This window comes from Fundulus heteroclitus, chromosome 18, assembly GCF_011125445.2.
Source record: "Fundulus heteroclitus isolate FHET01 chromosome 18, MU-UCD_Fhet_4.1, whole genome shotgun sequence".
NCBI lineage: Eukaryota > Metazoa > Chordata > Actinopteri > Cyprinodontiformes > Fundulidae > Fundulus > Fundulus heteroclitus.
Genome location: NC_046378.1, coordinates 36353120 through 36468107, shown reverse-complemented (window position 1 = coordinate 36468107; position 114988 = coordinate 36353120). Strand labels below are relative to the sequence as shown.

General features: G+C 40.7%; 2 protein-coding genes and 1 long non-coding RNA gene across 5 annotated transcripts; 1 reads left to right on the top strand and 2 right to left on the bottom strand.

Moving 5' to 3' along the window:
* Window positions 1–22310: 22310 nt before the first annotated feature.
* Window positions 22311–54822, bottom strand: zc3h4 (zinc finger CCCH-type containing 4). Of its 3 annotated transcripts, none has more exons than XM_036149489.1 (14): window positions 54517–54822; window positions 49860–50172; window positions 49665–49772; window positions 49368–49566; window positions 48363–48508; window positions 29956–30052; window positions 29713–29858; window positions 29501–29608; window positions 29277–29388; window positions 29045–29154; window positions 27761–28227; window positions 25643–25908; window positions 25334–25564; window positions 22311–25258 (listed from the first exon to the last, which is right to left on the bottom strand). In XM_036149489.1, the coding sequence occupies exons 1-14, from the start codon at window positions 54594–54596 to the stop codon at window positions 23604–23606; spliced, it is 4038 nt and encodes a 1345-aa protein (XP_036005382.1). In that variant the 5' UTR covers window positions 54597–54822; the 3' UTR covers window positions 22311–23603. The 3 variants fall into 3 exon arrangements, with proteins under 3 accessions (XP_036005382.1, XP_036005383.1, XP_036005385.1); XM_036149490.1 differs by having other exon boundaries at window positions 25643–25905; XM_036149492.1 differs by having other exon boundaries at window positions 23604–25258; window positions 29722–29858; window positions 54517–54596.
* Window positions 54823–56885: 2063 nt separating this feature from the next.
* On the top strand, window positions 56886–84958 carry sae1 (SUMO1 activating enzyme subunit 1). Its single transcript, XM_012854258.3, has 9 exons — window positions 56886–57103; window positions 57795–57906; window positions 58421–58594; window positions 65999–66144; window positions 69443–69542; window positions 70138–70243; window positions 76845–76989; window positions 83334–83403; window positions 84751–84958. Exons 1-9 carry the CDS (start codon window positions 57012–57014, stop codon window positions 84841–84843), a joined length of 1038 nt encoding a protein of 345 aa, XP_012709712.3. The 5' UTR covers window positions 56886–57011; the 3' UTR covers window positions 84844–84958.
* Window positions 84959–91057: 6099 nt separating this feature from the next.
* Window positions 91058–96427, bottom strand: LOC118566726. Its single transcript, XR_004933250.1, has 2 exons — window positions 95728–96427; window positions 91058–92926 (listed from the first exon to the last, which is right to left on the bottom strand). It is a non-coding gene; the product is annotated as an uncharacterized LOC118566726 (long non-coding RNA).
* Window positions 96428–114988: the final 18561 nt, after the last annotated feature.

Genomic DNA, 114988 nt, shown 5'->3' with positions numbered 1-114988 from the left:
GAAAACTGCGGAGCAGCTATCTGGGTCAGTCAAACCCAATATTTCTCTCCTTTCTTTTCCACAGAGTCATGCCGTCTACCCATCACAGGGAGCTATTCTGCATTTGCATGTGCCCTAAAATCTTTATCTGCTGGCTCAGTCAAAGCTAGTCGGAGCAAAAAAGAACCCATGCAAGCACTCTCAGATGGCCCCAACAGGACTGCTGCCGCGGCTGAGCGTAATTACAGTGAGGTAATGAGGATTTAACAAATGGAGAATGCAGATGCGTGCTGTTTGCAGGTCACACTGCAGACGGGCCTTGTTTACAGCCCCTCAAGGACGCCTTCAAGGCAAATTAAACCCATTCGCTCTGTGCTCAGCCTTGTGCATGTATGCAAAGAAAGATGGGTTTGTTTTCCGCTGAAGCAGCACGGTGCAACAACCGTTCGCACAGCTTTAACCGCCTCCAAGGTTGCAGCGACAAGCAAGTCTTGGGAATTCGCCGTTATTGCTTGTGACCTCGGCGCATGCCTTTCCTGCTGGAGTTGGGATTCTCGATGTGTCTTCAGCTTAAGAAATTAGTTGAAACAAGGCAACATTATCGCGGCACGTCTGCGCATCGCTCTCGCTCTGTGCACAAAGGGTGGAATGTGTTAGCTAGATAAGAAGAAAGTTACACAACCCCTCTGACAGATGTGGTTATATCACTCGGCAGGAATTACACACAGAAATGACCTCAGCTAATCAAATCAAGACGAGCTGGGTCCGTATGAAGACCGCTAATCCAGTCCTGCAGGCCCCACAGAAGGCCCCCAGCCCCTTCCCTTCAGGAGGAACCCCATGCCAAGACCCCCAGAGGGGTTGATGTTTCTCCAGCTCCGAAACACAGAAGAGGGGGGGGCTCTGTGTGCACCCTAAACAGGGATTGGGTTCGGTCCGTTTGAACAAGGAAGAGAAATTGGGCGAATTAAGAGCAGAAACACCGTCTGCTTTCACAAAAAGGCTTCTTTCCCCCCCAAGAGTGGTTGATGAAGGAGGAGAAACAGGATTTAACTTTTCCCACCGCTTTGAAAACACGTCGGCACATGAGTCGGTGCGTCCTCGGAGGTTCGCGTGTGTTATTGTGAAACCGGCTCGTTCGGCCCAGGTGGGATAAATCTTCCACTTTGAAACTGTGGATTTCACAATCTTGTGTGATTGTGTGAATAAGGGGGAGAAAAGAAAGGAAAAAAAAAAAAACTCCCACGGTTGAATCAGCTTCCGTCTGCTTCCCAGAAACTGCGAGTATATCTGCCGCTGACACATGCAGACGACTCGGGATAACGCTCAGAGCCAAAACCTTAAGAGGAGTGATGTCACTGGTAAACAAAGTCAGCTTATTTAGGTTTGTTGTTTTTCACGGCATAGATTCAATGTGTGTTAATTTCTGAGAATATTTACCTGATTCATGCCTCATGGCATTCCTTAAGTTTTACCTTTCCAACAGCTAAAAAGCATTCATCAATTTATCATCATCTAATTATGCGCAGGTTACTGAAGACACAGAGAATCCCGGGGGTTCCTCTGCTGTGCAGCAATTTCCAGGCCTACGTCGTCCACGGCGGACTGAGAGAATCACAAGAAGAAATTTGGGGTTCTGGCTCCACCAATGAGAGGATCAAACACCCGAGTAGGAAAGGCATTTCAGCAGTTTATATTTAGAATAGTACCCTTTCAGTCATGATGATTTCAGACAGGAGTTGGACATAGAGGAACCAGCAATTCCCAACCGTCCCCTTTGGGATCAGCTCACTCTTCAGCCTGAAAGACCACAGCAACAAACTCCCAATCAGTTTCCCGCTGTGTCCTCCCATCATCAACGAGACACCAAGGTACTTCCACCTGAGCAAATTTTCATTGAACAGCCATAAAAAAAGAGAGACTATTGCTAAATGTGAAAATGTAACTGAAAAGTGAGAGGTGAAAAGAAATCCTCATAAAGACGTCGGGTAATAACCAAATCTGCCCAAAAGGTCATTGGAATTGATCAGGTGGGCTGAAAAAGCTAGATGTTCAATGTTCGGGTTAAATTATAACAGGATTTAAAGGTCTAAAGACGACATCATTTGTGGAGTAAAAAAAAAGACTAGGACTTCCCACCCTGTCTTCAGATCTTGGTGTGTTTCTCCTACGTCTCCCTAGCAGGATGTGGTTCACAGGTGTGACTCTGCAGCTTCTCAGGACTAATCAGGAGGAGCCTAAAGAGGATCAGATCCCCTGAGGCAGATACCAGATTGTTTTTGCTCACAGCGCTGTATTCAGGCCTAACTTTGGTGGCGCTGCTCTTGTTCTCAGGGATTTTGTACTAATCTGAGTAAGTCCTCAGTTCTTTGCAGGAAATGCTCACACTCACGCTGAAGGTATTGGACTGCTATGCTCTGCTTCCTAGTTACTGTCCGCTTTCCAACACGCTCTGCTCCACCAAACAAACAAAGAGAGAACATTACCACATTACCATCCACTGCCAATTGCCACACGTGAACCTTCCTCATCTCCATTAACAGTGAGTAATCACCACCCATTACCTCATCATTAGTCTACATCCCGTTGCTCTAATATGGAATCATCATTGAAGAAAGTAGAATGGGAGGCAGATCCTTTAGCTATCAGGCTCCTCTCCAAGGGAACCAACTCCCAGTTTTGGTCCGTGAGGCAGACACCCCGTCTACTTTTAAGACTAATCTTAAAACTTTCCTTTTTGACAAAGCTTATAACTAGAGTGGCTCATGTTACCCTGAGCTACCTCTATAGTTATGCTGCTATAGGCTTAGGCTGCTGGAGGACATCAGGGCCTATTTCTCTCACTCTGCTAAGTTCTCCTACTGCTCTCCAATCTGCATTGTTTGTTGTTATTTCAACGTTTAACTTTTTGTTCTCTGTCATTTTTCTCTTCATAGAAGGTACACCTGGTCTGGCGTTCTGTTACCTGTGACATCATCCAGAGGAGACAGATCATCCGCTATTACCATCTAACATAGAAAGTACTCCTGGGTCAATGTGAGCTTCTGAGCTTTCTGTGTCTCTGCTCTGTCTTCTCTAAGCCCCCAGTGGGTCGAGGCAGATGAGCGTTCACACTGAGCCTGGTTCTGGTTCTGCTGGAGGTTCTCCTCCCTGTTGAAGGGGAGTTTTCCTCTCCACTGTCGCTTCATGCATGCTCAGTATGAGGGATTGCTGCAAAGCCATCAACAATGCAGACGACTGTCCACTGTGGCTCTACGCTCTTTCAGGAGGAGTGAATGCTGCTTGGAGAGACTTGATGCAACCTGCTGGGTTTCCTTAGAGAGGAAACTTTCTCACCAACCTGGAGGATTCGATGGAGTCTGACTTTGGAAAGAGCCTTGAGATGACATGTATCATGAATTGACGCTATATAAATAACATTTAATTGAATTGACTTGAATTGTGAGCATTGGCTTGCAACCATTAGTCTAAAGAACATTCCACTCGTCCATCCATCGCCTATACTCGCTTGTTTCTATTCAGGGAGCTAGAGCCTGTGTTCAGTGGTAGAGAGGCAGGGATGCATCCTGGACCGGTCACCAGTGGGTCAAACGTTCAACAATTATGACAATCAAAGCAAAAACTTTCTGTTCATACTCATAACTGAGGGCAATCCAGAATCTCATGTGAACAAAACATGCAAGCTTTACGCTATACTGAAAGCATGGTACTTGAAGAAAAATTATGCTTGGATGATGGGGAATGTGCAAAGACAAAAAAAGAACGACAATTTGACACCATGGGAATTACTGTTCCCATCACCAAAGTAATTCCCATGGTGGGTAATGATTACTGTGCAACGTCAAGAATCTCAAGAAAGTCATGATGAAGCAGTTTGACTTCCATGTCACCCACTTTGACAGATGTTTTTCTTTTTGGCCGCCCCGACCCTATTTTTCTTTTTAATCTGTCATTTCCCAAAGTACTTAGATCAACCATGCTGTCGTTTCTCTGCGAAAGGAAATCCATGAAAATCTTTTGGCCTCGCTTGCGTCCCAGTGCATGCTAACAGAAGACCTTACTGTGGTTCATGCTAAGCGAGTGAGAAGGTTTTCTTTCCATTTCCGAGTAGGGAAAGTCATGAATGACTCACAGAGGAGACACCGAGTGACCTCACAGGGAGGAATTCTGGGAATCTCTTCAGTAAATGAGGCTCCATGTGTTTCCACTCAGTTTTCTGTGATTGAAGCAAACCGCCAAACCTCAGGGGCGATGGAGGAGGGCGACAAGGAGGATCGTAAAACAATCAAAAACACTAGAAGGGGGAAAAAAAGCAAAAAGAGAAAAGGAACCTTTAATTCCTTTCAAACGTCAGAAATCTTAAATGCCACGCGGTGAACGACTCGTTTGAGACATTCAGGCTTGCTTCCACATTAGGCCGTAATAAATTAGTGTTTTTTTTTCTCTGTTTGATTGTTTTTGTTTTTATCTTGTGGCCTTTATTTTACAGCAGGCTGACATGAAATGTGGCTGAGAGAGAGTGAAGGTCCGCGATACAGGGACCAGAACCGGGTCTGTCCCATGTCCAGGACCAAGGGTCCGAACACGGGACACTGCACCACCACCGTGCCCAAATGAATACATATTTTTAGATTTAGAGCTTGTATGAGGGTAAAACTGTGTAATGCAAATAAATGCGACTGACTGAATGTGAATCTTTAATATGCAGCTGAGCGACTGGCTGCAGGAGTTCATAGATTCTTCAAAGTTCAGGACAGAAGAATTCCTGAACGTTTGGGAAGGAAACAGCTTTTCCAGAAGCTCACACCGTGTTTTGTCAGCTAAATCTAATGTCAAGAAAACTGCAGTGCGGTGAGGATTCTCTCTCAAATCGTTCTTACTTTGTATCTGCACTGCAAAAAAAATAAAAAATAAAAAATAGCAACTAAGATGATCTGACTTAGACTTAGACTTTCTTTATTGTCATTTTGTATACACAGAGTGCATACAGAACGAAATTTCGTTTTCACACAGCTCAGAAAGATTGCAGTAACTCTACAGGATATGTTGCTGTGAATTTACAGTACAGGATAAAGTGCAGTGATAAATCGCAGTCACTTACAGGATACGTTTCAATTGACTTCCGGATAAAGTGCAGCAGTGAACAGTAGGCAGTTGAAATGTAAACAATGTAAAACAAATGTAAATTATTCTGCCAATGGAATAGGAAGTTTGCACCTAAAATGTGAGCTTCTGCTCTTTCTGTGTCTCTGCTCTGTCTTCTCTAAGCCCCAGTGGGTCGAGGCAGATGAGCGTTCACACTGAGCCTGGTTCTGGTTCTGCTGGTGGTTCCTAGAGTCTCTAAAAGTAGAATGGGAGGCAGATCCTTTAGCTATCAGGCTCCTCTCCTGTGGAACCAACTCCCAGTTTTGGTCAGTGAGGCAGACACCCCGTCTACTTTTAAGACTAATCTTAAAACTTTCCTTTTTGACAAAGCTTCTAGTCAGAGTGGCTCATGTTACCCTGAGCTACCTCTATAGTTATGCTGCTATAGGCTTAGGCTGCTGGAGGACATCAGGGTCTGTTTCTCTCACTCTGCTGAGTTCTCCTACTGCTCTCCAATCTGCATTGTTTGTTGTTATTTCAACTTTTTGCTTTTTGTTCTCTGTCATTTTTCTCTTCATAGAAGGTACACCTGGTCTGGTGTTCTATTAGCTGTGACATCATCAGGGGAGGGAGATCATCCACTATTACCATCTAACATAGAAAGTACTCCTGGGTCAATGTGAGCTTCTGTGCTTTCTGTGTCTCTGCTCTGTCTTCTCTAAGCCCCAGTGGGTCGAGGCAGATGAGCGTTCACACTGAGCCTGGTTCTGGTTCTGCTGGAGGTTCTCCTCCCTGTTAAAGGGGAGTTTTCCTCTCCACTGTCGCTTCATGCATGCTCAGTATGAGGGATTGCTGCAAAGCCATCAACAATGCAGACGACTGTCCACTGTGGCTCTACGCTCTTTCAGGAGGAGTGAATGCTGCTTGGAGAGACTTGATGCAACCTGCTGGGTTTCCTTAGAGAGGAAACTTTCTCACCAACCTGGAGGATCTGATGGAGTCTGACTTTGGAAAGAGCCTTGAGATGACATGTTGTGAATTGCTGCTATATAAATAAAATTTAATTGAACATCTCATCTCTATCATCTTATTTCAAATGAATACATCTAATTATCTTATTTTAGGGGTCAAAATAATCATTCTGTTGGCAGATCATATTATTTTCCTCCTCAAATCAAGGACAAATACACTAATTTCAAGAAAACATTGCTTATTTTTAGTTCAGTTTTTGCAGTGTGCTTAATTTGGCGCAGGAACGTTGATGCCAATAAGGACTTGCAAGGTTAGCAAGGTTAGGGTCAAAGTGGCTTCAATCAAGACCCATGATGGTGAGTTAAAGTTGCTCAGAAGTCGCAGGTTTTCCCTGTCTGGTACGATGAAAGCGTTTCAGTTTTTCCAGCAGCGTTTTCTGAAGAATGAGCAGGCAATAAAAGTTAAACAATGAATGAGGTCAGAGAAGAGGGAACAAAATAACTCGGGGAAAATTACAAATTCTCACCAACGTTATCAAACTCTGCTCGTCCTTTTCTCCCCGTTCTGGGTGGATCCTCACTCCTTTTCCCACTGTCCTCTCCTCCTCTTCCTCTCCTCCCCCTCTTCCTCTCGTTTAAGGCCCAGAGGTCGTCGGAAGGGTCAGAGTCATCGCCCGCCTGGAACCAACATACAGAAATAGACAGCAGCAGAGAAAGAGAGGAAGGGACGGGGCCGGATGGCGGCTTTTCTACGTATCGCTGACTGTGAACGAAGCAAGGACACAGATTAAGTGTCGTAATTTATTTTCTCAAAGCCTGAGAGAGAGGACATTGTGTACAGTCAACCCAAAACAACATGTTCGGTTAATCAACAACAAACATAAGAGCAACTGGTCTTATAAGGATGTAATTACAGTTACTGGATGGAAATATGGTGCTTACACTTGAATAAAAAGCAGAAAGAAAGCACGACGTAGGACTGGAAAGAAAATACAGTGGCAGAGTTTGCATTCGTTGCTGCTTTAGATTCTTGCACAGTAAACAAGTTTTAAGATAAGATAAGATAAGATAAGAAAGGCTTTATTGATCTCACATTGGAGAAATTCACTTGCCATATCGGCTCATAAGAGAAGGTGCAAAGTAGGAAAGGTGCATCAGTTATAAACAGGGAATCTTCATATATACAGTGGATCAAAGAGAAAGAGAAAATATGATTTAAAAAAAAGAGCTACAAGTTAAAAAAATCAACAAGTAAGCTCAATTAGAAGTCACTCTAAGCCCAGGCTCAAAATCCAATATGGCTGCTGCTGGTAAATGCTGAGCAATGGCTGCAGGAACAAACTTTTATTTTTTTTGCACTTGCTTTGTATTCAGCCCTTTACAGCACGTATCAATGAACATGTTTCTTTTTTAACTGAATTTGTGACTAGAAACTGAAATCATGAGCGAGGGATGCCATCTAAGATCTGCATTTCAAGCTTACAGTCAGATGGTAAAGCAGAATAGAAGCAGGTCTGATCGTTTCAAAGCTGGCTAAGAAAATACATGAACTGATTTTTCACTGCTTTCAATCACAAACAAATTAGCACTTTTTTATTTCATTTATTAAACAATCATGTGCCACTGTTGATAAGTAGAAAAATATTAGTAAAATGAAACGTGGAAAATAAAGTAATGCGTAAAAGTATTTTTCCCTTCATAAATTTCGTCTTTTTTTTGTTTTAGATTAGATAATGCACGATATATCGGCATTGACATAAGTATCGACTAATGTTAGTCATTTTCTAACGGTCCCATTAGTAAAAAATTAGCCGATATTAACAACCAATGTTCATTTTCATGTTGTTGCTGTTTAACTGAAGCAGAAAAGCAATGTTAGTGGTGTGGATATTATTAGTCAAAAGGACATATAGCAGAATATATATATATATATATATATATATATATATATATATATATATATATATATATATATATATATATATATATGTATATATGTATACACATATGTAAATATATGTTTTTGTATATTGTTATTTATATATTTATAAATGTTAAACATATATATTTAAATGAATAAAATGCTAAATATTTCAGCACATGACTTTCTCAGTACTTGATATTTTTACAACATAACATAAAAGTATATGGCATTTGACATTTTAAAAGTCTTAAGTCCCCCCTGAACATGAGAAAATCCTCGTTATTCGATGCTGTAGCGCACATATTCCCTAGTTACTGGAGGAAAATAGGGAGTACCAATATGGCGGCTGGTGGCTTCAAAGCGACTCGTTCAAACAGACGGTGATTAGCACTCCAGTGTATAATAGAGCTCAGTGGGATCTGCAGCAGGACAGCAATGTTGTTGTTTTTTTTCTTTTCTTTCTCCCTTTGAAGATGTTCAAATAAAAAGACATAAAGTGCCAATAAATGCAAACATTACGATATAATTTCAACAGTTTAATATGTAATTGTCGGGGTTTGAGGCGCAGAAGCATGCTGAAAATAATATTATTTTAACGAAACCAACTCATGAAATAACACAACGTAGGAACAGGGAAGGAAAACAGACGATGCACCAACAAAAGAACAAAACCCGGAACTTAAATTCAACTGGGAATCAACAGAAATTGCTCAACACAGGTCAGTGGGATTAACTAATTAACACAAACATCCAAGCATCATGACAGTAATAAAGTTATTTAATCGAGTATTTAGCTCCAAAACTGGTTGGTCGGGATCTAGAAATGATGTTTTTAACAACAATAAAAGAATACTGAAACAAAATAGCTGCCGTCTTTGTCCAATAATCCATTTCTGGCTTTTGCCCTTTTATAGACACTAAAAAAAAACACATCAGTTTCTGCTTTGCACATAAACCCCCATCCTGGACTCAGGGGAGAGACGACAGTGTTGTCGCTCCACCTTGCCAGCTCCTTGTTATGTAAAGATGTCGGCTTCACTTCCTCCGCTGTTGGCTGAGAGCCACATCACTTTTTAACCTCCGACTCTTACAGCGTGGAAAAAGACGCCAAATTCTTCCCCGTGGAACCAGGGAGGGTATCAGTGTTCTCATCTGACTCGCTGCCGGAAAGAAAATAGGTGTATTTTTTTTAAAATGTCAGCCGTTTCCTTTCACACACCGATCAAGGCCAATTACCTTCTTGTTAATTTAGAGTTAGGGCATATACGGAGAGTAGTCCAGTTGTTTACATGTATGTAAGACCTGGGAACCTTAGCGGATGAAATACAAGGCAAACAAACATCCATCTCGTGCCCTGTTGGTTCTGGAAAGCTTCCAGATGGACTTAGGTGTATACTGTGTGTGTGTGTGTGCAACAGGAGAGACCTTGGCAGACGACAGGTTTTAAACTCTCACCCGCGATTATCACGAGAAAGCATCAGGAGGGGGACGCTTCCATCCTGAAGCAGCACCCAAGAGATTGAAGTCCAAAATCCGGCGGCATTGTTTACTGCAGCGCTGAAACGTGCGTGTGCTTCTGTTCCAGTGAACACAGGTTTGGGAGGACGCCAACCCCGTCCAGTTTTAAATTTAACCGAGGACTGCATGGCTCAGCCCTCTCAGTGGCAGGGAAGTCAGCTTGTTGATGTTGGAGGCTCTGGGAACGAGGAGGGACGAGGCCGGACACACCACTACAAGCTGCTTCAACGTCATTTTTGATGCTTTAGTGGCCGACCTGCAGCTCAGTTTGGAGGGAAGCAGTTTAACGTCGCTTGGTCCTGACAGGACGGCTGTTCTGGTGGTGGAACCTGTCCTAATAGACACTGATACGCATGACCAGGCGGGTAAAGAATCACAAGTCTTGCTGTGATTCTTTCATTTAATTTAACACTGAGTCCAAATTTTTCTGACCATGCACAAGAAACCACAAACTATACTACTATCCTTTTCTAACTAATTGGATTTATTCAACCTTTATTTCTCTTTTCCTGAGGGAAACCTGCTGAAGAAGGCTGATCCGATCTGTATAATCTGATTGAGTTTGACTTTGTAAAGTGCCTTGAGATGACATGTATCACGAATTGGCGCTATATAAATAAAACTGAATTGAATTGAAATCGGTCGAGGCAGATGACCGTTCATACTGAGCCTGGTTCTGGTTCTGCCGGAGGTTTTCCTTCCCGTTAATGGAGTGAATGCTGCTTGGAGAGACTTTGATGCAATCAACTGGTTTCCTTATATAGGACATTTTTGACCAATCTGTATAATATGATTGAACTTGACTTTGTAAAGTGCCTTGAGGTGACATGTTTCATGAATTGCCGCTATATAAATAAAATTGAATTGAATTGAAAAGCAGGCACACCATTAGAAATAACAGGCTAGAAGTTGGACATTGACGTCAACATAGAAGAATAAAATGAAACAAGCAAACAGGTAAAAGGCCCAGTTTACGAACTGCAGTTTCAAATCAAATTTATACCAATAAAGGTTAGATTAAATTCAGGAAAGTCTGAGATTATAATGCCAACAGGTCAAAAGAACTGGTTTTAAAAAGCCCAGCCGATCGCAAACAGTCACCTTCGTCTGAGCAAGCAAGTGGCGACAGTTGAAAGGAAAAACTCCCTTTTAACATGAAGAAATCTCCAAAAGAACCTGTTTGAGTGAAGTTGGCCATTTCCCTAAAATGGTTTGGTGTTTCAGACAGAAAACATACTGGAAGAAAATCTGAGTACACTGAGTTAAGGATTTATTTTTCTAGACACATTTGGAGCCCCTTATGGGTCCTTGTTGAACATCGTTGAACTTACCAGACTCCACATGCAAGTAAATTTTCCATTTGGCGAGTAAATATCAGAGCTAGCTGCCATATGGCGAATAAATGTTTGTACCAAATAAATTGTGTTTTTCGGTCATCATTTGGGCGGATGCTTCTTAATGTTCCTCTGCTTTCAGGTGGTATAACAACAAACGCGCATGTCCACAAACACTCTCACATGTGACGTGAGAACGACGGTAACTACGTCGTGTCCGTTTGCTAACAGCTAGCCTTTAGCTCAGGCTAATTACGTAGCGGGATTATGTGGAGATATTTAGCAGTAGTCGGTCAGAATTAATACTTTTGACCGGTAAAAAAATATGCTTGGCAGGTTGACTTTTTACATCTACCTTCCGACTTGGCCGGTGAATTGGGAAGTTCATTTTGGACACTGCCTGCCGGACGATGCCCGTCCCTTTGTGACCACTATTTACCATCTAGTGGCTTCCTACTGCAGGATAATTCAGATAATACACCATGTTGCAAAATTCAAGTGATCTTAAACTGGTTTCAGTAAATTCAGTGTTCTCAACGGACCTCCATGGTCACCAGGTCTCAGTCCAACAGAGCATCTATTGGATGTGGTGGAACAGGAGAATTGGATCCTTGATGTACGGCCAATACATCTGCAGCAATTTTGTGATCCTTTCACATCAATATAGAGCAAAGTTTCTGAAAAATCCCTTCAACATCTTTTTTAATATATGCCATAAACAACCAAAGAAGGCGGTCAAACCTGATACCAGCAAGGTGGACCTAAAAGTGTCTGGTGAGTGCATACTGAGGGCTGGGATTGCAAGACCCAGTGTGAGACTGAAAGAGAAAATTATCAAATGCATGAAGGACCAAACTCAGGTGGCAACATTAGGTAGAGGGAAATGGATGCCTAAACAATACAAAACAAAATATGAGCGCTAAGGTAAACGTATAAACAGACATATAGAGACCATGAACCTTGACATTTAGCACTGTAGAGAGTTTGAACTTTATAAATAGTGAAAATAAAAAATAAATAAATGCTGTTTTAACCAAAGCAAGTTTCAAGTACTACCATTACTGGCCTCTCTTTTTTGTGCCGTCTGCAGTGATGAATGTGCAAAACAATATTATTTTACACAATAGGAGAAGTTTAACTCACAAAAATGTTGCCTCAAGTCACTTTAGAAAAAAAAATTATTTGGATTATACAGACACATTCCAAGTCAAATACATGCTTTTCCAACTGAGCCTAGTTATCCAACAATGCAGTTGGTTAAAAGTTTTCTATCAAATAAAATCCAGCAGGTTGCATCGAGTGATTGACTGGCGGCGTTTACTCCTGCTGGATGATCATGGAGCCACAGTGGACAGTCGCTGGGATTGCAGGCCGAGCATGCATGAAGCGACAGTGAAGAGGAAAACCTCCAGCAGAACCAGAACCAGGCTCCGTGTGAACGCTCATCTGCCTCGACCCACTGGAGGTTTAAGGAAGACAGAGCAGAGACACAGAAAGCACAGATTGCACACATTGACCCAGGAGTACTTTCTATGTTAGAGAAAAGTGGCGTAGTGGCTTCACCTAGGATAGAGACAGGGCTAAACACTGAAAGACAGGACAGGGTGTATCATATAAAGAAGAACCGGAAGTTGTTGACTGCAGCAGCTCAGCCGATTCCCCCCTCCAGGACTCTGTCACAGACATACTGATTACAAGGCCAGGTGCAAGCTACTATGAAGATAAAAAAAATAGAAAGAGAGCTTAAAGCTAAAAGTTGAAATAACAGCAAATAATGCATAATTGGGGAGTAGTAGGAGAATGTAGCAGAGTTAGATCATTATGTCCGCCAGCAGCATAACTACAGAGAAAGCTCAGGATAACCTAAGCCATTCTAGCTATGAGTCGCAGGGTAATAATTAAAATTATTAAATTGTCAAGATACAACCAAAACGATTAAATCTCTGCTACTTCAGCCTTTTACCTGCTTGATATAAAAAAAAGGAGTATTTGTTGATTGGATTGCTGGAATTAAGCTCTTCAACTGATGTTCAATGCATTTGGTTTCTCAAGACAGATTTTAGTGTCAACAGTTTTTTCAGGTTTGTTTGACATTAAAGATCAAAAAAATAAAAAGTAATTTTCTGCAGAAACACCCATGCGCTCATCCTCTGGCGTTGTTTTCTGGAATGTCGAAGCTCAAATAAACAAGAGGAAAACAAAACGGCACAACCACAAGCGTCACATTCTCATAAAAAGCTCAAACGTCTGTCTCTAAAGCCAAATGTTTACAACCAGTGCATCAGTATGTCAGCAGGATCCTCCCAAATACTATTCGCTTGAATCATGAGGATCACAGCAGACGGAGAGATGGTTCATCAGGCAGAGCGACTGCTTCAGCCTCGACAGGAAAAGTACCACCGTCGTTTGTTTAGAAATGATCCGTGAAGGACAAGGAATGGGACCAGTATGGGGGGTGGGGGTTGGAAAGAATGTGTTTTCCTGATTCTAAGGGGGGGGGTCATCAACTACAGTAACCTTTGAGCAAGCAGAGGAGACAGGAAAGAAAGGAGGAAATACAGAACAAGCCACAGAAGGAAAGAAAAGTTAAAAAAGGAAAAGAGGAAAGGAGGAGCCCAGGATGAGAGACGCAGTGGCTGGAATAACAGAACGGGTGTTTATTCGTCTCTTTGTGAAGAAATCCGTCTGCCTACACTTTCTGGTTCTGACTCTTTAATGACTCGTTAATTCAGGTTTTAGGGTTTAATGTGATCTGAGCTCATAGCTGCAATCAAACAATCATTCTTGATCAGTTCAAAGGAAAACCGTGCGCCAGCGCTCTGCTCCTCCAGGCAGAGGGACCAAACATCTGAGTTCATCTCAAGAGGACTTCTGGGAACTGTAGTTGACGGGACTCTTAAGCGGCAGAAAGAAAACACGCCCCGTTTCATTTCACCACAACACCCACACACAGCTCCATATGTGAGCTATTACTCTGCCACAAACCTGTTATGTCTATCTAATTTCAGCCTGGCATTTGTTGTGTTTAAAGTGGCATAAAAAAGCATTTTCCATCCTACAGATTTCTTCTGGTTTTGCTTTTTTTCTTCTTCTTCTCACAGTTAAATGTTTCTTATCATCAAAGAAATGTTCACATCAGAAAAAGATAACCAGAGTAAACATGATATACAGTTTTTATGTTATTTATAAGGAGAACAAACCCACCTCGCGTTATGTGAAAAAGGAATCAGAAGAGGAATCAAGAATTAAGTGGGACCAAGCACATCTTTTATCTTTTTTTTGGTGAAATTGTTTAAATAACAACATAAAGTGGGCTGAAAGATCTCAGAAAGTAACCACTGGTCTACAACTTGCAGTTCTTGAAGAACAAGTAGCTATTGGATAAAGAACCAAGCATTTTTTAAATTATAGATATGATACCAAATGCAGATCTTAGCAGTTTTTCAGTTTTCTGTGGAATATTTGCATGAATTTCCCCCAACACAATGACACTAAAAGTCTCTAATATTGTTTCTGATTTATTATTTTTGTCATTAGGCTGGAAAACATTAACTTGATTTGATTATTTATTTCAAACAAAAGAAAGAAAATTCATAAATAAAAAGCATGTGTTTGTTGTTCTACATAATTTTCCATAAACACCGCATAGGAGAAAATGTATCCATCACCTTTTTGCCAAAGGTTTATTTTTTTCTTTATTCTAAAAGCTAAAAGTAGAAATAAAATGGTTGTCTTTTAAAATGACCAAAAATCATAACATTTCCTTTTTGGATAAATAGGTTTCATTTTGCTGGAATAAGGGCAAAAATTACTCTTGGTACTGAAAAGGCTGCAGACCCCTGACCCAAACTAATAAAAACCAGGAACAGATGAGAAACCAAGTAATTGGCATCTATCAGTCTTGAAAAGGTTACAGAGCTATTAGTCATTAGAAGTCATGTTTAAGAAATCTAAAATACCCAAAGCATCAAAAGGTTCTCACCTGCTAGGTGAGAATCTGTAACACCACCAACCCAGCAGCGCTTACTGGTTACTTTTTTTCAATTCAAATTTATTTATATAGCACCAATTAACATCATATCATCTCAAGACTCTTTCCAAAGTCAGACTCCATCAGATCCTCCAGGTTGGTCAGAAAGTTTCCTCTCTAAGGAAACCCAGCAGGTTGCATCAAGTCTCTCCAAGCAGCATTCACTCCTCCTGAAAGAGCGTAGAGCCACAGTGGACAGTCGTCTGCATTGTTGATGGCTTTGCAGCAATCCCTCATACTGAGCATGCATGAAGCGACAGTGGAGAGGAAAACTCCCCTTTAACAGGGAGGAGAACCTCCAGCAGAACCAGAACCAGGCTCAGTGTGAACGCTCATCTGCCTCGACCCACTGGGGCTTAGAGAAGACAGAGCAGAGACACAGAAAGCACAGAAGCTCACATTGACCCAGGAGTACTTTCTATGTTAGATGGTAATAGAGGATGATCTGCCTCCCCTGATGATGTCACAGCTAACAGAACGCCAGACCAGGTGTACCTTCTATGAGGAGAAAATGACAGAGAACAAAAAGTTAAAAGCTGAAATAACAACAATGCAAATTGGAGAGCAGTAGGAGAACTCAGCAGAGTGAGAGAAATAGACCCTGATGTCCTCCAGCAGCCTAAGCCTATAGCAGCATAACTATAGAGATAGCTCAGGGTAACATGAGCCACTCTAACTATAAGCTTTGTCAAAAAGGAAAGTTTTAAGACTAGTCTTAAAAGTAGACGGGGTGTCTGCCTCACGGACCAAAACTGGGAGTTGGTTCCACAGGAGAGGAGCCTGATAGCTAAAGGATCTGCCTCCCATTCTACTTTTAGAGACTCTAGGAACCACCAGCAGACCTGCAGTCTGAGAGTGAAGTGCTCTGTTAGGAACATACGGGGTAATCAGAGCTCTGATATATGATGGAGCTTGATTATTAAGGGCTTTATACGTTAGAAGGAGAATTTTTAATTATATTCTTGATTTAAAGGGAAGCCAGCCCTTTTGTTTTGAAGGTTACATCAAAAGGATTGTTTGGAATGTCCTAGTCAAAGTCTGGACTTAAATCTAATTGAGATGCTGTAGTTGGACCTTGAATGAGCAGTTCATGCTGGAAAACCCCACAAAGTGGCTTAGTTAAAACAATTCTGCAAAGACAAGTCGGCCCAAATTCCTCCACAGTGATATAAAAAAAACAGAGTCAGTTGTCACAAATGCAATTACTTGAATTTTCTTTGTCTGTTATATTTTGTTTGATGATCTGAAACAGAAGAAATGTGCAAAGAAGCAAAACTTTCACAACTCTCTTAGCCAGAGGAAAAAAAACAATGAACACAACCGGATTCACTGACTTTTTTTTTTTACAAAATGTTAATAAATAATAGAAACAGTTTTTCTGGCCGGCAGCGGTTGGTTTAAAAGTTGCAAACTCCAGGCTTTGTGACACACTCATGAAACAAATGACCTCAGCCACACAGTCACCGTGGATGCAGCAGCCGACCACCAGGACGCAGACACTGAGCCCTCTGTTGCAGATCTACAGGAACACGTCCACACGCACCACAAGCATGTGGACGCCACAAAAGGGCCGTGTCACATGTTGAGCAGATACATACCAGCACACTGATGTCAGTTTGCTCGCCTATTCAACAGAAACGCCGCGGCTGAAGGCCACGGCGAGCACAGTCCGCTCTTTTCTTCTTCATAATCATTTGTTTTCTGGGTCTCCTGACGTCAGGAGGATCCGTGTTGAACGCGCCACACGTGAAGCACGAAGCGCAGCCTGGGTGAAGTCATTGCTTTGCTTTTCCTACACACACACACACACACACATATATGAGTCCAGATAGTGTGAGGAACCAGGGGGAGAAAAGTCAGTGTTTTCCCCCTAGATTTCAAGTGCTGAATATTTCTTCGGCACCTTTATCTCACGAAAGATAAAACGTGGTTAAAAATGTGAAAATAATGTTCCTGGAACATTTTTCAGCAGCGGACTCTCCTCTAATCTTTAATAAACATCTTGTTCAGTAGTTCGCTGGGCTTTCTGGAGCTCCTTTAAACAACCTGTTATGGACTTTCGCTCATTTCGTTCCACTTTATGTAACAGATCATGTTTACAAGTTGTACAAAAAGTGCGTAAAATACGAGGAAAGTCCCCATAGATCTTATTTGTAACCGTCTATTTGCTGAGCTATTACTAATCTATTGGCTCATCCCTGGAGTTTAGGAGCCCTCAAAGGGAATTACAGAAAAGCCAAGAGTCGTTATTTTCCTCTGTCACCACATTTTTACTCAGAACAAGGGATTGTTGCAAAGTCAATGCAACCAACTGTCCACTTTTGCCACATGTTCACAAAGTCAGTGCAATCTACCGTCCATTGTTGCCACCTGCTTGGTTAGTAAAAGACATTGCTGCAAGGCCATGCAATCAACCATCCACTGTTGTCACATGCTAGCTCAATAACAGAGATTGCTGCAAAGTCAAAGCAATCAACCATCCACTGCTGTCATATGATTGCTCTGCAAAGGGATTGCTGTAACGATAATTCAATAAATTTCAACAGCCACATGCTTGTTCCGTAGAGATTGCTGCAAGGTCAGTGTAATTAACCAGCTGCTGCTGCCACATACTTAATCAATAAGAGGGGTTGCTGTAAGTATAATCCAATCAACCGTCCAATGTTGCCACATGCTTGCTCAGTGAGAGGGATTGCTGTAAAGGCTATGCAATCAACCATCCACTGTTGCTACATGCTTGCTCATGAAGAGGGATTGGTGTAAATATAATTCAATCAAACATCCACTGTTGCTACATTCTTACTGAGTAAGAGGTATTGCCGCAAAGTCAATGCAATGAGCCATCTGCTGTTGCCATATGCTAACTCTGTAAAGGGATTGCTGCAAAGTCAAAGCAATCAACCATCTATTGTTGCCACATGCTTGCTTAAGAAGAGGGATTACTGTAAAGATAATTCAACCAACCGCCCACTTTGCCACATGCTTGCCGAGTAAGAGGTATTGCTGCAAGGTCAATGCATTGTGCCATCCGCTGTTGCCATATGCTTACTCAATAAGAGAGATTGTTGCAAAGATAATATCTATGGACAATCAACCACTGTAGCTGGCTTGCTCAGATTAAGGGTAATCAATTTTTGTTGAAATATCATTGACGTAATGCAACAGGACTGAATTAATTAATGTATATAAACTGAATCTGTTTTGTAAAGTGTCTTGAGACAATGTTTGTTTCAATTACTTAATTAACTGGAACTGAAAGGTAAACGAGTTTCATAGAGATGGAAAAGAGTGGATGGAGGAGAACGACCAGAGGACAGCTGCACGAGTAAAAAGGCAAAGTTTCCGAGAGGGCAGTGAGAGCTGCTGTGATTCATGCTTTGGATTGGCGGCAATAAGCCAAAAGACAGGAGGCAGGGTGAGATTTTCCTGCAGGACTAACCAAAACTGATTATAAATGAGTACATCAGATGGGCAGCTGAGGTAGGAGACAAAAAGGCGTGGCTGAGAAGGTTTGGACCTGTGCAGAACAGAGGTGCATCATTAGATATTATAGAGTGATCCGGTCCAAGACGTGAAACACATTAAAAGATTCACTACATACAAAATTACATTTCAAGTGTTTGTTTCAGCTTATTGCTGTCTTACAGCCAGTGATGAAGCCTAAAATGTCTGAGAAAAGTAGATCAAACTAATGAAAAAGTGTATTTAGCACATATTCACGTGTTGTACAGTTTGTGGCCTAAATACTTGGTTGGGGCTCCTTTAGCATGAATTACTGCATTAGTGCGGTGGGGCATGGAGGGGTTCTGCCGAGGGAAGCAAAGTATGGTACAACACCAGCGGCCAACGAGACGCCCAAAATCATCAATGACTGTGAAAACTTCTCACTGGACCACAATCACCTTGGATTCTATGTCTTCAGGACTCTGGGGCCCAGAACGGTCCAGTTCTTCTTCTCAGTTCAGGCTAGGAACATCTGATCACCAACCTTTTTGACTCTGGGAGCGAATTCGTTAGTACTGTGTGATACGAAGGGCTACCTTTGAACCAGAAGAATTAGAGCTCACCTTAACTTTATGCAATATAAACATGTTTTTAATGTTTTCGGCATATTAAATCTATGTAAATACAAGTATGATTAAAAAGGAAGAGCAACTGAATGAAATTACATTTTACATGCAGCTCACTGGAGGGTTGTGCTATTTTTTGAACGGTGACCCTGGCTCAGAAGGTTTGGTTACCTCTGTTGAGTCTGCGCCTTTCTATTTTTTATTTCCACTCAACTTTCCACTAATATGCTTGGATAATAATGGCCAGCTCCTTTTAGCATTTCGGTTGTGTAGATTATAACATCAACATAACATTTATGCATTAAAAGCTCCTTCTCTTTTGGTTTTTACGTAATATTTTTCACTCCATTAGTGAGTTACAGCCGAGGACACAGGGGCCTTAGTGTCAGAGTCTTTAATTCTGTTGAGTCCCGTGTGAAGCTCCGCGGAGTGTGGGAACATTTTCTCACGTTGAGCTGAAAACCCCACGGTAACAAGGCCAACAGACACAAACAAGCAGAGACACAACACGTCCTGAGAGTGGAGTCTGAAGGTCCAGCCGAGGCATCAACATGCCCCCCCGCTCCTCAGGGACGGACGCTGGCCTGCAGAAAGCTGCAGCCCGTCACGCCTCCGGTCTCAGCTGAAGTCATCCTTTAAGAGGATCAGATCTAAATATACACACCACCACCGAGTCCAGGCAGCCTCCCTGATACGTCTTATTTGTAACCGCCTATTTGCTAAGCTATTGCTAATCTATTGGCTCATCCCTGGAGTTTAGCAGCCCTCTGCAACAAACGAAGAAGAAACAGCCAGGGACTGGACTTAAAATGATAAACAAAGCAGCGAAAGTCAAACGGCGTTTCAGAAAAGCCCGGAGTTGTTACTTTCCTCTGTCACCACATGCTTACTCAGTACGAGGGATTGCTGCAAAGTCAATGCAACCAACTGTCCACTTTTGCCACATGTTCACAGTCAGTGCAATCTACCGTCCATTGTTGCCACCTGCTTGGTTAGTAAAAGACATTGCTGCAAGGCCATGCAATCAACTATCCACTGTTGCCACATGCTAACTCAATAACAGAGATTGCTGCAAAATCAAAGCAATAAACCACCTACTGCTGTCAAATGATTGCTCTGCAAAAGGGATTGCTGTAAAGATAATTCAATAAATTTGAGATTGCTGCAAGGTCAGTGTAATTGACCAGCCACTGCTGCCACATACTTGGTCAATAAGAGGGGTTGCTGTAAATATAATCCAATCAACCATCCAATGTTGCCACATGCTTGCTCAGTGAGAGGCATTGCTGTAAAGTCTATGCAATCAACCATCCACTGTTGCTACATGCTTGCTTAAGGATTACTGTAAATATAATTTAATTAAACATCCACTGTTGCCACATGCTTACTCAGTACGAGGGATTGCTGCAAAGTCAATGCAACCAACTGTCCACTTTTGCCACATGTTCACAGTCAGTGCAATCTACCGTCCATTGTTGCCACCTGCTTGGTTAGTAAAAGACATTGCTGCAAGGCCATGCAATCAACTATCCACTGTTGCCACATGCTAACTCAATAACAGAGATTGCTGCAAAATCAAAGCAATAAACCACCTACTGCTGTCAAATGATTGCTCTGCAAAAGGGATTGCTGTAAAGATAATTCAATAAATTTGAGATTGCTGCAAGGTCAGTGTAATTGACCAGCCACTGCTGCCACATACTTGGTCAATAAGAGGGGTTGCTGTAAATATAATCCAATCAACCATCCAATGTTGCCACATGCTTGCTCAGTGAGAGGCATTGCTGTAAAGTCTATGCAATCAACCATCCACTGTTGCTACATGCTTGCTTAAGGATTACTGTAAATATAATTTAATTAAACATCCACTGTTGCCACATGCTTACTCAGTACGAGGGATTGCTGCAAAGTCAAAGCAACCAACCAGCTACAGTTGTCATGATTGTTCTGTAACAGAGATTGCTGTAAAGATAATTCAATGTCACTGCCACATGGTTGTTCAGTAGGGATTGCTGCAAGATCAGTGCACTTAACCAGCCACTGCTGCCACATAAGAGATCGATACGAGGGATTGCTGTAAATTTAATTCAACCAACTATCCAATGTTGCCACATGCTTAAGGATTGCTGTAAATATAATTCAACCACTACATGCCTACTCAGTACGAGGGATTGCTGCAAAGTCAAAGCAACCAACCGGCTACAGTTGTCATATGATTGTTCTGTAAGAGATTGCTGTAAAGATAATTCAATGTCACTGCCACATAGTTGCTCAGTAGGGATTGCTGCAAGATCAGTGCACTTAACCAGCCACTGCTGCCACATAAGAGATCGATACGAGGGATTGCTGTAAATTTAATTCAACCAACCATCCAATGTTGCCACATGCTTGCTCAGTGAGGCATTGCTGTAAAGTCTATGCAATTAACCACCCACTGTTGTTACATGCTTGCTTAAGAAGGATTGCTGTAAATATAATTTAATCAAACATCCACTGTTGCTACATGCTTACTCAGTACGAGGGATTGCTGCAAAGTCAAAGCAACCAACCAGCTACAGTTGTCATGATTGTTCAGATAATTCAATGTCACAGCCACATGGTTGCTCAGTAGGGATTGCTGCAAGATCAGTGCACTTAACCAGCCACTGCTGCCACATAAGAGGTCAATACAAGGGATTGCTGTAAATTTAATTCAACCCAACTATCCAATGTTGCCACATGCTTAAGCATTGCTGTAAATATAATTCAACCAGACATCCACTGTTGCTGAACGCGCACCTGAAGCAGATTAGTGAGGACGAGGTTTCAGGGAAACCACCAGAGTGGGTCATCAGACGCCTTTACGACAAAAATCACCAGACACTTTTAGTTGCTGCACCTTCACATTTATTGAAGGTCCGTAATAAATCGTGAAGCCTGATTTTCCCCTTTATCTGCAGTAGCAGTACCTCAAAGAAGTGGTAAAACGGCAGAGGTGCTGAAGTGGGGCGGGCCGCGCCTGACCAACCGCCAGCCGGGCCCGACAGGAAGCCTTTGAGGTCCAGGATGAATGGCGTCCCTTCCTGGAGCCAGCGCCGCAGGATGGGAGGGGAGCAGGAAGCGGGTCGTCAGGCGGATCTCGGTGGTTCTGATCCAAATCCGGAGAAACACAGAACCGATCGGTGGCTTCACAGGCATCAATGCAAAGGACCAAAGTCAGAGAACTGTTCAATGATCTCTAATTCTATGGAGCCAAATTGGGGTCAAAAGTTTTGTTACCGTGAAATTATTTTTTTTTTTTAGTTGAATTGAAGTTTTGTTTTTCAAATGAAAATTTTTGGCCCCAATTTAGCTCCATATTTTCACTTCAAAACTGAGGCGCATGAAAAAAAAAAAAAAAAAAAAAAAAGAGGACAGCAGTTTGTTTTACTTCCAATGACGTCATCAGAGAAAAGTTTTATTATGATTTTAGGCATTCATACATAAACACGTCAGACGAATCAGCTGAGGTAATAAAAATACAGAAAATAGAGTTTTAACCTTCGGATCACATACAGACTTTATTTAAATACTTACAACCTGGACTAAAGTGTACAGTTAGAAAACTCAACCCCCCTTCCCCCCCCCTCCCCGATGGTGTTAAAGATTCTGCTCAAACTTACAAAGTGAGAAAGAAAATGTGAAAAAAAAAATTTACAAAATAAAGAAAGTAAAAAAACAACAATAAATTCGACAAAAAATGTTGATGGACAATCTCAGCAGCTGCTCTGCCTGCATCCACCGAGGTTTTGATTCAGTCCGACAGCCAAGTCTAATCCCCAGAGCATTAAAAAAAACCCAAAGAAATAAGTTACAATGATTTAACATTTGTACACAAAACCACCGTTAGCCATCCTGGAAGCTGTTTTCTGATCCTTTCCCTCCGTGTGTTTGAGCTCTGAAACGGAGACGAGAGCTTCCCTCCCGCCGCTGCGGAGGAAGATATCTTTCCCTGAACCCAACAAGCTGGAGTCAAACCAGAGCGAATGATGAGCCAAACACAAATAAACACAAAAGCTGGTGTTTTTGTTTTTTTCTTTCTCTTTAGTCAGGAATATTTTCCGTCTTTACAACCAGTAAGAACAAAAATACGGCAGATCAAAGCAAAGGTTTTCGCGGGACCGATCCGATGACGGGAGAACATTTTCAGCTGGACCTCAGACGACACGAGCCGACAGCGCCAAGAAGTATAAAAATAAATACTAAAAAATAATTCAGGCCGGTTATAGATCTATATTTAGATAATTTCGTCTCTTTCTCCAGAAAACGTAAAAAGTGTTTAAATATTTTGCCTCGAAACAGGAAGAGAGAGAGTAAGAGAGAGTGAGAGAGAGAGAGAAAAGAAAATTACTCCAAAGTGAGACACATTTTTGGTGCCGACAGTCGGACTTGTTCCCAGAACATCGACCACAAACAGAGCAGCAGAACCAAAACGTGGGCGTAAAGCTAATATGTTGCTTTCTGAGACAAGAGAAAACATTTTTTTATACATCAATAAGTTTAAAATAGAAATCTAACTTTTCCCGTCCACACAGGGGATCTCAGTCCAGACCCGGTGCCTCGGTGCGGCGGCCGGATGTTCGGGTCCGACCGGCCGGTCTCCACCGGGCCGACCCCTTCAGCGTCCAGTTAAAAACGTGCGGCCCTCCTGATTGGCTCTCCGTTTCCACGGCGTCACTGGCAGAAGGGCGACGCCGTCGGGTCGAAGCCCTTGAACACGTCCTTCAGCGAGGCGTTGTCCAGCTCGGCGGCGGACGGCTCCGCCTGCGCCGGGCTGCTGCCTCCGAACGGGCTGCTGGTGCCGCCGGCTTTGGCCGCCTGTTTGACGACCCCGAACAGGGAGGACACCGGCAGGTTGTGGACCCCCGCGGGCGCCTGGTCGCCGGCGGGAGCGCCCGGGGTTCCGCCGGCGACGGCAGGCGCGGTCTGGGCGGTGGCGTTGGGCGAGGGAGCGGGTTTGGGTCGGGGCCGGTTATAGCTGTTGTACCGGTCGGTGCCTTGCTCTCCGCTCTTCTCCGGCTCCGGCTGGTCCAGAGCAGACTTACGCACAAACAGCGGCTCCTTGGATTTATTGGGCTTATTGGCCGCGGGGTCGCCGGGTTTGGACTCGGCGCTGGCCGCGTTGGGGGAGCTGCTGGAGCCGCTGCCGGTACCGGGGCTCCCCGGTTTGTTAGTCCGTGGGTCATAGAGGCTGATGCTGCTCAGCACGCTGGCGCCCCCTGGTGCTCCTGCGCTCACGCTGCGGCCTGCGCCCCCCGAGGAGAGCAGCCGGGGGTCGTAGGGGGCGATGGTTGGGGGGGAGGGACACGACGGAGGCGCTGGAGCCGCAGCAGGAACCGGAACCGAGGGAGGCGGCTCAGACGGCTGCTTCAGCGCCGATTTCTGCGGCTGCAGGCGGGGGTCGGACGGCGCCTTGCGAACGCGCGGGTCCACGGGCTTCTCTGCCGGGGGGGCGGCCGCGGGGGGAGCTTGGCCGAGCAGCGACAGGGGAGGAGGGGGCGTGGCCACGTGAGGAGGGGAGGAGGTCTGGGACGGGATGGAGTTAACGGTCTTCAGGATACGAGACAGCAGCTCAAAGTCCGGGAGGGAGGAGGAGGAGGAGGACGCCGGGGGGTCCAGGGAGGGAGGGGGCTGCGCGGAGGGGGGCGGCGACGGGCGCAGAGGCGGCGCCCTGCTGAGACGTGGATCCAGGGAGGGCACAGGAGGGATGCCAGGTGGGAGGGGCAGGGGGTCCTGCTTGGGAACGGGCAGCGGCAGCAGGTCCTCGGGGGACCAGGTGACGGTCTTGGAGAAGGCGGGCATGTGCAGCACGATGTCCTTCTTGATGTGGCTGAACTGCTGCAGCTGCGAGCGGGGGTCCCTCAGGGCCATCCCCATCAGCGGGTCCAGGGGGATCGGCACGGGCTTGTCCCGCAGCACCCGCTCCGTCTCCTCCTCCTCTGCCGCTGGAGCGGTGAGCGGCGGGGGCTTGTAGACCATGGCGGGGTCTGGCTTGGCAGCGGGCGAGTGCGAGGCGGACCCCGCGGCGGCGGCGGCGGCTAGCCTGGCTAACCTCGGGTCTGTGGGGGGCCCCAAGGACGGCGGCGGCGTGGGCGGAGCGCCATCAGACGTGTGGAGGGACTCCGCCACGCGGGCCAGGCGGGGGTCTCGGGCCAGGCGGGGGTCTGCCGGGCGAGCGGGAGCCGGAGACGCCTTCTGGAGACGAGAGTCGCCCGGAGCGCCGTCGGGTTTCTGAGGCGCCTGGGTCTGCTGGCGGAGTGTCTTCAAGATGGAGGTGACGCTGCTGCCGCCGTCCTCATCCTCACTGGAGTACCAGTTCCCTGAGTCGCCTGGAAGACGGAAAGGAATCGTGTTAAAAGCTCAGTCAACAAAATAAAAAAAACATTTAGGTTTTATAAAAATACCTTCGATGTTTTTCGTCTTCTCTGCTCCTCCCTCGGCCATCCTGCGAGCTCGCTCCTCCTCCTCCTGCTGCTTCTGCTGGATCCTCATGAAGAGCACGCGCTGAGCAGGAGGCAGAAAGTCCGGCACGGAGAGCCCCCCCTGAGGAGCGGCCGTGGCCCCGTTAGCGGGACCCTCTCTGTTCCCGGGGCCACCTCGGTCCTCCATGCCAGGGAAGCTCTGGAACCGGTCACCTGCGGGGAGACGAAGACGTCAGTTTAGAAGCTGAGGTCCGTCCTCAGGTCCTCGCCGTGTCAGTGAGCCTTCCTCACCCTCCTGCACGCCCTCCATCCCTTCCTGCTGGTCGTAGAACTCGTTGTAGAAGTTTCCTCCGCCCTGGGGAGGTCCTGCCCCTCCGTGAGGAGGACCGTCTCCGCATCCAAACCCCCCCATCATGGGGGCTCCGCCGGGCCCCATGTTCTGCGACTCCGGGGACATCATGCCGGCAGGCCCTGGGAAGCGGGGCGGAGCGGCCCCCGGGGGGCCCTGGGGTCCGGGAGGTGCAGTCTGAGCCTGACCGCTACTGGGGGCCTGACTTCTGAGACAAAGGGGGAAAGTGGGATTCCACAAAAATTAAAAATAAGACATGATTCTGTTTGTTTTGAATCGTTCAGTGGTAAAGAACAAAAGCAGCTGTTGTGTCTGACTGAATGTTTCTGTAATAAATTTCTGGTTTTAAATGTCGAGACCAGAGACTAAACTGGACTCCTGGTAGCAGCTATGGATGGACGATATAGAAAATAAGCAGATTGATATATAGAAATCATATTGATCGATATTCATAATTATCAACAAATTCAAAACGCATATTTTAAGTGCAGCCCTGGGCATTTAGTGATGTTTATTCAACCAACTTTTACTAAAACTACAAGTTTTTTAAAAAGAAAAAAGAACTCTTTGAAGGGGGCGGAGCTTGGTCCCCAGGGCCTGCGCTGTGATTGGTTGGTAGGATGTAATGATGTAATATTAACCTACATGAGCATTTTGGACAGAGGTGGAAGATATAATTGAAAAAAATTATCTTAAAGCAAGTTTCACTGGATCCTAAATTGTTCCTGTTAGCTTTATATGCCGGGGGAACATAACTTCAGTAAATCAGAACGTACTTCTATAGATATAAGCTTGTTAGTTGCAAAAAGATTTGTTGCTAGCGCCACGCAGTGGTAAAAACAGATGTTGTCTAATTTGCCGCTAAAAAGAATAACATATATTAGGAAATCCAAACGGTATCTTTTCGAGAGGATTTAGGGACCTTTCATTAATTTTATTAAGGACTTAGACTCGACAGAGGGTTTGTTTGAGTTCTGATTTACCGGAACCTGCGGTGTGCCATGTTAAATAGATGTGTACATTCATATCTGACCAATTTGTAATCTGCTTGAATACCCCCGTTTTTGAGAAGCTGTGTGTGTTTTTCTTTTTTGTTTTACCTTTTATTTCTTTTTTTTTTATTTCTCCGAGTTGAGTAAAAATAATTACTGTCATGTAATAACTACAAAGAGAACTTGTTCAGATAATTACATGTTTGTATTTCCAAAATGAAAAATCTCAATACAAAATATATTGGTAAAAAAAAAATTAACCTACATGGCTAGAATGCAAAAGGAAGGAAATCTGTTATTTTATTGAACTTTTTATTGACCCTTTTTCTCTCATTGATATACGTCTATCCATCCATAAATATCATTATTGAAATTATCGCCCCATTACCGGCTGTTTGTCCCATTTAGCTCTCAGCAGTTATTAGGTTGCTCTAACAAACACGCGCTCTCCTTCACAATCGAAGCATTTTCCGTCGTTTCCACCCATTAACACTGAGGCTGCATCGCCTGCAGCAGCTTCCTGTCTGCCTGGGTCATGTGACCCGATCTGCTTCCTGAGAGTCCGTGTTTGAGCGTCCCAGAGATCAGAGCATGACGCGGTAAATTTTAGCACGTCCAAAACACAGAGCTACATTTATAATAAAGACTAACATGTTTATTTTTTTTTGTTTACCTGAACGGCACTGAAACGTGTCACTGGTCAAAAGATCAATGAGAGAACGCGCTAACGTTAGCTTAGCGTGTCAGCAATCTGAAGACATGATTAATGCCTGAAAAGCTTTATTCCTAAAATTAGAAAAAGTCCAAACGTTGTTTATAGAAACTAAGACTTATATTCATGTGTTGTTTTTTTCTAAAAACATTTTGGCTGTGTTTTAGCAGCTTTAAAGCCACGGAAGACAAATGCAATCAAAGATGGGGTATGAGAAATTTCTAAAGCGATTTTTAAACACGTGGGAAACATTCAAACTGTTTTAATCCACATCAGACGACTGGCTTCTCTGTTCCTGCTAAATAAAGATAAACAAAGAGGCGGGATTTCCTCCTGCAGCTTTTCTGATCTCCTACCTGACGGCCAGTTTCTGAGCCAGTTGTCCCGTCGGCTGAACTTTGATCTCAAACAGCGAAGGGATCTTCTTCCCCGCCGAGGCGCCGGCTCCGCCACCAGCAGGCGGGGGGACCATGTGGGGAGGAGGGCAGCTGGGGTTTGGGGGTGGTCCTCCTTGGAAGGGGCTTCCATCAGGACTGTGGACTGGACCGGGAGGGGGGTTGGGCCCGGGGACAGGAGGAGGACCTGGTGGACATTTGCCTGAGAGAGGAACCTGACTGGGTCCAGGAGGACCCCCGAAGTCGCCACCCACAGGCCCACCGAAGTCCACGGGCCCCATGTTGGGGTCCATGGACACGGGGCGAGGAGGAGTGGGGAGGAGCCCGACTCCAGGAGGGGGTTTAGGAAGAGGGTTGATCCCCTGCTTCTTCAGCTCCTCCACCTCCTTTTCATCCTCGGCTCCGGCCTCGGCGTCTTCAGCGAGCATCTGCAGGACGGCGGAAACACATTAGACCCAAAGCTGAGCACGTCTGACGCTTTCTGCATAAATCCCTCAGAGAAGGAGCGCTAAACAACATTTTCAGTAGGGCTGAACAATTAATCGCATTTTCAATATAATCGCGATTTAAAAAAACGCAATTTCCAAATCGCAGAGTCTGCAATTTTTGGCTATGTAACAATTAGGGAATTAGACGCGTCCATTAGGTGTTGGTAAAATGTTTAAAGTAGGTTTGCCTCCACATGGAAGGGAAGTCAGTTGCAGCAGTGAGATAATCTTATTGTATTTATATAATCGTACATAGCATTAAGTTCTGGTCAATCAGTTTAATACATAGACTTGCTTGTTGGTTGGACTTTATGTTCAACAAGGATTGATGTCCAAATCTACTAAAAGCTGTTCTCTTGAACAATATTCTGATTAATAGAAACATTAAAAGTTCTGGTTTTGAATAATCATTGTTTACAAGCGTCTTTATTTAGAGGTCATTTTTGTTGCTTGTGGTTAATGCGGTGAAAAGTCAAAATTGCAATTTTGGTTGAAATATATCATAGGCAGAACGCAATAATTTCTGCTCTGAGTTTAGATGCTGTGGGTGTTTTAGCAACTAATCTGCACAGCGATGAAACAAAATGTTTTGTTGTTTGTATATGTTTTAAAACACATTATAAATTAAACTGGAATAAAAAATCGCATTAAATCACAATATTAAGAAAAAAAAAATCGCAATTAGATTATTTTCCAAAATTATTCAGCCCTAATTTTCATGAGACGTAACCCGGCCTGCGCCCCCCCCCCCCCCCACCTTGTTGAGCAGCTCCTGGGTGTCGTCGTTGAGGGCCTCGTGGGAGAACATGCACTCGTCTCCGTTCACGCAGTTTCCTGTGGTGTGGAACAGCTTGCAGGGGAATTCACGTGAAGAGGGGAGTCAAGGAGAACAGACAAGCCAGCAGAAGCCGGGGATGGGAGGAGGGGGGGGGGGGGGTATCAGACATTTGAGAGAGAGAGAGACGCTGGAAACGTTCAGCGAAGGATATCATGCATGTAGGGACAGTGGTCGCCGCGGGCGCAGAACCCGGTGATGTAAAATTTACACAGCTCCTTCTTCTTCGGCAGCTCGATGTCGTGGCTGAAGTTGCAGTGGTCCCCCTGGTGGTAGAGAACGGTAAACACGGTTAGGTCTCCTGTGCCGTCGGTGGCGCGTTTCCAGACAATTAAAGCAGTGAGTCTGTCTGTAACAGAGAGGCTCGGTGGGTCTTACCCAGGTGCATCGCCCCTCGATGTAGTACTTGCACAGAGCTTTTCCTTTCTTGTCCTGGTGCTTGTCGTGGTGATGTCGCCTCCCTGCTCCTGGACCTTCACCTCCGTCCTGATTTGCACAACCGACAGAAACCCGTTAGCAGCGACCGACTTCAAACAGGTCAACGTTGACGTCAGTGTTTATGTGTTATGGGACCCGGCGGCGGCTCTTACAAAGCGTACCCCGTTGTCCATGTCGCCGTTGTTGTCGTCGTCGTTCCCCATGTCGCCTCTTCCTCGCCCTCGGCTTCGGCCTTTCCCTCCTCGCATCATGCCTCGCCCGCCTTTGCCCCGGCCTCGACCGCGGCCGCCTTTCATTCCTGGACAAGACGCGAGCGAAAAGGAGGCGACGTCGCATCAGAACACCGCTTACATCTTCGATTTACAAGGCGGTAGAATAATAAAAGCAGCACAAACCTCGGCCTCGGTCTTTAGACCTTTTGTAATGGCTGAGCTCTTTGGAGTAGTCGTCGTAGTCGTCGTCCCCCATGTTGTCGTAGTCTTCCTCTCCATACTGTAAGGAGAAAGAATCCGATCATTTGTTAAACTTTGGACCACAATTACATTTAAACGTCCTCCTTTAGTCTCATTACAACACCAAACACCAATGTATTGGGTTTGCGTAACATAATGACGGCGGGTTTTCAAAATCTTTTACACATCTGTGGGTATAAATCAGTCAATTAAGCTTTATTTACACACCCAGAGCGACCAAAGCGTTGTACAGGTCCATAGAATAAAAGAGATAAAGCAATAAACTATTACATGCACTGTAAATCTAACAGAATAAGAGTAACTAGAAAAATTTCTGAAGAAATTTAGCAAGGCGCCTGCCACTTGGTGCGTACCGTACCGTCAGAAATAGCAACAGGAAGTAACACTGCGAATTTCAGGTTCCTACGGTCTTCACAGCCCTCGCAGCGGCCGTTGAAAGGTGCCATGTTAAGTCAATGGACCTCCTAGGAGCCTCTTGCTAGCAGCGTTGTCATGGAGACTCACTGACAGCTACAGCCCTCTCTGTCTGTAAAGGTTGAAGAACTCTGGCTAAGCAGCTGTTGGTAGGACCTTCCTAAAGCTATTTCCGGTTAGCAACATGCTAACGCTTATCCGCAAGCATGGCTGTGTTCAGTATCACCGGGTGATATTACTCTGTTAGTTTGGTTGAAATCCTGTACTGAGAAGTGCCTAAAAAGGGAGAAAATCCTAAAATTCACCAAATCTGTCAAGCAGAAGTTTGTACAGGCTTCCTAGAGCTACTTCCGGTTAGCAACATGCTAACCGTTAGCCGCTAGCATGGTTGTGTTTGGTATCACTGGGTGAGTGTACTCTGTTAGTTTGGTCCAAATCCTGTACTGGGATGAGCCTCAAATAGGGAGAAAAAACGTTGTTTGTCACGTTGCCATGGTAACTCAAAATGGCGGGTGGTACAAAAAATACTTCATGGGATCAGCACACATGTTTTAATATACACACTGTGGGGATTATAATACAAAACCCTTAGTCTCCCAAGCCGGGAATCGATCCCACGACTTCTTACATGCAAAGCCTGCACTCTCCCTCTGAGCTATACTGTAGCTCCATATATGGGCGTGCATTATTGGGACCATAAGGGGTTTGGTCTCCCATTGAAAAGCATTGGATGTTTGACACCTCGTAGCTTGGAGATGCTTTATGCCACGTAGCCCAAATTTCTTGTGGAGCTTTCTCTCTAAAGTAAGAACAGACTCTGTGAAGCAGAAGATGGTGAGACCTTTCTACAGCTACTTCCGGTTAGCAACATGCTAACAGTTAGCCGCTAACATGGTTGTGTTCAGTATCAACGGGTGATTGTACTCTGTCAGTTTGGTCCAAATCCTGTACTGGGAAGTGCCTCAAATAGGGGTGCTAATACTTAATGTCACCAAACGTGACCAAAGTTCATTGGTCAGATTGGCCTCCTTTAGCAACTCAGCCTCACCACATCTGGGCCCAGAACTCAACATTTGACCAAAATGGTCAGTGGTGCCATTTCCCACATGTGGGTGGTGCTGTATTGGCCAATTGGGTCGTGTCTGGTTATCATGCCAGGTCCTGTTTGAAGCAAAGGCCCAATAGGAAAGCATGTAAAATCCAAAATGGGACAGAAAATTGACACATGGCTGAAAGTCACTTTAAAATTTTTAAATGTTAAGAGGAAGTGACTGTGCGAATTTCAGATTTCTACATTAATCACAGCCGCTGCAGCTGGCGTCGAAAGTTGCCATTCTATCTCAATGGAACGTCTCCCACTGGCCCTCAGAGTTCCGTCGTCATGGAAACTCACTGACACAGCTGCAGCGGGCCAGTCTAAAAAAGTGCAGACACTTGGTGTCCAAGTCTGCCTATTGGATTATAATGGAGAACTTTGCCTCGAACAACGCACGATTTCTCCGGAACTGTAAATGGTAGAGACGTAATTTTTTCTGTGTTTATTTCGTAAAGGATAGGGGAAGAAGACTTGCTATCGGTTTTTGCTGGAAAAAGTTTAATAAAGGCGTAAAAAATTATGATCTAAAGGACATTTTTATGAAATTTCAGAAATCCTCTGAAAATGATCCCGAACAAATCGCTCTGGCTAAAAAAGTATAAGAGATATCAAAATAATTCTTTCACTGTGAGTATCAGCAGGCTTTTGATGACCATGTAGCTCATTTTCATATTTTTACAAAAATCGGTGTAGGCACAGCGACGATGTAAAAAAGTGGCTGATGTGGGAAAATGCAGCTCCAAAGCGATTTCAGGATTTTGCACATTCACTACTCCCGAACAAATTGTTCCTGTGGAAAAACCGTAACAGTTATCCACATAATTCCTTTTTCTTGAGTGCCAGAAGGGTTGGCACATTCATGTGTCAAAGTCTCATGTCTGTACATAAAACGGTTTAGGAGTAGTGACGATGCGAAAACATGTGATGTTTTGGATTTTTAGACGTCATTTTTCAAAACCGCTCCATAGGAAATGAATGGGGGAGGTTTCGGGTTTGTGTCGGTCTGAGGTGATTTGCGAAAAATCTATAAATGCCACACCAATGAGGGTTACATTTCCCGAATCCTGACAAAAATACCTACGTTTTGATGTATAATTTGTCTACATAGAGTGAAAATTGAGTGAGTAAGGTCAAGTTGTTCGGAGTTTTGAAATCTTTAAAAAAGCTAGAGTGGCCCACTCTAGCGGTTGGAGAATTCCGTCATTGACTTTCATTGTAAACGATGATTTCGCTGATTTTTGGACTTGAGCTTTGAGGAGTAACTGTGAAGAGACGATAAAAAATATCCACATGCCGTTTTCACTTCTGAGTAGTTCACAGATATATCTACAAACTGGAAGTTAAACGGTGTTCGTAGGTGAAAGCATGGCGACACAGTACAGCTTTGAAAATGGTCCTTTTGAGGGTTTTTTGAGGCTTTCTTTCTCCCCGACTCCATTGATTAATATGGGTTTTTTGGGGGGTGGTTTTTCGCTAATTTTGTTGCCATGGTAACTTGAAACCCCAATAAAAGTAGTAGCACACTATTCCCGACCGAGCCACAAGTTTTGGTACCTATATCGTGGGGGTGCACGCTACGGTTCGGGACGCATTAATCGTGGAATAATAAAGAATAACTAGAAAAATTTCTGAAGAAATTTAGCAAGGCGCCTGCCACTTGGTGCGTACCGTACCGTCAGAAATAGCAACAGGAAGTAACACTGCGAATTTCAGGTTCCTATGGCCTTCACAGCCCTCGCAGCGGCCGTTGAAAGGTGCCATGTTAAGTCAATCTACCTCCTAGGAGCCTCTTGCTAGCAGCGTTGTCATGGAGACTCACTGACAGCTGCAGCCCTCTCTGTCTGTAAAGGTTGAAGAACTCTGGCTAAGCAGCTGTTGGTAGGACCTTCCTAAAGCTATTTCCGGTTAGCAACATGCTAACGGTTAGCCGCTAGCATGGCTGTGTTCAGTATCACCGGGTGATGTTACTCTGTTAGTTTGGTTGAAATCTTGTACTGAAAAGTGCCTAAAAAGGGAGAAAATCCTAAAATTCACCAAATCTGTCAAGCAGAAGTTTGTACAGGCTTCCTAGAGCTACTTCCGGTTAGCAACATGCTAACCATTAGCTGCTAACATGGTTGTGTCTGGTATCACTGGGTGAGTGTACTCTGTTAGTTTGGTCCAAATCCTGTACTGGGAATTGCCTCAAATAGGGAGAAAATACGTCATTTATAATGTTGCCATGGTAACTCAAAATGGCGGGTGGTACAAAAAAATACTTCATGGGATCAACACACATGTTTTTATATACACACTGTGAGGATTATAACACAAAATTCTTAGTCACCTACGCCGGGTTTCGAACCCACGACCTCCTGCATGCAAAGCCTGCACTTTCCATCTGAGCTATACTGTAGCGCCATATATGGGCATGCAGTATTGGGACCATAAGGGGTTTGGTCCCCCATTGAAAAACATTGGATGTTTGACACCTCATAGCTTGGAGATGCTTTATGCGACGTAGCCAAAATTTCTTGTGGAGCTTTCTCTCTAAAGGAAGAACAGACTCTGTGAAGCAGAAGTTGGTGAGACCTTCCTAGAGCTACTTCCGGTTAGCAACATGCTAACTGTTAGCCGCTAACAACATTGTGTTCAGTATCTCCAGATGATTGTACTCTCTCAGTTTGGTCCAAATCCTGTACTGGGAAGTGCCTCAAATAGGGGTGCCAATACTTAATGTCACCAAACGTGACCAAAGTTCATTGGTCAGATTGGCCTCCTTTAGCAACTCAGCCTCACCACATCTGGGCCCAGAACTCAACATTTGACCAAAATGGTGTGTAGTGCCATTTCCCACATGTGGGTGGTGCTGTATTGGCCAAGTGGGTCGTGTCTAGGCATCATGCCAGGTCCTGTTGGAAGAAAAGACCCAATAGGAAAGCATGTAAAATCCAAAATGGGACAGTAAACTGACACATGGCTGAAAGTCACATGAAAATTTTAAAATGTTAAGAGGAAGTGACTGTGCGAATTTCAGATTTCTACATTAATCACAGCCGCTGCAGCTGGCGTCGAAAGTTGCCATTCTATCTCAATGGAACGTCTCCCACTGGCCCTCAGAGTTCCGTCGTCATGGAAACTCACTGACACAGCTGCAGCGGGCCAGTCTAAAAAAGTGCAGACACTTGGTGTCCAAGTCTGCCTATTGGATTATAATGGAGAACTTTGCCTCGAACAACGCACGATTTCTCCGGAACCGTAAATGGTAGAGACGTAATTTTTTCTGTGTTTATTTCGTAAAGGATAGGGGAAGAAGACTTGCTATCGGTTTTTGCTGGAAAAAGTTTAATAAAGGCGTAAAAAATTATGATCTAAAGGACATTTTTATGAAATTTCAGAAATCCTCTGAAAATGATCCCGAACAAATCGCTCTGGCTAAAAAAGCATAAGAGATATCGAAATAATTCTTTCACTGTGAGTATCAGCAGGCTTTTGATGACCATGTAGCTCATTTTCATATTTTTAATAAAATCGGTGTAGGCACAGCGACGATGTAAAAAAGTGGATGATGTGGGAAAATGCAGCTCCAAAGCGATTTCAGGATTTTGCACATTCGCTACTCCCGAACAAATTGTTCCTGTGGAAAAACCGTAACAGTTATCCACAAAATTTATTTTTCTTGAGTGCCAGAAGGGTTGGGACATTCATGTGTGAAAGTCTCATGTCTGTACATAAAACGGTTTAGGAGTAGCGACGATGCGAAAACATGTGATGTTTTGGATTTTCAGACGTCATTTTTCAAAACCGCTCCATAGGAAATGAATGGGGGAGGTTTCGGGTTTGTGTCGCTCTGAGGTGATTTGCGAAAAACCTATAAATGCCACACCAATGAGGGTTACATTTCCCGAATCCTGACAAAAATACCTACGTTTTGATGTATAATTTGTCTACGTAGAGTGAAAATTGAGCGAGAAAGGTCAAGTTGTTCGGAGTTTTGAAATCTTTAAAAAAGCTAGAGTGGGCCACTCTAGCGGTTGGAGAATTCCGTCATTGACTTTCATTGTAAACGATGATTTCGCTGATTTTCGGACATGAGCTTTGAGGAGTAACTGTGAAGAGACGATAAAAGATATCCACATCCCGTTTTCACTTCTGAGTAGGTCACGGATATATCTACAAACTGGAAGTTAAACGGTGTTCGTAGGTGAAAGCATGGCGACACAGTACAGCTTTGAAAATGGTCATTTTGAGGCTTTTTTGAGGCTTTCTTTCTACCCGACTCCATTGATTATCATGGGTTTTTTGGGGGTTGGTTTTTCGCTAATTTTGTTGCCATGGTAACTCGAAATCCCAATAAAAGTAGTAGCACACATCTCGAGATCGAGCCACAGGTTTTGATGCCTATATTGTGGGGGTGCACGCTAAGTTTTGGGCCGTATTAATCGTGAAGGAAGAAAAATAAAGAATAACTAGAAAAATTTCTGAAGAAATTTAGCAAGGCGCCTGCCACTTGGTGCGTACCGTACCGTCAGAAATAGCAACAGGAAGCAACACTGCGAATGTTAAGTCAATGGACCTCCTAGGAGCCTCTTGCTAGCAGCGTTGTCATGGAGACTCACTGACAGCTACAGCCCTCTCTGTCTGTAAAGGCAGAAGAACCCTGGCTAAGCAGCAGTTGATAGGACCTTCCTAAAGCTACTTCTGGTTAGCAACATGCTAACGGTTAGCCGCTAGCATGGTTGTGTTCAGTATCAGCGGGTGATGTTACTCTGTTAGTTTGGTTGAAATCCTGTACTGAGAAATGCCTAAAATGGGAGACAATCCTAAAATTCACCAAATCTGTCAAGCAGAAGTTTGTACAGGCTTCCTAGAGCTACTTCCGGTTAGCAACATGCTAACCGTTAGCCGCTTACATGGTTGTGTGTGGTATCACTGGGTTAGTGTACTCTGTTAGTTTGGTCCAAATCCTGTACTGGGATGAGCCTCAAATAGGGAGAAAATACGTCATTTATAATGTTGCCATGGTAACTCAAAATGGCGGGTGGTACAAAAAAATACTTCATGGGATCAGCATACATGTTTTAATATACACACTGTGAGGATTATAACACAAAAATCTTAGTCACTTACGCCGGGTTTCGAACCCACGACCTCTTGCATGCAAAGCCTGCACTTTCCATCTGAGCTATACTGTAGCGCCATATAAGGTCATGCAGTATTGGGACGATAAGGGGTTTGGTCCCCCATTGAAAAACATTGGATGTTTGACACCTCATAGCTTGGAGATGCTTTATGCGACGTAGCCCAAATTTCTTGTGGAGCTTTCTCTCTAAAGGAAGAACAGACTCTGTGAAGCAGAAGTTGGTGAGACCTTCCTAAAGCTACTTCCGGTTAGCAACATGCTAACTGTTAGCCGCTAACAACATTGTGTTCAGTATCACCAGGTGATTGTACTCTCTCAGTTTTGTCCAAATCCTGTACTGGGAAGTGCCTCAAATAGGGGTGCCAATACTTAATGTCACCAAACGTGACAAAAGTTCATGGGACAGATTGGCCTCCTTTAGAAACTCAGCCTCACCACATCTGGGCCCAGAACTCAACATTTGACCAAAATGGTGTGTAGTGCCATTTCCCACATGTGGGTGGTGCTGTATTGGCCAAATGGGTCATGTCTTGGCATCATGCCAGGTCCTGTTAGAAGCAAAGGCCCAATAGGAAAGCATGTGAAATCCAAAATGGCACAGAAAACTGACACATGACTGAAAGTCACGTGAAAATTTTAAAATGTTAAGAGGAAGTGACTGTGCGAATTTCAGATTTCTACATTAATCACAGCCACTGCAGTGAGCGATGAAAGTTGCCATTGTATCTCAATGGAACGTCTCCCACTGGCCCTCAGAGTTCCGTCGTCATGGAAACTCACTGACACAGCTGCAGCGGGCCAGTCTAAAAAAGTGCAGACACTTGGTGTCCAAGTCTGCCTATTGGATTATAATGGAGAACTTTGCCTCGAACAACGCACGATTTCTCCGGAACCGTAAATGGTAGAGACGTAATTTTTTCTGTGTTTATTTCGTAACGGATAGGGGAAGAAGACTTGCTATCGGTTTTTGCTGGAAAAAGTTTAATAAAGGCGTAAAAAATTATGATCTAAAGGACATTTTTATGGATTTTCAGAAATCCTCTTAAAACGGTTCCGAACAAATCGCTGTAGCTCAAAAAGTATAAGAGATATCAAAATAATTCTTTCACCATGAGTATCAGCAGGCTTTTGATGACCATGTAGCTCATTTTTATGTTTGTACAAAAATCGGTGTAGGCACAGCGACGATGTAAAAAAGTGGTTGATGTGGGAAAATGCAGCTCCAAAGCGATTTCAGGATTTTGCACATTCGCTACTCCCGAACAAATTGTTCCTGCGGAAAAACCGTAACAGTTATCCACAAAATTCCTTTTTTATGAGTGCCAGAAGGGTCGGGACATTCATGTGTGAAAGTCTCATGCCTGTACATAAAACGGTTTAGGAGTAGCGACGATGTAGAAAAGTGCCTCATTTGGGGAGATTGAAGTCTGATCCTGTTTTAGCATTTTCCCAAAACGCTACTCCCGAACAAATTGTTCCTGCGGAAAAACCGTAACAGTTATCCACAAAATTCCTTTTTTGTGAGTGCCAGAAGGGTTGGGACATTCATGTGTGAAAGTCTCATGTCTGTACATAAAACGGTTTAGGAGTAGTGACGATGCGAAAACATGTGATGTTTTGGATTTTTAGACGTCATTTTTCAAAACCGCTCCATAGGAAATGAATGGAGGAGGTTTCGGGTTTGTGTCGGTCTGAGGTGATTTGCGAAAAATCTATGAATGCCACACAAATGAGGGTTACATTTCCCGAATCCTGACAAAAATACCTACGTTTTGATGTATAATTTGTCTACGTAGAGTGAAAATTGAGCGAGTAAGGTCAAGTTGTTCGGAGTTTTGAAATCTTTGAAAACGCTAGAGTGGCCCACTCTAGCAGTTGGAGAATTCCGTCATTGACTTTCATTGTAAACGATGATTTCGCTGATTTTTGGACATGAGCTTTGAGGAGTAACTGTGAAGAGACGATAAAAGACATCCACATGCCGTTTTCACTTCTGAGTAGGTCACAGATATATCTACAAACTGGAAGTTAAACGGTGTTCGTAGGTGAAAGCATGACGACACAGTACAGCGTTGAAAATGGTCATTTGGAGGCTTTTTTGAGGCTTTCTTTCTACCCGACTCCATTCATTCCTATGGGTTTTTTTGGGGTTGGTTTTACGCTAATTTTGTTGCCATGGTAACTCGAAACCCCAATAAACGTAGTAGCACACATCTCGAGACCGAGCCAGACGTTTTGATGTATATATTGTGGGGGTGCACGCTACGGTTCGGGCCGCATTAATCGTGAAGGAAGAAAAATAAAGAATACTAGAAAAATTTCTGAAGAAATTTAGCAAGGCGCCTGCCACTTGGTGCGTACCGTACCGTCAGAAATAGCAACAGGAAGTAACACTGCGAATTTCAGGTTCCTACGGTCTTCACAGCCCTCGCAGCGGCTGTTGAAAGGTGCCATGTTAAGTCAATGGACCTCCTAGGAGCCTCTTGCTAGCAGCGTTGTCATGGAGACTCACTGACAGCTACAGCCCTCTCTGTCTGTAAAGGTTGAAGAACTCTGGCTAAGCAGCTGTTGGTAGGACCTTCCTAAAGCTATTTCCGGTTAGCAACATGCTAACGCTTATCCGCAAGCATGGCTGTGTTCAGTATCACCGGGTGATGTTACTCTGTTAGTTTGGTTGAAATCCTGTACTGAGAAGTGCCTAAAAAGGGAGAAAATGCTAAAATTCACCAAATCTGTCAAGCAGAAGTTTGTACAGGCTTCCTAGAGCTACTTCCGGTTAGCAACATGCTAACCGTTAGCCGCTAGCATGGTTGTGTTTGGTATCACTGGGTGAGTGTACTCTGTTAGTTTGGTCCAAATCCTGTACTGGGATGAGCCTCAAATAGGGAGAAAAAACGTTGTTTGTCACGTTGCCATGGTAACTCAAAATGGCGGGTGGTACAAAAAATACTTCATGGGATCAGCACACATGTTTTAATATACACACTGTGGGGATTATAATACAAAACCCTTAGTCTCCCAAGCCGGGAATCGATCCCACGACCTCTTGCATGCAAAGCCTGCACTCTCCCTCTGAGCTATACTGTAGCTCCATATATGGGCGTGCATTATTGGGACCATAAGGGGTTTGGTCTCCCATTGAAAAGCATTGGATGTTTGACACCTCGTAGCTTGGAGATGCTTTATGCCACGTAGCCCAAATTTCTTGTGGAGCTTTCTCTCTAAAGTAAGAACAGACTCTGTGAAGCAGAAGATGGTGAGACCTTTCTACAGCTACTTCCGGTTAGCAACATGTTAACAGTTAGCCGCTAACATGGTTGTGTTCAGTATCAACGGGTGATTGTACTCTGTCAGTTTGGTCCAAATCCTGTACTGGGAAGTGCCTCAAATAGGGGTGCTAATACTTAATGTCACCAAACGTGACCAAAGTTCATTGGTCAGATTGGCCTCCTTTAGCAACTCAGCCTCACCACATCTGGGCCCAGAACTCAACATTTGACCAAAATGGTCAGTGGTGCCATTTCCCACATGTGGGTGGTGCTGTATTGGCCAATTGGGTCGTGTCTGGTTATCATGCCAGGTCCTGTTTGAAGCAAAGGCCCAATAGGAAAGCATGTAAAATCCAAAATGGGACAGAAAATTGACACATGGCTGAAAGTCACTTTAAAATTTTTAAATGTTAAGAGGAAGTGACTGTGCGAATTTCAGATTTCTACATTAATCACAGCCGCTGCAGCTGGCGTCGAAAGTTGCCATTCTATCTCAATGGAACGTCTCCCACTGGCCCTCAGAGTTCCGTCGTCATGGAAACTCACTGACACAGCTGCAGCGGGCCAGTCTAAAAAAGTGCAGACACTTGGTGTCCAAGTCTGCCTATTGGATTATAATGGAGAACTTTGCCTCGAACAACGCACGATTTCTCCGGAACCGTAAATGGTAGAGACGTAATTTTTTCTGTGTTTATTTCGTAAAGGATAGGGGAAGAAGACTTGCTATCGGTTTTTGCTGGAAAAAGTTTAATAAAGGCGTAAAAAATTATGATCTAAAGTACATTTTTATGAAATTTCAGAAATCCTCTGAAAATGATCCCGAACAAATTGCTCTGGCTAAAAAAGTATAAGAGATATCAAAATAATTCTTTCACTGTGAGTATCAGCAGGCTTTTGATGACCATGTAGCTCATTTTCATATTTTTACAAAAATCGGTGTAGGCACAGCGACGATGTAAAAAAGTGGATGATGTGGGAAAATGCAGCTCCAAAGCGATTTCAGGATTTTGCACATTCGCTACTCCCGAACAAATTGTTCCTGTGGAAAAACCGTAACAGTTATCCACAAAATTCATTTTTCTTGAGTGCCAGAAGGGTTGGGACATTCATGTGTGAAAGTCTCATGTCTTTACATAAAACGGTTTAGGAGTAGCGACGATGCGAAAACATGTGATGTTTTGGATTTTTAGACGTCATTTTTCAAAAACCGCTCCATAGGAAATGAATGGGGGAGGTTTCGGGTTTGTGTCGCTCTGAGGTGATTTGCGAAAAATCTATAAATGCCACACCAATGAGGGTTACATTTCCCGAATCCTGACAAAAATACCTACGTTTTGATGTATAATTTGTCTACGTAGAGTGAAAATTGAGCGAGAAAGGTCAAGTTGTTCGGAGTTTTGAAATCTTTAAAAAAGCTAGAGTGGCCCACTCTAGCGGTTGGAGAATTCCGTCATTGACTTTCATTGTAAACGATGATTTCGCTGATTTTCGGACATGAGCTTTGAGGAGTAACTGTGAAGAGACGATAAAAGATATCCACATCCCGTTTTCACTTCTGAGTAGGTCACAGATATATCTACAAACTGGAAGTTAAACGGTGTTCGTAGGTGAAAGCATGACGAAACAGTACAGCATTGAAAATGGTCATTTGGAGGCTTTTTTGAGGCTTTCTTTCTACCCGACTCCATTGATTAATATGGGTTTTTTGGGGGGTGGTTTTTCGCTAATTATGTTGCCATGGTAACTCGAAACCCCAATAAAAGTAGTAGCACACTATTCCCCACCGAGCCACAAGTTTTGGTACCTATATCTTGGGGGTGCACGCTATGGTTCTGGCCGCATTAATCGTGGAATAATAAAGAATAATATTAACTAGAAAAATTTCTGAAGAAATTTAGCAAGGCGCCTGCCACTTGGTGCGTACCGTACCGTCAGAAATAGCAACAGGAAGTAACACTGCGAATTTCAGGTTCCTACGGTCTTCACAGCCCTCGCAGCGGCCGTTGAAAGGTGCCATGTTAAGTCAATGGACCTACTAGGAGCCTCTTGCTAGCAGCGTTGTCATGGAGACTCACTGACAGCTGCAGCCCTCTCTCTGTCTATAAAGGCAGAAGAACCCTGGAAAAGCAGAAGTTGATAGGACATTCCTATAGCTACTTCTGGTTAGCAACATGCTAACAGTTAGCCTCTAGCATGGTTGTGTTCAGTATCACTGGGCGATGTTACTCTGTTAGTTTGGTTGAAATCCTGTACTGAGAAGTTCCTAAAAACGGAGAAAATCCTAAAATTCACCAAATCTGTCAAGCAGGAGTTTGTACAGGCTTCCTAGAGCTACTTCCGGTTAGCAACATGCTAACCGTTAGCCGCTAACATGGTTGTGTTTAGTATCACTGGGTGAGTGTACTCTGTTAGTTTGGTCCAAATCCTGTACTGGGATGAGCCTTAAATAGGGAGAAAAAACGTTGTTTATAACGTTGCCATGGTAACTCAAAATGGCGGGTGGTACAAAAAATACTTCATGGGATCAGCACACATGTTTTTATATTCACACTGTGAGGATTATAATACAAAACTCCAAGTTTTCCATACCGGGAATCGATCCCACGACCTCTTGCATGCAAAGCCTGCACTTTCCATCTGTGCTACACTGTAGCGCCATATATGGGCATGCATTATTGGAAACATAAGTGGTTTGATCCAAAATGGCACCGAAAACTGACACATGGCTGAAAGTCACATGGAAATTTTAAAATGTTAAGAGGAAGTGACTGTGCGAATTTCAGATTTCTACATTAATCACAGCCGCTGCAGTGAGCGATGAAAGTTGCCATTGTATCTCAATGGAGCTTTTTCCTCTGGCCCTCAGAGTTCCGTCGTCATGGAAACTCACTCACACACCTGCAGCGGCCGAAGTGCAGACACTTTGGTCACAATAAGTCCCATTGGATTATAATGGAGAACTTTGCCTCGAACAACGCACGATTTCTCCGGAACCGTAAATGGTAGAGACGTAATTTTTTCTGTGTTTATTTCGTAAAGGATAGGGGAAGAAGACTTGCTATCGGTTTTTGCTGGAAAAAGTTTAATAAAGGCGTAAAAAATTATGATCTAAAGGACATTTTTATGAAATTTCAGAAATCCTCTCAAAATGATCCCGAACAAATCGCTCTGGCTAAAAAAGTATAAGAGATATCAAAATAATTCTTTCACTGTGAGTATCAGCAGGCTTTTGATGACCATGTAGCTCATTTTCATATTTTTACAAAAATCGGTGTAGACACAGCGACGATGTAAAAAAGTGGTTGATGTGGGAAAATGCAGCTCCAAAGCGATTTCAGGATTTTGCACATTCGCTACTCCCGAACAAATTGTTCCTGTGGAAAAACCGTAACAGTTATCCACAAAATTCATTTTTCTTGAGTGCCAGAAGGGTTGGGACATTCATGTGTGAAAGTCTCATGTCTGTACATAAAACGGTTTAGGAGTAGCGACGATGCGAAAACATGTGATGTTTTGGATTTTTAGACGTCATTTTTCAAAACCGCTCCATAGGAAATGAATGGGGGAGGTTTCGGGTTTGTGTCGCTCTGAGGTGATTTGCGAAAAATCTATAAATGCCACACCAATGAGGGTTACATTTCCCGAAGCCTGACAAAAATACCTACGTTTTGATGTATAATTTGTCTACGTAGAGTGAAAATTCAGCGAGAAAGGTCAAGTTGTTCGGAGTTTTGAAATCTTTAAAAAAGCTAGAGTGGGCCACTCTAGCGGTTGGAGAATTCCGTCATTGACTTTCATTGTAAACGATGATTTCGCTGATTTTTGGACATGAGCTTTGAGGAGTAACTGTGAGGAGACGATAAAAGATATCCACATCTCGTTTTCACTTCTGAGTAGGTCACAGATATATCTACAAACTGGAAGTTAAACTGTGTTCGTAGGTGAAAGCATGGCGACACAGTACAGCTTTGAAAATGGTCCTTTTGAGGGTTTTTTGAGGCTTTCTTTCTCCCCGACTCCATTCATTCCTATGGGGTTGTTTTGGGGTGGTTTTTCGCTTATTTTGTTGCCATGGTAACTCGAAATCCCAATAAAAGTAGTAGCACACATCTCGAGATCGAGCCACAGGTTTTGATGCCTATATTGTGGGGGTGCACGCTATGTTTTGGGCCGCATTAATCGTGAAGGAAGAAAAATAAAGAATATTAATATTAATAAAGAGACGCCTTTAGAGGTGAATAGTAATAGGCCCTGCCCATGCATTTGCATTGGGAGGCAGTGCTGTGCTTCGCACAGCACTGCCTCCTCATTGCACATGCAAGGCAGGCGCCTAACTAGAAAAATTTCTGAAGAAATTTAGCAAGGCGCCTGCCACTTGGTGCGTACCGTACCGTCAGAAATAGCAACAGGAAGTAACACTGCGAATTTCAGGTTCCTACGGTCTTCACAGCCCTCGCAGCGGCTGTTGAAAGGTGCCATGTTAAGTCAATGGACCTCCTAGGAGCCTCTTGCTAGCAGCGTTGTCATGGAGACTCACTGACAGCTGCAGCCCTCTCTGTCTGTAAAGGTTGAAGAACTCTGGCTAAGCAGCTGTTGGTAGGACCTTCCTAAAGCTATTTCCGGTTAGCAACATGCTAACGGTTAGCCGCTAGCATGGCTGTGTTCAGTATCACCGGGTGATGTTACTCTGTTAGTTTGGTTGAAATCCTGTACTGAGAAGTGCCTAAAAAGGGAGAAAATCCTAAAATTCACCAAATCTGTCAAGCAGAAGTTTGTACAGGCTTCCTAGTGCTAATTCCGGTTAGCAACATGCTAACCGTTAGCCGCTAACATGGTTGTGTATGGTATCACTGGGTGAGTGTACTCTGTCAGTTTGGTCCAAATCCTGTACTGGGATGTGCCTCAAATAGGGAGAAAAAACGTCATTTATAACGTTGCCATGGTAACTCAAAATGGCGGGTGGTACAAAAAATACTTCATGGGATCAGCACACATGTTTTGATATTCACACTGTGAGGATTATAATACAAAACTCCAAGTTTTCCATACCGGGAATCGATCCCACGACCTCTTGCATGCAAATCCTCCACTTTCCATCTGTGCTACACTGTAGCGCCATATATGGGCATGCATTATTGGAAACATAAGTGGTTTGATCCAAAATGGCACAGAAAACTGACACATGGCTGAAAGTCACATGGAAATTTTAAAATGTTAAGAGGAAGTGACTGTGCGAATTTCAGATTTCTACATTAATCACAGCCACTGCAGTGAGCGATGAAAGTTGCCATTGTATCTCAATGGAGCGTCTAGCTCTGGCCCTCAGAGTTCCGTCGTCATGGAAACTCACTCACACACCTGCAGCGGCCGAAGTGCAGACACTTTGGTCACAATAAGTCCCATTGGATTATAATGGAGAACTTTGCCTCGAACAACGCACGATTTCTCCGGAACCGTAAATGGTAGAGACGTAATTTTTTCTGTGTTTATTTCGTAACGGATAGGGGAAGAAGACTTGCTATCGGTTTTTGCTGGAAAAAGTTTAATAAAGGCGTAAAAAATTATGATCTAAAGGACATTTTTATGAAATTTCAGAAATCCTCTGAAAATGATCCCGAACAAATCGCTCTGGCTAAAAAAGTATAAGAGATATCAAAATAATTCTTTCACTGTGAGTATCAGCAGGCTTTTGATGACTATGTAGCTCATTTTCATATTTTTACAAAAATCGGTGTAGGCACAGCGACGATGTAAAAAAGTGGATGATGTGGGAAAATGCAGCTCCAAAGCAATTTCAGGATTTTGCACATTCGCTACTCCCGAACAAATTGTTCCTGTGGAAAAACCGTAACAGTTATCCACAAAATTCATTTTTCTTGAGTGCCAGAAGGGTTGGGACATTCATGTGTGAAAGTCTCATGTCTGTACATAAAACGGTTTAGGAGTAGCGACGATGCGAAAACATGTGATGTTTTGGATTTTTAGACGTCATTTTTCAAAACCGCTCCATAGGAAATGAATGGGGGAGGTTTCGGGTTTGTGTCGCTCTGAGGTGATTTGCGAAAAATCTATAAATGCCACACCAATGAGGGTTACATTTCCCGAATCCTGACAAAAATACCTACGTTTTGATGTATAACTTGTCTACGTAGAGTGAAAATTGAGCGAGTAAGGTCAAGTTGTTCGGAGTTTTGAAATCTTTAAAAAAGCTAGAGTGGGCCACTCTAGCGGTTGGAGAATTCCGTCATTGACTTTCATTGTAAACGATGATTTCGCTGATTTTTGGACATGAGCTTTGAGGAGTACTTGTGAGGAGACGATAACAGATATCCACATCCCGTTTTCACTTCTGAGTAGTTCACAGATATATCTACAAACTGGAAGTTAAACGGTGTTCGTAGGTGAAAGCATGACGACACAGTACAGCGTTGAAAATGGTCATTTTGAGGCTTTTTTTTCCCCCGACTCCATTCATTCCTATGGGTTTTTTTGGGGTGGGTTTTCGTTAATTTTGTCGCCATGGTAACTCGAAACCCCAATAAAAGTAGTAGCACACTATTGCCGACCGAACCGCACGTTTTGATACCTATATTGTGGGGGTGCAAGCTACGGTTCGGGCCGCATTGACGCACAAATAATTAAGAATATTAATAATAAAGAAGCCGTTTAGAGGTGCATAGTAATAGGCCCTGCCCATGCATTTGCATTGGGAGGCAGTGCTGTGCTTCGCACAGCACTGCCTCCTCATTGCACATGCAAGGCAGGCGCCTAATAATATTAATAAAGAGTCCGTTTAGAGGTGCATAGTAATAGGTGCCTCCATGCATTTGCATGGGAGGCAGTGCTGTGCTTCGCACAGCACTGCCTCCTCATTGCAAATGCTATGGCAGGCGCCTAATTAAAACAATAAAAATAACCATAAACAAAAGCAGCCTGATGCTATAGCTCAACTGCAATTAAAAGCCAAGTTTACAAGATGAGTCTTTCGGGGCAACGTAAGACTACACTGCAAAAACGGAACTAGAAATAAGTAAAATGTTCTTAAAATTTGTTTATTTGTCCTTGATTTGTGCAGGAAAATAAGATGATTTGCCAATGGAATACGGTTTTTGCACTTAAAATAGGATCAACTCATCTCCATCATCTTTTTTCAACTGCAGGATGTCTAATTATCTTATTTTAGGGTTCAAAATACTCATTTCATTGGCAGAAAATATTATTTATATGATCAAATCAGGGATAAATACACTAACTTTAAGACCCCATCATTTTACTTGTTTTTAGATCTGTTTTTGCAGTGTATTGGAGGGGTTTTGCCATCCTTACAGTGAGTGGAAGTTTATTTCAAAGTACAGGGGAACATGCTGGTAGCTCCGATACGACGGGAGGTGTCTGATCGTTTAAACGTTTAAAAACCGAAAGTAAAAGCTTCAAAACAATCCCAAAACTTACAGGCAGCCAGTGTAGTGAGGACAATATGGGTGTAATGGGTTTTACCAAACCATTGTTGGGATAAAGTCCTACGAAACTCCATTCCTTCATAGTGAAACACGGTGGTGAAGGCGTCATGCTGAGGGAAACTGATCAGAGGTGACGGGAAGATGGATGGAGGTCAACTGATTGCGACTGGGACGGGCGTTCGCCTCGTTTTCAGGCTAATTACACGAAAACTTTCCCTGAGTGGCGGTTCCACTGAACTCAGTGAGATGCAAAATGCACGCCACACTTTTCAGATTATTCTTCTCTAAAGACTTTTAGAGAAAAGCATAATTTTTCTTCCGCTTCACGTTCCTTTTGCCCCACTTTGTGTCGGCCTATCGCAGCTGATAGAAACCTGCGGTTGCCACTTGACGAAAAGGGAAAAGGTTGCAGGAGTGAAAGCTGTTTTATTATTTTATTTTATTTATTTTTTATGCAGGGCGCCGCAGACGATCAACGTTACTGAGAGTTTAAATGTGGTATCATCCAGAGAAGACGGCTCACCCGCTATTACCATCTAATGTTGAACAGATTACTGGGTCAATGTGAGCTTCTGTGCTTTCTGTGTCTCTGCTCTGTCTTCTCTAAGCCCCAGTCGGTCGAGGCAGATGACCGTTCATACTGAGCCTGGTTCTGCAGGAGGTTTTCCTTCCCGCTAATGGGGAGTTTTTCTTCCCACTGTCGCTTCATGCATGCTCAGTATGAGGGATTGCTGCAAAGCCATCAACAATGCAGACGACTGTCCACTGTGGCTCTACGCTCTTTCAGGAGGAGTGAATGCTGCTTGGAGAGACTTGATGCAACCTGCTGGGTTTCCTTATATAGGAAATTTATGACCAATCTGTATAATCTGACTGATTTTTAACTTTGTAAAGTGCCTCGAGATGACATGTTTCATGAATTGGCGCTATATAAATAAAATTGAATTGAATTGAATTTAAACGCTCACCTCCATTTCGTCTCCGAACCCGTCCCCATCGTCGTCTCCGCCCATCCGTCCTCCTCGCCCTCCTCTTCCTCGGCTTCCTCCTCGCCCCCTCCTCCCTCCTCTCATTCCTCCGCGGCCTCGCATGCCCCTCATGCGTCCTCTGCCCCCTGCAGGAGAAAAGCAGAAGCGAGGCAGCCGTGAGAAAAAAAAAAAAAAAAACTGAACCTATCATTTTTAGGACTCCGGATTAAAGAGGAACACTGCAAAAACGGAACTTAAAGTAAGTAATATTTTCTTAAATGACTGTATCTGTCCTTGATTTGAGCAAGTAAATAAGACTATTTGCCAATGGAATGAGATTTTTGCACTTAAAACAGGAACAACTCATCTCCGTCGTCTTATTTCAAGTGCAGGATGTCTAATTATCTTATTTTAGGGGTCAAAATACTCATTCCATTGGCAGATAATCTTATTTACCTGCTCAAATCAAGGACAAAAACACAAATTTTAAGAACATTTCACTTATTTTTAGGTCACTTTTTGCAGTGAACCCTTTGTTTTTATTATATAAAGTCTTTTCACAGCCGTGTTTGAGCACCTTAATCTGTCACATTTTCAGGAACCTTATTTATCAAGTTTACTTCTTCATACCCCTTTTCAGACAACTTTCTTTAATCACTAATCAATGTCAGAAATCAGGGTGAATATACCTGATATATTTTATTTAGAGGAAAATTTTGTTTATCTCATTTCTATTTATGTTCAAATGATTTAATTGAACTGGAACAGAAAATTGAATTTAATGTTTATCAATTACTTTTTTATGTAGTACTTGGTTGAAGTATTTCTTAAATTGATAATTTTTTATTATTATTTGGTAATTTCTGAAATTGATTTATTTAATATTTGTTAAATGTGTGTTAAATTTGTTAATTGTCTGAAATAAATTAATTCATTCAAAAAAAAAAAAAAAAGTTGCATCAGAGAGAGAAGGACAGAACCAGAGCGGATCTTTTCAGCTCTCACCTCTTCCACCCCGGCCTCCCTCCTTGGCCCGGCGGTACTGGTTCAGCTCCTTGGCGAAGTCGTCGTACTCTTCCTCCCCCATCTCTTCATCCTCCTCTCCCTCATAGATGTCCCCTTCATAGTCGTCATAGCCCCCGTAAGCCGGTTTGTCCATCTTCATGTAGCTGCCTTTCTTTGGCGCGCCGTAGCCCCCGTGAGACTGCAGGCGGGACAAAAAGACAACATCACCATGGAGCAGAGACATTTTCTTCCCCTGTTAAAAGTTTAACAACAACATCAGACGGACAGGATCCTTACAGAGGACGTGTACTGTGGACTGTAATCTCGGTACTTCCTCTTCTCGCTCGGACTGAAGTCAGAGTCATCGCTGAAGTCTGAGTGGTCGTCGTCGGAAGACGGATGCCGCTGTGAGGAAGAGTAAAGGAACGTCAGACCAACAGAACATTTTTCAGTGTAAGGTTTAAATCGTGGTCTGGGGGGACGGAGCCTCACTTTATGCTTCGACTTGCGCTTCTTCTTCAACCTCCTCTTCTCTCTTTCCCGCTCCTTCTCCTTCTTGCGCTTCCGCTTGTGTCGGTGCGGCCTCTCCTCGTCCGAGGCGCTGCTGGGGTGGCGGTCCCGGCTCCGGCGGGATTTCTCCGCCGCTCCTTCTCCCCCTTCGTCGGCCCCGCCGCCTCCCCCGGCGTCCTCCCCCCTCTCCCCAGCCGGTCCCGCTGCTGCAGGCTGGCCTCGGCCCGTTTCCTCCTGCCCCATGTCCTCCGCGTCGTCTTCCAACTCGCCCTCCTCCAGTTCTCCATCTTCGGCCCTGTTCGTGAAAAGTAATTAAACGTTTATTCCCTCCGGCTCGTTCTGATCTCGCTGTTCGTTTAAGTTGATTTAAACACCTATGAGACGTAAAACAAGTACAGAGGCTTATAGAAAACGGCTCATTGTTTGTTATTGTTTAGGCGTAGATGTTGGATTCCAGGTGTGAGTACAAATAGAAAGCTACGCCGCTTCAAATCTAAGTTTTCACTTTTTTTTTTTATTCGACATCTCCAGCACTGCTGGTTATTTATACGGAAAGAAGATCCACCAACAGCTGGACCGTTTTTACCCAAATCAGGCGCGCTGCACGTAAAAACGATGAATTTATGCCACGTCTTGTTACAATAAGGATTAAAACTTTTGCAGATTGTTTGAGGAGCTGCTAAAGTCATTGTTTTGGTCACTTCATAGCCAAGTTTTCATGTTTAAAAAAGGATTTATAATCGACCAGTTGTGGTCTCTAAGGAAATGTGGACACGCTAAAAAAAATACTATCTTCCATCAGGAGGCGGATTTGGGATATTTTGACATAATATGTCATATTTTGTGAGATGGAACAAATGTGGATCACAACTGCAATCAATGCACTGCAAAAACGGAACTAGAAATAAGTAAAGTTTTCTTAAAATAAGTGTATTTGTCATTGATTTAAGCTGGTAAATAAGAGGATTTGCCAATGGAATAAGATTTTTGCACTTAAAATAGGAACAATTCATCTCCATCATCTTATTTCAAGTGCAGGATGTCTAATTATCTTATTTTAGGGGTCAAAAAAACTCATTCCATAGGCAAATAATCTTATTTACCAGCCCAAATCAAGGATAAATACACTAACTTTAAGAACATTTTACTTATTTTTAGTTCCGTTTTTGCAGTGTGGCAACAGGGTGCACTGAAAAAAAAACGTTGGAAAATGACCTGCAACTAAGTTATACATGAGATTTGAACTTTATTTACTATTATCTATCAGGGATTTGTGAGAAATACCTATTTACCAGGAGAAATAAAGCCATATGCATTAAATACACATGTAGAAAAAGGTCCAAACAGAAAGGAACAATATGGAGATGCAGCTCGGCAAACAGCGGGGCTGGAATGACCCGGACCCAAATAAATGACCCGTGCAAATAAAACGTATCGACTGCAGCCTGGAAACTCTCCCCACTAAACCAGAAACGCAGACGGATTCATGTATCTTATTCATATCTGGACGTATACAGAGGCCATGAACATGATTTGCCACAGAAGCTTCAAACACACACTTTCTAACAGGCAAATAAGAAAGTCTTAAGACTTCCTGCAGATTCCGAAACACCAGAAACTTCCACATAATTTTACATTCAGGCTTTTTTTTTTTTGGTTTCTGGTTTTAAAACAGGGACCAGATTTCTTTTCTATCAGAATTTTCTGAATTAATTCTAATATTTCTAAGTGTACACATTAAAAGCGAGACGACTGAAATGAACCTAGCCGTACGACACGGGTGCTCAGCGTAAAAGCGGTTAAAGGCCCAGTTCAGGTCTACCAGTCAGAACATTTTGAACTGAAAAGTGTTGTTTTAAAGCCTCTCCTCGTCATCGGTCAACTACCGATCCCAAACACACGCAGCGGAGTTAAACTGCTGCTGCAAAGCTCAGCAACAGCGACCAGACGTTAAATATCCCCCACACAGACAAGACACCCAAACACTACGACAGGGTGAGTCCTGCTGTACCGAGAGATCGCAGCGAGAAAAAAAAATATCAGAAGCAACTCGAGCAATCTCTGCAAAAATAAATAAATAAAATCACACACATCCTTAATATTTGGAGCGTAATCTCTTCGCCAAAACGGACAGAAACGAACGCTCGTCTGCAGACGCGCCACCACAATGCAACTCAGCTGCTTCTTTTAATCTCCCGGGTCTAGGAAAATCAAAACCGATGAACGCGCCGACAACAACTCCTGACTGATGTTTCTAAATGTTAAAAGAGTTATACTCAAAGCTGTAGCTGAGAAAACATTCTGAAAATGCGCTTTGAGTTTTAAACAACGGGTCGATCCAGAGCATAAAACTAAATCTGACACCAAGGTTAACCTCAGGTGTCTCCCAAACACAAACGCCAGGGGAAAAGTATCTTTAAAAAAAAAAAAAAAAACACATGTAACATGCAATATGTTATCTGTGAATTTTGATCCATGAATTAGAAAAGATGCAAACAAGTACATCTGAGTATTGTATAAAAAAATGCTGCCTGAAAACACAAAATCAAGCCATCTCCCAATTTAACCCCTAATTTAAAGTTTTTCTCCTCAGCTCGGGAGCATCGTCTCCCCCAGCAGATCGCTCCTGTTTCAGTAAGCAACCCCCCCCCATCAACACAGAGGGATTTAACCGTATTAAATGAGCCGGCTTTCATGGACAGTTTGTGAATGCAAACAAACTCCATGCAGTCCACCAGCTCTGGACTCTAACGAGTCCGACTGATGGACATTAATCAATCCAAATGTGTCCAAACCAGAGCTTTGGAGCAGAGAACACCGATGTTTACTTAACGGGTTATTTATTAGACCCTATAACACAAGCAGCACAGGTAAGTCGAGGCACGTTTCACAAAGTTTCAACAAACACTGCACCATCCATGCCAGCTCTAAAGCCTCGCCGCACACCTTTATCTTTGCAGACCGCTCAGTTTTTTTTCTAGTTTAACATCTCCAATTACTATTGTTAATCCATCAAGTGCTTTGAAATGCCAAACGCTGGTAAGAATGCATCACTCTAATAATAATGTAAGCAAATCAGCCTTGATTAAAATGGGGAAATACTTACTGTGGCAGGTTTTCTTCACAAAAACAACAGAATAAAAAGTTTTCCCTGACTTTCTAAGGACTCTAGTCTAATTGGGTGGGTTAAGGGGGGGGGGTTGTAAGTGGGCACTTTTGGAAAAAGGGAAACGTTGCTGTTTGACTTCAAACACTTTGGGATGCTTTGCATACATTTTGGGGGAGACTTAGGGGATGTCTGGGATGACCCCTGTGGGGGCACGACTGTGAATAAAAGGGACATGTTAGGCAGGTACACAATGCTGAAGTTGGCTTCTGATTAGGAGCTTGATTAAAGGGCTAGTTCACGGCTGTCAGGGGATCTGAACAGCTCTAAATCAAGATCCAAATTACTTAAAACAAGCCAAATATCAACTTATTCATTCTACACCAACAGCAGATATTTTTAATACATACCTTAACAATAAAGAGAGCAACTGTTTCTGTTTTTGATGGTTAGATCACCCCCAGCTAGTTTCCTCACACCAAAAAAAAGTCTATATACTTTCATTAAAGTGTTTTTAATGGAAGTATAGAACAATTTAGTGTAGATTTGTTCAGTTTTAAGAACTTAAAACTTAATTAGAGCGGATCAAACCGTAAATTCAATGAAAAAGTATTTTATAATTATACAAGTTCCAAGTCGGAAGCTAACTTCAGGCTCGTGACGAATATCCATGGCTGAAACAATATCAAATCGATAGTTGCAAAATAAAATTACATTTAAGCCTTAAGATCGATTCGATTATTTGAAAAATGCTTTCTTTTGTCCCGATCCGTAGTTACACACGCTCGAATAAAAAAAGTGCGTCGTTTTTTATTTGTAGCTAGTTGCTTTCGAATCGTCTAAAAGTGTGGAATTTAATTAAGATTTTTAGGTTATTTAAAGGCTCGTATTAATCGAATAAAAATCGAAATTGTCTAAAAGGTTTCGTAGCGATACGATGGCTGAATAGTGCCGCGAATACAACAGTTAACCCGGTCCCGGCTAAACCGCTTAGCCGTTAGCTTAGCATTTAGCACCAGTTGCTAAGCAGTTAGCTTGATAACAGGTCGACCGTTGGCGATATTAACGGTCGGATTTTTTTTCAATTTTTTTTTTTTTTTTACCTGCAACGGCGAGTTTAACTCCTCGAACAGTTAAAATCCGTCAAAAAGGTCTAAATAGTGGGTGAACGATTATTGTCCGAGCTTGTAAGGTTAATTAAAACTGTACCGTGTGACAACGAAATATACATAATCAGCTGTTACGACCTTCTTTTCCCCCTTTTGACAGGTTCCCTTGAACCGACTGATCGCCGATTGTAACGCTGTAATAAAATAAAGGGAATAACGTCGTTCCAGTTGCTATTAGGCCTCCCAGTAGGCGATGCCGTGTCAACATGGCCGTTCTCTTTACCTCTGTACTCGTTTTCCAGAAAAGCGAGTTTAATCCTTTTGACAGAAAAAAAAAAACAACAAAAAGAGCCCCCGGGCTTTTGTGTAAAAGCACAGGACAAATAAATTAATTCATTTAAATATGACTGTAGAATTACTCGACCTTTCGTCAGTCAGAAGACTGTTGTGTTCGTGGTTGGTAGTTGGGGAGTTTGGATGGACAGTCATGCTTTCCACAGCCATTTCCTCTAGCTACATTGAGGAGCAAAAAAATTACAACACGACGCTGAATTCTTACAGGCTTATGCGTCACTTCACAAGGATCTACTTGTTTTTGTTTTAGGAAGAGATTCAGTTCATAGTAGGCAATTCTCCACTACAGTTGTAAGAGAAATATGCTGAAATTGAATCCTGACGTTCTCCGTCCTACTGTAGCGATGTGAAATGACGACTGATACACTTAAAATGGCCGACCGTCTTCTCTAACGAGAAATGGGCGGGGTTTCCGAGAATGACGTGCGAACCTTCACGGAGAAAACCGAAAGACAATCCTGGCGTGTGAAATAAACCCTGAGTTTGACTCGCAGGCACACACTGCCGCTGTTACTCAGAATAGACGACTTCTGTCAGAATTAAAATAGTTTTTGCAATTTTTCGCGCTAAATACAGAAGTTTATTACAACCATAGAATATTTTTGACTTTACTGACTGTACACAGACAGAAAAGTACCGGAGTAGACAACAGTTGTCTTTATTTCTTTTCTTTGTATATATGACATTTAATCATATTTTCCGCATCAAAATACATCAAGGTATTAAAAACAAAATCTTTGAAAAGCTTTTATGTTTAGCTTTTTCTATTTTATTACATTATATTTAACTTTAAATGTATCTGTTTATTTTTGAAAAAGAGTTTAAAATTCACTAATGAAAGATGAGATGTTCAAGAATCAGGAATCTTTTCCGTCACCATGGTGAAATTTCCTTTGAGACAGACACCGACTAAGGATGTAAAAGGACAACATAACTTTACAGTTTTTTTTATTAAAACATGCAAAAAAATAGTCTTCTTGTTTAGGGTCTGATGAGATCAGTTAAATTGTATTTGCAATAAATTAAACATAAAATCTTTTCTACACAATCATAGCATTTAATTTTCTTTTATAAACATTTGTAGTAAAACCAGAATACATTTTGCGCAAATTCACAGGTGTTTCTGTTTCTAGTGTAATTTTTAAGCAGCTGCAGCACAATGCTTCTGCATCTAATGTAAATTGTTACAGGTTTAAACTTTATTTTATTTTAAATGTTTTATTATTTTCTTACTTTGCTTTATTATATTGCGTTTATTTTTAGATAAGATTTTTCATGTTATGTCATTTAATTTTTTTTATTAATGCTGTTCTTTATTGATTGATTGATCAATCGATTGATTGATCCATAAGAAAGTCATCACCTGTCTAGAACAAAGGTTGGACAGATACATATTGCATTTGCATAAGCTAACACATTTACCCACAGTTTAAAGGAAACAAGTATAACACACAAATAAAGATATGATGTTAGTTAATTTAATTATTAACGCAAAGCACTAAAAACACTTGACTTTTCTTTTTTAATAGTGCACACAATTAATACAATTCCAAGCAACAATTTATTTTTCTTACTTAATTTTCGTCTTTGGTAAATCATATTTTACTCTATTTTTCTTCAAACAGCACACCAGGTGCTTAGCTTCTGCACTGAGATAAAGCAAATAGAAACTTGAAGTGATGTCAAACACATTTTTCCTTTTAGTTACATCAATCCTCCATAACATTTGATTCTAAAAAAAAGCAATGGTTGTTTCAAGTTATGCAATAGTTTCTGACTAAGTTAAGATACGTCTTTAAACCTGTTTTTAGTTTCCCTTCAGCCTTAACATGGCTCATTTCAGTTTCCTGTCCACTGCTGCCACATGCTGCTTGTCAAAGACTTCGATGGGAAATTTTGAGCTGTCTGTGTGTATGATTTGATTGAATTTGACTTTGCAAAGTTCCTTGAGATGACACGTGTTGTGAATTAGCGTTAAATAAATAAAATAAATTGAATTCCTGAAAGACAATACGCAGGGAAAATTGACCCAACAAGTACCGAAGAAGAAACAGAAAGAAACAAATCTTAAATAGTGATTTGAACTGACGTGGATAGTGAGATAAATTTTGTCACCGAGAATCTATTTCAGTGAATCAACAAACACGACTCAATGTTAAAGCAGTTGGCTAATTTATGACCAAAACAGGTAAAATCTTGAAAAACAACTAAACCCTAGATAAATGTTTAAACGAATCATTAAAACCTGGGGTTTATAAAATCTAAAGGTTCAAAACTGTGCCAAAAATGGGATAACACGAAAAGAAAAAAAATGTATAATGATAACGTAGAGTTAAAAAAAAAAATAACAGTTTAGGGGGGGCAGTAAAGCTCCTTCAGGTTGTTTGCCGAACATGCAAAAAAGAAGAAGAAGAAGAACGTTATTGTTTCTGTCTAGTGACGTCACAATTACGCGTCTATTCAGCGGGACGCTCGCAGCCTTTTGAACCATCTGCCTGTGTTGCTGCGGAAAATAACGATTTTGCATCTTAAGCAAAGCTGTTTTAGTAACTCGAAACTATCGATATGATCGAGAAAGAGGACCCGGTAATCAGCGAGGAGGAAGCGGCACAGTACGACCGCCAGATCCGGCTGTGGGGGCTGGATGCCCAGAAGAGGTGAGCTAGCTCCGTTAGCTCTGTAAGCTAATCCGCGGAGAGCTTCGCTTGTTGCTTTCTTTTATTGCTCCGGGCTTGAAGCTAGTGCTGGCCTCTTTGGGTAGGAGTTCACCAATAAGGGTACTATTTACAAATTAATTGATGAATTTGGATTCTTTCCAAGTCCAGATTTATTTATCTATTTTACATTGTTAGGGTAGATTTAGTTTTTGACACAGCTCGTCTCGTCCGTTTGTTTAAATTGGGTTTTTTTGGTAGATTTTTTTATTGTATTTTTGGATTTCAGTTCACTTAATTTTTATTTTTATTTCTTTATTTTCTTTTCTCATTTATGTGTTTTTCTTTTCCTTTCCCTTATTTTACGGTAAAATGTTCTTTATATTGTGCGTGTGTGTGTTTATTTCGTGTTATTTTTAACACATCGTTTTTAGTAAACACGTTTCTATTCTAACATTTTTGATTTCTTTGTTTTCATTTTTTTATTGCTTTGATATTTTTCTTAATTAACTGGGATCCAAGTTAGTGAGTGGCTTTTAAAATAAAGATATATCCTTTATATAGTTTCAGGAAACAAGGATAAAATACACAAAGCAGCAATGGCATGTTAGGCTTGTTTTGATGAAGTACACTTTTTGCACATTAAAGGTCTGACTCGTGGCATTTTATGTGGATTTTTTTTTCGATGTAACAGGCTGCGGGGCTCCCGGGTGCTCCTGGCAGGTTTAGGAGGTCTTGGAGCAGAACTGGCAAAAAATCTTATTCTTGCAGGAGTTAAAGGACTCACTTTGCTGGATCATGAACAGGTACAAACACGGTCCAAATGCAAACACAAAAGTTTTATTTATATATATATATAATTTTCAGAGAGCAGTGCAGCTCTGGTGGGAAACTTTGATGCAAATCTTTTAGTTTTTTCAATTATCTGCCACCATGACCTTTATAATACATTAATAACTGAAGGCATGCAGTACTGTTTTTCTCCACTAGATGGCCACTGTGGCAAAGTAATTTTTAGCAAACGTTACAACTCATTAAAAAAATCTTTCTTGTAATTTTGTAACACATAAAAATCAAAAGAAGAACAGGAGTTTCTCTTAAGTAAGTAAAGTATTTATTAAGCGCCTTTCACAAAGTGTTGTACAGAAAACCAATAAAATAATAAAATAATATACATTCACAATACAAATAACATTCAACAAAAGGCCTGTGTAAAAAAAAAAGAAAGTGTTGGCTTTAGTTTGAGTGGAACTATAAAGGTGGACACACCTTTCAACTGAACATGCTAATGTAGTTTCTGCCTGTTTGTGACTCTCCCAGGTCTCAGAGGAGTCGTGTCGAGCCCAGTTCCTGGTTCCGGTTTCAGCTCAGGGTCAGAATCGGGCTCAGGCCTCCCTGGAGAGAGCACAGAACCTCAACCCAATGGTAGAAGTGCACGCTGACCCGGACAGAGCTGAAGACAAGCCAGACGACTTCTTTCTACAGTTTGATGCGGTGAGTGAGAACAAAACGCAGATGAAGTCAATCAAACATGGACCGAGAAAAGCTGAAAATATCAGCATTTTACCTGGACATTAAAAAGGCGTGCGTTAAATCAGACGTTCATCTTATATATGTATAGCTTATTTATACTTTCCTTCCAGATATAGATGTGTCACATAAACTTAGTTCAGGACAAACATAACATTAATAGTGAATTAAACAAGAAGATTGATCTTGTCTTGCAGCTCTCAAGTTGACCACTTGATGTAGCCGCTGGACTAAGTTGTGCTTAAAAAGCAACAATTACCACCAGAAATTGGTGAAGCGGTGCCTTCAGCTTGGTAATACTCTGCTCGGTGTCAGTTTTCTGGAAGGCAGGGGTCGTTATTGGATCTCTTTATCAACCACTCAGACGTTTTTCTCCCAAATTTTACACACATACATAGGAGAGTTAAGATTTACTTAAAGACCTGCTATGTAACGTAAATCTTATCAGTTTTGAGGCATTGTAAGTCAAAATGTGTCAAACACATTTCTACATTGGGCCACTTTGGCATCATGAAGTCATTAAAAGGGCCGGCGCACGCTTTTGATTTCATATTTCAGAGTTCACATAGAAATATAAAAAAAATCACAGTAACATAAAAGTAGCACCTTAGGCCCAGTTCAACAAAAAAGTTGATATTTGGGAGAGTTGCACTTTAAACTCATCATTCTGGATCACTTTTTCTCTTTTTGGACATTTCTTGGTTGTTTTAATGTGTTGAGGGAAAACTGACATCTAGTGGCGGGATGCTGTTACTACACAGTTAAAAGAACCAACATTCCCCACAGGAGGCACAGTTTTAGCCACTTTACAGTCTTTAAAAGGATATATGCCTCTACTTTTATGACCTATGTCTTTTTTCGCTGTTTAGGGCCGGATTAATTGCCTTGACGGGCCAAATTCGGCCCGCAGGCCTTGAGTTTGACACGTGTTGTGTATATATTCTATTTGACATGTTTTAGTCGCCCTTTAAACATTCCTGAAGTTGTAAAATACAGGTAAGAAAGTCGCCTAATAAATGATAAATATGAGCAAAGCGCTCGCAGCATAAAAAAGCTAATGTCAGGTAATAACTTAAGGCAGTGGTGCAGAAAACGTGTCAAACTGGAAACAAACACAGATACACGGGTAGAATAAATTTCTCTAATCGAAGCAACAATCGTTGACATCTATTTTTCAAAAAACGCTGTACAATCAAAAGTACTCTAGATATCTTTGTCACCTTTACAACAATATATCTTGGGAAGTTTTTCTATTCATTATTGAATCTTTATTTAACCGTGGTGAAATTCAGCATTCCACCCTGAAGGGAGAAATTGTTATACTGTATTTTTATACTATGTTTATCTAAACAGAAAGGAAAAACCGAAGATATTCTAAAACTAAATGGTTTTAGAAAAACTTAGAGCTGCTCCTGTTATACAGTTTTCATCTTCTGCAGCTTTTTTTTTATTTTTTTTTTTATATCTGCTCCTTTCCAAAACCTTCATCCTCCCACAGTTTCTCCCCAAAGCTGTGAAATGAGTTCTGAAGGATAAGAACATTTATTTACTATGGTCAGGAATAATAACTGGGATTAAATCCTAACAACAAAGAACAAAACCTTTCAGTTTAGTCCACAAAATTGTTAAATATTCAAGTTTAGGCAGCAGAGTGAGAAAAGCATGAAACAAGATTTGACACAATCTGTTTTCACAAAGTTTTTGATTCTGGCTTCATCTCCTGAATTCACGCCTGAATTTCCCTCCATTGTGGGACAATAAAGGAATTTCTTATCTATGTTCAATAACTAATAATTCAATAACTAATTAACAAAATAATTAAAAAAATAACAAATAAATCTCTGGATCAGTGGCGTCTCCGGCATGATAAGTTAAGCGAGGCACAAAAACTCAACACCTATTATAGCAAGTACGGTAATTTATTTTGAGATGCATGCAACCCGACTTTGATAAATTTTAAATGAAACAGATAAATTAGCATAAACCAACACACTAGAAAGTCCATTTTATATATGCCAAATGTAATTTAATTTTTATACATAAAATTACAAATAAAGGCTTGTCTTTATTTTCCAGTGTTTTAATCATGTAAAGCACTTTGCATTGTCTTTGTACTGAAATGTGCTACAAATAAATTAGCCTTGCCTAGATGGTCGCAAACTATCCAGCAGAACGTAAACGTAGCGTCTGCATTTCCAGCGTTCTGATTGGACGATCTGGGCTTGGGGCCGTAGTATTTGTGCCCCACAGCTGTCTACTGAGAGCGTACTGAGCATGCTCAGTGAGATTTCAGATGTTAATGATTTAAACAAACGTTGGTGAGAGCCAATATCAAGGCGCCTCAGGAGGATTTAGCCTGCTGAGCTTAGATACATGGACACAAATGTTTATAACAGAATTTTATTGGTAAGGGAATCTTTTTTTTACAACATTACTCTATAAAGAACGATCCTGTCCTAATTATTGTGAACATGGAGCTCCACAGCGACATCTGGTGGGTCCACTAACATGCAGAGATTCCACATCCCTTGATTCTACCGTATTTTTGTTCTAACTTTACTATTTCTGCTGTGAATAAAGTGGAAATTCCTCTGATCTTCTGCCTCCTAAACGGCAGAACTCATCTGGGAACGATGGTCCTTGACCGCCGTCTGCTCCCCTGAACCAGCACAACTTTTATCAGTTGTTTACAGTCACAGCCCTGCCTGGTTGTATAAGAGTACACCGTGTAACCGCGTTAGATTCAACAGGTCATCATAATCTGCTGCTGGAGGCATCTCCAGCTCAGCCTTTATGTCCATTAAACCACCAGCTGGGTCCTTTTTTTTATAGCTTTTATTTATAAAAACACCCCCCAATGTTTCCTGTCTTAATCAAGCCATTAGGATATTAGGACCTAATTTTACACATTTTAATTCCAACCACCGTGCAGACTAATTAACAGTTGACAATTAATAATAATAACCATGCCTTTCAATGAAATGTGCCCTCTGCATTTAGCCTGTTCCACAGGGCGACGCCGGGAACCGTGTTGTTGCTACGTGTCTTACTCAGGCAGTCTGTGGGATTTGAACTGGCAAACTTTTAGCCTCTCCAGGTCGATGTGCTCTTCTCTAACCACAGGGCCTCCACTCCCATTAGGACGGTTAGATTCACTGTAGCTCAGGAGAAACGTTTGTGGACTTAATGCAAGTCTTTCAGCGCCGTTCCTGAGGGACAATTTTATCGTTTAACCCAGGGGTGTCAAACATACATTTAGTCCGGCCCGCTGGCTAAATGCATTATCATTATTAATTTTTTTTTTTTTTTTTTTTTTTTTTTTTTTTTTTTTTTATCCAGTGTCCTGTCTGGCAATGTGGCAATAAGAATTAACTTGTCTTAATGCCAAAAAGAGCTCATCAGATTTGACTTTCACAAGTGGAGCAGTACTGCTTTTGCCATAGTGCTCCGCTTGATTTATGAACGTGAATATTTTTATTATGATTCATGCGGGGAATATTTCAAATGATATGGACACTACAATGGGCAAGTAGGAGAGGAAAGGAAGAAGAAAAAAAGAAAAGGTGAAAGAAAGAGGAGATAAAAGGAAGAGAATGATAAAATAATTATTGCAAAAAACATGTACTGTACTTAGTTTAATTGAAAATCTGCAGTTCCTATATTGTCCACGAGGGGTGCTGTGTAAAAGTATTGTTGAAATTGCACATACTTTTCTTAAAAACGCTGAGGTTATTTATAATATATTGTGTAAAAGTGAAATTCATTTAATATAAAAATCAACAACAAGTTCACTTTTATTAGTTCTATTTAATCTTGCAATGAGTTTACCCGTGTGGCCCTCTTGAGATCAGATTAAGCTGTATGCGACCCCTCAACCAAAATGAGTTTGACACCCTGGTTTAACCAAATAAAAGACCCATTGAGATTAGGGCTGGACGAAAATTCAATTACAATATTTATTGATCGATAGACGCATATCCATGATAGAAAAAAGGGTCAATTAAAAGTTCAATAGAATAAAAGTTTTCCTTCCTTTTGCATCCTATCATATAGGTTAATATTACAGTCATTACATCCTCTCAACCAATCACAACGCAGACCTAGAAATCAAGCTCCGCCCCTTTCAAAGATCTCAGAGAGCACGCGTTCTTTTTTCTTTTTTTATAAACTTGCAGTTTTGGTAAAAAGTTGGTTGAGTATAAATTCAGTGTCTGTGTCTTTATCTACAAACAGGTTGCTAAACAACAGTATAAAATGGTCAGGGCTGCACTTAAAATATGTTTTGAATTTGTTGATAATTATCGATATCGATCAATGTGATTACTATTTTATCAAAATGTTTTTGTTTTTTTCTAAATCGTCCAGCCCTAGTTGAGATCAAATCCTCTTTCCCTAAGGCTGAGCTGGCAGCAGCACCCGTCATGGCGGACAAGACGGACAACAACGACAAAACGACCATCAAAATTTATATGAAGTTATTTTGATACATTTAATACAACATTTAAAACAGTAGTAATTTAAGATTTAAAAGACAGGCGCTGTTGGAAGGATTTCTGTTGCTTCCATTGCTTCATAAAGGGTCAACCCGATACGAAGCCGACACGGAGCATCTACTGTTAGAACTGGGAGAAAATAAATATTAAATAAAAGAGTTTAGAAGTTTTCTGCAATCTTATCTTCACGATTATGATTTAAAATTTTCTTCCTAAACAAGGTGGATTTAGTTAAGTTAGCCCTCACTTTCAACTTCAATTTAAATGCAGTTTACGTGCAATTTGTGTTTTTTCATCTGACTGAAAGACAACCTGTTTTTAATCTGAGAACAGTGTAAGAGACTTTTTGTTTTAACGTGATTAAAAGTCATGACGTACTGATAATTTTTCACGGACTGCACATGTAAAGTAGGTTTAAACAGCGAAAAAACGTGCAGTGCAGCGTCCCAGTCATTCAAATTAATCAGGCAGGCATGCTTTTTGAATAATAACGTAGCTAATTATGAAGTTTGATGTGAATCTAATGCCGTGCAGCACCTTAACCAGACGTCGTGACGGTGTCTCTCTGCCCAGCAGGTGGAGGCAGACCCCGCTAAGCGCAGCGCTCCACAGTCCGTTCCTGGAAATCATCACATTTCTGTCTAAAATCATTAAACCGGCCACGACAGAGTGAAAATGGAATATTTATCTATTATCCACCTAAATACATTATAAATTTAATTTTGATATGTATTTCAATAAAAAAGTCATTATCATTTTAACATTGTTTTTAATAGGGCTGAACAATTAATCGCATTTTCAATATAATCGCGATTTAAAAAAAACGTAATTTCCAAATTGCAGAGGTCAGCAATTTTTGGCTATGTAACAATTAGTGAATCAGACACGTCCATTAGGTGTCGGTAAAATGTTTAAAGGGAAGACAGTTGCAGCAGTAAGATAATCTAATTTTATTACTTGTTTTAGAGTTTATATAATCATACATAGCATTAAGTACAGGTCAATCAGTTTAATACATAGACTTGCTTGTTGGTTGCACTTTATGTTCAACAAGGATTGATGTCCAATTAAATTAAAAGCTGTTCTCTTGAATAATATTCTGATCAATAGAAACATTAAAAGTTCTTGTTTAAATAGTCGTTGTTTACAAACATCTTTATTTAGAGACCATTTTTGTTGCTTGTGGTTAATGCAGAGAAAAGTCAAAATTGCAATTTTGGTTGAAATATATTTTAGGCAGAACGCAATCATTTCTGCTCCGAGTTTAGATGCTGTGGGTGTTTTAGCAACTAATTCACAAGTCGAGGAAACAAATTTATTTGTTGGTTGTATGTATTTAAAAACACATGATAAATTAAACTTGAAAAAAATCGCATTAAATCGCAATATTAAGAAGAAAAATCCCAATTAGATTATTTTCTAAAATTGTTTAGCCCTAGTTTTTAATGTCCTTTAATTTGTAAATATTTGTCAGTTATTTTCAATTTGTTTTCTGTTGTCCATAATTGTGATTATCTTGACTTATCAGTAATAACTCTGCCAATACTTGCCCAATTTCAACAAATCAGATATATCTTTTTTTTAATATAATCTTTAAGAGCTCTGTTTGGTGTGGGCCCTGCAGAGATGCTGATATCTGGTGCACAATCAGATGCCGGTGCGTTTTTATCTCTATTTGGCCAGACGTCTTATTTTGTGCGTAAATGGAAGTCAGAGACTTCCTCCCACGCTGTTATGTGCTTTGGGCACACAATTTTGTTTATTTTTTATTTTTTTAGATAGTTTCGTATGGACTTTATTTGAGTGGTTTTGTTGAGAGATTTTAGAGTTGGATAATTTTTATTTTGTTTGTAATTTGATTACATTAGTTGTGGTGCTGTTGGTCCGACTATAAATAGGCTGGGTCTCAACATGTTGGGGAGCCCCGCCTTTCCACTCGTCACCAAGGATGTGTCCTGATTGCGGTGCTCAGACGGCTTCTGGAGCTGTATGACACAGCTGATGACTCCAGCTGGCCATGCGGTATTTTTGTTAATTTTTTTTTTTTTTTTTTTTTTGCTGTTTCAGATGATTTTGGCCTGGTGGGACCGGTTGTCCTATTTTCGGTTTTTACTTTGCAATAGTTTTTTTTTGTTTTGCTTTAGTCTGCTAATAGTAGAGGCTTTGACGGCCCTGTATAGGGTTGGCCCTCTGCTAAAGCATTCTGTTCTTTTGATTGGCTCACCAGGTCCAACATTCTGTTAATACTTTGGAGGGTTAAGTTTTTTTTCCCATTTTCACTCTCCCTTTTTTTTGGACACAGAGAGGTTTTGAAAATAAAATATTTTTGTTAACCCTCAGTCCTGTCTACGTGTCCTTAAATATGTTGGCCCCTTTCTGGGACTTAACACACGCACAGGCGCCGGGTTGAAGATGTAACGGCACACTTAAAACTCGAGAAAATTAAGCAGGGCATCAACCCAGAGGTTCTATAATTCTATAATTATTCCCTGCTGGGACATAATTAAGTCATAGGCTCTGTAACCCTACGTGTCGATATTAATTTATTAATTTCTATTATTATTGTTATATATTTTTTCTCCTTTTATTTTTATGTTATGTAATTTTACTTATTTCCTGTGTTGTTGTCATTGTAACATTTTTTTATGTTGGGGTTGTTGTTTGGTTACTTGTTATTTTGTATGTACAATTCAAAATCCAGTAAAAATGTTTGAATATAAAGACCTCTGTTTGTTAAACCAAAACTATTCAGCACTTAAAGTGGTTGAAGGAAATGTCCAGGTGTCTAATTTGGTACTTGGCGAGGCGTCGGCCTGAAGGCGACCTCTGGCTCCGTCTCTCCGCTCTGATTGGCTGTCTTCCGTTTTTCCCTCAGGTGTGTCTGACAGGCTGCTCCAGAGACCTGATGGTGCGCGTCGACCAGCTCTGCTCGCAGCACAGCATCAAGGTGTTCTGCGGCGACGTCTACGGTTACTACGGTTACATGTTCTGTAACCTGGGACGGGAGCACCACTACGTGGAGTGAGTCGGCGTAACACGCGTGTTCTCTGCAGCTAGCCTGCGCCAGACCAGCTAACGGGTTTAGTTCATCCTTCTCTGTTCATTCATTGGTCACCGATCAGGAACAAACGAGTTTAGTCAGTGATTCTGCTTCCTTAGCTGTGTGTGTTTTGTTTTTTTTCCCATCAGCCTGCATTAAAACACCACCGATGCACATTGATTATTCAGTCAAGTGCTATAATTACGTTAAAACTGTGATGGTAGCCTAAACCATTATCAGTGAGAATGCTTATAAGGCATTCTCACTTTTTTTGTGTTCCTGTTACGTCTTTCGGCGTCTACTTCAACTGTTTTCAACAATTTTAGTAGGGCTGGGCGATAAATCGATTCAATCGATTAATTCGAATTTACAATTCTTTAGGATTTCATTTTTGGAAAATCTGGATTTTATTTTGCCAATACACTCATTGGGTTTCCATGAAGAGAACAGCATGTGATGCTGAATATATGTTTAGGCAAATATATTGTCAAAATATTGTTAAGTGGAAACTTTTTTTTTACCATAATACAAGGTACTTCATTTACTTATTTACTTTTTTTTTAACTTAGTTTGAAGTTCACAAGTGCAGTGAAGCCTGTTCTTAGCTCAATGTGTAAAACCACTAGCAGCAAATGTTTTGTTATATTTTCATTGTTTATAATGGCACGGCTGCCATCTTGTTTAACAAGCATGTTTCACAGCTTGTTTTTAGTTGCACTTTGAATTCAGGTCAACTCCCTGACGAAATGCTTGACATAAAAAGCAAGGTTTTAAAATAATTTCTTTAATTTCTTTTTATGAAACAAAAAGGAGGAAAAAATCGATTAATTGGATTTGGAATGATAACATTTGAGATTTATTTTTTAATCAATATTGCCCAGCCCTAAATTTTAGTATCAAAACGTTCAGCTCGTTCGCGGCATTACTTCTATGTCTCCTGATAATTCTGTTATAATTTTTTTTAAATATTTAACTTTTTGTGGGTTTTTTTTTTTTTGCTCTCATTGAAATTAATGGAATATCCTTCAACTTCTTTAAAAACTTTTTTTTACAGTTTACAGCTTGCTTTCAGCCAGGAACTTTATTCAAGTTTAAAACTATCTTCAACTAGTTCGGGTTTTTTTTCACACAACATTCTTCTAATCCTTCAGCTGTTGTCCTTTCGTGTTCACGTTGGTTCTTCTTTGATTTTAATGTGTTTTCCAGCTAGTTTTTCTCTTCTTCAGGGATCTTCTGCTCAAATCATTCTGCAGAATAGCATTCTCACTGCTGTTTGGCAGGAACACTTTATTCTCCATCATGTGGAAGTTGTTTTTGTGGTTCGGCTTTGTTTTTGAAGACTGCTGTTCTTCTGATTTTGACAGAAAGGCATTTAATATACCATTGGGTGTGCTGAGGGAATTAGAATGGCTGAAGGTTCTAATAAAGTCCAGCGTTGCACCATTTCCCATGAAATTCTGCGACTCTAGGGGGCGCTGTTTTACTGAGTCCTCCAGAAATAAAACATTTTCCCTCAAGTGCACAAAATATGGAACCTCACATTCCCAAAAGGAAGAATAACTATACAAATAGTGTAGTTAGGAATATTGTGTTATTTGATATGTTATCATGAATATGTCATTTAATTGTATATCAGATATTAGTGATGGACAAATAATCGCATTTGCAATATAATCACAATTTTAAAAGACACAATTTCTAAATCAGAGGTCTGCAATTTTCTGGCTATGTAACATTTAAAGTAGTCGGTAATTATGTTTAAAGTGGGTTTGCAACACATGGAAGGGAAGAGAGATGCAGCAATGAGATAATCTAATTTTATTATATGATTTATAGTTTATATAATCAGACTTTCTTTTTACCAGAAACATTCAGGAATCTCACCACAGCATTAAGTAGCAGTCAAACTGTTTAATACTTAGACTTGTTTGTTGGTTACATTCTATGTTCAACAAGGATTGATGTCCAACTTAATTAAAAGTTGTTCTCTCAAATAATAATATTCGATGATTTGATTCTTGGATGAATAAAAACAGTTAAATTTCTTGTTTTAAACAGTCCCTGTTTACAAACATCTTTATCTACAGGCCATGTTTGTTGCTTTTAGTTAATGCAGAGAAAAGTCCAAATAAAAATCGCAATTATGGTTGAAATAAATCGCAAATTTGGGTTTTTGGCAATATCTTACAGCCCTATCAGATATCCTACATTAACTTCTTTCAAATAGTTTTAGAGTCTGTGCTTATTGTTTTAAATGCAAACCATATGTGTATTAATAACTATGTATTAATGACGATTAAAATCTGATATGATGTGAACGTTGCTTTGCAAAGTGCCGTCTGCTGAAAAAACTTCCACGCCTCTTTTCTGCTCTATGGCTGCAGGAGTTATGGGTCAGCGAAAACGGCGCCCTCTAGAGTCAGAACCGGTGAGATCAGAGAAAAAGGTTTAACTTTTTATTTATTTAAGTAGCTTAGTGAAGCATCTGTGATGCTCTGGGCCTTTGTCTAAAACCCAAAGAGTTAATTTTATCATGTAATTACTGCATTTTAAAAAAAATAAAAAATAGTGTTCTTAAAACCAAAACTGGGTCCTGATCGGGTTTTCCTCCAAGACCGGATGATCAGATGGTAGTTTTGGTATTTCTGTATCTTAATTTGGTCTTATGTTTTTATTATTTCATATATATCAAAGCTGTAGTTTTTATGAATTTCTATTCTATGTCTGCTTTTAAACTTTATCTTTTCGGGTTTTCTGTGGTTATCGAGGCGATCACGTGAAGCACTGATGAGTCTCTCTGACCCGCATCCCTCCTGGGTTTTATTCTCTTATCGTTTTAATTTCTCTTCCTGTCATTTCCGATCGTTTCTCTTCTTATAAAGTAATATTCTTTATTAAAAAAATCAAACGGATTGAGAGTTTGCACAACATAAAACATGATAGAAACATTTTAACGGTCTGTTACTAATAAATTCATTAGTTATTATTATTATTATTATTATTATTATTATTATTAATTTAAATGTTTGCTGATTTTTTTTTTTTTTAATACCATATAACTAATCTGATATTTGACATCCACATAAAGTTAAAGAGCCAACCAAACAGGAAAAGTATTCAAAATGGTGATAAAATCTTTGTAAATATCGATCAGCTTCATGCAGTCGTGCTCCGTTGTGTTTTCTGTCCTTTTCTGCGTCTTTAGTGGAAGAGAAAATTAAACCGCCCCTTAATGACCTGCTTTCCCAGTGAAAGTGAAGAAACTTTTTGTTTTTTTAGGGAAAAACTCAAAGTAGTGAAGCCTTCGTCCGATTCCAGCGACGGTCCAGAACCAAAGAAAGCCAAGGTGGACCCCAACGAGACCACCATGGTGAAAAAGGTCAGTGGACGGTCACCCACTCCTGCTTCATCTGTTTGCCAAATCCAACTTTCATATTTCAGTGGTATAATATTTAATGTTTTTACTGGTTAAAAAAGACTAAATGATTACTTTTCATGTCATAAACATATATATATATATTTTTTTTTTACGGATTATGACTTTAAAAATGTTTAATTCAATTAGTTGGACAATTAACCACATACAGACTCTTTTATCTTTGCTAAAGCAAATGTTTCTTTCCCTAAAGTCAATTAAAACCTAATTTATTAAAATAATTCACAAGGAAAAATAAAATCTTTCAGAAATCTGGCCATGCCAACATAAATTCCAATATAGAAAAAAAAAATACTTTTTGATCAAATACAGAGTTTTTTATTGGTTTATTTCAAGAACCCCGGGGGGGCAGAAAGTTATCCAGGGGCGGCTTCTGGTAATCCACGAATCCACATGCGTCCTGGATGAGCTGCTCTGATTAGGATCATTTTACACAGACCTGTATCCTCTTTTTTTTTTTTTTTTTTTTTTTTTTTTGTCCTGATAATAAAGAATCAATTAACTTTTTTTTTTATTATTATTGTTTCTCACCAATCAGACGAGCAGTTTCTGCAATCTGAAGGAGGCCCTGGAGGTGGACTGGACCAGTGAGAAGGCCAAAGCCAGCCTGAAACGAACCCCAGTGGACTACTTCCTGCTTCATGGTACATATATAAAGGCATTTCTAACATTTATGACATTTTAGCTTAAAAAAAAAAAACACCACATGATACATTCTTGATACATATATTTAATTTCTTCCTCTAACAATTAAAGCTCCTGAGGATTGTGTTTGACCTCAGGGGGTCTCTAACGGAAAATATGACGAGTAGATGCATGCGTTTCCTTCGTGAAATATAAAAGTTTTTTTTAGCTAATATTGATTGATATGTAAAGGAGGCAGAGTTTAAATGTCAAAAAAAGGATCACGAGAGGGTCTAAAGATATTACTGAAAACTGAAACTGAAAATGTGGGTGATTCTCCAGCAGCACTGAAACCCAAACCATGAAGATGCTAAAATCTTCGTTCCACTCTAAGTGGCGTTTAACCCCCCCGCGTGGAAAACCGTCTCCAGAGAGTTTGTCTAATATTATCCAAGCATGAAGACAAAAGGATTGAGGTTCATCCCAGTTTTAGAGCCTAAAAAAAAAAAATAAAGTCACATTTTAGTAACTTTGAATGGGCGTTTCTCAGGAGAACGGCTGATAAACGAGCACCAGTCAATTGTTTCTGTCAGTTTTGAGGGAGTTGTGCGTTTCAACCTTCCTGTTTTCGTCCCTCCTGTCACCTGGCACTTCCGACGTCCCCACGAAGCACTCAGTAGTTTCCATCACAGGCTGTCCATGGCCAGTCATGTGCACTGAGCGTGGCGCTGAGACCTACGCTGCAAGGCGGCAGCAGGAAACAACCAGAATAAACCTCCACCTGAGGACGATTTTCTCTTTTACTTATTAGTTTTTCATTCATTTGTTTTTAATGGGGTTTTTTTTCTCCCATATTAGGGATTTTTACACAGCTGCAAAAAATAGACTTTCTCCTAATCAAATGATTTATACAGATTAAATTAGGGCTGAACGATTTTGGAAAATAATCTAATTGCGATTTTTTTTTTTTTTTTTTTTTTTATATTGCGATTTAATGCGATTTTTTTATTTTTTTTTTTTATTTTTTTTATTATTTATTTTTTTTTTTTTTACAGTTTAATTCATCATGTCTTTTTAAACATATACAAACAACAAATCAATTTGTTTCCTTGCTGTGCAGATTAGTTGCATCTAAACTCAGAGCAGTAATGATTGTGTTCTGCCTACGATAAATTTCAACCAAAATTGCAATTTTGACTTTTCTCTGCATTAACCACAAGCAACAAAAATGGCGTCTAAATAAAGATGTTTGTAAACAAGGACTATGCAAAACAAGAACTTTTAATGTTTCTGTTAATCAGAATATTATTCAAGAGAACAGCTTTTAGTTGATTTGGACATCAATCCTTGTTGAACATAAAGTGCAACCAACAAGCAAGTCTATGTATTAAACTGATTGACCTGTACTTAATGCTATGTATGATTATATAAACTCTAAAACAAGTAATAAAATTAGATTATCTTACTGCTGCAACTGTCTTCCATTCCATGTGGAGGCAAACCCACTTTAAACATTTTTACCAACACCTCATGGACGCGTCTAATTCCCTAATTGTTACATAGCCAAAAATTGCATACTCTGCGATTTGGAAATTGCGTTTTTTTTAAATCGCGATTATATTGAAAATGCGATTAATTGTTCAGCCCTAGATTAAATGTAAATGTATTTTCTAGCCGTCCGGTATAATTGCTGCAGGATATTTAACCGCTCGTCGTGGTATAATCGGTGGAATTGGCTTTATCTCTCCCGAAAACCTGGTTGGATGTGGGTTCAGGGTCACACATCCTAAACACGTTACAGGAGTTATCGTCATTTCTGATCACAAACACGAGGGCTGCACAATTAATCGCATTTTTACTGACCTCTTTTTCTCTCATCGATATACGTCTGTGGATGGATATGTATTGTTATTGAATTATCGTCCAGTTCTACGTTTGGAGCAGTTCTGGTTGATTTCATGTTGCCTATTTAATCCATTTCTTTATTCTAACGGTCTAGCAGAAAGCTGCTCTGACCTCAGCTTTCCTAAATGTGTAATTAATCAGTTAAATAATCAAATGGGGGGGTGGGGGGGTACCGTATTTTCTGGACTATAAGTCGCTCTGGAGTACAAGTCGCACCAGCCATAAATTGCATAATAAAGAAGGAAAAAACATATATAAGTCACACTGGAGTATAAGTCGTATTTTTTGGGGGAAATTTATTTGATAATATACAACATCAAGAACAGACATGTCATCTTGAAAGGCAATTTTAAATAAAAATAGAACAGAGGCAACAACAGGCTGAATAATTGTACGGTTAGCTTACGCTACATGACACAACTGAGAACGTGCCTGGTATGTTAACATAACATATTAAAAGCTATTCAGATAACTATAGCATAAATAACATGCGAAGAAGTTAACCAAAGCGCCCGTGTCACTCCAAATAACTAAAATCCAGTGAAATCTTCATCCTCGGTGTCACTTTCAAATAACTCCGTTAACTCCGGAGGTAGAAGCTGCGGCACTTCCGCTTCTACGTCGCTTACGTCTGATTCAACACAGGCCTAGAGCGCCCTCTGGTGGTTTGGTGTGAAAATAACAGGTGTAATGATATACCGGTAAAAAATGTGTAATAATTTCACACATAAGTCGCACCCCCGGCCAAACTATGAAAAAACTGCGACTTATAGTCCGGAAAATACGGTACTTTTCACTCAACACCATTCTAGTTCATATAGCTGGATCTCATTCTGAAAAGTGAAATACTTCTGAGTGGTTCCTAATGGCTGCTTTATTCAACAATATTAAGGAAAGGTGTATTAAAGTCCCTTCTCTGCTGCTTGTCCTTGTCAAACTGGTCATAATTGTTTGCATGCAATTACCGACTACAATGCAAATTAAATAATATAGTCTTCTTTTGGTCATCCGACCTGGAAGGTATGGAAGAAAAACGCATAATTTCCCATTAAAATGTGAAGGTAAATGAGATGAATGAAGATCTGGTGTTGGTTCTGAGGGTTTGGCTCACCTGGAAGCTTTTGGTTTCGGTCCCTAAACAAAGCAGTGCCAGTTTGAACTCTTACAGAAAGAAAGAATTGGGTGTACAACTGATTTAATAAAATAAAAAGTTTCTTGCTATTTTTAATTTATGCAAAGCAGACCGGCGCTCTTGGGTAATGGTTGTTTTGTTTGTCTGGAGGTTTGTACCAAAAGGTCTGGTGAATCCCACCTACATTTCCAGCCTCGCCCTGTTTTCACCTCGCAGCAGTGGAAACATTAGTTGTTGTTATTTAGTGAAGGTTAGACAGGAAGCGCTGTTATTATTCCTTCTCCGTTTCTATAATTGGAGCGAGCAGTTGTTGTTTTGGGCGACCAATGAGGAAGTGGCTCTTCCTCTGTTGTAACTGTTTCCTGTCTCACTAGGAACAGGCGGCTGATCTGAACCACAGGCTGGGTGTGTGCGCGCGTATTTTTGGGGCTTTTTTATTTTTTTTTATTGGTGTCTATGATTTCTTTTGTTCTTTTTAATTCCCTTCTTGCGTCTTAGATTATCGGACCTACTGACCAGCAGGAGAAAAGTCAACTTCTGGATGTGTCTTTTGATTTAAAACTGAATACTTAACTTCTTCTTTGAAATTCAGTTTAAGTTGAATAATAACATATAAACTGTATAAAAAGTAACACGACCTAGGGCTGGACGATATTGAAGAAAAAAAAGCATATTGATTAAATAGAATAATTTAATAGATAATAGATAATTATCAACAAATTCAAAACGTATATTTTAAGCGCAGCCCTGGTCATTTTATGCTGTTGCTTAGCAACCTATTTTTAGATCCAGACACAAACAGTGAATTCAAACTCAGCCCTTTATACTAAAACTGCAAGTTTTTAAAAAAGAAAAAATCACACGTGCTCTCTGAACTCTCTGAAGGGGGCGGAGCTTGGTTCCTGGGTCTGTGTTGTGATTGGTTGGGAGGATGTAATGATGTAATATTAACTTACATGGCTAGAATGTAAAAGGAAGGAAAACTGTTATTCTATTGACCTTTTTATTGACCATTTTTTATATAATCGATATACATCTATTGATCGATATATATTGTTATTGAATTATTGTCCAGCCCTAACACGACACATTTTTTCCCCTCGCTGATTGACATTAAATCAGGTTAGTTTGGATCAACAAAAGTAATTCTATTTGCAAAAGGACAGAATAAATAGATTACTTTAGTTGATATTGTAGCTGGTATTCTTGGCTTTTAAACTGTATTAATTTGGTCAAAAATTTCCACAAGCTTCACAATAGTTAGCCGGGGTTTTGGCCCATTCTTCCTGACAGAACCGGTGGACTGCGTCGGGTTTGGATGCCTCCTTGCTCTATGCATATCTTTTTGGCTATTAATTTTTATGACTATCAGTCCAAAACGTCCACTTTCTTGATGCTTAAGCCTCATTTTAACTCTTTTTAGCAGCTAGCTAGTTTGTAAATCTCTTTGTTTTTGCATGAGCTGCTTTGTTTTTTGAGATGTCGCTTCTATTGCCCCACATACTGGGAAACGGTCCCACAACATGATGCTGCCACCACCGTACTTCCCAGGTGGGATGATGTTTTCAGGCCGCCGTTATGGTCCGACCGCAGACCACGTCTCCAGAAATCAGCGTCTTTTTAATCCCTGAGAGCGTTTCTAATCTATAATCTGGCTTTTTATGGAACAACTTCTTCCTTTCTGATTGGCCTTTCAGCCCAGGACTTGTTTCTTTGTGGCTAATGAGTCTTTCTTGTCACTGTCAGCCACCTTCTTCATGAGGGTTTTTGCTTTTGTTAGCGGCTGATTTGCCCATTTCACAGTAAAACCCGTTCATCTCTGTAAAACAGAACCTGCTTGACATTCCCACAGTGTTTATACTTGCATATTAATCGTAAACCAGATGTTTGGAGTGACACAATCCTCTTCCTGATATGAGGACTAATTTCTTTGGATTTCTTTTTTTAGTTTTTTTTTTGTTTGTTTGTTTGTCTTTTTTTTTTTTAGTTCTTCTTTTCTTTTTTTGCAAGATGTCACACAGGAAGCAGAGAGTTGGAGGCGTGGCCTGCAAATACGTAGACAAACGAGCCTCCATTTAGCTGAGATGTTGTGAAATAACATATTAAAAGTCAATCTGTAGGAATCTCAGTGCATTTTAGATTTAGATTAACTTTATTGTCCCAAAGGAAATTTGATTTGGGTTACAGACTCTGGCTGCTACATAGTCCAAACTATGTGTCACACTGCATTCTCACATAAAACACTACTATAAAAATTCCATTATAAGACAATAAATAGATACATAAAGGAGCATGTTACATTATATTCACAATAAAAATTTGAAGGAAGAGAAAAAAAAAATTATAATGATGATGATAATAAATAAAGATGTATAAAAACCGTTCTTTAAAAAAAGTCTGTTTTAAGAGATAATGAATAAAAAAGAGCATGTGTCAGTTTAAATGTTGAATACTGTTGCCTATTCCACAATTTACTGCTTAATGCTATTTGTTGCTTTAATGGAAAGCGGAACAAATGAGTTCCTATAGCGGTTTAATGTGAACCTCTGAATTTAATTTAAAATCTAGCTTTACTCTGGGATTAAGTGAATTTTAGTCATTTTTGTAATCGACCAAATGTTTAGTCTAAATTAGGGGAATAATTAAGTTCCTTTTTTATACAGTAAAGTAATCATCTGGTCTAAACTGTAAATAAATCATGTCCACTGTGTCTGATGTAGGTTTTGTCCTTTAGATCCCATCTGTCTGTGTCAGTAGCACTACTGTACGTGTGGGCTGTGAGATACAATCGTATTTCCATTTATGCTGATGATATTATGTCGTGTTATGAAATTGTGTTTGATTTCCTGTCGAGTCTGAATGTGATGCCATTTGTGCCAGACTTTCAACTTTCTTCATACAAAGCTTCTCATAAAGGGCAGAACTGAGGGTGTTAAAATGATTCATTGCCACCACATATGTGTTTTTGTGTGTGTGTGTGTGTGTGTGTGTGTGTGTGTGTGTGTGTGTGTGTGTGTGTTTTTGTGTGTGTGTGTGTGTGTGTGTGTGGCGCGCCACGCTGGTGGAAATGGCTGTGGGAGGACTCCACATCCTCATGTGGTTAAACTTAATGGACGAGCAGGAAACATGTGGGCGAGGTGTTGATCTCTGCGCACGAAAGAGTCTGAAATATTTCTGAATAAAGTGCACAAATCAGATTTATCTTTAGTTGTTTTTTTTTTTAATCTGCCAGAGGTTAAAATAACGCTTCCCTGTGTTTATCTTTGCGTGCGTGAGCCGGCAGGAGCGCGCGATTCCTCTGATACGGAGCAAACGTCCAAATCGCATGAAAGGCTTGATGGTGCAACCGCATTCAGATCTTTATCTCGTTTTTTCAGAGGGAGCAGCAGTCGAGGGCCACGTTTTTTCCACGCAAACGGCAATTCACAGTGGAAGTTGCGTGAAAGCGTGATGAAATTACAAATGGCAATAATGCAACATATTATTTGGAAAGCACTGCTTTAGACAGAGGCTTACAAACTTAGTTTCCAGTCCCCCCGAACTGTCGCCTCTTTCATTTTCTTTCCTTTCTCCTTCATCCACAGTTCTGTTAAAGTTTCGCACAGACAAAGGTCGCGACCCGGACCCCAAGTCGTACGCAGACGACAGCGAGCTGCTGAAACAGATCCGAGACGACGTCCTGGAGGCCATGGGGCTGAGCAGGGACCTCCTTAACGACGACTTCATCAGGTGAATTTAGTTTCACGCTCTCACCGCTAACCGTGGGCAGCAAAAGAGTCCAAAGCTCTCTTAAAGTTTCCCTATTTTTTTATTTTATTTTTTTATTTTATTTTATATTTGTTTTATTGAAATTTTTCATTTCAAAAATACAAACATGTAGTTATCAAAACAAGTTCACTTTGTAATTGTTGCATGACAGTTATTTTACTCAACATGGAGAAATAAAATAATAATAATAATAATAATAAAAATAGTCTTTTAACATACACATAGCTTCTCAAGAACAGGGGTATTTAAGCAAATTACAAATTGGTCAGATATGGATATCTATACAACACGGTGAACTGCAGGTTCCAATAAATCAAGACTCAATCAAATCTGCAGTCAGCTCTAAATTCTCAACAAAATTGATAAAAGGTCCCCAAATCTTCTCAAAAAGGATTTCCTAATATATGTTATTCTTTTCTAATGGCAAGCTAGACAGCATCTGTTTTAACCATTGCGTGGTACTAGGTCTACTGACATTTTTCCAAGCCAGAGCTATACATTTTTTTTGCAGCTAACAAGCTTATATCTATAAAAGTGCATTCTAGCTTGCTAAAATCATGTTTCCCATGGTATAAAGCTAACAGGAACAATTTAGGTTCCAGTGGAACTTTTTTTTAAGATAATTTTTTCAATTGTATCTTTCACCTCTGTCCAAAATGCTTTGATATGTTTGCATTCCCACACATTAGAGTCCCTTTTAGACCAGAGGTGTCAAACTAATTTCTATATGGGGCCACTTTGGCATCATGAAGTCATTAAAAGGGCCGCTTGCATGTGTAGAGACGATACTTTTCATTTCATAATTTCAATCCAGTTCACACAGTAGTATAAAAAATGCACAGTAACATAAAAGTAGCACTCTTAGGCCCAGTTTATACAGTTTATCTGCAAAAAAAGTTGATATTGGGATGAGTTACACTTACAGGAGGCACAGTTTTATACAGTATAAAAAGATATATGCCTTTTTTTTTTTAAGCTCTCGAGGGCCGGATAATTTACCTTGAAGGGCCAGATTTGGCCCGCGGGCCTTGAGTTTGACACCTGTGCTTTAGACTTACATTTTACACAGAAATCTGGGGTGTTATTATTGTATTTATTTAATTGTACAGGCGTAACATATATACGCATTACCCATTTAAATTGTAGAATTCTAAGGCGGCATTTTGGTTGTTTTACTTTATTTGTTTTAAACTTTAATTTTTCCGATTGATTGGGGTTTTTTTTTGTTTTAAATACAAGAAGGATTTTAAGAATGTCAAAAAGGAAAAAACAAATTAACTGCTCTGTCGGTCTTTACTTGGTCGAAAGTAGGAGTCAACATATCCTCATCGTTTAACGATGATTTTAATTTGTACAGGGAAACCAGAACAAGCATTAAACCTCATATTTATATTGACCATGGATGGCCGATGTGAACCTTTTCACACTATTAAGTAGTACTCCTCAGCAGCTCACAATTACTGCATTTAATTAGGAATGCACCGATGCCACCACCTGGTATCGGTCCAATATTCATAATAGGGCAGGGCGATATGGATTAAAAAATAAATCTCCGATTTTATCATTCCAAATCAGATTAATCAATTTTTTTCCTCCTTTTTGTTTCATAAAAAGAAATTAAAGAAATTATTTTAAAACCTTGCTTTTTATGTCAAGCATTTCATCAGGGAGTTGACCTGAATTCAAAGTGCAACTAAAAACAAGCTGTGAAACATGCTTGTAAAACAAGATGGCAGCCGTGCCATTATAAACAATGAAAATGTAACAAAACATTTGCTGCTAGTGGTATTACACATTGAGCTAAGAACAGGCTTCACTGCACTTGTGAACTTCATACTAAGTAAAAAAAAAAGTAAATAAGTAAATGAAGTACCTCGTATTATGGTAAAAAAAAAAGTTTCTACTTAACAATATTTTGCCAATAATTTTGCCTAAACATATATTCAGCATCACATGCTGTTCTCTTCATGGAAACCCAATGAGTGTAATGGCAAAATAAAATCCAGATTTTCCAAAAATTAAATCTTAAAGAATTGTAAATTCGAATTTATCGATTAAATCGCTTTATCGCCCAGCTCTAATTCATAAACGTTCTCCTATTCTGCTGGACTCAGAAGGAGCCGCATTTCCCCGCTAACAGCTTCTATTATTTTCCGGCCTCATAAGTAACGATAATTACACCTTAAAATGATTGCTAGCCGCATAAATAGGCGACAGACTGTAGCTGGACAAGCCACTTAATGGCGGCGTGACTTTAAGCAGTCGGGTGGTAGAGGAGGAGCTACAGTTGAACTCCCGTTCTTAATCTATAGGGTTCCGTATGGATCCGCCCTGTGCAGCTCCAACCTTTCTGGGAAGGCGGTCCACAAGGTTCTGCAGTGTTTTTGGGAATTTTCAGAAGCAGACACTGATGTTGGATGTGAAGGCCCGGCTCTCAGTCTCGGCTCTAGTTCATCCCAAATGTGTTCTGTTGGGTCGAGGTCAGGACTCTGCAGGCCAGTCCGGGTCGCCCCCACACCAAACTTTCTCATCCAGGTCTTCATGGACCTTTCTTTGTGCTCTGGTTCTCAGTCATTCTGGAGGAACAAAGGGTCGTCTCCAAGCTGTTCCCACAAAGGAGTTTTTCCGACGTCTCTTGATCTCCTGAAACATTCAGAGTTCCTTTCACTGGAGCTAAGGGTCCAAGCCCAGCTCCTGAATAACGACCCTCTATCAAACTTATACAGTCAGAAAAAGTACGGTTCTCCTGGCGATCAATAAACTCAGACTCATCCGTCTGGCAATTTGATGGACAACTCTGGGTTTGATCCTCTCAATTAGGCCTGTTTTATTGAAGCTCTTGTGTTTGTCCAAACCTGAAGAGTATATATATATATATATATATATATATATATATATATATATATATATATATATATATATATATATATATATATATATATATATATATATATATATATGCCCTGTGACAGACTGGCGACCTGTCCAGGTGAACCCCGCCTCTCGCCCGGTGAACGCTGGAGATAGGCACCAGCAACCCCCGCGACCCCATGAGGGATTAAGCGGTTTGGAAAATGGATGGATATATATATATATATATATATATATATATATATATATATCTATATATATATATATATATATATATATAATATATATATATATATATATATATATATATATATCTATATATATATCTATATCACATCACTCACTTATGTTTCTGGGATGAAAAATTCTATATAATTTCGTACCGACTGAAAACCAAATAAAAATAAACATCGGTTGTTAATATCGGCCCAGTTTTACTTATTGGACCGATACCAATATGTTAGAAAGCGGCTAATATTGGCCGATACCGATCTTACTGCCGATATATATCGTGCATCTCTAGTTCTAATACCAGATGTGTATTGAAAAGTCTCCCCTTTGTGTCTTCACTAAAAGAACAAAGGTTTTATTCCTAAAACAGGATTCAAAGCAGTGGTCTCAAACTCAAATCATCGACTGCTGGTTTCCTGCACGGTTTAAATGCGTTTCTTGCCCTGCACCCCTGAATAAAATGGATAACCGCCTCACCAGCAGGCATCTGAAAATGTCTTCTGGGTAAGGAGTCTTTACCCGAATGATCAGCGCTGTCCAAATAGTGCAGTGAGTAGAGGAGGAGGTAGGAAAAGGAGCCTGTATGCTTCCTATTTTAGCTCCTTTAGCATAGGGGCCTTACCGGCTTTAAGAAGCTATAAAGAATCCCACAATCCTTTGCGTGACATGACGTATAAGCAAAGCCCATCTCATGGAAATTAACGAAAATGTCCAGAGAGCGCAGACTTGGTAGTAGGGCTGGACGATAAAGAAACAAAAGCATATAGATAAAATAGAAATCATATCGATCGATATTGATAATTATCAACAAATTCAAAACGTATATTTTAAGTGCAGCCCTGGCCATTTTCTGCCGTTGCTTAGCAACCTATTTTTAGATAAAGACACAAACACTGAATTCAAACTCAACCCTTTATTCAACCAACTTTTTTTTTTTACCAAAACTGCAAGTTTTTAAACAAGAAAAAGAACGCATGCTCTCTGAACTCTCTGAAGGGGGCGGAGCTTGGTCCCTGGGTCTGCGTTGTGATTGGTTGGGAGGATGTAATGATGTAATATTAACCTACATGGCTAGAATGCAAAAAGAAGGAAAACTTCTGAGGGATTGCAGCAAAGCCATGTACAATGCAGATGACTCTTCCTGTGGCTCTACGCTCCCCAGGAGTGAATGCTGCTTGTCGGGACTTTGATGCAATCAACTGGTTTCCTTATATAGGACATTTTTGACCAATCTGTATAATCTGACCCAATCTGTATAATATGATTGAACTTGACTTTGTAAAGTGCCTTGAGATGACATGTTCATGATTTGGCGCTATATAAATAAAATTGAATTGAACTATTATTCTATTCAACTTTTTACTGACCTTTTTTTCTATTAATCAATATATATTGTTATTGAATTATCGTCCAGCCCCACTTTGTACTTCATTTTCTGAAGGCTGTAGCTCCAGATCTGACTCCATCATCCATGTTTCCGTCACGTAACGACGTCGGAGTTAAAGGCTGTCTGAAATCAGCACAACAGTCCGAAGCTCCTTTCCTCTCCACGATAGATTTCTACTAGGTCAGGGAACAGGAGCTAGGAGCTATAATTAGACGTTTTCCTATGGAGCCAATTTCAGCAGAGCTCTGCTAACGATCTGATATTAGAGTCAGGAGTGTTGAAGCATAGACGCCCTAAAGCTCCAGGACCGGAGGTGGAGATCAGTTTAAAGCAGGGGTGTCCAAACTTTTCGGCACGTGGGCCGAAATTGTCAAGTTAAAGGAACTCAAGGGCCAAAAAATTAATAAAATATTTTTAAACCAAAAAATGTTAATTTGCTTGCGCTACAAAATATGATAATTTTAAATACATAAATTAGTCCGTTGTAGGAAATGAATGTGTAAATCACTGTATATCCAAAGTTTAAAAAAAGAGTTTTGCTTATTTGTCGTATTAAAAGATGGTCGTCCAGTTTGCAAATTATTTAGAATAATTAATTTTGACTCTTTAACAATAATGAACTCTTTTTGGTCAAGCAATCTTTGAAAACACTTGCTCTAATTAGCCAATTTTAATAATTTAGTTCAAAGCAGATTTTAATGCACCAAAGTCTGAATTTGAGTCATTAAATGTCATTGGACAGATGTTTCTATGAAATTAAAGAGAATGACAAAAGGGTGTTTATTAAAAGATGAAAACTTTAACATTTTCAATTGTAGGATTCTAACTTTTCTAGAACAATTTTGCCCTAATTAAAAACTAAAATCGTCCTTCTGCATTAGCCTGTGCTGGTGGACCAAATCTTTTTTGAAATGCAGTTAGAGGGCCACCCAAAATCAGCACAGGGGCCACAAATGGCCCCCGGGCCGCACTTTGGTTTAAAGGAACCTCTGGTCGGTAGAGCCCCGTACTTTAGCTTTGATCACTCACAGTCTGCTGGATTTAGAACTAGAGGATCAGTAAAAAAAACAAAAAAATAATAATTTTTCCTCTAAAGTCGTTCCTATTCGGCCGAGTTCAGCATCATCAGCAGCTGCTGCTTCTGGGCGCTCGTGGTTTTTCGTGACTGTCACTTCATTGCTGTTTTTATTCTTCCATACAACAAACACACAAACAATTTGAAACTGGTGGGACTTTAGGGCAACGAGGCAGGAAATTCCCCCCCCCCCCACCCTCCTCCATCATAGCTGCGGCTCGTAAAAACCACTTCCACTTACTTCACCGGGTGAAGTCATGCCGTCAGCAGCTGAGCGGCGCTTCCTCAGGCTGAGCCGTTTCAGTTTGGTGCCACAGGTTCTCATCGTAACTCCATTAAACATTATAACAGCGTTAACTGCAGCGTTGCCTTCAGAAAATAAATTTAATTTATCGTATATATACAGATATAAATGCAGTTTTTATATTATCCTACACTTCTTTGAACATTTTTAACAACTGTCCAGTATTTTTTTTTCTTATGTTGTAAATTTCCCCTCACTGTGTGCTCTTTTTATTTCACATTTTTAATTATATTACATTTTTGTGTATACCTGGTGTTCACTGTGCTGCTGGTTTATCTGATTGACCCACATCGAGGGGCAAATGTGGGAAATCTAAACGTCCCACGTCAGCCTAAAACGCAGATAAATAAGGGATGATGCACTGCTTTGGTAATTTGCAGGAAACCCAGCCTGCAGACATGTTTACCGTAACCTCTTCCTGCTCTGCTTGTCCTCAGCTACTGCTTCTCAGAGATGTCTCCGGTCTGCGCCGTCGTGGGTGGAGTCCTCGGGCAGGAAGTGGTCAAGGTGAGCTCGCAAACACGGGCGCGAAAAACCCACCGATGCAGCTTTGTGCATCCGAACTGGGCCGCAACGGTAGGCGAAGCTCTCGCAGGAATCCTGGGGAGGCCTCAGAGAGCCGGGTTAGATCCAGGAGAAGAGCAGCTGCTTAGTTTCTGTGTGGCAGACACTTGGAGAAATGGTTTGAGCTGTTTTCCAATGCCTTGGGGCATATAATAAAGCCGTTTACCCCGCAAGACAAAACGGCGAAATGGGACCGCTACAGGAGTGTTAAACTGTAGTAAAGGTCCTTTCGTTGTTGCAGCAAATAAAACATTTATTTCAAAAGAGTCAGAAAACGGGATTATTGGATCCCTGTGCAGCTTCCAAAATCAAATATTGCTCTAATAAATCATGTAAATAACTGTTAAGATTAGAACCTTTGTCTAATCAGAGACGTGACATTTTAAAGTGTTTCTTATTTTGCCCAGCGCCGTAAAGCTGAGGTAGTCGTAAAGGTTCATGGCGGGGTGAGAGGGAGGAGGAGACGGCGGCGGACGGCTCTGGATCAGACCGCTGAGCGCCTCCCTGATTGATGATGATGATGATGATGATGATGAAACTGTCTGCAACCTGCAGCCAATCCAGCTTCCAGCGCTCACTCACAGGCTCACCCCTCTCAGATGAACCAAGTCAAAGGAAAAATTTTAAGATTTCAGCCACTCCAGGTTTTTTTTTTCCTTCAAAGAATCCAGACTTTACCTAAATCTGTTCTAAATCGGTAGTTCTTCTGGGTTTTTATTTCCCTGTCATAGTTTTTTTTGGGGGGTTTTTAGCTCCTCTTGTACGTAAATGTCTGGTTCTTAGCGAGGAAAACGTGAAGAAACATTTCCCATAATTTGGAAAGTTGCTTCGTGGGCCTCCAAAATATTCTCATTCTGATCAAACATTTAATTACAATAGTATTAAACAACCAAATCTCTGCATAAGGGGAGGCAGATCATCCACTATTACCATCTAACATAGAAAGTACTCCTGGGTCAATGTGAGCTTCTGTACTTTCTGTGTCTCTGCTCTGTCTTCTCTAAGCGCCAGTGGGTGGAGGCAGATGAGCGTTCACACTGAGCCTGGTTCTGGTTCTGCTGGAGGTTCTCCTCCCTGTTAAAGGGGAGTTTTCCTCTCCACTGTCGCTTCATGCATGCTCAGTATGAGGGATTGCTGCAAAGCCATCAACAATGCAGACGGCTGTCCACTGTGGCTCTACACTCTTTCAGGAGGAGTGAATGCTGCTTGGAGAGACTTGATGCAACCTGCTGGGTTTCCTTATAAATAAATAAATAAAATGTGATTAATTTTTGTCTTCTTTCTTTCTAGGCTCTCTCTCAAAGAGACGCTCCTCATCGTAACTTCTTCTTCTTTGACGGTCGTAAAGGCAACGGCATGGTGGACTACTTTGGACCAAACTGAAGACGCAGCTGAAACTTTGACAGTTTCAACACAAATACAAGTTCAACAAATCGGCTTCTGTTGTCCGTCAACAGCAATACTACAATAACATTAAATAAGCCTGTTGGTCTGTTAAGTGTCGGATGGTGTCCTTGTTGTTCTTTTTTACATTTGCTAATAAAATGACGTAAACAAGTATTTTTGTGTCATGTTTATCTTCTGTCAGATAAAACTCGAGGCATCAGCCTCAACTTTCACCGCTAGTAGTTGTGAGAACTTCTATTAAACGTGTTTTTTATTTTAGTTAACTGCTTTGAGACGGGCCAGTGTGTGTTAACACAATGCCAGGGTGGAAAGACATCAGCAATGACCTTAGAGATGCTGTTGTCCAATCTGGAAACCGTCGATCTAAACTATATGAAGTTAATAATTCTGCAATTACAAAGATTATAAGTGGGAAACATTTAAGACGGCTGCTAATCTTCCCAGGACTGGATTTCTACACTACAAAAAGGGAACTAAAATTGGTAAAATGTTCTTGAAATTTGAAATGTGTGTCTTTCTCTTTGATTTGAGCAGGTAAATAAGAATATTTGCCAATGAAATAAGATTTTTGCACTTAAAATAGGATCAATTCACCATCTTATTTTGAGTGCAGGATATCTAATCATCTTATTTTTGGGGTAAAAATGCTAATTCCATTGGCAAATCTCATTTAACTGCTCAAATTAAGGATAAATATACTCATTTCAAAAAAAGTTTACTTTTAGTTCCCTTTTTGCAGTGTAGCAGGATCATCTCGAGCTGTACAGGTCTCAGCATTTTAAATGTCGAACCTCAAAACAGGATGAGCTTTAAAAAAAAAAAACTGAACAAACATGGCATGACTTTAAATTTCAGAAAACCAGACGGACCAAATCAGCAGAATCGCCTCAGGACAATGGTCCCAAAACAAAGCAGCAGACCATGAGAAAGAAAATAAGTATATGTTCTTGCAATGGTCTTGTCAAAGTCCAGACCCCAACCTGATTGAAATGCTTTTAGTGGAGCTATGCAGAAACTAAAGAACTGAAGCACAAGGCAGAGACTGATGAAGGGTCTACCAGCTACTCAGTCATTGGTGGCATTTGATTTTTTTCTCTCCTAACTTCTAGACTTAGTTTCACTTCTTGTTTATTAAAGAACTATAAAGTGTAATGTAGTCGGTAATAACCTATAAACACCAAGTAGGTGACTCTTGGCTGTGCAGACTCAAAGCTGAAGTGTGCTCTATGATGGAAGAGCAACACCATGGGTGTGTCCAACCTCGGCCCCTGGGAGAAGCGGGTCGTTCAACCTGTTTAGAGCTTGAGACCTGACAACATGAGCCCGAATGGAAAGAAATGACATGATGGTTAAGCTTCAAGAAGCTTCAAGAGTGCTTATGGAGCTAAACCATTGACAGCTTGAGAAATTAAAAAATCCCAATGACATCGTAGCCGTAGCTGAAGGAACTTTGCAGTGGCACTGAAAACATCTCATTAAAAAAAAAGCTGCAGCATGAAATTAGAGTATTACAAGTTTTTACTTTCTAACAATGATTTATCATTGTTTCACTTTTCAATGTTTGATTTTGAATTCAATTCAGTTTTATTTATAGTATGCCAATTCACAGCATGTCATCTCAAGTCTCTTTCCAAAGTCAGAGTCCATCAGATCCTCCAGGTTGGTGAGAAAGTTTCCTCTCTAAGGAAACCCAGCAGGTTGCATCAAGTCTCTCCAAGCAGCATTCACTCCTCCTGAAAGAGCGTAGAGCCACAGTGGACAGTCGTCTGCATTGTTGATGGCTTTGCAGCAATCCCTCATACTGAGCATGCATGAAGCGACAGTGGAGAGGAAAACTCCCCTTTAACAGGGAGGAGAACCTCCAGCAGAACCAGGCTCAGTGTGAACGCTCATCTGCCTCGACCCACTGGGGCTTAGAGAAGACAGAGCAGAGACACAGAAAGCACAGAAGCTCACATTGACCCAGGAGTACTTTCTATGTTAGATGGTAATAGAGGATGATCTGCCTCCCCTGATGATGTCACAGCTAACAGAACACCAGACCAGGTGTCGTCAGCTACTGCTTCTCAGAGATGTCTCCGGTCTGCGCCGTCGTGGGTGGAGTCCTCGGGCAGGAAGTGGTCAAGGTGAGCTTGCAAACACGGGTGCGAAACCCACCGTTGCAGCTTTGTGAAGAGAAAAATGACAGAGAACAAAAAGTTAAAAGCTGAAATAGCAACAAACAATGTAAATTGGAGAGCAGTAGGAGAACTCGGCAGAGTGAGAGAAATAGACCCTGATGTCCTCCAGCAGCCTAAGCCTATAGCAGCATAACTATAGAGGTAGCTCAGGGTAACATGAGCCACTCTAACCATAAGCTTTGTCAAAAAGGAAAGTTTTAAAATTAGTCTTAAAAGTAGACAGGGTGTCTGCCTCACGGACCAAAACTGGGAGTTGGTTCCACAGGAGAGGAGCCTGATAGCTAAAGGATCTGCCTCCCATTCTACTTTTAGAGACTCTAGGAACCACCAGCAGACCTGCAGTCTGAGAGCGAAGTGCTCTGTTAGGAACATACGGGGTAATCAGAGCTCTGATATATGATGGAGGTTGATTATTATTGAGTCCTGATTTAACTGTTGTGCCAGATTTTCTCCATATGATGATCACGGTCTTCACTTTGTTCCATGGTGCATCTAATTCTTTAGAAATTCTTTTGCAGCCTTCACCTGACTGATATCTTTGAATAATGAGATCCCTCTGACACTTTGGAAGTTCTCTGCAGACGATGGGTTGTGCTGGAAGATGTGGCTTCAAAAGTGTCAGGAAACGGCTACTAGAACAGCTGAACTTTATGTGGGGGTTGATCAGAGGCACTTTAATTGGTTTAATTGGTAATTGTACATGAGTTTGAATGTAATCGGTTGAATCTGAACACTTCCCCAGAGATGAAAGGGTGTGCACAGTTGTGCAACCTCCTTATCTCAGTTGTTTATTTTTACTTCACCTCCCTGAAAGATTTTTGTTTGATTTTCAATCGCGTTGTACAGGTTTTAGGTGACATTAAAGGTGGAATTATTTATATTCATGTCATTGTTTTTTTTTTGTTACATGATAAGAACCTGGCATTCCAACAGGGGTGTGTAAACTTTTTATATTCACCGCGTAGATCTTTATTCAGCTAGATAAAATCAGTTCAGTTTTAAATGCCTGTAATAAATAATTGGTTGATCGAACGCGTTTTAATGGCCATCATCCATAGAAACAATGAAAGTGACGATTTTTTTAAACAGGATACTCCTGTTTTTATTTAATTAAAACATCTTCTCCGTGATCTCCAGACTGAATCTCCTGCTGATCCTCTGTTACTGAGTCAACAGGCAGCTCTGGGAACCGGCATCCTCACTTAAACTTAAGAACGAGCCAATCATACGGCCCCCCCGGTGCAGCATCAGCGACCTGATTGGTTACAGGAGGCTCTTGTTTTTTGTTTTTTTTTCTATGCTGCTAAGAGGAGGCAGAGAGAGTGACCACACAGCAGGGGGATCTGATTGGATTATACCTGCAACTGGAGGGAAAAAAAACTGAAAATGAGAGACGTACACAGAGAGAGACTTAAAAAACAAGACAAATAAAATAAGACTTGGCGAGGAGAAAAATAATTACGTTTCCATAAGTCAGCGTTTTGTGTGGTGTGCATGAAAAGGTTGGGCTAGCCTATTGGCAGATAAGAGTTTAGGTTTAATTAAGGAACCAGAATGAGCTTAAAGAGGCATTTTGTAATTAATCTCTTTTCCTAATCCCAGAAAAAGAGCAGTGGCGCCCCGCGCTGACTAATCGGCCCACTAGTTTTAGTTTAAGCCTTGTTTTGCTTCTCTGCAGCCCGCTGGCAGGATTAAAACTGGAACCAACAACAACACATTTTATCCTTCTTCCCTCCATTTTTTTTAAATCACTTTGTGCTCAAGGTAAACACCAGTAGACTTTTGTAAAGCATTTTTAATAGAATCCGTCTATCGTCTCCTTATCCAAATGCAGTTCACGGAGGTAGAAGGTCCAGGAGGAAAAGGCCGACAACGCTCTGCCCAGCAACACTCAGCTCCTCCTGAGGGGATCCGGAGGCGGTTCATCAGGCCAGAAGTGACGTAAAGTCGCCTCTGACATATTCTGGGTCTGCCCCTGGGTTCTCCTCCCAGTAGGACAAGCCCAGAAACCCCCCAATATGGGGTAAGATAACTGTCAATAAACACGTACACGTGGGTTTCTGAATTTGTAAACGTATGGTGAGTCAAAAACGTGATTAAATGTAAAATTTGTGCTTGTTCCTTGTTGTCAACTCGTACATACGCGTTAAAACCTGATGTTTCATCCGTGAGAATTTAAGTTTAGAAGTTGCTAAAACAAGTTACAACTTTGCGACAATGCAAGTGCAACTCACCAATTCACTAATCACAAATTTACAAGCACGAATCTACAACCCCCAACGAAGCTGTTACACTCCTTACCAGTAGGGGGCGGTAATGACATGTGACATCCGATGTTTTTCCTCTGTGAGAATACGTCGTCTTTGGGCCTCTTCTCGTTTATCGGTGGTCGGTGAACAACTTTCAGCTGCAGTACCACCAACTTGTAGATTCGTACTCCTAAATTTGTAATTTGTACCCGAATAAATTGATGCAAAATTGTAGCTTTTAAACTTAAAACGCTCCCAGATGAAGCATCTTGATGTCACATGTATGAGTTGACAGCAAGGAGCAAATACAAATCTTAAATGGATTCACGTTTATTGAATTATATTCACAAATCCAGACACCTATGCATACGTTTATATTGACGGTTATCTGGCCCCGTACTCCAATGGTTGTCATAAAGCACCCATTAACTCCAGCGGCTCCACTCCAAGCTCCCTCCAGGTCACGTTTCACTTTTGAGTCGCTCCAGGTCTTGTGCTGGAGATCAAGGCCAGAAGAACCAAACAGAACCAGATTACCTGGAAAAGGCAAAGATGAGGCCCTAAGGGTTCTCCCTCAGGGCCTCATCTTTGCCTTTTCATCCTGTTTGTGGTGTCCACGAACACCACAAACAGGATGATTGCCCCAAAAGGTGTTTCTCCCAGCTGTTTGATGATATGGTGTACTTTATTTTCTCCTTAATAATACACAACGGCAAGGGGACCCTGTTGTGTGTTTTTCTACACTTAAGCTTAAATCTAAATTAGGGCTGAACAATTAATCGCATTTTCAATATAATCGCGATTTCCAAATCGCAGAGTCTGCATTTTTTGGCTATGTAACAATTAGGGAATTAGACACGTCCATTAGGTGTTGGTAAAATGTTTAAAGTGGGTTTGCCTCCACATGGAAGGGAAGACAGTTGCAGCAGTGAGATAATCTAATTTTATTACTTGTATTAGAGTTTATATAATCATACTGTTTGCCAGAAACTTTCAGGAATCTCACCATAGCATTAAGTTCTGGTCAATCAGTTTAATACATAGACTTGCTTGTTGGCTGCACTTTATGTTCAACAAGGATTGATGTCCAAATCAACTAAAAGCTGTTCTCTTGAATAATAATCTGATTAATAGAAACATTAAAAATTCTTGTTTAAAATAGTCCTTGTTTACAAACATCTTTATTTAGAAGCCATTTTTGTTGCTTGTGGTGAATGCATAGAAAAGTCAAAATTGCAATTTTGGTTGAAATATATCGTAGGCAGAACTCAATCATTTCTGCACCGAGTTTAAATGCTGTGGGTGTTTTAGCAACTAATTTGCACAGCGAGGAAACAAGTTGATTTATTGTTTGTATATGTTTAAAAAGACATAATGAATTAAACTGGGAAAAAAATCGCATTGAATCGCAATATTAAGAAAAAAAATCGCAATTATATTATTTTCCAAAATCGTTCAGCCCTAATCTAAATCACTTTAAAACATGGTAAGAATCAGATAATTATGTCTTGATGCTTAAAAATCTTTGAATTAGAACGGGATGCACTTCCTTTTCCTGTGTCTACAGTAGGCCTACAGTGATAAATGTAATTAGATAAACCTATTAAAAAGGGTTTTAGTGCTTTTTATATCTGTACAGAAACTCTTTTGTTTTTTGCCTTTTCTTTTATCATTATCTGTCATTATAGGCAAAAACGTTATACTCACAAGTGTTAAAACTTTCTCTTGAGACTGATTAATGACACTAAAGTTTAGTTTTTCTTTCTATTCTCGATTTTATTTTCATAAACAGAAAAAGTACAAAATCCATGTAGAATTTTTACAATAAAAAAAAAGAAGATGAAAAACGGCAAAAAAAATAAAAATACAAACCATCGGACGTGAATAATTAATGGCTCTGCTGTCGGAGAAACGAATCAAGAAGAATGTCACCAGGAAACATGAGTTCTGGAAGCGAGTCGCCGCAGCAGGTCCAACTCGGTTTGGTCCGTCACGAGTTTATACAGGAAATATTAAAAACATCCAACAAATGACCGAGAGGGATGAGCAGAGAATTAAAAATCTGAAACTGCATGGAGTTTCTTGAATTAAAACCTGAAATATTCCAGTAAACGTGAACCCAAAATTTGTTACAGTACGTGCATTAAACATTTACTTTTTTACCTGATCAGAACTGCCACGTTCAATTTCCAGCATATCCTGTTTTTTTTTTTCAGTCAGTTTTAAGCTGCTGAGGTACGAGTCTGTGACGCCACATTTCTACTTCATCGCCTTTTCTTTTTAGCTTTGAGAAGTTCATCGTTTTTCTATCGTATTTGCTACAAATGTCACACACAGATCATCCCATTCGTTTTGTTCTGAGCTGCAATGTGATCAAAGCTCTTTTTTTATTATTATTATTATTGTTTTTCATGCAACTTCTTCCCTTCGGTGCATGCGAGAGCACCTCTTTCATTGGCTACAACTCAAGTACAGTTTAAGTCTTAGTTAATGAAAAAAATAAATACATCATCATCAAAAACAAGGAACAAAAATAAATTACACTCTTCTTAAGAAGAGCTTTATCATCAATCGCACAAAAGAGAAAAAAAAAATGGGGTCCATTTTACAACAAATCAATTTTTTTTCCTGCTGCTAATTGAATACCTTTGTCAAATCCACTGGATTTAAATGTCAACTGTTATAACCAAGAAACGCCCAGGAATTTAAAAAGAAAAACAGAAACATTACATATTCTTTTAACGTCCATCAAATAACATAAATTTATGTAAAAAATACAATTTACAGTCAATCGAGGAACTACGATCTCTGTAAACAAGCCTGCCAGTCTGCACTGAGGGAAGAAAAATCCGCTTCTCCACGTTTTAATTTAATGCAAACCGCTCTCGGGTTCAGCGGCTTAAAAAAAACGAAGCACTTTGAGTGAAATGTGTGCGCTGCTGATTGTCGCCGTGTTGGAGGTGAGGCCTCAGGCAGGAAGGCACGTTTAGGTGGTGAAGCGAAGCAGTTCCAGATCAGCGGAAAAAGGCTCGTCACATCTGTGCTTTGCTCAAATAGTAGGTTTGCACCCCAAAAAGAATTCCCTGCAAACGCAACCACGGCTTCCGATTTCACAGCTTTCAAAAGGGAGCGGGGAACAAAAAAAAAAAAAAAAAAAAACCCCGACTCGTACATCAGAAGAGGGTCAAATCAGATCTGTGGGAGAGGAGAGGAGCTTTTATCTGCAGTTAAAGGGAAAGTTAACGGGTCTGATATCACAGCGTCGCACAAACCACAGGTTGACCCAAGTCTTTTCAACGAATCCACGCACGGACTCACATCTGCTACACAAGGACCTGACCCGCCCCCCCCCCCACCGAGACGGGGACGAATAAACAGAAATATACAAACTTTACAAAATAAACAGAAGGTCCATATCCATCAGCTGCAGTCTGAACCAGCACACTGACTGACAGAACGCCTCATCCTGCCAGCGCCTGTCTCCAGGAAGAGAAGATGGATTTTTTCCAGCGACATGGCCAGGATGGAGGAGGTCTACCTCAGCCTGTAGAACGTGCTCATCATTTGGGCCAAGAAGTTGAGGAGCTCCCAGGTGGCATCTCTCCAGTGATACCACTGGGGGGGAACGTCCTGCAAGACGGAGAGAGAAAGAGAGAGAAAAATCAACAAAAAATAGAAAAAGCTCTTGAAAAATGTGTTTATTATCCCAACTCCACCCAAGAACGACACTGAATTTGCCGTTTTTACACGACTGCTGCGGCCATTACTGAAATGAGCCGGTTGATCCCACTGAGCTATATAATACACTGGAGTGCTAATCGCCGTCTGTTTGAACGAGTCGCTTTGAAGTCACCAGCCGCCATATTGGTACTCCCCATTTCCCCCCAGTAACTAGGGAATATGTGCGCTACAGCATCGAATAACGAGGATTTTCTCATGTTCAGGGGGGGCTTAAGACTTTTAAAATGTCAAATGCCATATATTTTTATGTTATGTTCTAAAAATATCAAGTACTGAGAAAGTCATGTGCTGAAATATTTTGCATTTTATTCATTTAAATATATATGTTTAACATTTATAAATATATAAATAATATACAAGAACATATATTTACATATGTGTATACATATATATATAAACATATATACATATACACATACTTATATATATATATACACACATATATATATATATATATATATATATATATATATATATATATATATATATATATATATATATATATATATATATATATATTTAATATGAATAACATGTAACATGTAGCACCTAATTTCCTAGTAGTTTATAGTTGATAGTGTTAGTACATCCACTGACTGTAGAATTACCTGTGAAACGTTTTCACTGAGCCAGAAAACTGCTTGTTGTTGCAACCAAATCCTATGGGGTTCTGGGAGAGTAGGGAGTAGCAAGATGGCGGCCAGTGACTTCAGTTTTTCGGCAAAATCAGCACTCCAGTGTATTATACAGCTCAGTGGTTGATCCTGGGAGAGCAGAGCGGGTTTCTATTATTCTCCCCTAACAGACAGGGGAGACAGACGAGCTCAGAGAGCCGCGGAGCTCGTCTGCGACCTGGTGAAGCGAGAGCCGAGGTTGGGTGACGTCATCTTTGTTTATGTGCACAAGGCGGGATGGCGAGGGAGGGAGGGAGGAGGTCGAGTGCCAACTCCTCACGCGATCAAGAACGACAAGCGAGGGAGGGAGGAGAGAGATAAGGAGATAACAAAGGAGACAGGCAGCAGGAGGGAAAGCATTGACGTGTAACTACAGATTTATGACTATTCCACTTACTATCTTTAGCGGGTGCTAATTTATTTACTTTATTTTTTGTTTTAAAATATCTTCCTGTTATGACAAAATCTAATTTTTGATGGCAGGAGGAGGGGGAAAAAAAGGGTACTGAGAATCATCCAAATAAAAAAAAAAGCAAAGCAAATGAGGGACAAAGTGGAAAACAAAGTAGATGCAAAAAGGAAGGTTAGGAGTCAGGAAATTTGAAATGTCTGTATTTTGTGGAGTAGAGGAATAAAAGGAAAGAAAGAAGAGCGTCTTAGCAAACAGACGTCATCGACTGACTCTCACAAATATTGATCTGTCTGCACAGCGGCCTCGCACACACCAAAGCACTCGCACATGAATGCAAACTCCCATGTTTGCCCGTGCAGACACAAACTGGTCCGATAAGATATTTGCGTGTTTGCACGAGAAGAAGAATCGTCCGTGAAACAAGAAGCAAACTTTAGGCTCACATTCTCGGTTCAAATCACCGTCAGATCTGTCATTCACTTAGCGCCAGTGTCCGAAATTTACTTCCTGATGTAAAAAAAAACAAAAAAAAAAAACAACCAGCAATATAAAAGCTTTTTTTTAACCAGCCAAAATATTAATTCTGACCGACTCATGCTAAATATCTCCACGTAATCCCGCTACGTAATTAGCCTGAGCTAAATGCTAGCTGCTAGCAAACGGACGTGACGTAGCTGCTGTAGTTCTCGGGTCACATGTGCGTTTGTGTACGTTTGTTGTCATACGAGCGGACAGCAGAGGAACATGAAGCATCCACCCACATGATGACTAGGGCTGAACGATTTTGGAAAATAATCTAATTGCGATTTTTTTTTCTTAATATTGCGATTTAATGCGATTTTTTTCCCCCAGTTTAATTTATCATGTCTTTTTAAACATATACAAACAACAAATCATTTTGTTTCCTCGCTGTGCAGATTAGTTGCTAAAAGACCTGCAGCATCTAAACTCAGAGCAGAAATGATTGCGTTCTGCCTACGATATATTTCAACCAAAATTGCAATTTTGACTTTTCTCTGCATTAACCACAAGCAACAAAAATGGCCTCTAAATAAAGACGTTTGTAAACAAGGACTATTTAAAACAAGAACTTTTAATGTTTCTATTAATCAGAATATTATTCAAGAGAACAGCTTTTAGTTGATTTGGACATCAATCCTAGTTGAACATAAAGTGCAACCAACAAGCAAGTCTATGTATTAAACTGATTGACCAGAACTTAATGCTATGTATGATTATATAAACTCTAAAACAAGTAATAAAGTTAGATTATCTCACTGCTGCAACTGTGTTCCCTTCCATGTGGAGGCAAACCCACTTTAAACATTTTACCAACACCTAATGGACGTGTCTAATTCCCTAATTGTTACATAGCCAAAAATTGCAGACTCTGCGATTTGGAAATTGCGTTTTTTTTAAATCGCGATTATATTGAAAATGCGATTAACTGTTCAGCCCTAATGATGACTGAAAAACACGATTTATTTGGTGAAAACGTTTACTCGCCATGTGGCAGCTAGCTAGCCCTCTGACATTTACTCGCCAAACGGAAAAATTTCATCGCATTTGGCGCCTGGCGAGTGTTGATTTCGGCCCCTGCTTACCGCTCTGTGGAAGACGGTGGCGTCTAATTCGTCTCCGATCCTCCTCAGCTGGCGGCCCACCCTCCTCACGTCCAGCTGCTGCACCGCCTCTCCTCCGGGGCCACGCTGGTGGGGCTCATGCTGGGGAAGCAGGTCAGGCAGAGGGCCCCGCTCCTCTCTGTTGGAGTCTGTGGCGGGCACAGGAGGAGGGAAGGAACATTTTAGGATAGAAACGTGGAAAGGGAGCAAATTCTGTGAAATATTGAATCTCTGTCACATCCCTGAACTACGCGTGTCCCTTCCGATCCACTCCAGGGTTAATAGTGCATTTATATCGATGTTAACGCCCTTCCCTTGTATTTATTTCTCCATATCTAAGGATCATCTGACCACTTGAGAATCTAACTATTAGTCAAAGTAGTCAGAAAGTAGTTTCACTTTCTACTTGAAGCCGAGGTGGGCGAATCACCATCAGTCCATACAGGGTTAGCATTTGGCCGCATGAGATGAATTTATGGTATTACTGGGTTATCACATTTATTATGTAACACGGTGTTTACATGACATGTGAGAGCTGAGCCACAACACAATCTGTGGCAGCCCGGGTTAGCCGCACATCACCTTTATATGTTTGTTACTGAGGTGTAGAAAGGTGGTAATGGAGCGTTTTATACTTATAGCACCATATAGTCCTGTTAGGAGTATATGCAATAGGGGGCCTGGGGGGTGGGGGTGTATCCCCCCCCAATGGGGTTATTTAGTTCTCACAAATCCACAAACAGTTCTCAAGGAGTCCGACTGTGACTTATTTCCTATTGGTAGAATTTGGAAGCATAATCTTTTAATCTGCTTAATAAGTCTGGTATGTTAACTTCTGTTATTTGTGTGTTTGTCTGTTTTCTTTTATTTAACAGGTTTTTTGGACCTTTTGTCTGGCTGCATAAACCAGTGGGAGGAAATCTTATGTTTATTTTACAGAATTATTTGTTTATTGCTACCCATTTTTTTTTTCCTTAATTGATCAGCACAACCGTAAAATGTGGGTTTTACTTTTACAAGAAACCTTGTTAATTGTGTATTTTAAACATCTTAATTGACCACAAACATGTAATTTGGAGGTTTTAGGGGTTTCTTACTTTCAGTTCATGTTAAAAATCTCTCTGACGTTTGGACAGAGAGACAGAAAAGGGGGGAAAAGGAGAGAGCAGAGGCATAAAAAAAAAAGCCCCAAACAAACAGGAAAACCCTGACTTGTTGCCAAGGTGACTCTGACTCATGGCGATGTCTGCGTGTGATTGGACGACAGCGCCTGAGGGCTGAGATGTGATAGGATGAATTAGAGGAAAGGAGGTTGAGATTAGGATGAACCCGACTGCTTGACAAGACTGACAAAAGGACACGGAGACCCCGGACCACTTCAGTTAAGACTCGTTGACAAAATAATACTAAATAAGAGAAGAAAATAGACACAGTTCCCAGTTCAAATTCAATAATCTGATAAGTCTAATAGCAACAGAATGTGGACCCAAATCAGAAGCATTGTCCTCATTTTATCGTCCTATTTTTGATTGGAATCGTATGTATTGAAATAATGTTAAAAATACTCGTACTTCATCACACTGGCAGTGAGTTTTAAAGCAGCTTTACCTATATAACAATATCTGAAAACTAATAATATAAGCTTTTAGGTATCTTATACCAACAGCTGTTTTAAAATTGTAGCTTGTGGGGTAATAAGAAAGTCTGAAAATGGGGAAAAAAATAAGTGGAATTTTAGTAGCACGCAAATAGCTGATGGATTGATTTGCATTAACGGTGTTAATAATCAGTCTGTCTGACCTCTTTGGGACAGACTGAACATTATTTCACTACAGTACAAACCCTCCACAAAAAAAAAAATCAAACCAGTTACGCTGTGCTGAAAATGAAAATAATTTTATTCAAACTAATAAGAGGACATGCATATTTTTTCAATTTACCTGTTAATATTTTCTCATGGGTTTCCCCCAGAAAATGGTGTGATCCCGGCGACCGTTACATGAAGCTCGAATGAGTGGCGCAACGCGGACTTGTACGTCGAGCTAATGGCTAGCGACGAGTTAGCTTATTTAGACCGGGAGGTTTTCTCCCAGGGCGGGAAATTCACCGACTGTTTTATCGAGACGCTTAAAACGACGCTTATCCTGGCGGGGGGAGTGAAGCATGGCGGCCCACCAGGCTAGTAAAGCCCCGCTAACGTTAGCGCTGTCAATTTGTTGCTTGGTTTGCGTTCAAGTTGTTAGCAAATCAGTCTGTTGAGTTTTTTAATATGTTTATAACACTGTTATCAGTTTAAATCATCATCACCAAGACAGTGGTAAAAATAAAGAGTGTTAGAAAGTATGTAGTAAAGTATGAGAAGTAGCAAGCTAGCGGTTTACATTAGCAACAATTTAGCTTGGCAAATTAAAAGCATTATTTATCAAATCTATGCTTGATTTGCATTACAGTCAATCTCCTTAACAGATTTATTACCATTATAAACCATCATCAGTTGAGCTGTGATTTAAAAAGGGTGTTTTAGTAATGAAAGCAGCATGCTAACGATTCAACTGCCTCCAGATTTAGCGCTCGCTGTCCATTTGCTACATGATTAGCATAAAACGCTTTTACGTATTTTGAAACGTAGAAAATCTGTGATTTATTTGTTGACAATTACTGGTTAATCAATAATCCCTGTGAACCTATATTTGTCAATTTAATTATAAACAGTCCAAATAGTTTTAAGTTTGACTAAGCTGCCCATAGAAGCGCCTGAAGGCCTTTACTGTTAAGCTTTGACTTGACGTTGAGAGGCAGCCTCATGCAGAAGTGGGGAAAACACAAAACATATCCACGAAGGAAAAACTGTGGATTGCCCTTGTTTCAGAGAACGACTCCAAACTCATTGCATAAGGTGCTCAGATGGGTTATTTTTGTGTAGTTTGGGCTTCAACTAGTCTTTCATAATGGGCTATTGGCAAATAGTGCACCAGTAAATCAATTATGCTATGAGGGAAATCATTTATTTCCTAATATAACTTTATTGTTATTATTCCTTTATACACTATTTTGTATATACAGCATGGAGATAATTTTTTTTTAAAGTAGATTAAATATAATCACACATTAGAAAACAGATTCAGTTGCATATAAAATCTCCTCCACTAGACTGATACTGTTTCTGAGCTGTAGACTGTTTCTTTACTCCTGTCAGGTTGCAGAGGACAAGTCTGGACATGCCTCTCGCACAGCTGAGCTGACACACAGGGAGGAGGTGCAGGAGGCTGAAGCAGCTGCACCGTATCTGTTTACATTTTCAAGAATCTGTCCCTGCATCCTGGCTCCGTCCCAAATGAACACCGGCCCTTTCCCATCACAGCCAGACAAGACTTTTCCTTTGGGGTTACTGAGATTTGGATTAACAGTTCTACACATATCAGCAATCCCTCATCACGCCTGATGTGTGGCGTGTTGCAAACAAAACCGGTCCGGGCAGTTTTATGTCAGTGCCCACTGCGGTTTCAATGACGTCTGTCCACTCGGCTACAGAGGAGTCACGGGTTTAACCTGTGACAACCAGAGGGACTTTTCATCTTCATCATCTCAGACTACCCAAAAAAAAAAAAAACCCAGACGCGAAAATTAAGCCTCGAGTGCAACTGCTACATAACCAACACTGCTCCGTTGACTGATAACGCTCATGTTTACCTTACAGTGGAGGTTCAGATATTTTCCACTGTTTTATAATTGTTACTCCTGCTCAATAAGCGGTGTATGTGCACCTTGCACTACCAGCATTTAATCTTGGCTGTAAAGTTAATGATATACCTAAGAAGATAGATGTTTGGGTTTTCTTGGAGCAGGTTTATGTAGAGTCTTACCAATAATAATAATAATAATAATATTTTTTGTTTTTGCAACTTTGTCAGTTCCAATTAAATTTTCCTCTGCATTCAACTCATCTCTGTCCAAAGTGGGGCCCAAGGGCCATTTGCGGTCCTTGGGATGATTTTCTGTGGCCCTAGACTACAATTCAGGAATAGCATAAATTGCTAATGTTAAGATGGCATGCATCATTAACTCGGCTGTTTATAACGCAGCTCACTGTGTTGACGCAGCAATCGGCAGCAGCATGCTGCCAGTACTCAAACTCACAGAAAATCTGTGTATTAATTAATAGTGCTTAAAGGTGCAAAGGTGCATGAGAGACTTGGAGCTGTAGGTAAATAGCGCTAATATTTTTTTTGTTGTTTGACCTGAAAAGGCTAATGCCTATCTCCAGTGGTCATTGGGCGAGAGGCGGGGTCTACCCTGGATAGGTAGCCAGTCCATTACAGGGCAACACAGAGAAGCCCAACCATGCACATACTCAGATCTAAGGGAAATTTAGAGAGACAACGTAACCTAACAGTCGTGTTTTAAGTTACATTTAAAACATGAATTTATCAAAAGATTATTTTTCTTTCTCTTTTGCTTTATATTGCGATTTGAACAGAAACTAATTAATAATTGTATTTAGTTTTAAAGCTATTTAGACCTCTCTCCTAATTCCAAAAAAAACCCCAACAACACATGGTTTTCAATAATATATTCACATTGAACTTTATTTATTGGTTAGTGGTTTCATTTTTGGTATCTAATCCTTTTTCTTCCACTGTTTATTAGTTTTGCTTATTTTTTTGATTTTTTACATAGTTGTTTAGTTGTATGTTGCTTGTCTAGTTAAAGAGTTTGTTGACTAAAGTATTTCAAGTTGAAAGTATTAAAGTTAAAGTATTTCATTAATAAATTAATGTATTTTGGAGAGAATGTTTTGGTTTATTTGTGTGTTCAGTTGATATTTGAGAACTTCACTACTTCTTCTATGGGCCTATAATGCCACACCTCACCAGGCAGGTTTTCAGGAAACAATAACTGTAACTGAGACCTGATTGGCTGTTATTAATCAGGTGGTGCCCCAATGTGGTAATTTTGATTAAAATTACTAACTTATTGATAGTTATTCATAACCAAACCAAACCTAATGTTGCAAAACACCATTTGTCAAAACAGACCCGGATCATTGACTGTCCAACTGTATTTATGGCCGTTTAAAAAATGCATAAAAATATACCATATATGTAGTAGATGCTCTCACTATAACTTTTTTTTTTTAATAAAACATTACTTATTTGTAATCTTTTCAAATGTTTAAAGTATCAAAATATCCTGTAGTGCAACTGTCCGGCCTCAACTGAAGTGTTTATTGATTTTGTGTTTAATTGTTATAATTTGTTACAGATAAAACAGATACAGGCGCAAAGTAGAGTGATGCTATCATGTTACTTTTTCAGCTAAAAGAGGAAAAAAAAACAGCAGGGAAATATTTTATATGTGAAGGCAAGTGAGCTGCCAGAAAAGAACAAAATTAAAGGCCTTGTTGGCATTCACACTGAACGCGAACAAGGCGAATGGAGCGAGTGATTTAAATGTTATCCATAAGTAAAGGCGCGATCAGGAGCGAATTAACGGTCGACGATGCGAAAAACGTGTTTCGAGTGATGCGAATTTGGTGAATAGAGCGAACCGAAACTGCGAACAGGCTCAGTGGACTAGAGCAACTAGAGCAAAGCGTAATTTCGCTCAAGTTCAACAACTTGAACTTTTCTGTCAATTTATGTTGCGTTAACTAATCAGGGACCGTATCTGATTGTGAACAACACTGAGTTATTGGACTTCTATTGAGCACTGATTGATTTAATGACCGGTGGGGATGGAGTCCCATCCTCTGACACAAACCTGCAGGTTCTAACACCGGGTCCTGGACAGACAGAAGAACGGCAGCGACCTTCATCTAGCTCCTGGAGCTGGTGGTAAAACACGCTGAACTGGAAGCGTCTCTGGAGGATTTGGTGGACATGGGGACGCCGAGAAACGTTGTTCGGCTTTCCACATTACACATTATATCACTATTTTAAACCATCATTAGTTGAGCTGTGATTTAAAACGGTGTTTTAGTAATGGAAGCAGCATGCTAACGATTCAACTGCGCTAGCTGTCCGTTTGCTACATGATTAGCATAAAACGCTAATACGTATTTTGAAACGTAGAAAATCGGTGATTTCCTTGGTGATGAAACTGATATTTGTCAATTTAATTATAAACAGTCCAAATAGTTTTAAGTGTTGGACTAAGCTAAGGGGCTCCGATGGGATTATTTTTTTAATTAAGTTATTTTTGTGTAGTTTGGCCTTTAACTTAAATGCAGCACCGTGACCGGCTCGGTAAAACCGAGGTCCGCCATGATGAGCTGACCAAAACAAGAGAACGCTCCTCATGGTTGGTGATGCTGTGAAGCGAGTTGGGCGAAATTTCGCCATGTCGTCCATGCGGGAAAAAGGCGAACGCCACGGGACCAATGACAGGCAAAAAAATTAATAGAACTCGCCCTATTCGGGTTTGGTGTGAACGGAGTTTTAAACATAACACCGTCATCTATAGAGGACATTCCAGCAGCTATGGTAAGCAGTCGCAAATCCCTTAGCATGGAAGAAGGATTTTAATCCACCAGTGTCATCCACGCCAAAGATCAGAGGAAGAATGCATCTGCAGGTGAGAAACCTTACACTAAACTGCAGAAAGGAGAAGGATACACTAAATTGGAACATAAAAATGTCCATCTATTGGTTCACAAATGTTTTCTACTTCATTTAAAAAATAGGTTTTGTGGGTTAATTCTTTCCCTTTTTCATCTTTTCATGCGTGGTTTTAAAGATCATCACGTCTTTTGCCATATGGAGCGAACGCTCATCGTGCGGTGCGACTAATAATAGCAATACCTATAGTTAATTCAAAATATAATCTCTAATCTCTATTGCAGCTGGATTAGTCTCTTAGGGTAAACTGCATTTAAAATAACTAAATTTACAAAGATTTTACATAAAAAAAAATAAGCCAGTGAACTATATTTAAGATGGAGATTATAAAATTGTAGGATAAAATGCGAGTTCATTGCTGACAACAACTGACAGAAACTCAAATATTGTAATTCATAACCCTTTTAATTACACATAGTGTGCCAGTAAATATTTAACAGAAATTACTTAATTTTAAGATGACATTTTTTTTAAGGCCACGTCCGATTCCCTGACCTGAATAAACACTAAAATCAGTGAATTTTAAGAATTAATTTGGGGTAATGGGTAAAAAAAAACATTCTTATTGTCACTAAAGTTATATTCATATTTTTCAAATTTTAAAATTAGCCTCTAGAAAATCCTTATACGTCGATGATCCGCCCACTAGGGCTGGGCGATAAATCGATTTAATCGATTAATTCGAATTTACAATTCTTTAAGATTTCATTTTTGGAAAATCTGGATTTTATTTTGCCAATACACTCATTGGGTTTCCATGAAGAGAACAGCATGTGATGCTGAATATATGTTTGGGCAAATGTATTGTCAAAATATTGTTAAGTGGAAACTTTTTTTTTACCATAATACGAGGTACTTAATTTATTTATTTACTTTTTTTTTTAACTTAGTTTGAAGTTCACAAGTGCAGTGAAGCCTGTTCTTAGCTCAATGTGTAATACCACTATCAGCAAATGTTTTGTTATATTTTCATTGTTTATAACGGCACGGCTGCCATCTTGTTTTACAAGCATGTTTCACAGCTTGTTTTTAGTTGCACTTTGAATTCAGGTCAACTCCCTGACGAAATGCTTGACATAAAAAGCAAGGTTTTAAAATAATTTCTTTAATTTCTTTTTATGAAACAAAAAGGAGGAAAAAATCGATTAATCGGATTTGGAATGATAAAATTTATTTTTTAATTCATATCGCCCAGCCCTACCGCCCACATACTTCAGATACAGCTGAGCTCTAATTACGGTTATTGCTTTGGTTTCTTTTCACAGTTTCTAGCTCTTATCCCCCCTGAACAAACCTGAAAGTCGCGTTTTTTTGGCAGTTTGGAGTAATTAGCAGCTTCTTACCTGGTTGCTCTTCTGACGAATCAGCAGCTGAGAGCGTTCTCCGACCGCTCTCGCCCCTGACTGGACACTGTGGGGGTGTCGGCGACGGTGACGATGCGGGCGACTGCTGGTGGGCCTGGGCCTCGCCTCGGCCTTCCTGCTGGGGGCGAGGCAGCACGTTGGACAGGTAGAGGGCCTGCAGTGGCTCCATGTTTTGGAGAGGGGGGGCGCCACTCCTGGCGGTGAGCGGGCTCGTCCAGGTGGGAGGGTGTTGGGGCAGCTCCATGCGGCAGGTGTTGTGACAAGAAAGCGGGCCGTTTCCTCCTCCTCTGCTTTCTCCGAGGGTCTCGATGGTCTCAGCTCGGGCCATCTCAGCAGGAGCCTGAAAAGCATGAAATCTAAATTATTAACCACAGACAGAAATATCAACTAATATTCAGCCACTTATGGGGTTACCAGCGAATAAATTAACACTAACTGATGGCACAGGCTGACATTTATCTGCTCTGTCCTGACTGCGCAGAAATAGGATAGAAAGTGCCTGATTCCGTAATACCCAGGCAGACGAAAAACATTTTTTTTTCCTTATGTGACAATTCAACATTTTAAAATATAATTTGGAAAGAAAATTTATGTTTTCAAACCATTCCACATTTATAATATCAATCAAAAAGGAGCACAAAGCACAAGCATAATCAGAATTTGGCTTTTATTTTCATTCTTCCTTTCGGTATGGATTTAAAATGCAATATTTAAACAGCTAATGTGGGACATAATACATACAGTACACACAAATGAGCAATTGTAAATGCGTCCTTACAGAGGGAGGCAGAACATGCAGGAGCCGTGCTGTACATCGGGTCCTCTAGCCAAAGGCTAATTTATGAGCCCATGGTTGGTCTTTAAGACGACAATTCAGCCTTTTTGACAGGGGCTATAATAAGGGTGGAATACCCGGGCAGAACAGAATGGTTTCTCATGGCCCACGGCCCCCTTTTCTCTCTCTCCTCCTGTCGTCTTCCTGCTGAAGGCCGTCCTGCCACTGAGCAATGCTTTCTGTTCCGATGTCTCCGACGTAGACGAGGAAGCTAATCAGCTGGCAAGAAGCTGCTCCTCTATATCGCCAGCTCTCTCAGGCCAAAGTCAGGTCACTCCAAGCTCGTAGGGATCTCTAAGCTCCCAGAGCGGAACGACAAACTTTGGAACGGTCAGACTTTTTCTGCTGACCAGGTCTTTGTCTTGAGTTTTTCTAATTATTTTCCCAAACTTTCCAAAGGGGAGGAAATCTACCCCCTCCCCTTTTTTATTCTCTTGTCCAGCAGTTAGGAAGGCCTCGTTACCATCCTACTGTCCATTGCTGTTTGCTGATTAGTCAGATTTTCCATCTTCAGCCTCTCATACTCTCAGACGTGATGTATTCATGGACAGCTTTGCTATCGCAGTCAGACCTCACCTCCTCTGATAGGTCAGTTTTTGCCGCATCGCCGCTTTCAGTCGTCCCGCCCTCTGATGAGAGGACTTGATTGACAGCCTTGTCAATCTTGGCCAAAGTTCACCTCCTCTTTGAATTAGCTGGGATAAAGTGCAGCTTCTTCCATCCTCTTATGGTTAATTTCTTCTTGAAACCTTTTAATTTGGGGACAACTCTGCAGTCCTTTCCTCGTTTGATTATTTCTTTTATACAGCATTCCTGCTTATTATGGAAAATTACATTGCATTCAAGGAAAAAGAGATTAAGAGCAGGCGATAGGTCACAAACTCAGACAATATGTCACTCTGATTATTTGGGTATTTAATTGTAATTGTTTGGGCTAGCCTCACACTTAGGAGTCCCTCATTCTAACCTTGAACAGCTCATCTCATAAACCATCTCCAACATGATTCAGACAGTTATCCACCTGTTGCTGTGGTCTGCGTCAGCGTCCTTATCTCTGTTTACGGTACACCGTGAGCTTTGCTGCAGGCTGGCACTAACACTTTACAGCCAGACTTATAACTCATTTCACTATGCATTATTATCACAGATAGATTCTTAATCATCCAATTCATTAATACGCATAATTTTCATTGATTAGCTGACTTAGTTCTGCATAGGAAGAAAAAAATAATAATGAATCACAGCACGGCAACCAAGGGCTGGACAATTATGAAAAAAAGCATATCGATAAAATAGAAATTATATTAAACGATATTACACGATATTATATATATATATATATATATATATATATATATATATATATATATATATATATATATATATATATATATATATATATATATATATATATATATATATATAAATAAAGAGAGAGAGAGATCTGAATAATAGCTACTTAAAGTAATGATAAACAACCAAAAAGTATTTTCTTGTTATAATAAACAAATATGATGCTCTAAAAATACGACTAAATCATAATTATATGTTTTGAGGAAGCTATAAGCGATTACAACTCATAAACCCATTGATCGATTTTCATATTAACTTTTTTTCCCCCTTCCAGTTTCACCTGCTTTCGACCGTCTACCGCCAGGGGGCAGCAGACGCCCTCCCTCCTCCCTGAGCACGAGACTTGTGTTTGTAAACAAATCCGTGCACGAGGATGCGCGAACGCGTCGAAAAAGGTCGAATATTAGTGCCGCGCGCCGTTCTGTGAACAACAAACGGTTATTTACCGCGTATAAAAAACGGTGAAGACTCGTGTAAGGTGAAGTTATTGTTGTTTTCTTTCCTACTAAATCGGTTTATTTTTATTAAATTTTTTTTTAATATTTATAAAAAATTGACGATGTTTTTTTTTTTTGTTTTTTTTTTTTGCCGCGCGGTTTATATGTAATAATTATATCAGAACAGCGCAGATAAAAAAAAAAAAATGTTCGCCCTATATTCCCGAGCCCGGGCTTGTCTGGGCATGTCTGTCACAAAGCGGTCTCATCCGAGCTGCATGAGACGAGAACGTGAGAGCAGATGTGAAGAGAAGAAGAAAAATATGTTTTAAGCTGACGGCGCGCGCTGCAGCTGTTGCTGCTGCCCCACGGCCGTGGAGATGACGCAACCTTGCGCCGACAAACTCGCGACCTACTTGGTGAAAATGACGATCCGTGTTGGTGGTGTCTGGTGGTGATGTTGCGGTGGGAAAGAGGTGGACATCCGCGAGAAACAAATGTTCCAGAAGACCCAGAGACGAGGATTGGCTCAGAACATGGGCGGAAAAAGGTCCGGCCGGTGTCGGTGTCACTGCATGTCAGCGGTCCCGGGATGGATCGAGTTGAAATGTCGGCGAACCCATCCGAAACGGACCCGATCCAGGGTGAAGAAGAGGTTTCTGTGAGGCGCGCTGTAGCCCGTCCGTGATGCTGTGTCCGACCGAGCGCCGCTCACTCTCCTTTTCAACGCCGCCGTCACAATAAAAGCAGCGGCGTCAACCACTTCCGCTCTTCCTTTCAAAATAAAACGCACCCGGGCGTCCGGAGGCGATCCTGGCCACTGAACACATAAAACGGAACACTTACTCGAGTAACTTTTCGACCAAAATGCACTTTTAGGAGTAAGTATTACTCCACCGTACTTCTTACTTTTACTTTAACCCGAAATTAGTGATTTTGGAGTGGTCTCGTCAAAGTTTGGTCTTAGATTTATTTTTATTTAACCTTTATTTTTTCCAGGAAATAAATATTTCCAGTGTTCAGGACTAAGGATGCATCTGAGATACTTCAAGCCCGAGTCATAGCTGGTTGAGCAGTTGCCTTTAGGCAGTGGTGGGTAGTATAAACCAGTTACATTTACTCAGTTACATTTACTTGAGTAACTTTTTGAACATAATATACTTCTAGGAGTAGTTTTACTGTACTGTACTTGTTGTTTTTACTTGAGTAAATATTATTAAACTTCACTACTCTTACTTGAGTAAAATTTCTGGCTATTTTACCCACTGTGAGGAACTTCACTGAATAAAGAACAAGTCTGTTTCAATCAAAAACGCACCATAGAGACATCTACAGTTTATATTAAGGAGACGCTTCTTGTTTGAACACAAGCTTTGTTATTTTTAATGTTACTTTCTATCTGCTGAACCCATCGGATCATTTACAGGTCAGGTAACCACAGTAAACAGTATATATAGTTATTGGAAGTATTTTGCATATATATATATATATATATATATATATATATATATATATATATATATATATATATATATATATATATACATTACCTGCTTGTTTTTATGCTGAAAAGATTCTTTAGGAAAGTTTTTCTTCTGCCTAAATTTGTTACTTTGTAATCGTTATTGTTTGTAATTGTTTATGTTAGTCGTTAAAATACCAGAATTTGTGCATGATTTAATATTTTTGCCTGACCAATTATGTAATTTTTAAATATTTAATCTATTATAAATATTAACTCAGTACTTGAGTATCCTTCTTACCAAATACTTTTTCACTCTTACTTGAGTAATTACATGGTTGGGCACTTTTTACTTTGACTTGAGTAAAAATATGTTGAAGTGGTGTTACTCTTACTTGGCTACTCTACTCACCTCTGAAAATTAATAGTTAACTTACTTTATTTAATTACTCATTTACTGCTACTCAATCTAGTTTTAATTGACAGCGTGGGTTGTGTATTTATCTGTTTATAGATTTTATTAGTTTTCAATTGCAGGATTTAATAAAAATTTGATTCCTTCCTTATTTATTTCATCTTTGGAATTTGAAAATGCCTTACAAATACACGTGAAGTTAATGAGTTTATAAATTATGTATAAACATACATACTCAAAGAGTGAGAAAAACCTCAAACTTCCCCCAATATCCGTACTTTATACTAGATTATCTCAACCTGCTTCCACTTACATAAGTATATCTGCAATATTAACAACTTTACACAATTCCCTATATTAATTTCTAAAAACAAACATGTTTTGAACAGCAACATTAACATTTCTTAAATGTAAAAATCAAGTAAATCAAAAATGATAAATGGACACAAACATTAAAAAAATTAACAAAGTAACAACATTTTTGTGATAATCACAATCAAACATAAAATCTAGACTGAAGTGACAGAAAAATGTCCATTTATTTTATTTAATTCTGTTCCAGTTGAGGATGCTTTTATTGCATAGGATACACATCAATGATGTGAATCAGCTTTCTTTTCTCCTTATAACAAGTGCTGACATGCTCCCATGCAGGATGCTGTATGTCCTTTCCTTTTGCTCCCTCTTACAGCAAACGTTTTCTTCCAAAAGCTGAGAGAGAAAACTTTTGACTTGCCTGATTTCTGCTCATTTCCTGGCCCGGCAGCTCAACAGCAGCTCCTTCTAATGAACCTTCACCCTCTTTGCCCCCTCCTCTTCTGTAACAGAGAAAAGTTTTGAGTTATTTCCTCAGGAATGGCCTTGTTCGTCAGGTGAACGTGAAAACCAAGACCAATGTCGCCCTATAACAAAGCTGTGTCTACTTCATGCGTCAGAAGATGGCTGATGGTCTTTACTAAATGTAAGACCTTATTTGGGTGAGGCAAAGAACAATGGCCCTTAATAATCAAGCTCCATCATATCTCAGAGCTCTGATTACCCCGTATGTTCCTAACAGAGCACTTCGCTCTCAGACTGCAGGTCTGCTGGTGGTTCCTAGAGTCTCTAAAAGTAGAATGGGAGGCAGATCCTTTAGCTATCAGGCTCCTCTCCTGTGGAACCAACTCCCAGTTTTGGTCCGTGAGGCAGACACCCCGTCTACTTTTAAGACTAATGTTAAAACTTTCCTTTTTGACAAAGCTTATAGTTAGAGTGGCTTAGGTTACCCTGAGCTATCTCTGTAGTCATGCTGCTATAGGAGTTTTCCTCTCCACTGTCGCTTCATGCATGCTCAGTATGAGGGATTGCTGCAAAGCCATCAACAATGCAGACGACTGTCCACTGTGGCTCTACGCTCTTTCAGGAGGAGTGAATGCTGCTTGGAGAGACTTGATGCAACCTGCTGGGTTTCCTTAGAGAGGAAACTTTCTGACCAACCTGGAGGATCTGATAGAAGCTGACTTTGGAAAGTGCCTTGAGACGACATGTTGTGAATTGGTGCTATATAAATAAAATTTAATTTAATTTAATTGTAATATTATTTAGGCTCTTCTTATTTAGGTTGACACGTTCACTAACAATCAGGGGTGATTATGTAGAAGCCTAAATTCAGTTTTGGTCAAGATAAAAGGGATTATTCATAAATTAAATTATATGTACAAGAAGGTAAAAGGTATGACATGTGTAAGGCTATGTAATATTAGCAACTATACTAAAGCTCTTTAGCAAATGTGAATATTTAATTGCTCATTAGCGAGTTACTGGACTTTTGGGAGTGGCTACCGCTTCAGTAAGTCAGGCAATTGGAGTGGAGCCACGCAGTTTTTTGACCTCATTCACATTTCTCCTAATCCTGTTTTGCTATTTTGTTTTGATGGATTTCATACATGTATGGTTTATACCTTTAAAGTAAACGGTTGAACCTAACGGAAAGGATCCTGTTTGGTTTTTCGCCATCAAGTGGGAAAAGAAGAGCGTCAAGCTTACTTAGGACCCTACACCCACGCCACAGTCAAAATAAACCCTTCCTTTCTCCCACCAGCCCAATTTCCTCTCAGTCTTACACACATTTTCAGTCGCTATAAACTCTGACTGGTCTCTGTGTGACGAGAGGATGAGTCGGCCTTCAGTAAACACTCCTGATCAGCTCTTATTGTATTATTTGGTATTAGTAAATGATTCATCCAAAGAGATTTGAAGGGTTTTCTATGACACAGGGAAAATTTATCAGAATAACTTGTATAAATAATGTAAATAAGGAATTCACAGCGCTCACTGTGTACGGCTGCAGCATGTGTGCATGGGGCTGTGGAAGGGAGGACCTCCACACCTCAACTTCCCTGGCCTAGCTGCTCCTGTGGGGCTTGGCCTGGCAACAAAAGAGGAGACCGCTCCACGCCGTCTCGAGTCCAGCTTTCCTGCCACAGCTGAAAAAAATAAATCACAAGGCTGGTTTCGGCGTAGACGGATTCCTTACTCCGGCGTCTGGTTACGCAGAAGATGGCCCGCAGACTTAGCTTCGATCCAGCCTGCGGTTCTCCAAACTCCAGTCAGGTCCTCCGCCCTGCAGAGGAGGATGAGAGTTTTTCCCCAATGCTGCTCCAACGTAGCAGCGGGAAATGAGAGCGAATGTATTCAGGCAGCAAGCCTTTATACTGTGAGCCCCCCTGCTGAGAGAGGCCGTCCCTGGGTGTGTGTAAGTCTCAAATTTCTTTGCTTACAACGCAGTCTGACTTTTCCTCATTGCTTGATTGCACAACAAAATTTGATGAACTTCAACATTTAAATTTGAAAACTGAGTCACAGATGGAGTTTTATTTTTAGTCATTTCCCCAAGCATTTCAAGCTTTAACCTTGGGCCGAATAACTCCAGGGAAGATTGGCCGCTGTCTTAGATGTTTTCCATCTGAAAAATAATATTTCTCTCTGAGCAAATACTGTGAAAATAGTTTAGAAATTCCTTTCTATGTTGTCGAACAGGGACAGTAGCTTCTTTACGGTCATTGCTGATGTTTTCAAGCTTGGCATGGTGTTAACACACTAGTTCACAATGATGGTACTCAGCTGACGGATCTGCACTAGATCATCTGGACCTGGCGGCTACTTTTCACTCTCAAATCCTGTGGAAGCAGCAAAGGGGGTACTTAGTTATTTAAATTCAACCTCCATCCATCGTCTTTATCAGATGGAAGACATTTCGTAAAGCATTTGAACCTCTAAAGTCATTGCTGGTGTCTCTCTGCCCTGGCATTGCACTAACAAACACCCCAAACCATCAAAACACCTGGTTATATAGAGCTGGTTGCACCCACTGAGGATCAATAATCAGTTTAATGATTTTGTAATATTTTGTGCCTAAGTTATAATAAAAAAAATTGCTTTGTTATTATCCATCTATTGTCTGCCGTATCTGTGCAGGGTCGTGGGGAGCTGGTGCCTATCTCCAGCAGCCATTGGGCAGGAGGCGGGACACACCCTGGGCAGGTCCCCAGTCCATCACAAGTCAACGCAGAGACACAAAGGACAGGCAACCACTGGATACACTCACACCTAAGAACACTTTAGAGAAACCAATTAACCTGTTTAACATGTTTTTGGACTGTGGGAGGAAGCTGGAGTGTCTGTAGAGAACCCAACTCAACTAAAGTTCCTTTAAATCAAGATTAAAAACACATTTGTTTAGGATTGCCTTCAACTGTTCTAGTTAACTGAAGCACCACTTTTTTGTTCTATTTTCTATCTACATTTTAGTCCTACTTTCTTTTATTCTGTTTTATTTTGGTATATCTTAATCATGTAAAGCACTTTGCATTGTCCTTGTACTGAATTGTGCTATATAAATAAAATTTCCTTGCCTTGCCTTGCCTTGCCAACCATGCACAGGGAGAACATGCAAACCCCATGCAATAACAGACCCAGGCTGGGATTTGAACCCAAGACCTTGTTGCTGCAAGGCAACATACCATACCAAAACCTGTTTATTTATAAAGCACTTTAAAATAACCATGCTCATCAAAGTGCTGTACATACAACTGAAAATAACAGTAAAATTAAAACAGACAAAACACAGACAAGCTAAATTAGACAAATAACATAGTTAAAAACTGTTATAATAGTTAAAATTAAGCAAAAGTAATTAAAAATAGAGTGAACCTCTCAGGATGTGCAAAATGCTTGGGCAACTCTGAGGGCGTTTAAGATGTGGGTAATGTGTTCAGACCTTTTGCAAGATAGAGGAAGTTAAAGGAATCCAGCCTAGATGTTAATGCATGAATCATGAGCTATGCCTTCCTGTAAATAGCTTTATGTTGGTAGCTTGCTCAGTAAAAACATGGCTATTGTTAATGTTTCCAGAGAATGCGTAAGGATTAATCGCGGTTAACAACGGCTAATGTTTCACAACAATTGCTCTTAAGTGTATTTGGAAATGGATTTGTAAACTTCAGATTCAAGAGATTATGAATCAGTTTCAGTATTGCGTTGTAATGAGTAATAATGACAGACAGTTACTGAGGAGTAATCACATGTTTAAAGTTTTATCATGTTCCCTTTTTAGTTCCACATCAGGCTGACATTCAGGTTTTCGGCTGCGACGTCTCATAAAAAAGTTGCAGGTCACAGCAGCAGCCTAATTATCGCAGTTTTCACCCTCTGCAGTCTGAGAACCCTGCATAATATTAGCATCCCAAACAAGCCCAGAACCCCCCCACCATCCCGACCCCTGACCCTCACCCTATTATCCTGAAGAGGCGGCTCTCAGCTGCAGGGCATGAGACAGCGGCCTGCTAGGCTGCAGGTCAGAGGCTGTTCAATCAGCTGGAAAGGCCAGGATACCCCCCCCCCCCCCACCCCACCCTGTTTGTCTGGGTGTCAGGGGGCGGGGCCTCTCTCAGGTACATGCCGAGGCAAATACCTTCCAACAGCTTTCACTTCCTCAAACTTCCGGGTGACACGTTGTCAGATGTTACGTTGCACAGATCCGATAAAGAGCGTTGCTCCGAGGTGGAAACGATACAATCAATAATACAGTAATTTGTAAATTTGTAATTTTTATTAAGGATCCCCATTAGCTGTTGCCATGGCAAACAGCTAGTCTTCCTGGAGTCCACAAATTTAGAATTTCCAAAAATGTAATTTCTCAAAAATTATCAGAGAATGCACAAAAGAACAAGTAAAATAAAACAGCCAATAAAACAAGAACAAATATAATAAACAGCCGATAAAACAAAAACACTTCAAATGGAGTCTCAGATTATTTTTAAAAGATAATTTACTATAAGTGCAGCAGATGTACTGAGGTCACATATATAAAATTTAATTGCTCTCGATAGCTCCGCGGTTCTACCGGCAGACGGCGAAACAATGGTTATGTCTGCTGACCGCGCCGGTGCAAAGCTCTTTTGAGGCTCAGAAAGGACAAATAAACTGTCAGGGTTCAGTTTTGATCGGATTTTTGTTCACTATTATTTCAGTTCTTCCTCCTTGTCAGGGTTTAGTTATGTTCTGGGCTCATTTATTGTTAGTTTTCAGCAGGGCTTTGAACCGGTTCAAGGAACGAAAACGAAAACCGGGACCTTTTTGTATTTTACAGGGAACAGAAACGAAACCGGAAACGTTATTGTTTTTTATGTTCTGGAACTGGAACACTTATTTAAAAATAATGGTAAACGGTTACTACCGGTTTTATTTCGTTCCTCAGAGTTTTCGTTGCCTAATTAACTAGAAAAAAAAAAAGTAATTATTTTCCTGCGCACGTTACCATGACGGCTGAGGTTCACTTCCTGTGTGACATCACATCACACATTCGCTGACTGAATGGAGAGAGAGCGGTGTCTCCACTAGAGCTACACATCTTAAATAAGAGGTAAATTACGATCCATCGTTAAGTGAAACGCTCATTCCAAACACAATATCAATAGCTGCAGGGTTTCCCGCAGCGCTATCTTGCCTCGCCAACATTCCAAAAAAAAAAAACTAACTCGATATGCTTGCATGTTTATTTGAGGTTAACACGCGTTTTTTTGTTGTTGCTTTTGCACGTGCACATAGTGAATGGCAGGAAAAAAACACATGAATACGCATCCCCCCCCCCCCCCCCCCCCCCCGACTCGGTCCGCGCAAAATTTGTCGTCCCCCCTCCAACTCACCGCCTCGCCTAAGCAAATTCCTGCGGGAAACACTGAGCTGGTTTAAGCTGGGAAGATGAGAAAGATGTGACATAATTCTATAGCATTAAACAGCTGACAGGAAGAACAAAATTAACCGTTCCGGGAACAGTATTTTTTTGTTCTAACCGGTTCGGGAACGTCAATTTATTGGTGGAACTCATAACCGGAAACGTTATAATTCCGTTTCTGTTCGGAACGAAGCGATTGGGGAAAAAAAATCGGTTCAAAGCCCTGGTTTTCAGTTTCCTCCTCCCCCTCACTCAGCTCTCCTTCACTGAGGTTAGTCATTAATCAGTCAGACTCACTTCCCCTGCCAGCCTCCCTACTTAAGCCTCCCTCTGCTTTCACTCCTCGCCTGTCTGCTTGTTTGCTCCTCCTAGCAGTTTGTTTCCTGCCTCAGTTTTTCCATGTTAGTCTCTGTCTGCTGCTGGATCTATCCTGTCTCCCCTCTGAACCTCAGGAGGAGCTTCTAATCCTGTTGTGACTCTGACCAGCAGGTATTTTTCCTGCCGTGCTGTGGATCCTGCTGCTGTACTCTGGTCTCCAAGTACCCT

Coding starts and splice junctions, on each gene's coding strand:
- zc3h4 (XM_036149489.1), bottom strand. CDS start 54,596: ATGGCTGTGGAAAGCATGACTGTCCATCCAAACTCCCCAACTACCAAC. Junction 29,389..29,500: donor TCGAGGGGCGATGCACCTGG/GTAAGACCCACC, acceptor CTCTACCACCAG/GGGGACCACTGCAACTTCAG. Junction 25,259..25,333: donor GAAGACGAAAAACATCGAAG/GTATTTTTATAA, acceptor TCCGTCTTCCAG/GCGACTCAGGGAACTGGTAC.
- sae1 (XM_012854258.3), top strand. CDS start 57,012: ATGATCGAGAAAGAGGACCCGGTAATCAGCGAGGAGGAAGCGGCACAG. Junction 58,595..65,998: donor TCTTTCTACAGTTTGATGCG/GTGAGTGAGAAC, acceptor TTTTTCCCTCAG/GTGTGTCTGACAGGCTGCTC. Junction 70,244..76,844: donor GGACTACTTCCTGCTTCATG/GTACATATATAA, acceptor CTTCATCCACAG/TTCTGTTAAAGTTTCGCACA.